Here is a 144,179-nt window from a genome sequence, read left to right as displayed (position 1 = left end):
GGCATTTCCTTATCAAAAAGCACGAGAGTAGATAAGAAGAGCCCTCTATTTCCCTTCCTGGAAAGAAAAGAAACACCATTACAAATGGCCTCTGTTTCACTAACTCTCCTATCACCCCTATTCTCAAATTCTTCGAAATCTTCATTAAAACTTGGAATCTCTAATGCAAATCAAGCATCAATTCAAGAAAACCTCAGCCTCATCTGTATCGATAGTAAAAGAGGAGTCAGCGTGAGTCAGAGGAGAGAAACATTGATTAAAGGGCTGGCACTGCTGCCGCTGGTGGTATTCGGAGGAGCTCCCATTTCAGAAGCAAGAGAAGTAGAGGTGGGGTCGTACCTTCCGCCATCCCCCACCGACCCTTCTTTCGTCGTCTTCAAGGCCTCCCCAAAAGACACCCCAGCTCTACGCGCAGGTACCCATGTCCATCACCTAGTCCAACCATCAATAGTTATTTGTGTGGTTTGTAATTGTAAAGCATCAAACCAATTTGGTATGTGTTTGCTGATAATACTTGAATATTTAGTTCTAGTTTTATTGCAGGAAATGTGCAGCCGTACCAGTTTCTTATCCCACCCACATGGAAGCAAAGCCGAGTGGCCAACATCTTGTCGGGAAATTACTGCCAGCCCAAGTGTGCAGAACCATGGGTAGAAGTAAAGTTTGAAGATGAAAAACAGGGGAAAATCCAAGTGGTGGCATCTCCTTTGATACGTCTAACAAACAAGCCAAATGCATCGATCGAAGAAATTGGGGACCCCGAGAAAGTGATTGCATCACTTGGTCCTTTTGTCACTGGAAATTCCTATGACCCGGATGAACTCCTTGAAACATCTGTAGAAAAACGTGGGCAACAGACGGTACGTTTTACTACTACTACAAGTCTACAACCAATTCGTTTTTCCTACTTCATGTTTATGCATTCTTATGTCAGGTTAAGTAGACGTAGTAAGGATCTCCATAAAAAACGATAACGATGTAGGGAAATGGAAGAAAGCGAAAATCAAAATTAAATCAAAAGAAAGAAGAGAACAAAATTGTATGCCTTTATTTTTTATTTTTGAATAATCGAAATAAATTTTTTAAACGTATGGATCAATATAGAAATTTTTATGATGACAGTGGAACATATGCTAAAACTTTAAAAAAAAAAGTATAGATAATTAATGTTTCTAATATACAATTATTTTTTTAATAGGTGAAATCATATAATTTATTATTAATAACATTTCGTTAAATATAAATTCATAATATCAACGAATGGTTAGGAGTGAAAGTAGATTTTTTTTCTCCAGGCATTCGAATCATTATTAAAAGGACTTTACTTAAATACCATCTCAATCCGCATATGATTAGTCTCGGATTGTAAAACGGATAAAAATACCCGATTTTATCCCAATATATATTTATAGCAAAGAAGTTCTGCAACTTGTGTCTTGATCAAGATAAAGAAAAAAAGAATTGTCTTTGTTTGGATTTTTTCTCGCTATGAAGAGATAAAAACTAGAAATTATAGGTAATTTTATTTAGGTTTAAATAAAATTTTAACTATTTATTAGAAAGTTATCCAACTTTTTTTTTAGTTTTCTCATTAATGATACGAAAAATTATAATGTATTAATTATGCAGAAGCTTATATATTGATAGGGTCTCAAATATAATCTCTTTATATATATATATATATCCATAATTATATGCTTGTATATATTTTTTGGCAAGTAATGGGAAAAGACAAACATTTGATGCTCAAGTAAATGATTTTTGTTAATTTAAAAAGCGTATTCAATATAGAAATATAATATTAAAGGGAAAATATTAAACAAAAAAAATAATATATTGAAAAGTAGTCATGACTGTGCTGTAGATAATAGGGATTATAAACTCTTACTTGAGTATAAATATATATGATTTGTATTTGATTCTAAAAGTATATATACTTTAATAAAGTTAACCTCATTTAATTAAAATTATGTATATTTAAAGAAAAAGTTGTGATGAAATATTATCCTATTCATTGATAATAGATACATAGATAGTTAATTATTTATTTATGAATAAAAATTTGAAAGATAAAATTTGTTTTAAGTCTTTATACACTTTGTATACTTGGGATTGAGTCCCTTCTTTTAATTTCTCTATTTTTTAATTTAAAAATTCAAGTTAAGCTGTTTTCACTGTTAAAATTCTTCTATTAAATTTACTGAAGGGATATTTTAAAATTAAAGAATATATATTCACATGGTAGTCATGCAATAATAAAAAGAGCGTTGAACATACCAATTAAGACTTATTTTCTTAAAAGTATATATATATGTATAGGAGTTAAAATTGGAATTTGACCATTACCTTATAATATAGAAAAGGAAAAAAGGCAAACTCAAAAGAAAGGAGAAGTCACTCATCAGTCTCTAAGGCTTTTAAGATATTCTAATTATATATAACCACCTAATAATTTAATAAAAAAGTCAACAATATTAATTATTTGGATTAATTAATAACATTATAAAAATATAACAATTAAATCATAAATTTAAAAATAATAGAGGAAACAAAATTAAAATTTAACCAGCAATCTATAACACAAAAAGGAGGAGAGGCATGAGGTGTGTGTGTGAATAAAAGGAAGGTTTTGGATCTTATATATTTATGACAAATATTTAAATAACTAAACATAATATCATTATCTAACATGCAATAAATGCATAGCTCTTTTGGATCATATTACTTGTGTAAACATCAAGTTAAGCAATTTACCCATCAATGTCTTTTTCAAGCATAACTCGTGTTTCTTTAGATTTACCATTATCAATTCAATGCATATTTTTTAATCATATACCCAATTTTCATGTACTTTGTTCTTCGTGTCTTTATGGGTTTGAATGTAACTTGATTTTTTTTATCTATTATTCAAGTGTTGTTGCATTCTAATTTACAATTTTGACAATATTAAATTGGGATTCTAGTGTAGTTTTATTGGTGGAAGATTGTTTTATAATTAAATTTATTTTATGATGTGCATATTAGTAATAGTGAAGAATATTTCTTCTTAATAATTAAGTAATAGGCTTTATAAATAAAGAATAGATTTAACATTTAGAATTATGAATTAAAAGAGTGATGTTAGTCCTACAAGATCTTTTGTGAGGAAGATTTGTAACTTTATCTTGAGTAAAAGTTACACGTTGTGAGGATTGTTTGTAGCTTTATCCATGCAAAAGCTACAAGTTTAGGGAGTGATCTTTATTCTTTTGGTATTGTAGACGTAGGCCAAAGTGACCTAATTATGTTAAATATTGTTTCCTATGAGAATGATTAATTTTGTGTCGACCTCGTGTTTATTACAGTTCCACCCATAAATTTCCAACAATTGATATCAAAGCTAAGGTTCAAATCTCATAATGGTGTGAGCATGAATCATTTATTTGGTTTTGAGAAAATTTGTTGCTATAGATAGTGGTTGCAAGATCAAAGACATGCAAGAGAATACTTGTTATTGAAGGTTTCAGATGGAGATGGAGATCTCAATTCATCTAGTGGTGCTTCAACTAAAATTTTTAGATTTAGAAGCAATCGGATATTAAAGATTGAGGGCCAATTTTTTTTAATTGAATTTATGCAAGGTGGAGATTGTTAGATATTGACCCAAGGCAATATCCAAATGAGATTCTAGGTTACTTAGGGATTAATTGATTATAAAGTTTATTTAATAAAATAATATATAGGAAATCATGGTAAATAAGGTTTCTTAGTGATCAAGTAATGGGTTATGTAAATAAAGAGTAGGGTTTAGCCTTTAGAACTATCAAGTAAAAGAGAGATGTAATCTCTACTGGATATTTTATGAAAAGGAATTGTAGTTTTATTTGTGCAAAATTTATGAGGCTAGAGGGTAAAACCACATTAAATAGTGCCCCTTGTGAGTATGGCTAAATTTAGGTTGATCTTGTGTTGCTTATTTTGTTCATAACCTAAGTTCAGCTTTAAAGTTGTTATCTTGCTCCTCAAAGCTCTTAAAAGCTCTTTTAAAATTCTAAGCAGAGTTTAACATCAAGTAGGTGGTGTTTCACTTAGTACAAACATCAAGATAAAATATTTCTTTTGTTCTCTAAATTTTCCATATCAACACACTCCTTAAACATTTCGATTCTAGTTAGAGATTGATTCATATATATTACAACCCCTAACACATCGAATAGATTTATGTATTTCTTTTAAACCTTCAACTACAGTTAACTTCACAATGCATGCAATTCATCTCATAACTTTTCTTACTCAACTAACTAAGTAGCAACATCATTTGCACTTGCATTATCAACTATTAGATTGATCAATGTGTTAATCCCTAATTCAACAAGCATTTCTTACTCAAGTTACCACTAGCCTAGCCTTTATAAATAGAAATTGGACAAAATTTTATAATTTTTATTCAATTTCCAATCATTATCGATAAAATAGGTTGTAAGATAGATAATTAGCTATTTACAAACAAGTCTATGTGTTAGTAGTTAAAAAAAATTTTGCATCTCAAAAATTGTTTTAGTTTGACACTTTCATCTAAGTAAAGTAGATAAACATGCATCCATTTTCATGTAATTCGTGAAGAAATATGGAACCTAGGACATGCCATATGCATAAACTTCCTAAAGCCTTCACGTTGTACAAATTTGAAAGGTAATTCATTCAATCCAACCATTTGTGCTAAATCTTTCCTAGTTACATATTGATCAAGTTTTCAAGTTGTAAGATTTGATTCCCCTTTTAAGACCCTTACTATGTAATTCTAGTTGGCCTCGAGTAATCCCAATTATTTGTTTGGTTTGGCTTTAAGCTTCATATGATGAATTTTCAAGCTTAGTTGAATTAGGAAGTGCATCACTACCACAAAAAATTGTTGCTCCAATGAACCTCTACAAAAAATTTAAAATGATACTAATGGTTATCATTTGAAATAAATGCTATATTAATCATTTAAAATAAAGAATTTGTATATAACTCTTATTAAACACATGTCTCGTCCTTTGATATGTGAGTTTTATCAATTTTATTTAAAGATTATATAAAAGTAAGAAAAAGATAAAAACATTATCATAATAATATTAGTTATCATATAAAATAAATGTTATATTAATCTTTTCTCAATTAAGATGGTACCTAGCTAACCTGTGATACTAAATCAATCAAACATGAGGTTTATAATACATATAAATGAATCAATAAATAGTGAATATTATATTCCTTCACTAATATGCTTAATTTATGGAGATAGAATTGAGTTAAAAAATTTAGGTATCAAAATGGAAAAATGAGTATACTTCAATGGCTAAATCATGAATTAAACCTATTAAAGATGTTTTAATTTTTTTTGTCTATTTTCGATGGGGGTGCTGTAACAATATGTAAATTTATATTGTTGGTGTAACCCAATATTAAACTTGGATATATTTATTTTTGCAGTACTACAAATACGTTCTTGAGACTCCATTTGCTCTAACGGGTTCCCACAATCTTGCAAAAGCAACTGCAAAAGGAAGCACTGTTGTATTGTTCGTGGCTAGTGCTAATGATAAACAGTGGTCCACATCCCAGAAAACTTTAAAAGCCATGCTTGACTCATTTGAAGTCTAATTTTATGCTACACTTGCATTACATTTGATTTGAGGGAGAAACACAATGGGAATTTTATTTAATCTGTAGAGATTAGATATACAATACATGTATTTTTATTATATTCTTATCCTATCCAATGTTCGGAAGATTAATCATAACCATATTTTCTATTTTGTAACTCAAGCAACAAAAATTTTTCTTCATTTTTCCCTATTCATCATTCTTAATAAAGAAAATGTATTAAATACTGCTACTAATTATTCACCTTATTTTAGTATATGAGTTAGCAATAAACTAATTTTAATTAGTAATTTTTAGCTACTCATATGACTTGTTTTGAAGAAAGATAATAAATTTTGTTTTTGCTTATTTTGAGAGGTCTTATTTTTTACAAAAATTTTCTCATATTTCTAGTTTCAAGTTTAAAACTGTACTAACTATTTTTTATTTTATGTCTAATTATAATTGTAATACATATGTACTAAATAAGCTATTTCCTCATGTTATTACACTAGTAACCAAATAAGGCCTAAGTGTTTAATGTAGTAGTAAGACATATTGTACTTCTAAGGAGAGAATTCAAACATTGGAGATGATGTTGTTGGAGGAGCATCCATGAATCCCAAAAAGATTAGTTTTCGTGAACTATAAGAAAAATGTATACTTTACAAAAGAAAAAAAATGTAAGGATATATAAGGTATTTAACTAGCCAAATAAGGGTTTTTTTTATTAAAATAATACAAAAATATTAATTATGAAAATGGTATAAGATATAGAATAATTAAAAATGGGTTGTTTTCTACAATATTTTCTAGTGCCGTCAATGTGTTAGGCGACACCACCCTAAAATTCCCTTTACTTTCTACCAATGAATTAGTTGAAGTAAAATCTTTTTTAAGTGGTGTCACAAACGTGTAAGGCAACACCAAAAAAATATCCCTAAATATAGACCAAATATGGTATCAGTAAAGAAAAAATTACTTTTCAAGGTGTGCCGCCAAAGTGTCAGGCAGCATCAGTTTGAATTTAGAAAAAAGTTGCTTGTCCTCTGCTTGTTGGTTGTTGCTTGTCCTCTGCTTGTTGGTTGTTTCTTGTCCTATTTAGCTTCTCACCTCCCTCAAGTCGTCGGCACCTATCACAAACTCCATAAGGTGAGCATGCAAGTGCAACACGCCAACATTTAAATCTCTTTTTTTTCTTGAAGTTTCTTTGTTTCTCTTCTTATTATTTGTTAGTACTTATTGAAAGGGAACTTTACTTTCTCTTTCATTTTGCTATTTCCAAGCATGGGAATGAAATTAATTAAGGCTAAATTAGTCAAAAAGGTTAGTTTAAAAAAAACGAAATAGGCCGATTTTTATGATATTTATCAGAATAGGCCAATTTTGGAGAGAGAATGTGAAAATGCGTTCAATTGGACGTGTTTTCAATCGGCTTTGCAAGAAAATGTGTCTAGTAGGGTGCACTTTCTTGTGCTGTTTGTAACAGCCTATTTTTCAGTGGTGTTGAAAACGACGGTTTCGAAACACCATTTGCGATGTTTGAGTCCATAGATATTAAATAATAATATGTACAAGGTTAGTTTAAATGTTAATTGAAATTTGTTCTCTTTATTTTGTTAAATGGATGGCTAATTAAGCTCCGAAGACCAAATTATAAAAGTGATAAAAGTTAATTGTTATGGATTTTTAATTAATTGAAAGACCAATTAAACAATTGAAACTATTTACGCTTATAGAGCAAGAAACCCAGTACGAGCGGAATCGAGACCGACAAAGAATCAAATTACCGTTGGGGCTGCTGCTTAATCTTCTACTAGTAAATGGATGAGGATCAAGACGGGTATGTTTAATGCAACTATTCTAAGTTTCAGGTAAATAACTAGGCCCCTTTTTTACTTCTTTTCCATCCCTGCTTGGACCTGACATTCAATTAACATTAACAAGCCCTGTCGTCCTAAGTGCGTTAGAATTCGAATTAGAATAAAATAAGAGGGAGGATTTTCTTGTATGACACTATTTCAAGCCATAAGATAGGGAAATCTTTCCACTAATTACACGGATTGGATTTGAACCCTTCCAATCATGTTAAACGGTGGTGGGGAATAGTTGTAACCCACCAAAATTGTTAATTAAGCTTAAGTTTAACTAAGCTTAGATTAATTAAGTTAATTATAATTAATTAATAACTAATTAAACTATATAAGAAAAATTAAAATAAATGAAAGCCATTTCTTGTCTTCTTCATCTTTCTCACGGCACAAAAGAATGAAAAGTAGGGTTTGAAGCTTTCAGTCTTTGGTCCTTCGAGTGGTAAGTGATTTCAGGTTCGTTTCTTGTAAATTATATGTTTTTGAGGTCCCCAAAACTTAATTTAGCTAGCCTATGTACCAATTTATAAAACCTTTAAAGTTTTAGAAAGTTTTCATTGATGATTTCTTGAAGTTTTAGGTGTTAATTTGATAGATTTTAAGCTTAGATGTGAAAAGAAAGACTAAATTGTAAAGCTAATTAATAGTTTCGTACATTAAAAACTAAACTAAACAAATTGTAAAACTTACTGTAGAAATAAGAAATAGGAGGTCCCTAATGGACAATAGTGAAATCAGATTTCAATTTGGAGTTTTAGATCGAAATTTATGCTAGTCCCGATTTTAGGGATTAAATTGAATAAATTGCAAAATTTGTACAAATTGATAATTGACTGTGAATTAGGTGATAATTAATAATGATATATATTTTATGTCAATTTGTATCTAACTTCGACCCGAATTCGTCGAGAAGGAAAGGAAAATCCAAAGTCTTGACTAATAGCTCAGAGTTTTCGATTTGTATTTCTATGATCTGATTTAATTTAATTATTGCTTATTCATGTTAAATTACATGATTCAGTTATGAGGTAAGTATATAATTATTGTATGAGTTAAGATGAGATGTTTGATGTGGTATACCGAGATAAAGAACTAAATAGAATAGGATAGAAAGTTGCATGGCTTATATAATATATGAAATTGGGTTGAGATATGTTATATATGATACTGGAATGGTGAATTGATGATTAATTGAGATTGATAGATTGTGAATTGCACGTATAATGAAATTGGAAATTGGTTTCTTACTAAATGTACAGGTTATACTTTAGTTTATCCAATGATGCACAGTGTGTGCCAGTATAATTGTTTCGGTATATCCATTGATGCACTATGTGTGCTAGTATAATTACTTCAGTATATCCAATGATGCACTGTGTATGCTAGTGTAATTGTTTCAATTTATCCAATGATGCATTATGTGTGCCAGTATAAATGCTTTGGTTTGTCTGATGATGCACCATGTGTGCCAATATATTTTTTCAATTTATCCGATGATGCACTGAGGTACCAGATTATGATGTAGGTTGGTTAAAAGTATGTAAATTAGTTAAATGGTAAATGAAATGAAATACAAAATATGACAACATGCAAAATTAGTCGAAAACTCTTAGGGCCAATTGAGTAATTGACCTAACAAACTCAGAAATGATTGAAGTGAATGAAATGGAATTGAATGTTTATGCTTATAACTAATGTATGTAAATGATTAAGGAAAATGTTATAAGCATGCCAAATTCTTGTATCGTTTTCCTATAAATAGGAATTATGGAATGACTAAAAAATAAACAAGACCCAATTGATTGAACATCTTTATTCTATAGTGGTAATTTATTTACAAAAAAATATAACACTCCTAACTCGTTTCTGTTGCCGGATTAGGGTTATGGAGCATTACTATACAAATCATAACATTTAACATCGATACAGAAACTAATATGAAATTTAAAATTTAACAATAAAAAACTTAATTTAATTATAAGATAATACTCTTATAAGCCTTAAACCGAGTTTAAGAGGCCCTAAAAGTAACTTGAGAACACTAAGGGACCAAATTTAAACAAAATAGAAAATTTGAGAAACAGGGGTTACATGGCCGTGCGACATAGTCCAAGCCGTGTGGACATTCAAAGTAAGGACACACGGTCGTATCCTTGCCCATGTGTCCGCCTTTGTGGCTATTCAAAATAGGGTCACACGGCTATGTTGCAGGCCATGTGCCAAACCGTGTGTGCATTCGATATTAAGTCACACGGTCGTGTCGTAGACCATGTGCCAAATCGTGTTACATACTGACTTGAGACACATGGTCGTGTCACTGTCCATGTCTTAGACTTTGTGGATCATGCACCTAAACTTAATAAGACACACGGCTATATGGTGTGACCATGTGTGGCACACGGCCGTGTGACATCGCGTGTCCCAGGCCGTGTGCAACTCAAATTGACCTTAAAACAAGCCATTTCAAATATCATTTCTTAACTACTAAGTCATACCATCTATAACTACTTTCACATGTTTAAATCACATTCAAAATCACTTAAAACATGTCAAGAATCATTCAACCTATACCTATTCCATTCAAAGGCACCACATTTCACACATTAAACTTAATCCCATTTAACATCTCCAAAACCTAAATTGAACATATGCCAACTATGCCAAATAACCATTCCAAAACATGCCATTATACCATAAAATATCTATTATTTATAAATCATGCATAAGAGTTCATTCACTCATATTTGCACCTCTTATTTACATGCCATCATCTAACATTATTAAGCACAATAAACTTGGCAAAACTTAAAAACAAGCCAAATCACTTGAATAACTTTTTAACCCCTATCACATGCCATTTATAACCATTAGCCAAAACAACCAAAACTACTAATATGACGAATGGATAATGTGACGAAGCTTCAATGAGATTCTAATCAATTGAGCTTTTCGATGATCTACAAAACAGAGAAAACACATACGTAAACAAGTAGTGCCTAGTAAGCTCGTATTAATAACTTAAACTTATCGTGTACATTAAGTTAAACAATCAAAGATAATTTCATTTCATTATAGGCCAAACATCCTTTCCTATAGACAAAAGTTCATAACGTTAGTTAGTGAAACAATGCACTTATAAGATCAAATAAGGCATGACAATAAACATACCAACATTTCAATTTCACCAACTAACATTTATGCTTATACCATTTAACTTCATTTTCCTTAAACTACGCATATCCAAATTCCCATATCACGTATTTAATACCATAGCTTAATACATACATGTACTTATCCATTTGAACCTTGATTATCCGTTGAATCATATGAAATAACATTGATTACTCGAAAAATACTCATATATTCATTTAATTCTTTAAACACCACAAACATCATTAGTTAACATATTTATAGACATATGAAACATATAATCACACCAAGGTATAATATTCATTACAAACTATACTAGTCAAAACATTCATTTAACAAAACATATCACAAATCCCACATGACGAGTATTAATCCCTTTCCTATTCTCATCAGCTCCCTCAAATTTCATAACATTTACATTTCTTAATATCAGAATGCATAATCTCTTTAACATATAATGATAATACAACATTTACCTCTTTTACACATATGTACTATTACAAATCACTTACTGTTTCACATATCATGTTTAGATTCTCATTTATTTCCATCCGGTAAACACTGTAAAGACGATTGAAACCCCGATACACGTTTCATATTGTGCCATAGTCCAACTATGGTCTTACATGTGCACTGTGATAACTTTGCCATGGTCTTACGTTCATAATGCCATAACCCAGTTATGGTCTTATCATCAGAATGTCATAACCCAACTATGGTATTACATATATATATACACTGTCATGGTCCAACCATGGTTTTACGTCTAAACAAATGTCATAGTCTCGCTATGGTCTTATGTATATATTGCCATGGTCCAACCATGATCTTATATCCGAACAATTGCCATAGCCTTGCTATGGTCTTATGTACGAATGCAATCTATCTCTATTGATTTCAGAAAATATCGTTTTCATGACTTTTCACAATTTCCGTTCTACCAACAAATCAATTTAAACATTAATAATTTTTATACCATTTAATCTCTAAAATTCTTAAACAATTAGAAATATAATTGAGTTCATATTAAATGAACTTACCTCAATTAGAACGGTTGCTAAAACAGAGTCAACAACTAGTTCAAAACTTTTGTTCTTCCTCGATTTAAATCCAATTGCAGCGTTTCTTGATCTAAATAATAATTTTCACTTAATTACACCATTCAAATAACTTAAAATAATTATTTTAGCTTATAACCCTTAACAATTTAAATTTACTAAATTACCCTCAAATTTTACCTTTTATGCAATTTAGTCCCTGAACTGAAACTTGCAATTTAACCATTTTTAATTAAAAATCATGCTAGCCGATTTTTACCTATTCTCATAAATGCCCGTATTTATCATCAATCCATAATATTTTCCTTGAATTTTACCATTTTCATAAATAAGTCCCTAAACATTAAAATCGTCTAAAATTACTTAACAAATTATGTCTATTTAACAACCAAGCTTAACAATCTACCATAAAAATTTAAAAACATATCAAATTCATCCATGACATAATTTATAACATTTAACAGTTTTACAAATTGACCCCAGATTAGCTAGATTAAGCTAATACGAGCTCAAAAATATAAAAATTACAAAAACGAGACAAAAATACCTCACCATGCATGAATAATTAAGGTTGGCTGAATGTCTTCCACCCTTAAATAGAGGTTTTAGTGGCTAGCTTTTTACAAATTGACCCCCAGATTAGCTAGATTAAGCTAATACGAGCTCAAAAATATAAAAATTACTAAAAATGAGACAAAAATACCTCACCATGCATGAATAATTAAGGTTGGTTGAATGTCTTCCACCCTTAAATAGTGGTTTTAGTGGCTAGCTTCAAAAAATGGGGAAGATGAAGTTGTTTCTTTTGTTTATATTAATTTTATGCTTAATTACCACTTTGCCCCTATTATTAACTTTTAAAATTCAACAAATTAAAGTCCAAAAACGTTCACCAATTAAAGATTTGATATAATTACCACAAAAGTCCATTACTTTAAAATTTTCTTAACCATTTATCTCATTAAACTAATAGAAACCCACTTTTGCAACCTTTACGATTTAGTCTTTATTAATTATTTAAATGATAAAATTTCTTAACCAAAATTTAATACCACCCTAATAACACTCTCTAAATATTTAATAAAATATTTACGAGCTCAGTTTATAGAAACGAGGTTCCGATACTTTATTTTCTAAAACCACTTGATTTTAAGGACTTACCACTTGAACCTAATTGTTTATTCAAATACATAAATTATCAAATAAAACTTTATTATAGCACTATATTTGGCTCGTAAATATTATATAATAATATTTATGAACTCACTTATCGGATTTGTAGCCCCGAAACCACTATTTTTGATATCACTGAAAAATGTGTTGTTACAAAAAAAACTTCATTTTCTAAAAGCTTAAAGTTCCTGATTCCCAAAAAGAGAAATTAACTTTTCAATTGAAAGTTAATAAAAGTTTCCATTTTATATGTTCGGTTCATTTTATGTGAGCCCACACTCAAAGCAATCCAAGGTTCGAGGATAGTAGAGGAGATGATTTGGTAAAAAAAAGGAGAAAATGACTTAGACTGCCTTGTACAGAGCACATGTAATATTTGGTTTAAGGTTTATTATTATAAATACCACAATGCTCAATTTTAAGAAAAATTTTAAACTTTCCTTGATTTTTAAAACATTTCATTGTAGATTTTGACTTTGTGATTAAAAAATTATTTTTTTAGGGCTTGAGGGTCTGTGAGATTTTTGGGTGGTCGTGCTTTCGTTTTCCACCATTGCACGAAAAGCCAAGGGTTGTATTCATCTGGTGCCATTATGGTTGTTGTTGGGCACTTGTTTGTAACACCGGTTGGGTACGTAGTTTCAGATGGATTTACCACCTTTCGACCATTCTCAGCTTCAATATGTTTTTGGAGTCTAGGAATGATTCTTTACGATGTCTAATCTTTCCACAGCAAAAACATACACTTTCAATGCCCTCGTAGATGATTTGTTGCTTTCTTCCTTCAACAATGATGGATTTAACCAAAGGTTGATCCAAATTAATTTGAACACAAACCATGGCATATATGCCTCTCTTCTCTAGACTAGTAGTTATATCAATATTTAAGAGTTTACTATTTTCCATTTGACTCTTGAGAGTATTTATTTATCATAATACTAGATGGGGAGCTTCGACTGCCTAACTCGTATCACAACTCTATGTACAGATGCTTCGAAAGTACAAAAACTTGGCTACTATTTTTTAATGTTTAAGAACCATGGACCATTCTTAGTCACATTCTCATAGGCTAGTGAGCATATGGATTTGACCACACAAAAAGCATACCCTCCAAAGTAATGAGATTTAAGGTACCAGAGGGCTTCTGCAGATGGTTAAGCTACAGAGTTCAGACTCAGGTGTTGAAAACCCATATGTTACCAAAGAGTCTAATGATGAGAGTTTTCTCTCGCCATTCTTTAATGTTTGCTTTCTCCCGTTTGGTGAGATTGATGGTCGCCATTGATTCCTCTAGGGTATGGTGGTCATATTCTTCATTCTCTTTCTCAGGTTCCATGCTCATGCCTTCTTCATTAGAGTATTCAAAAAGCTTTTTAGCGACTATTTTGATTCCCAATCACACCCTTTCTCCCCAAAACTTAAATATTAAAGTGGGCAATTTCCCAGAAAAAGCCATTTTTTCAAAATTTACCGAAATGGGCAGATTTTTTAATTATTTACCGGAATGGTCCATTTTTTGGGAAATCGCGCCCACGTCAGCGCGATGTCAGGGTGCATGGCAGGACATCGCGTCCACGTCAGCGCGACCTGCTGGCGTGGAAGAAAATTGTGCCCTCAAGGACGCGATTTCCTTCTAAGTCAGCAAGTCGCACTGACGTGGACGCGATGTATTGCGACGTAGCGCGTTCTTGGGGACGTGATTTTGACGTATTTTTCACGTTTGGTTTTTTTGGCTTTTAGGGTTTAGGGTCAGGCTTTTTAGGCAGAAAATGTTCCGGAATAAATTATTTCGAGTTGACGTTTCTGGTCAAATAGTATAAAATCGCTTCTACCAGGATGCTATTTGAGAAGAAATTGTGAAATCGCGCCCTCGTGGACGTGATTTTGCTACAGTAGGTTATGTAAGAAATAATTTTTTTCTGATTTTTCTGAGCAAATAGTATAAAATCGTTTCTACGAGAATGCTATTTGAGAAGAAATTGTGAAATCGCGCCCTCGTGGATGCGATTTTGCTATAGTAGGTCATGTAAGAAATAATTTTTTTGTTGACGTTTCTGAGCAAATAGTATAAAATCGCTTCTACCAGGATGCTATTTGAGAAGAAGTTGTGAAATCGCGCCTTCGTGGACTCGATTTTGCTACAGTAGCAAGTTTGGGCTGAGGCTATAAATTAGGTAGAAAATGTTCTTAGAATGCATAAGTCATAGCAGAAAAAATTTAGAGAGGCTAAGAAAGTTAGAATTTCAAAATGAGTGAATGTATTAGTGTTGTTATTTACTATGATGGTGAGGTTTGCCACACCGAGAATGGTGTTGTTTTTTTGTCGGAGAATACGGTGCGACTGTCATTTAACCAGAACATAGATTTGACAGAACTTCGTAAAAGAATTAGGCGTAAAATCTTTGGAACGACACCAATGAAAGTTCTGTCAATCACGTATCGATTTTGTTCTTGTGTTGATCCGGTGACATATGACTCGTTCGACATAAAAGGTGCTCGTAGCTTGGAGGCAATGGTGCAGACTCATCTTGCTAGTGGAACAACTTATATTGAGTTATATGTACAATTTATGTCGCCAACTGATGTACTTTCGTCCGGTGTTCGAGATGTATACACGACCCCTGGCCGACACTCGGTTAGTGGGTTACAAAATACGAAACAGCCCATGATCGGTCGAGGTGTCGAATGCACATCCCCCGCAAGACACTCTATTGGTGGATGGGACATGTACGTTGATGGCTCGACATTTGATGCTGGAAATACGTACTGGGGAACTGCGTCAAGTTCTAGTGGATGGCAATCTACATCCAATTGGGGACGTTATCAAATGCCCAGAAGAAGGGATGAAGTACTACCTACGACGTCAACCGGTGAGGGGACGTCGTACGCTGCAGATGATTGTGGGTTAGAAGATGACTCCGATGTGGATCCACCTCGAGAGCCCGGGCCGGATGGTGCAAAAGTGGGATTATTTTCTGAACCGGAACCTATGTCAACAGAAGGTGAAGATGTTGAAAGGAGTTCAGATGATGAAGAAAATCCACGATTCAGAGCATACTCACCTCCAGCCCACATGCATAATGTCGATCTGTCAGCAGATAATGCGTTAGAGTTTTCAGATCTACCACATCGGTTGAGCGATCGTACAAGTTCGGGGGTAGATTTCGGTGAACTTGAAATTGGTAATCAGTTTACCAACAAGGATAGTTTTATTGGTGCTTTGAAACAGCATAGCATCAAAAACGACATTAATTACCACGTCGTTAAATCAAAATCTGATAAGTTTGAGGCGAAGTGTGCGGTGCAAGACGGCACATGTTCATGGAAAATCGTCGCCTCATTAAGGAAAAGGACAGGGTTGTGGGAGATAAAAAAGTACAAAGGTCCACATACATGTGCTGCAGGTACAGGAGGCATGTCTGCCCCCAACCTGATATCTGTGTTATTTCAGATCGGGGCGCCAGTATACTAGCTGCATTTGATCGAGAGGGAAGCTTGTGGCAGCGCAAACACCATAGATATTGCCTAAGACACGTTGCTTCGAACTACTACAGGCAATATCCATCCAAGAGCGAACGACGAAAAGTGACCAACATGTAAGGGTTAGGGTACATATAAGGGCTAGGAAACATACCTGGCCTCATAGGGAAAGGCGGCTGCGTGGGTATCATCTGTTGAATTGCTGCGTCAGGTGACTGCGTCGGTGCTCTCGTTGGGGCCAGTGATTGCATGCCCGCTGATGATGCGCCGGGTGACTGTCTAGGCCTCGTTGAAGGGCTGCCTTCGAAGTCTTCTCATCTTGGATTTAGAGGCCCGCGCATTTCCCTTCCGAGACGTAATTACCGTTGCCTCTCCTCTGGCATAAGTAAATACGGCTTACCATGGATCCTAAACCATGGCATGTATTCTGGAACGCACGCTAACTCCGGAACGATGATTTCTTCCCGAGTAGGTAGATATTCATGCCGATTTTCCCACATTTTCATGTACTCGGACCAGTATCTAGGCCAATCCGTACCTAATAGCTGAATGTCGATTTTGTGGTGCTCGTCAAACTCCTTAGGGTCCGCAGGAATCGGTTGTCTACATCCAAACTGTCGTAGCACTCTGTCTGTCTAGTGGGGCTTCACGGTTGCATAGTTGATCAACACCACTTTCACATGCCAAGCATTCAAATTTTGTAAAAACTCTTCCGAGATTACTGCTCGAATTGCCGGATCCTCGTATAGTGTCCATTGAAACTATATGAACATGATAGAAATATTAGTTATATACATAATACTAAATACTAAATACTAAATATCAATCGACTAGCTAATGTATGGAAATATCTATTTGCAATAATACTTACTTCTGCTTCTGACCGTTGGTCCAATAGAGATGTATATCTTTAAATTCAGACGGTAATCCATGATAACTTGCCGGATGGTTCCACCTAATTAAATAAATTTTTAGCATACTTTTATTCTTACAAAATCTACATAATAATTCTAAAATGTAATATAAAATTTACCTCGTTACGAGTGGGAATGTATATGGGTGGTTCACTCGAGGACGTAGAAATGGAAAGCGAAACCGTGCCCATGATTGCAGTAGTGACAGGCAACCTCCGATGGTTGCTCTCCTCGATCGTGTCGCCCCGCACATCTCCCGATATAATGTTGCCAAAACGGCAGACCCCCAACTAAATTCACTGGCTCTTCTAAAATCAACGAGTTTTAGTAGCCACCTTAGATGTACACGGCTCCGTGACGTGTCCGGCATCAGATAACCTCCAATTATTTGAAGAATGTATGATCGAGCATATCGAATTCTTTGGATTTCGGTTAAATTTGCATTCGAATCGGGGGAAGGTGGCACGTAACCAGCCCATCTCGACCTTACCTCCATCCATTTTTTCCGGAATAGCGCCCAAAAGCTCGTAGCACACTGCCTCTCCATTGCTAGATTGGGCAAACCCGGTGACTGGGTGCCCGTCCACCGGCAATCCCAACTGCATGCTGACATCTTCTAGAGTGATAGTGCACTTTCCGCATGGAAAATGAAATGTGTGTGTCTCGGGTCTCCACCTCTCGATCAACGCACTAATCAGTTTCGGGTCCAACTTGCATCCTCGGCTTACCGTCGCCACGTGCCAAAAATCCGCTTCCCGCAGGTAACTCTCTACTAACGGTGATGGAGGAGCATGCATATTCCGGATATGGCATTCCAATACCCGATCTTCAGACTTTTATAACAAACAATAAATTAATAATTATCTAAAAATACTTAAATAAAAAAATCTTAAATAATGATTACAAATTAAATTTAATACTTACCATTTTCATTTGCTCCACTGATATGTGATTGCTATCAAGATGAATCAATGATCCGGCCATTGATGAAAATATAAAAAAAATTAAAATTATTTTAAAAAAATATAAAAAAATTATAATTATTTTAAAAAATAGATTTGAGAGAATTTTGGAAGGAAATTGAGAGGAAATTAAAATTAAATATGGGTTTGAGAGAATATTGGAAGGAAATTGAGAGGATTAGATAGGAAAAATTAGATAGGATTTGTTTGTGAAAAAAATAAAGGGGTGGGGGTATTTATATTTTTTTTGACCGTTGGGGAGGGCAACGGTCAAATTTTTGACCGTTGGGGTACTGTTCATGCGCGGAGGACATCGCGTCCACGTCAGCAGGTCGCGCTGACGTGGACGCGATGTCCTGCCATGTACCCTGACATCGCGCTGACGTGGGCGCGATTTTCCGGAAAATGGACCATTCCGGTAAATAATCAAAAAATCGGCCCATTTCGATAAATTTTGAAAAAAAAGGGCTTTTTCTGGTAAATTGCCCTATTAAAGTTACAACTCATTTTGTTTACTTAGGTACCAACTAGGTACTTTTGAACAAGTTTAAATGGCAAGCTACTTATTAACCCAAAAATATTTATATAATAACATACATAAAAATATTATATATATTCTAATCAATATATTAAATTTCAACAATTTTTAAGTGATTTTTTAAGTTTTTGGATATTTTGATTTTTTGGTTTTTTTTTATAAATTGTAATAACTTTAAAATTTTTTTGAAAATTTTGATTTTTTTTATAAATTTTAATATTTTTTAGAATTTTTAGAATGTAGACTAAATTGACCGAATGTGTAAACATTAAGGGTTAAGTTTGTTAAATTTTTAGAATTGGACCAAATTGAAATAATGTGTAAAATATAAGAGACTAAATTTATTATTATATCAATTAAAAGAAGGCCACTACAACCTTACATTTGGTGACCAAATAAATTTTAATGGTGAATTGGCTATTCTAAAATTTAAATTAACCTAATAGGGTCACAAAATTAACGGAAAAATATATATATTTTGGTGATCAAACTACCTGAGCGAATATGTGAACTGTTTACCCAAAATAAAATATGGAGTCCATACATATTAATTTGGAATCAAAGCAGGGCATTGGAACTTCTAGGCTCCTCTTGTGCCGTGACCTCCTTAGTAGGACTCTCTCAATCCAAGGCGTTAGAGATAAAACTGATTGGAAATTTGATCATAATGGCCTTTTTCAATCAAAAACATCTATCATCATCTCTATCAAAGGAGCACACTAACCCCTCCTTTTGATTATCCGTAAAAAGCCTAGATTAATCTCTGGCATCTCAAACTCCCTTTCAAAATCATTATCTTCCTAGAGAAAATCTGCAATAATTGCCTCCCTACTAAAGACCTCCTATTGAGGCGACTATCGTTGTTTGATTTTTTGTGCCACCAAAGAGGAAACAGCCACGCACCTCTTCCTCAGATGTCATTTTGCACGGTCCATCTGCTTTGGTCCCCCTTTATCTCTCTGACCAGACTCCCTCAATATTCCCTTCATCTCTGACTGGATCCTCCAATGGTTCAATTCAAAAGACATTGCTTCACAAGACTCTAGGAAAACTTTTACCCTTGTTGCTTGTGTTTAAAAACGATCTCATTTTCAAAAATGTTGATCCCAACCGATGGCCCTCATAAGAATCAATGATTTCTACCGACCAATTCTTCACTCTTTCAACATCGACCCCCTAGCTACCCAACCACGGATTCCAAGATCCCTAGACATAGGAAGATGTGATCTTTACTGGTTTCTCTGCCTCAACACTAACCAAAACAACCATAAAGGTCTTATTGCTAGGGCTGCCATAACATATGGCCATAATGGCTCCCAACTATGGTTGATTAGAAGCTACAAATTTTCCAGCAAACTTCAAGTTAGAATCCTTACTCTGCAATCTATTCTAGTTATAATCAAGTGAAATAACGTCACTTCTTGTGGACTTCTCACTAAGGGAAAAAATGAGAAAATATTATCATGGGTCGCACCGTTGCATGATGGAAACTTTAACTGACAATTGAAGACATCCAGCATCTTCTTCACTCAGTCTCCATTCAACGATCACAAACAACCGACAACTCAGTAAAGAGATTAAACAATGGACAACTTGTGCTCCCACAATCTTTATTAGCTTCTCCTAGCCAAAATTTTGTATTGTAAATGTACAAAAAATATTCTGGTACATGGTTCCACGGATTAGAGTTAGTTTTTTTTTTTTTGAGTTAAATCACTATTTAGGGTCTGAATTTGGTAACTTTTCTTAGGGTCTGAACTTTTTTTTTTGTACAAGTTAGGTCCTAAACTTGGCAGTTGTTTCCACATTAGGACCTGGACTTGACAATTTTTTCCACATTGGGGCTTAAACCTTTTTTTTTATCAAAGTTAGACTCTAAAACTTGGCAATTGCTCCCATTAAGGCTTGAACTTTAAGGTTTTCAATGACTAAATTGGATAAAAAAGTTGGAAGTCCCAAGTGGGAACATTTGCAAAGTTTAGAGCCTAATTTGGACCAAGCAAAAAGGTCAGGCCCAATGTGAGAGCAGTTACCAAGTTCAGGACCTAACTTAGACCAAAAGAAAATTCATGCCTCAATATGAGAAAAGTTTCCAAGTTCAAGTCCCAAAATGAAATTAACCTTTTTTTTCCTAAACGCAAGTGTTTCATAATGAGACATTTTGCGTCCTTTTACGTGGAAAAAAATAATTATCATGTTTTAAATAAGGGTCCGTTTGATTGCCAGTAAAATATTTTCCGTAAAATGATTTCTGGAAAAATGTTTTACTTTTCTGTAAAATGATTTACTGAAAAATATTTTCTGGTGTTTGATTGAATCTGTGTAAAATATTTTCTGCTGTTTGACAGATTTCCTGAAAATATTTTCCGGAAAAGTTGTTTTTACATTTGTTCTAGTGATTCAGTGTTCTATCCACATATCCTTATGTCATATTAAATCTATATTTGGGCTAAAATGAAATGGTAAGTGAAATTTATTAGTGAATTGATGAGTAACATATAATAAATAGTTTTGAGAATCTTAATGCTTAATGTCTACTTAATTCCATTTTAATATATCATAAACAAGGTATTTATATGTTTAATATTGATTACTTGCAAAGGCAAAGCTTAATTCTTGACTATTTACTAAGTTTTTACAAGCTTAACGCATTATTTTTTCAACGCGTAGGTAAAGGCTCGACTTAAAGCGAAGTTACTATCTTAACTAATCTCATCGCATCTTGAATATTTTGTTAGCTCTGTGAACTTGGTTGAGCTTTATTTGGAATATATGTTGATTTGATGGTGTTTTATGTTTTATAATGTTTAGAAATATTAGGGAATGATTGGTAATGGTTTTGGCTTGATTTTAGGTGTTCCGGACATGTTTTGGGGGCCCTTGCACACTTATTTCGCAACAAGTCAGGCTTGTGTGAATACAAGTAGACAGGATGCCCCAATGAACAATTTCAAGGCACTTGTATCGGTACAAGTCATGGTTGTATGCCGATTGAACGATTTAATGCGGAAACTAGAGATATTGTATCTCTAATAATTAAACTTTCATCCTTTAATGTCCAAAGAGACAAAGTTAGATTATAGATACGACCTCAGAGAAAGTAAATATTGATCTCAGCACACAAAAATGCAAAGCCAAAACCTTTAGCTAAAACTATAGGGAAAAACTGAAAGATATTCTCGTATTTTCTTCAAGTAAAATCGCTTATTATATATATTTAGACCAAGCTGTGTATAAAATGTCAAATCACATAACAACAGTGAATAAAATAACTCGAAGTCTAAAAACTAACCATGTACGTATGTATGTATGTATGTATGTATATATATACACATAGGCACGTAACAACACCAAGAAATTAACAAATGTAAAAAATGTAAAGGAAACCAGAAAAGAATCAGTGAACGATATGTAATAAAGGTCTGCTTAGTTCCCACAGTGCCATTTTGATGTAGGAACACAGCTCAGGTAATGGCACCAGCTGCAATGGTCATGTCCATTCTCTCCTCTAAACAGCATTACCAACCCCACTGTGAAACTGTCATCATTCGAAAAAGGAAAACATAGGAGATTAAACAAACAGGACCAGAATTATAAACACGAGCTGCTAAACTAGTAATGTAGGGTTGAGAGAACTTACCCAACAATGAGTAAAACCATAGCTATCACCAAAAATAGGTATTGGTATGCCTTATGCTTAGATGTTACACGAGCACCGGCAGGAAGATGCACCAGAGGCACCAACAGAAATGCTACGTTGAATGAAAAGAGACGATAGTACGCTACCACCAAAACCGGACAATAGATAGATAAGCCCAACACGTACTGCTAGGATAAAGAACATATGTCAATTAAAAAACCAACCAAAGACTGACAAAACGCTTATAAATGTTACATATTCTAGAAATATTATACAACTGCAAAAAGGAACAGATAACGTACTGAATCCAAATTCTTGTTCAAGGCGAATTCCAATGAAGATCAAGCTCAACATGTTTGCAAGCAGATGAATAACACCAGCGTGCAGCCAGATGCAAGTGATAAGCCTCCACGCTTGATTGCCATGCACTACCTTGTCCCATTTTAAGGCTCCCAATTTTTCCAATCTGAAAGAGGAGGAGAAAGAACAACATAAAATTACACAACTCGCGATTATCAAAGACGACATGGCATAATAAAAAAAAAAGGTTGCTAAGCCATAAGGATATAAAATGTTCGACATCATTTACATACTGAGTGACAATAGCCAAAACCGAACTTCTACCCAGTTACTATCAGAAACATTAGGATTTGCATTAGACCATACAAAAACAAAAATAAAGCTACAAATCAACTAACTTCATTAACCAGTCCTTGATTTCCAGACAAAGTTCATTACCCAAATTAACAAAGCAACTAACTTAAGTTCCTATAAAACCATTAATCCTTAAATTAACAAAGCAACTAACTTCATTACCCAGTCCATGATTTCCAGACATGCCATTATTTAACAAAGCTCAAATTTGACTCAATTGATAGCTCGACCGAGTTTGAGTCTTTCTTCAAGTAGTTTGCAAGCACCTTTACACCCCTACTATAGACAAAGCAAACCATGACATTTCATATTGAGAATTCCTATTGCTGCTAAATGAACAAGGAAGAACAAATCTAATAATAACCTTAAATAGTATCAATCATATCAGACACAAATTTCCAATAGAATCAAAATAAATCACAGATTGATATATCCTTTAGCATGATCCAAGGATAATCCTATAGAAGATCAATTGGGAACTGCAGTTGAATCATCAAATAAGAACTTCCTACATGAACAACTTCTAAAAGATACCGTCAGTCCATATCTAAAACTTGCAAGCAATTTTTTCCCCTTCTTTAGAATTGAAAGTTGCAAAAGGACCCTCAACTTCAATTCCAACCCAATTTCCCATCACATTTAAAAAAACACAAAAACTGAACAAAATCTCAGAAAACCAGAGACAGCAAAAAGAAGTGAAATTTAAAGATAGGGGGAACATGATACATACGTATTAGAAGAAGGACCAAAGAGAGGATTTTCTTTCAAAGGTTCAAAAGAAAGCCTGCCAAGGAACCTAGCCACACAACCACCTTCAAATCCCTGATTGTTCTTAGGACAGTTTCTTACTTAGGCAGTCGATGTGGGTAGCAATGGTGTTAGAAGAAGAAGAAAGAGTGGGAATTAGAAAGATGGCTTCCAGCATAACAACCGAACGAAGAATAAAAGAAGAAGGAAGCTTACCCATCATTTGAAAGCAGAAATGGCAACGATAGTAGCAGCCAAAAAGAAATGAAAAATAAACGGAGCATAAAAGCCAAAAAGAAATGAAAAATAAACGAAGTAACCGTCGAAAAATGGAAATGGAATTGCAACGTACCAGCAGCGGTTTCCAGTTCTGAACCAAAATGAAGCTTTCAATAACGGAAATTTGAAAGAATGAAGGAAGGGAGAAGAATGGATGAAGGGAGCTTACTGGATGAAGGGAGAAGAATGCCTGAGAGCTTTAGGAAAATGTCTTACGGAGATTGAATCGGTAAGACAATTTCCCAAAAATTGTAAGGCATTTTCCCTTGTTTTGTAGTTGATTTTCCAAAAGGAAAATATTTTTCTCCAATCAAACACTGAAAAATGAGAAAAATCAATTCCGAAAAATATTTTCCCTCTATCAAACAGACCCTAAATAAATAAATAAACCCAGCCCTAGCAGTTTTCGCGTCTTCAGCCGCTTTCTTTTATTATCTTACAGGTAGTATACCTTTCTGTGTCTTTGGGTTTCATAGTGTTAATTTTAGTTTGGTGTTTTAATCTTCATGCGTTTGAACTTTTTTTCCCTTTTGAAATGTTTAAATATGCTTGGCAATTTTTTTCCAGAAATTATAATTTAAATCAGGATTTGGGTTTTCTATAAAATGTTTGTTCATAATTTATTTGCAGGGGATCGAACTTGAAGTTCAAATATAGTTTTAGCTTTGCGTTTCTTCATCAGTTAAGCAATCTGAAAAGATGCAGAACGAAGAGGGGCAAAACATGGATCTTTATATCCCCAGGAAATGGTATTTAATTTGCTTCACTCATGTTTCTTTCTCACAATTTTTGTTTATACTGTAATGCTCATTTGTACTTTTGTTGTTGCAGTTCCGCCACTAACAGGCTTATAACCTCCAAGGATCATGTATCCGTTCAGATTAACGTTGGGCACTTGGATGAGCTTGGCAGATACACTGGCACATTCTCCACTTTTGCTCTTTGTGGCTTTGTTCGAGCCCAGGTTCGTTTTGGTTCTTTACTAACCCTCTGTTGGATATTTTGGGCTGCTTCAGCCCTATGTTACTGGTGTCTGATAAGTGAATGTTTAATTTAATTTCTTTTTTATTTGGAGGATTCTTGAAGGATCATTTCACTGCATTCTCAGGTTTGCATTGATGACATGTTTAAAATTCTGGTCATGCTTAAAAAGCTTAATCTTGCAACTTGCTTTGTTAGTAATGAGCTTGTGGTTACGTTGTCAAGTTAAAGACTCTGAATGTTTGAGATGCATTTGAAGTGTCAATTGTGATCCATTTACTTTGCAAGAGAAAACATTGGGTTTATTAGCATATCTCAAGCATATTTTGGATGCAACGTGTAAAGACCTGGAGGAAGCAATGTGGGGTTTGTCCGGCTGCCTGTAGATTGGCACAAGGTCCTAGTATAGACACAGTTACAGAGTTGTTCATTTTGAATGTTTTTAACTTATACCATCTGCTCTGGTAGTACATTTGGAGAAATAAACTTTGGTTTTAAGAACATTCTGAATTGAAATACCACAGCTAAAACTCCATGCTTAAAGACCTGATGCAATATATCGCAGGAAAGCAAGCCTGGTTGCTTGTAGACTGACAGGTTCCTGGTAGACCCAATTACAAAGTTGTTCATTGTATAAAAGTTGGATTCTATTAATAAGAAGTTCTATTTTGTTGCCTCAGTTCTTTTTCAAGATATTGAGTTGCATCTGATTTTGGCTGCTAATTAGTTTGTTCTACTTTGCAGGGCGATGCTGATAGCGCACTCGACAGGCTTTGGCAGAAGAAGAAAGCCGAAGTCCGACAGTAGTCAGAGGACTTGTTATTACTAGTTTGTTTCTTAACTTAGGAGAGGGAAAATGAGTTGTAGTTTCTTTTGGTGGATCATATTAAAGTTGTTTTTTTGTTGAATGGATTATGTTTTGTGCTTAGTTTGCTTGCATTTGAACCTAATATGTCTGCCTCACTTTGGGTTCTCCATTTTTGTGATCACTTTGTTTGCGGATTACCAGAACTTTTTGCGAGAGAGATTGGGGTACCATTGTTTTCAAATTTGGATTATTTTGGATTTAGTTTAGTTTGAGTTCGGATATTTTTAGAGTTGAATAATTTCGGGATTGAATTGTTTTAAGGTGAGCAATTTGAGAAATATTCAATTAGTTTTAAAGTTTTACTAGTTATAAAATATTTTTATTTCAAATGTAAATATTAAGTTTACTTTTACAAACACAATTTAAATTTGTCTCATAAAAAGGGAAAAGAAAATCTAAATATTTTATTTAAACAATATAGGTTAAATATAAATAAAACATTATTTTTTAATAGCATTTTAGTTATAATAATATAATAAGGATGACCATTTTATATATGGTTAGTATAATAAAATAATAGAAAAAGTTCGTATAATCTTGCTTGTGGAAATTTTACGTTGGCAATGCACATGTTAATGGTACTTATTCGGTGCATAATTGGTGAAAAATAAAAATTCTACAAGCATTTATCACCATTATAATTTATTTTTCGGTACAATTGTAGTAATTTTTCTTATTTTTATAGGAACATTCTAAACTTGTTTATGAAACTTTCTTGTTTTATTGATAATATATAGAATAATTATCCTCTAAAAGATAATATACAATTATTGATATTATAATGTGTATAATTACATTATGTATAATTATATTGTATATAGTACAATCTGTCATGTACTATAATTATGTTACATTATACCTTAGATCTTATTACAGTATAATCAACAAAAGTTACATTATATTTGTTGATATACAGTATCAACGGAAGTAAAGAAGGAGACGATAATGAAGAAGCAAATAAGAAGAAGATAATCCAATGGCTTGTCTGGAGTGCCCTCCACTCCCGCAGATGGCTTTTTAGAAATATATATATATAGTGGGATTTATCGGGTTGGATTCTGGGTTGGATTCCAAGCTGGGTTATTTTTATTATAATTGCATAACAATTTGTTCCCCACCTTGTAGAAGAAGAATTATAAAGTGACTCTTCTGAGACAAGCTTAGACATGTGAAGTGTGTAATTTGGGGCTTACTATATAAGTTTTACCTTGAAACTTTACTTGGCAAATTTTGTTGTCTAATAGTGTAGTCCAGGAGTCACAAGGTTGTTGGAGAAATGGTTTTAAGGAAACAAATCATGTTGTATAATTATGCAAGCTGTATTTGAAGAAATGCTACGAACTGTATTGTAGAATTACTGCGAACTATATTTACAGAAATGCTACGAAATGCATTGTAGAATATTGCGAATTGTATTGTAAAATATCGTGGGATTCGTGAAATCTCGTGAGTAAAAGGTTGTACTCGTAAATTAGCGAATTGTTAGAAAGCTAAAGGTCATGATCGTAAATCAGTGAACCATAAAAATAACAGTCATGATCATAAATCAACGAATTGTTAGAAAATCAAAGGTCGTGATCGAAATTTAGCGGACCGTAAAAATGACAGTCATAATTGTAAATCAGTGAACTGTTAGAAAATCAAAGGTCATGATCGTAAATCAGTGAACCGTAAAAATGATAGTCGTGATCGTAAATCAGTGAAGTATTAGAAAATCGAAGGTCGTTATCATAAATCAGCGGACCGTAAAAATGACAGTTGTGATCGTGAATCAACGAATTGTTAGAAAATCAAAGGTTGTAATCATAAATCAGCGGACCGTAAAATAACAGTCGTGATCGTAAATCAACGAACTATTAGGAAGTCTAAGGTTGTGATCATAAATCAACAGACCGTAAAAATGACATTCGTGATCGTAAATTAGCAAACTGTTAGAAAATTGTAGGTCGTGATAGTAAATCAACAGGCCGTAAAAATGATGATCGTGATCGTAAATCAGCGAATAGTTAGAAAGCCGAAGATCGTGATCGTAAATCAACAAACTCTTTATGAAGTGTTCATGATCATAAATCAATGAACTGAAGCCGTGATCATAAATCAATGAACTGAAGTCGTGATCGTAAATCAACGAGCTTTAAAAATGACAGTCGTGATAATAAATCAGCAAACTGTTAGAAAATCAAAGGTTGTGATTGTAAATCAACGGACCGTAAATATGAAACTCGCAATCGTAAATCAACAAACTATTAGAAAATTGAATGTTGTGATTGTAAATCAGCGGACTGTAAAAATGATAGTCGTGATCGTAAATTAGCAAACTGTTAGAAAATCGAATGTCATGATTGTAAATCAGCAAACCGCGAGATTCTTAAAATCTCGTAAGCATATTACTTATGCATATCTTCTTTTTTTTTTTTTGCAAAACTTGCAAGAATAATAAATTATGCTTCGAAGAGAGAATTAATGACCTGCAACTCTATCTGGACAAAGGTGACAAAACTATATCAACAATATGAGTTACTCCAAACTGCATTAAGGAAAAAAATATTTAAGGGGTGTTACTACTACGGTGAAATAGATAGGGAACATACATAGGGAACACAAGCTTACACTGAGGCAATCATATTGAATACAAGACAATTGCTTAATTAATAACATAAAATAATGTAACTCCTGTACATTTTACGTGCAAGAACATGTGATTTAATGGCAAAACCTTGATGTTACTAATCTCACTCATGATGAGATCCTAAATATAAAACAAAAATATAGTTGATCCACATAGTTGACTTCATGTAGTGGAAAAGCAGTGTTTTACATATATCGATAGAATGCAACTATTGCCAAAAGAATTACCATTAAGCTACATGAAGAACTTAGAAAAGATTAAGAACTGTCCAAACATTTTTTTAGCCCTTCTTAATTTGCAAAAGTTTCAACATCACATGCAAGAATCCATAGAAAATACAACTGTAGTGAAGAACAATATAGCCACTGTTTTTTTCCAAATGATTGCTAAACACAAACAAGCACTTATAACATAGCCCCAAAGCTTACTTGTTGTTCAGATGTTTCTGCAATTGAATTTATTAATTGACAATGCATACATGAATACGTAGATACCCACATATGGACAGACATATGAATGTAGACAATATGTGTAACACCCTATACTCGGTTCGTTCACCTAACTTGAGTTATAAGAGGATACAACTATAAAACACTCACTTTTCAACAATCAAACAAATATAGACAAAATATATCGTTTCATTATAAATCATAATAATTTCCATGTTATTCAATCATATCTGGACCTTTATCGGGCTTACATAACATTTAAAACAAACCAGAATCAATTCTAGATTAAACTAAAACTTCTACGAAATTTTGAGTAAAAAGTGTCAACAGGGGTTACATGGTAGTGTGACAGAGACAAGCTCATGTGACCCCAAATATGGCCGTGTGACTACTCCACGCGCCCGTGTTCTTAGACCATATGCAATTCAAATATAGGGTCACACGACTGTGTAGCCAAGTCGTATAACAACCTATGACCATGTGAAATATCTTGCACCTAAAATCAAACAACCACACGGCTGTGTGGGTGACTGTGTGTGACACACGACTGTGTAACAGCCCGTGTCCCAGGCCGTATGCACCTGAAATAACTTCAAATCCAACCTTTTTCATCTACCATTTCTTAAGTTTCAAGCCAAACCATTTCCAATCATTTTTACCTATTCAAAAAACATTAAAACATGCCCAAAATGTACAAAATCATCCAACCTTGGTGACTAACCAATGTACCCTCATTGACACCACATATAAATCAAATTTAATCAACCATCCAAATCATTCAATTCATCCATTCTAGCATCACAAACTAACAATATTCACACCAAAACTTGTTAGCACATAATCATTCAAAATACCATTCAAACATGACTTTTAATAACACATTACCAAAATGCCAAATATCTAATACGTACATCAAATTTTCATACAAGTGCATTTACAACTAAAGTACCAAAACAAGTTCAACATTTGAAAAATAAACATCCTATATACTTGCCACAAGTAACCACAATTTCAAACTTCAAAATCTACCGAGTCAAAAGATGATAGGTGTGAACTCTTGTTGATCCGATCGGCACGTTCAGAGTATCCAAAATCTACAGAACATAATAATTGAAGTATGTAAAATACTTAGTAAGCTCATACAATTCAATTCAAACTAATAACTTACCTTATTCACTTCATAGCTAATTTTAAATTTCTATTCAAACTAATATCCCTATCATGATAAAGTTCAATAATTCTGGATCAACAAATAACTATCATAAGGATAGTCAGAATTCATATTTTATCCACATTAATAACACACTATATATCCTTTGATTTTCTAATGGAACTTTGTAAAAGAACTTATTACATGAGTGCGAAAAATAGTTAATGCTCGTTCGAGCTAGTCGAGTACAAAATACATTTGTTAGGTTACCCGTCCGGGTTAAACCATTGACAACACTGAAAAATAGCCTGACCAGGACTATATATACATGTTAGGTTCTCAATCTAGGCTAAACCTTTAAAACGACAACAGATTACCAGTCCAGACTAAACCTGTGTCACATGTATATCCGAGTCCACAACAAATGCTGGAGCTCGGTCCAGAACGGGAATCATTCAGAAACCTTGTGTATGAGACTTTTACTCAGTCTAAAAGAATTATCTTAGCATTTGATTTGTTACCACATAGTCTGATTTCCATTTCAACAATTTATATACAAATAATTAACAACATTTAATAACAAATTATAACCACAGAAGATAGTATGAACTTACTTGTCTAAGTGATTCAACTATCAGAGACTAATCGACAATTTTTCATTTTCCTCGTATGTCCTCTTGTCGTTGAGATTCTTGATTTAAAGTATATTTTAATTTAATTAATCTCTTCAAATCACAAAAACAATCAAAATTATACATTTAAACTTTTTTCACGTTTTACAAAATTACCCCTAAACTTTACCTTTTATGTAATTTAGTCTTAAAACCCGAAACTTTCAAATTGAACACATTTAAGCTTAAACTATGCTAGCCAAATTTCCTAGAGTTCTTTAACAACCCATAAATTTCAAAATTTCACAGTAATTTTCATGAAATTTTACTACTTTAACAATTTAATCCTTAACTATCAAAATCACTAAAAATTACTTTGCTAAAAATCCTATTTAGCTATCAAAACAAAACTATCAACAAATTTCAAAAACTTCACAAACTCAAGAATGACACATTTCAAAATGTTTAGCAGTTTTATCAATTAACCCCTGGGTTAATTAAATTAAACTACAACAATCTCAAAAACATAAAATTTATGGAAAACAACTAAAAACAGGCTTACATGCAAGAAAGTATCAATGGTCGAACCTTCAAAGCTTTTCAATGGTGTTTCCTTTCTATTTTCAGTGGAAGAAAATATTAAGGAAGATGATGATTTTTTCCTATTTGTTTTTCATATTATTCACTTATTTACCATTTTACCCTTATAAATTAATAAAATTTCTTTAATAAACAAGTCAAAACCGTCCACTATAAACTAATATGGTCTAATTACCGATTAGGGCCATCAAATAAATTTTCTAAAGCCATTTAATACATTTAATCTAATAATAAGTAATTTTTTTAATTTTTACGATTTAGTTCTTTTTACTTAATTAACTAGCTAAACGTTAACATTTTCTAACCAAATTTTAATACGACACTATTATAGACTTGTAGATATTAAATAAATATTATTTACTGACTCAATTTTTGAAATTATGGTCTCGAAAGTACTATTTCTGACACCACTGAAAAACGGGATGTTACAATATGTACATGGCACATGCATGCAATGCATACAACAAATACAAACCATTAGAAACAATGAAAAAAGTGCCAATTGAGGGAAAATCTTAGCACATATTCTGCCGGCTAATAGGGCATAAGAGGAATTTAGCAGTTAACACGGTCAAGTCATCAAAAACTGTTCCATGCAGCAATTCATCTGAACAAAATCAAAACACTACATATAAAATTATCAGTATTGAGAAAATATAATTGAAAAAGAGCAATATCAACAGAAGAAAGATGATTTTGTAAATTCAGACTAGTAAGGGTGCTATTGACTATAATATTCATAAACTGTCCTACCATTACATATAAAATTATCAGTATCTAATCAACTAGCTGCACCTCAGCCTAAGCCTTTGCAGTTTTTAAATGAAGAGGATTGGAATCGCTTTTATAAATTACTATAAATTCTATCACAAGCGTAGAAATCATGTAATTAGAATATAAGTTTGTGTTTAAAAATATTAGTATAGATAGAAGAAAAACAAATGGTGGATGTGTTGGTTGACTGCCTAAACCCTAATAATGCATCAATGTAAAATCAACTCAATATCAGTGTTTGACCTTACATTTTAGCACATAGGGTTTTTCCTTCAATAGTATTTGATTGTAGACTGAAGTAAATGTTGATAGGCCAAAACCTTCTCGCGAGACAACACTTTTTCAACAACTGAACTCCACTCGCTCATCTATTTTCCTTCCACTACTCCTCTCCTTAACCTCGCTGCCCATCGCCAACGTCAACACCAACGCCGCTTTCATTCTCTAAAGATTTCCAAATTATATCTCAGATTTTGATCGATTCCACATAGGCGAACAAACCTCGTCGCAGCCTCAGCCATAGGTTCTATCTCAGCCACCGAATGACTCCTCTACCACAACTCAAGCCCAAGTCCAAACCCAATCTGAAGACCCGAGTAATTTGTCCACATTCACCACACCATTGTTGAGGGGTCTTTAGAAATATATATAGGGCCTTTATCAAGTTGGACTTCGGGTCGAGTTATTTTTACTGTACTTGTATAACAATATGCATTGTCACTAGAGGTGCTCAAAGGCCGGGTCGGGTTAGGCCTAAGCATGATGTTAACATACTTTATGTTTGCCCAGGTTTGACCCGACTCAAAATATGAGTTTAAAAATTTACTCAAACCTACCCATATTTGCAAAAGACTAACCCAAGCTCATTTTAAGCCTGTTCATATATTTTTTAAATATTTAATTTATTTATCGAAATTTTTTATATAGTCATAACATTATTTTAATGTGTTCATTTGAGTAGTATTATATATTTAGTATAGATTTATTTTTTTAATGTGTTCTAAATTACATAATATATAAAAATAACATAAGCTCGGTCGACGGGCTTGGGTCTTGAATATTCAAGACCAAGCCTGACCTATATTTTAAACAGGCCTAAATTTTTTTGTCCAGACCCATTTTTTAGGTCTAATATTTTTGTCCAAACCCTCTCAAATTTCAAGCAGATCTTTGGGTTTGGATGAATAATCCGACCCATGAACAAATCTAATTATCAAAATATGTCTAATAAATCATTTTGTGTGAACATGAGCTACAGGATGTTCAACTTTTATCCCAACTGACGTGTAATAATCATTGAAAACTTGGGATGTAAACTCACCAACATTAGCAAGATGAATTGTTTTAATTGCATAATTTGAAATTAATTATTTAAATAAGCAATCTTACAAACGACAGGTTGTGAGTTGATAACGCATGTGATTATTTTGTAGATGCATCTACCAAAATCATATAATATCAAAACCATCCACATGGTGGATGAATGGGTCCATATTCATTTCAGAAATGTAAGACATTAAATCTCAACTTTAGCTAGTGACTTTCTAATAACCAATTTTTATTGAGGACAAGCAACAAATGAAAATTCTTTAAAGTAAAGAATCTTTTGGTTCTTTAATGGATGTCTATATGAATTCTCAATTAATTTATGCATCATATATGATCTAGGATGATCTAACTAGTCACGCCAAGTAGTAAATACATTTGTATTAGTAAACTTCTGGTTTACTTTAACATGTGTTTCAATTGTACTAAATTGTAACAAATTGATAATTTTATTATCATTCATTTTAATTTGTATCCACATATAAGTACTACTGTGACATTTACTACTCAAAATGTCTAAATCAATGTGAAGTCTATAATGCCACCAAGTCAATAAATATAATTTCCAAATAATTATATGTAGTATTTGCTTTAGGGAATATGCCAAAATCTTCAAATGCCCAACAATCTATTAATAGCAAACTTTGAGAGTGGATCTTATTTTCCAGGTGTACAACAAGTACATAACCAATGACTTTTCATACATAAGTTTTCTCTCTTGCAAGTTCTCATCAGTAATATTTTACCACGTAATTTTAATTGAGAACTTATTCTGAATACTGTAGAGTTATACTCACAGTTTTTTAAAAAATTTTGCAATTTTACGTGCATCCAACCATAATAAGCTTTAGATAGAATTATCATATTCTATTGCTCATGAATAAATTTTTCACAGTCAAATATTTTGCTTTCAACCCTTTAATAGGGATGATGACAAAAGAATATCACAAAGATTATAAAATAAATATAAATTAATAACCCAATCCCCCATTTTATTCATATGAAATATAATATTTTCCTCATTCACAATCTCAATATGAGACCCATTACAAATAACTTTTAAAAGTAATACATTAACCATAACAAATTTTGTGCTTTTTAGATAGTGATATATTAGCTCTTCTGGAGCTTTCAACTAATTTTCTACTATCAAATATTGGAATAATATTTGTTTGTTTAAGTAACAAATATGATAAATATTTTCTATCTGTAATGATAGAATTTATTACTACATTTTCATATCATTCCTCAAAGAATATTAACAGAAACAAAATATTTGGGTATACACCACATAAGTGGCCAATAATATTTCATATCACATTGACAACATAAGTTATCTTTACCGTTTGAAAAGTTATATCGAGATCTCTCATTGTTCTCTTATTTATTATTATGTTTCCACTTTTAGTGGTCCATGAGTATATCTTTTATTTTCTTTGTGTTTACATTCACTTTGGGGAATGCAACAAATCTAGTAGGACAGACGAACTTATAAACATCCCAATAGATTATTTATTTCATAATCACCATCACAAACATGCGTGCGATTTCAAATCAAAATCTATCTATTCATATTGTCATGATTAGTCTCAATTATAATAAATATGTATAATAAATTAAACATAGTAAAATATACTTGAAGATCTTTAACATCATTGTCATCACCTTCACTATTATCACGAGCACTATTACAAGTAGTAAAACAACTTTGTTTTCGTAATAACATTTATAATCTAATAGTAAAAATCATTTAATAAATAATCAAAATTTTCATGTACGATGCTTGAAAATTATCCGATACACATTGTACCAATTTCAATACCACATATATATTATAAAATATTATTTTACTCTAATAAAATATTTATAAGTTCAATTTAAAAAATATCATACAATCATTCAATATTAGCAAGTTAATAAGACTAAATAGATCCTATCAAATTTCCCTTTAATCAACAATGGTAGGTTAATAACAATTTCCACCATAATTAAAATTTCAAGAATATTTAATAACAAGAATTTAATAATCAAAACACCTAAATATTATGCATAATATAACTTAATTAAAAAAAACTTCAAAAAGAATAATTTACCAAAAAATAATAATAGAGAAAACATATCATATTAATAGCAAATATATCTAATCAACAATTATCTCTTTTGCATAAAAAAAATTAACCAAATCTATACTTTACCCATGTTTGTACAATAAATCAAAGATCGGGAATAAGAACCATAATCCATTCTGAGATTGAATCTTTCAACATCCTGAAGATGAAGTTGTAAGGGTGAAAGTTTAAGGTGAAAAAGAATTTGATTTGTGGGACGACTTCGAAAGATTTTGAAAAAAAATAGAGAATCATCGTGCTGATAATGTGTTATAAAATAAAGAGAGATGGGGAGAATAAAGAATAAAGAAAATATTAAAACAATAGAGAATGTACTTTATTAATCAAATGGATGATTTACAATGCTTCATCAGAGTCTCTATTTATAGGCATAAGAAGTATAAAAGAAGTAGAGATCTAATTCTAATAAATATTAGAATTTAAAGTACATCAAAATTTTATCTTGATCATGATGGACATCCACTTAATAAGATATTCATAAAATTTATAACTATATTTAAATTTATAAATGAATTAGTGTAACCTTCAACGGATTGTGAATATACTAAAATCCTTTATTTTTTTATAAAGGGTCAATATTTTTTATATATATTTATATAAATTTAAGTAAATATTATTTTGAAAGTATTTTTTTTTATTTTATCTTTTTTTATATAAAATCTAAGAAATACATCAACATACCCTACTCCATTCTTTTAATTTGACCATTGTAAGTAAAAATATGTTTAATATTTATATTTTTTTATAAATTTATTGGATGATTATTTTCACTAAGATAGGTGTGCTATAAATTTAATAGTAGTATAATATATGTTTTTGAAGTTAAAATCTCATCAATTTAAATATAAATCAGTATGGATTTTACTAAGGTTTTGCCTTGGGTTAATTATTAATTATTTTTAGATAAAATTATAGAGTAGATATTTGAATATGAAAGTATATTTTAAGTTTTTGTACTCTTTGTATATTTAAAGTTTAGTATTTGCACTTTTACTTTTAAAAATTCATTCCCTCTATTCTTCAAATTTAAAAATTCAAATCTAATTGTTAACATCATTAAAATTTTCTATTAATATTTTGAAGTTAAAAAAATACTCACTTAGTAACCATGTAACAAAAAATGGCATTGCAATGGACTTGAATTTAACGAATAATTTTAATAGTATTACTAACTCTTAAAAGTTACATGGGCATTTTAATCAAAACAAATTATTTGAGCTAACCATTGACATTATAAAAATTTGAGGTATTAAATTATGTCAAAAAGTTTAAGTTAAAGGTTGAATCTTAAATTTGAGTGCAACATAGGGATCAAAATTGAAATTTAATCATTATAATATAATTTAAAATTTGAGTGTAGCATAAGGACTAAAATTGAAATTTACCATTTTCCTATAGAATGCAAAAAGAAAATCAAATTTAGTGACTCCACTTCAAATGCTTACATGGGTGGATTGACAATACTAAAAACAATTAGTGATTTACATCAACTCTACCAAACTATTGATGCTATGTTTTGAACGTAAAGAAAACAATGGCTACCTACGATCAATCTTGCATGTGGAGCGATGAAAATGCTTGTGAAAGTGACTTATTACTACTCTGTAACCAAAATGCTATTAGCTTCCCATAATGCAGCATTCAAGATCTAGCTTTTGCATGGCTTTAGTTTCATGTTTATGTTATTTAGACTTGATATACATATATTTGGTTTTTCTTTCAAAAATTTTATACATATCTTTATATTTATATATAAATATATTTCGGGTATAAATACATTTTTAAAGAATCAAAATAACTTGGATGAAAAAACATGCAATCCAAACCATTCCCTCAGGAGAAAGGACAGGAGCATTTTCTCTTTCTCTTCAGCTTTCATTAATGGAGGTTGGGGCAAAGTTATGCTATCAAGTTTAGGCAAGTCCAACAAAATAGGACCCACATAGACATATTAGTACAGTCATAGATTTTTAGGAAAGCTTTGTTTAAATGCTAAGACCGTGATTTTTGAACAGTGATGGATTATCTAAAACCCTGAACAAAAATGATGAGTTGCATGAGCAGTAAAGGCCAGAAATTATGTCAGCTTTCTTCTAATAGGAAGCATATCGGGAAAAAGGTTGCACATACTAAAAAGAAGAAAGTTAACCTTTGCGGTGTTTTCTAAAAGGCAAATCTGAAAATTCAAAGGTTGCTAAAGTTTCTTTCTTTTCTTTTTTATTCAAGTTAATCTTTGAATTTGATCATATTAGAAATTGAACTTAACAATTGTTCCTAAATTTCTTGTATTAGAAATATTCAAGCCTGAAATGCGAATAATTGTTAAGCTTAAAGATTAACTTAAATAAAAAATACATTTTCGACCAAAAAGGCAATTTCTCAAATACATTTAAAACTTAAAACTATTTTGCAGGATAATTTATTGGATTCTAACAAGTATGTTTCAATTTAAAGAAGAAGAAAAAAAAGGAACTACATGGGTGAAGTCGTGAAGATATGAAGAGTTGAGAATGTTCAGTAACAACAGCAATTGCCAGTTTCAGGGGTTCCTTGGAGTAGCAATAAAGACTTATGAAGGACCAAATCCACCAAAATTACTTTTTTTTCTAGAAAAAAAAAAGATTTATAAGCAGAAAGCTTGATTGCTGTTTTTGATGATCTCAAGGTGAAAATCATGGGGTATGGTTCTCAAATTCATCCCATGATTTTCGTCACATTCTTATTCATATCATTACAAAGATCCCACATTTTGGTTGCTGAGGGTCTATTACTGGATAAAGCAGTGGACTTCAGAGTTCATGGCTTACAACAATTATTCTTCATGGACGAAACTGTGGGGAATAACAACCAAGTTGAGAATGTTTCAGGACAAGATGACAAGTTTACCAAGAGAAGAGTTCCATTAACTGGTGTTGCAAACTGTTTCCCACCATCTCCATCACCAAACATTCGAGCTGAGGCTTCAGTTCCAGCACCGCCAAAGGTGGCCCATTTCCACCCACCGCCGCCTCAATCAACCACCAGGCCGCCACCTCAAATAACCCACAAAGGAAATGCAGATAAAAGAATAGTTGGAAGAATTCTGGTTCCACTTCTGGTGTCTGCAGGAGCTGCATTTTTAGCTTGTGTTCTTGGGCTCTGCTGCTTTTGTGCCAAAACCAGCAAGAATAAAAGAAAGGGAAGAATCAGAGGCAAATCAAAGTATAAGAGTGCTCAAAGTTCATCAAGCAAGGTGATGTTAAATCCTGGTTCAGATCTCTTTTATCTTGATACATTGGTGGACTTAGAGCAGCAATCTATTTGTTTGAAACAAAGCACTGAAACTGAGAAAATATCATCAAATTATAGCACTCTAAATCATGGATTCGATAAAATGGAGGAATCAAACAAAGAAGTTGCTATACTACAATCTCAAAACGCTAGCAGTTCTTCAACAAGAGAAATAACGCCGATTCATGAAGATGGACAATCAGAAAGATATGATGGAAATTGCTCACTTTCTGATAAAAGAATTCCCATGGAATGTCCTTCATCTGATGATGAATCTTTTCATTCTTTTGTTGATCCACATTCCCCGCCACCGCCCCACCACCTCCACCACCACCACCACTGCCCCCAGTAGTTGGTGTCCGTCCTTCAAATTCTTCTTTGTCTGCCACTAAAGCAAGACACAAAGCTTCAAGTTCTTCTACATTGCTCAATGTAACACCTGCAAGGAATTCAGATTCATCTACAGGATCAAATGTAAACCCGAGTGATATCCCATATTCACCTCAAACACCTTCAAATTCTTTGCCAAGTCCTCCTGGTATTCCTCTGGGAAAAGATGGGTCTCCATTGCCAAAATTGAAGCCACTTCACTGGGACAAAGTAAAAGCTGCACCAGACCGCTCTATGGTTTGGGACAAGCTGAGGTCAAGCTCATTCGAGTAAGTTATTCCGTGTTCTTTTTGTGAACTTAATTTCTTAATCTTAGAATTAGCTTTAATCCGACACACAACAGATTAGATGAGGAGACGATTGAATCGCTTTTCGGATACAATATACAAAATCCAATTAAGAATGATGAAACAAAAAGCAAAACTCCTCCAAGCAAGCATGTTCTTGAGCCTAAGAGATTGCAGAACATAACAATTCTCTTAAAAGCTCTGAATGTGACACCTGAGCAAGCTTACAATGCATTAATGAAAGGTATAGCTCTTAAGTCTTCTTTCAATCTACAACCCCCTTTCTTTTTCCTTTTACACTTTCTCCATAAATTGGTGAAAAGCAGGAAATGGTTTGGTTTTACAACAATTAGAAGCATTAGTGAAAATGGTACCCACCAAGGAAGAAGAGGCAAAGCTTTATAGCTACAATGGAGATATCAATGAATTGGGGTATGCTGAGAAGTTCATTAAAGCACTTCTAAGCATTCCATTCGCTTTCCTTCGAGCTGAAGCCATGCTTTTCCGAGAAACTTTTGAAGATGAAGTAATTCACCTTAAAAACTCATTTTCTATGCTGGAGGTAAGTATCAATCTGTATTTGATATAAGCTCTTCTCTCTATATATGTATATATGTTCTGTGATATCTCTTTTTTCATACTAGGAAGCCTGCAAGGAACTAAGATCAAGCAGGCTCTTCTTGAAGTTACTTGAAGCAGTGCTAAAAACAGGCAATAGAATGAATGTTGGAACAATTAGAGGAGGTGCTACAGCATTCAAGCTTGATACCCTCCTTAAGCTTGCAGATGTTAAAGGAACTGATGGGAAGACTACTTTGCTCCATTTCGTCGTCCAAGAGATTATTCGATCCAAAGGAATAAGAGTGTCTGATACTGATACCATTACGGGAAAGATGAATGAAAGCAACAAAAGCCAAACAGCAGAAGAAAAAGAAGAAGATTACAAAAGAAGGGGACTGGATCTTGTTTCTGGTTTAAGTACTGAACTCTACCATGTGAAGAAAACAGCTACAATTGACCTTGATGTTCTTGCAACTTCTGTCTCAAACTTATCAAATGGCAAAGATAAAGTTAAAAATCTAGTTATGGAGGAGCTATCAAGAGATGAAAAAAATGAGGATTTCATTCGTTCAATGAATTCTTTTCTGGACTATGCTGAGAATAATATAAAAGAACTACAAGAAGATGAACATAGAGTACTATTACATGTGAGAGAAATTGCAGAGTATTTCCATGGAGATGTGAGGAAACTAGAAGAAGCTAATCCACTTGGGATATTTCTGGTGGTAAGAGACTTCCTGGGAATGTTAGATTATGTTTGTAAAGAGCTTAGAAACTCCAAAACCCCAAGCAGTCCAAGCCCTTTGGCTCCATTTCTATAGATTACTGAATATTTTGCGTGGTGTGTTAATAAATTTTGAACATTTGCACAAACTGTAACTTAAAAGATTGTACTTTCTTGGTGTATTTTCTCTAGAGTTTTACATTAAAATGTCAGCCGAGGCCGATTGTTAAGTTGTTTTGGATTAAGGTTTTGTTGAGTTGAATTGAATTAGTGGCAATTTGTTTTTGCATAAACTGTTTTTACGATAACGATGATATCATGAGAAGAATTATTATAATTTTGTATATTAAATTATCAATTGTTCTACAACAAACCATTTTTAACGAGTGAGATTAGACCTGTGGATTATCTTATTTTAAATAGCCTTCATGTTCATAGGGTGAGGCCCTCACCCTAATCTCTCCAATTTTTATTATAATATAATTTTTAAAATTAAAACATTTAAATTATATTTTCTAAAAGATTGAAATAAATGAGTGGTTATCTTCTTCACTTTTGGTAAATAAAAATATTTTTTTTTTCTTATAATAGAAAGATGAAAAATAAAATAAATAAATTCATACATGGATTCGAACTAAGGATATTGTGTTGAGAATAACTTATATTAGGATCATCCTAAAAATCATAGTTTTTAGATACTAATAAAATAGTACCACATTACTCATCTATATCTAATATCTTCTTCAACTTAATTTAACTTTAATAAAATTACTAAAAATAATTAATTTTTTAAAATTATAAACAAACATCTTTTCTTTTCTTTTTTACAAATTTTAATCATTTTTAATTTTTTTTCCAGATGTTGATATTTTTTTATTTTTGTGCAACCAATTTTAAAAAATAATAATTACTAGGCAATTGATTTTAAATTCTTTTCTATTTCATATTATACATTTTAAAAGTAAATATTGTATTGAATACAGATTCGTGTAATTTTTAAAGTTTCTATGTCATCTGATTTTTTTATTTTAATTACTTTTTTTTAAATAGTGTTGGAGAGTAAATTGAATATGGATGGGTATATAATAATAACAATTTTGTCTTTAAAATTTAATGATGTGGAAAAATTTTATTGGTACTTAAAAATCATACTTTTTAGGATGATCCTAATATAAGTTATTTTGTTGATTAAGTCTTAGCTCAATTGGCATGTGCATTGTTGCTAATGCAGAAGGACATGAGTTTGAGTGGGTTGAAGTGCATTATTCTCTTATTTATGAGTTGGGGAGAAACTATAGGTAGTTTTAAATAATAATAATATAAATTATTCCCTTTTGTGGTTATATAAGTTTAAACTAGAGTGAATTCATTTAAAATTAAAAATAATGAAAATATTGTTTTATTTTCATATATTTCCACTTTTATTTTTTAAAATAATTTTAAAAATTTTTAATCAAACACATTTTCTTTAATATTTTCCTTTGGTGAACGATATTTTCTATTTTTTAAGAAAATGAAAAGAAAATTAACTTTAAGAAAACGAAAACAAAATTAACTTAGGTTACCTGAAACCAAACAATATCTTTTGAATAGCATTTAAGAAAAAAAATTTGTGTAAAGAAATAAACATATTTTTATCTTAACATAATTTCTCAAAATATTTAAATATTAATGAAAATTTTTAAATTATAATATTTTAATATCTTAAATATAAATTCCAGTTTTATGTATTTATTAGATAAGGGTGGACCTTGAAGAAATAACTTTTTTGTTAATAAAATTTCAATTTTAACATTTAATTCATGAAATTGATCAATTTTTAACTTGGTTTTGGAGTTTTATTATTGCACACTAGTTCTAAATTTGAATCTTGTCAAAAAAAATTTAGCCATTTTTAATATAACAATATGACTCTAGGAGAGTATCCCATGCAATCAATTGGTTTTTATAAAAACAATCTATAAAAGTTATAGGAAATATATAATAATTCAAGAAACCGAACTTTATAAAATTTATTAAGGAAATTCTAAACAGTTCTAAAATTTCTAAATATTATAAAAAAATTAAGATTTTTAAATTATTTTTTTGAAATTATAAAAATAAAAAATTATTAAAAATGTATATTCTAAATCAACTTGGACAACTGCTCATCCAACTTCATCCCATCAAATTTTAAAAAATCTAAAAATTGAGAATTTATTTTGAAATTTTAAAAAACATAAAAATATTTAAAAAGTCGCATCCAAAATGAACTTGAACAATTGGATATCTAGTCCAAATGGACTCGGACGCCATTTGTACAGATTTATTCTAGATGTATATTTTTTAATATTTGTTATAATTTTACGAAGTTTAAGAGATGACTTGATAGTTTAAGAGAGTGTCACATCATCACCTTTTAGCGGTGTTAAAAAGAACTACACTATTTGAATGAACCCAAGTTCAAGGGCTAAATTGGGAGAAGTTGCGAAATTCATAAACTAAGATCCTATTTGATAAAGTCTTGAAAAAAAAAATTCAATCAATTGAAAATTGATATTTTAGCAACTTAATATTTTTTTTATGTTTGATAACCTAGATGAAATTTACTAGATGTAATTTTTTTCACAAAAAAAGTGTTGGAAAATGATAAGTAGATAGGGACTTACTTATCACTTAATAGAAAATAAATTTTATTTTATTTTATTTTATTTTATTCAATTTCATTTAAAATTATATTATCATTTTTCAAACAATCTAATTATAATTCCTATTTAAAATCTACACTTAATTTTTTAGTACATATTCTTTTACACTTATTTTTCAACACTTAATTTCTTTTAATTTATCAAATATAGCCTAAATATTACTTTATCCCCATAAAATTAGAACTTTTTGTATTATTTAATAGTTAATTTTAAAAACCAATAAACTTATAAATTTTAACTAAAAACATATCAAAATTATTTAATCAGGCTTAAAAAAAATTTTAAACCCTTTTATGAATGAAAATTTAAAAACTTAAACTCATTATGTGGATAAAAAAAGGTAAATTACACCTAAGGTCACTGAACTATCAATAAGTTTACTTTTTGGTCACTTAACTTCAAAAAGTTACAAAATGGTCATTGAACTATTCGAAAGTTTTCATTTAAGTCGCTGAACAAGTCGAAAGTTTTTATTTAAGTCATTGGGTTGTTAATTTTTTTTAAAAAAAGTTATTTGGGTTTGACAATCAATGTGACGATTCAATGATCAAGCGAACTTCAAGTGACGATTCAATGATCAAGATCCAAGTTGGTTTGACAATCAATGTCTAAGATCGGAGAAGAAAGTTGTTTGGGTTTTGGTTCCCAGATTCATGACTTTCAAAGTTATTTCATGAAAAAAAATTGAACTATAAAAGAGAAAGGAAATGAGAGCTTTTGATTGGTATAAGTGATGAGAACAAAAAAAGGTTATTCAACAACAATTTTAACAACCCAATGACTTAAATGAAAACTTTCGAATAGTTCAGTGACCATTTTGTAACCTTTTGAATTGAGTGACCAAAACGTGAACTTATTAATAGTTTAGTAACCTTGAGTGTAGTTTACCCTAAAAAAAACCTTATAAAAAAGGCTTAAATTGGTACCTAAACTATACTTTTTTTCCCATCTTGATAGCTATTTTTTTTTGTCATAAGTGATATCTAAACTACTTTTTTTTCTCAAGTTGCTACGCCCATTAGTCAAACCATTAATTTTATTTATTTTTTAAAAAAGGCTTGACCTATAAATTAGTACCTAAGGGTCTCTTTGATTCACTGAAAATAGCTTCCGGAAAATTATTTTTGGAAATTAGTGTGCATTTTTAGAAAACATGATATGTTTTGGTGTTTGATTGAGTTTGTGTAAAACATTTTCCGCTGTTTGGTAAATTTCCTAAAAAAAAAATTCGAAAATGGTTTTGTTGTGAAATAAACAAAACATAAATATTTTCGCATTTAAAAAATATTTATTTCCATTAATTATTTTATAAAACCAAATTTGAGTATTTGTAAATCAATAAATAACATTAATAGACAAAAATAATTTGGTGACAGTTTGTCAGTCTATTATAAAAACATTGAAATATTATTTCCATAATTTTCTATAAAATTGATCGGATGTTTATAAACATTTAATATCTTAAACCTCAAATTCTTTAGCAATTTTCCTTAGCAATTTCATAATGCATTAACAATGCAATTTTTTTAAGTGCCCATCACTTTAATTTCCTTAATTAAGATTGTAATTCTTATAAATTTATAAGTTCTTAATTGTTTTTTTTTCCTCTTCATAAAACCAAGCAACAAATATGTCCAAGCCAGTTCTCATATAAAGCATACAAAGCATAAATAAAATAATCTAATCACATAGTTAAAATACTCAATTATAATGAGAAATGCCACTAGAATTCTTAGGTGAACAAATCCTAAAAGCTTACAACAAAGCTCAAAAGAAGTTCCAAAACCTAAATATCCCATAAATAAAATAGAATGCATGAGACGATATTATAATAGATCCAAAAGATGTTTAAAATCCAAATCTTTAGCATAAACATTTTTGAAAACCCATAATGAAAGTCATCTAACCTTGAAAGAACTTTTCAAGACAAATTTCCCTAAGGTTCTTAGTTTTAGCCAAGATTACTTTGGTTTGTTACTCATAATCAAAAGCATTAGAAAGAGTTCATCGACAAATCCCTCAATTGACATTACTTCTCCAAAAAAATGTGATAGGATAATTTTATCCTCATTAAACTTTTTAATGGCATTAGAAATCTGATAAAGTTGTTATGTCATAGGTCGAATGTTCTCATCATCGACACTTTCTTGCATACTTTTCCTTTTACACTTTTATCCTCCAATGGATGAAGAAGCTTTTGTTCTAACCTCTTCATTTTTTTTCTACCTCAAAGTTCATAAAAATATCATTAGCATCATCCAAACCTATATCAACAAATGTTTTAGCAAAGCTTTTTGTTGCCATGTCTTTCCCAACCATTAAATCCATCTCATCATAATGCTCATTTTTTTTGTAACAACCCGATTTTAGTCTGTTTTAGAAAATTTAGTTCAAAGTTGAATTTCATAGATCGAGTCGCTCAAAAAGTTTAAATCAAGAAATTAATGAGTTGTATAAGGGATTAGCAAATAGAATCGAATAGTAATTAAGTATATTAAGTTGTTTTATAAATAGTATAGGGACTTAATTGGAAAGCAAGGTTAATGGGGGAATTTGATTAAAAGATATTTAAAAAGGGCCTTAATAAGTAAGTAGACTAACGAAGATGTAGGATAATGTTAATGATTCAGAATGTCATCATTCTCCACTAAGTAACAATTAAACATGTTTATTTAATTATTATATGGATTAATTGAGTTAATGGAATGTTAATTACTTATATATTTTCCTTAGTGGGAGAGATCATCTTCTCTATCTTTCCCAAACCGAAACAAAAAGGAAGAAAAGAAAAGAAAACTTAGCTAATTTTCCTTTATTATCGTGAGTTTAATTGAGTAAGTTGCTTGTTCTTATAAATATTTAGTAGATTATTAGTATATGCTAGTAGATAATTACAACCTAAGCCATGAATTTAGAAATTTTTTAGTTGAATTAGATGAAACATTGATAAAAAGCTTGAGAATGTTTGGGTTTAAAGATGTAGGTTCAAGCAAGCTAGCATGAATTAAGTTTATGGTAGAAAAAGTTAATATCATTGTAGAATGTGTCAAAATAAGCTTAAGTTAAGCTTAAATTCGTATAGTTAATTTTATGTTATTAGAGACCAAATTGAAAAAACTTGAAAGTTGTTAAAAATTTTTGCTATAGAATGGAAGAACATGATCCCTGGTAATTAAATTCAAAGTAGAATTTCAAATCGATAATAAATATCGAAATATTCGAGCATTTTAGGTAATAGGGTTTATTGGGACTAAATTGAATAAATGCATATCATGCTTAAATTGAATGTGTGATTTTAACTTTGTATTTGTATTTTAATTTATCGAACATAGCTAAAGACGAAGTTGGATCGTTGAGAGAAAAAGGGAAGGTGAAAACCATCAAGGACTAGTTATTTCGGTTTGTACTAATATAATTTGCTTTTCTTTCTTAAATTTAATTAAGTAACTAATCTTGTTGAATTGCTAGTTATACATGATTACAAACTGTGTTAGAATGTATATTTTTAAATGTTGGCTTAATTGGTAAGTTGACAGGAATGTCTATGTTTATGGAATTCATTATGGTATTAAAAAGATTAGTTACTTAGTAATTATAATTAGAAATACATGGTAATATATAAATCGATATTGCAAAGTATGAGACTGCCATATTAAACAATTCTAGACATAGTCAAGATATAGTTGGCATGCCATAGGGTTAGTGTATGTATTGGTGGGAGCATTATGGCACTATGGTGCAACTCATTCTGGCACTACAGTGCAATTCATTCTAGCTCTTTAGTGCATTACATTCTGTGGAGTGTTAGGGGGATTAGTGCATTTATGTCTGATCAGCACTTTGGTGCTTATTGTGGAGTGTTAGGGGTTAAATCTGTGTACCCATACTCGTGTCTGCAGCTAATTAATAGGGGTTATTAATAAATGTTTCTTATATCATCTTGATTTTGAAAATGGTACGTTATTATGATTGGTGAATAAATGTCATTTTGATTATGATAAATGATCATCATTCTAATTCTAATTATAGCAAGTTATTTTGGAAATGATTTATTTAAATGTGTTAATTATATTCTTGTTATTTAATTTCTTTCATATTTAATCTCAAATTACGTTAGTACCACTGAGTAATCAATACTCAATGCATATATTTGTTTGTTTCCATGCATAGGTCTCATAGGTTTTTGGAGTGATTGTGAGTCATCAACATCCAGGCGATCAATACTCAACTCAACCATCATTGTAGTGCATGTTCTAAGTTAGTAGGAAGTAATTTAGAAGTCTTTATGACATTTTGTTTTGTAATTATGTTAAATTTGCATGAACCTTGTTGAATGGTTAAAGTATGAACCTAGGTTGTTTTGGAAATTTTGCTCAAGTGGTTGTTTGGTAGTTCTTGACCTATAAGGTTTTATGAGATGAATTTTAACCTTTAATTAATAGATAATTATGCTTGTTTATATAAGTTTGATTATGTAAATTAGTTGGTTAAATGATGATGTGTTGATTGTTATGATCTGATGATGTTTGGTTGTGTTTATACATGTTGAATTGATGATCTTGCTTTGATGTAAAGTTTAGGTATATTTAAGGTACCAATTGGTATGGTATGGACACTTGAAAATCTGCATTTAGGGCTATTTTACCATTGAGTCTCGGGACCATAAGAAAAAAATTCACATTGTATTTTCACCTATATGCTTAGTGTCTCGAGACTTGGCAAGCTAGTCTTGAGACAATCCTATTTAAACCTCAAGATAAGTGGCCTTAGTCTCGAGACAAGTAAGTTTCGAAGCTAAATTAATTTTGACCTGCTCTAGATCTCAAGACAAGAGCCCCTTGTCTTGAGACATTCAAACATCGAAGCTAAAATAAGAAAATAATGGAGGTTGGTCTTGAGACCCAGTCTCGAGACATAAAAGATCTTGCTTTAAAGCACAAGTTCTAGTATCTCAAGACAGTTTAATTTTGAAGCAAAAATACCTAAAAATGAAACGATGCCCATTAGAAGCCTTCGGTGATATTGGCCCAATGACATCCATACCCCACATAGAGAAAGGCCATGGAGAAGTCATAACGTGAAGAAGTGAAGGACGTGCGTGCATTTTGTCTCCATAAATTTGGCATTTATGGCACTTCTTGGAATAATTGATGCAATCTCTTTCTATGGTGGACCAGTAATATCCGAATCTCATGATCTGTCTAGCCATGGTGAATCTATTAGCATGGACTTCCTCCAAGATTTCCTTGGCCTCCACTGCATCCACGCATCTCAATAGTACTCGATCCTTTCCCCTTTTGTATAAAATCTCTCCATCTAAGACATAGTCAATAGTTAGTCTCCTTAATGTCCTCTTATCAATTTTCGTTGCCTGTTTAGGGTACTTGCAATTCTTCACATATTGAAATATATCTTGGTACCAAGAATGGTTATCATTTTCCTCTTCTTCAATACTGTAGCAATCTGTCGGGGTCTTATAAATACTGATTTGAATAGGCTTCATGTCTTCTAGTTTTTTCACTTTGATCATAAAGGCTAGGGTAGCCAGAGCATCAGCCATCTAATTTTCTTCTCGTGGGAGATAACAAAAAGTAATACTGTCAAACTCTTCAATCAACTCCAAAACCAATCTCCGATAACGGATTAACTTTGGGTCTCTCGTTTCCTATTCCCTTTTAAGCTGGTATATTACCAATGCCGAGTCCCCGTATACGTATCTTAATTTCTCGCTCTATGGATGCTCGGATGCCCATGATGCAAGCTTCATATTCAGCCAAGTTATTCGTGCAATCAAAATTCAATTTACTAATAAAAGGAAAATGATCTCCATTTGAGGACACAAAGACTGCCTTAATCCCATTACCTACTGCATTCGAAGCTCCGTCGAAATTTAACATCCAAAGATGATTTTCTTGAGAATCCTCTTCAGCATTTGCCACACTCATCAAGTCTTCATTTGGGAAATCAAAATCCAGAGGTTCATAATCTTCTAAAGCTTTGCTGGCCAAAAAGTCTGCTATGGCACTCCCTTTGACAGACTTTTGGTTTACATATACTATATCAAACTCGGAGAGCAAAATCTGTCATCTAGCCATCTTCCCATTCAACACAGTTGACTCCATCATATACTTTAAAGGGTCTAAATTTAAAATTAGCCAAGTTGTATGGTAGAGCAGGTATTGCCTTAATCTCTTTGTCGTTAAGATCAGGGCACAACATAATTTTTCAATAGGCGAATATCTCATTTCACAATTAATGAATTTCTTACTAAGATAGTATATCGCCTTTTCTTTCCTTCCTGTCTCATCATACTGGCCCAACACACATCCCATAGAATTATCAAACACCGTTAAATACAAAATCAGCGGCCTATCCGGGTTAGGCGATGACAACACTGGAGTATTGGACAAGTATTGTTTTATCTTGTCAAAAGCTTCCTGGCATTCTTCATCCCATACACTTGGATTATGTTTCTCAGAAGACGAAATATGGGGTCACATTTCTTGGTCAGTTGTGAAATGAACCGATCAATGTAATTCAGTCTTCCTAATAAACCTCGAACTTCTTTTTGAGTACGTGGTGGAGGTAAATCTCGTATTGCCTTGACTTTGTTTGGGTCGATCTCGATTCCTTTTTCACTGACTATAAAGCCCAACAACTTTCCTGACCTGGCTCCGAAAGTGCATTTCGTTGGATTAAGCTTGAGCTAGAACTTTCTCAATTTTAAGAACAATTTTCTCAGGACCTGTACATATTTCTCTTCTGTTCTGGATTTTGCAATCATATCATCAACGTAAACCTCAATTCCCTTATGCATCATGTCATGGAACAAGGCTACCATGGCTCTTTGATATGTTGCTCCCGCATTCTTTAACCCAAATGGCATCACTTTATAGCAAAATGTTCCCCACAAGATAATGAATATAATCTTTCCCATATCTTCAGGATGCATGTTTATCTGATTATATCCAGAGAAACCATCCATAAAGGAAAACAACGAATAGCCCGCCGTATTATCCACCAAAGTATCAATATGAGGCAATGAGAAATTGTCCTTTGGGCTGGCCTTGTTCAAGTCTCTATAATCCACACACATTCGTACTTTTCCAACTTTTTTAGGGACTGGGACAATGTTGGGTACCCATTCAGAATATTTGACCTCCTGTAAAAACCCAGCATCAAACTGCTTTTTGACTTTCTCCTTTATTTTAAGCACAATATCAGGCTCCATCCTTCTGAGCTTCTGCTAAACTGGCTTGCGATCCTCCCTTATAGGAAGGCGATGCACTTCAATGTCAGTGCTTAATCTGGGCATATCCTGGTATGACCATGCGAAAACATATTTGAATTTTTAGAGTAATTAAATGAGGTTTCGCCTTGTCTTTGCAAAAATATCAATTCCAATCTTCACCTCTTTTCTTTCTTCCAAGCTCACAATTTCTATTGATTCCTTGTGGGGTAAGATTTGTTTTTCTTCATGTTCTACCATCCTCAACAAGTCCAAAGATAAACCACAGTCTACGTCATCTTCAAAGTCATGCGATCCCTCTAAACACATGTCTCGTTCAAATGGAAATTCTAAGTTTGTAGCAGCATCACTCACGTCATTGATATCCAAGTACCTATTGTAGTTACAAAATAATATACAAAGAATGTATGAATTTATGTATAGTTATTTGTACAGTATGATTATGAATGAAAGAAAAATAAAAAATAATTACTCGTATAGAAAAAATGAAAGAATATTTGCTCAAAATGATTGCAAAGGTATATTTCATTAAAATAATGATGTTTGAACACGAGCCTATTTCACAAATAAGTTCTTATTGTCTCTAGGCTAAAACAACAAGTGTGTTCTGAATATTACTTTGAGAAAGCTTTAAAAACTTCAGGTATTTCTTCTACGGTCCAATTATTTAGAACACACCCAGGTTCATAAGGACATATATCTAACAAGGTCCCTTCTTCATTTGCATCCTCTTGTATGGCATTGATGTGCACATTTTCCAACATCTCTTTGATGCTTTCTTCAATCAGTATCCTTCTCTCAAAATGAATGATCCCTCTTGATACAAAGGTTTTGGATAAGTGGGGAATTATCATTGCTTCCCATTTAATTTCCTCCCCACTTAGACGTGTCTTTCTTCTTTCCTGCCTTTTTTCTAACTCCTTCTTTCTTTGTATTATATCTGGCTTATACCCTAAGCCAAAACGATCTTGTTTTTCTTTCAGCACCAGAGCCTCAATTCTTCCTTGAAGATGTCTCTTTAGTCCTCTTCTGGGTAAAGCTCATTTCCCTACCAATAATTGTAAACTCATCTCCGTGGTTTTGGATATTTTGGGCACTGGAATTTTGTTCCCTTTAAAAATAAATGTTGCATTTACAAACTCTAAAGATCGAAAAGAGCATTCAACTAAATCGTCATTAGTTTCCACGTACGACGCATAATTGGATACAGCCGCCATGATATCCTCTTCGGCATTTATTGTCACCAACCGACCTTTTGACACTAGCTTCAACTTCTAATGTAATGATGACGGTACAGCCCCCACTGAATGTTTCCATGGTCTCGCTAATAAGCAATTGTAGGAAGGTTTGATATCCATTACAAGGAAATTCATCTCGTAGATGGTCGGACTAATCAATAAGGGTATCTCGATTCTTCCCGTGACCTTTCTTTCTGTGTCGTCAAATGCCCTCACTATATTTAGGCATGTCTTCATGTGCGAGCTATCCACGGGCAGCCTGTTAAGTCTGGATAGGGGCAATACATTCACTGTTGATCCGTTGTCGATCAAAACCCCTGGTAAGGTATACCCTTTGCATCGGGTAGTGATGTGCAAAGCTTTAGTAGACCCCATACCCCCAGGTGGTATTTCATCATCGTTAAAGAAGATAAAGTTATCAGCACTAATATTATTAACCAGCCGATCTAATTTATTGACAGAGATATCATTGGCCACATAGGTTTCGTTCAGCACTTTCATCAACGCACTTCGATACACCTCTAAACTCAAGAGCAAGGCTAGCACAGATATGCGAGCTGGTTGTTTATGCAGCTGTTTCACAACACTATACTCACTGTGCTTCAAGAATTTGAGGAATTTCTTGGCTTCTTCCTCTTTTACTGGCTCGTTGATGGGTAACATAGGCTCAGCTACTTTCCCTTTATTTTATTCTGTTACTATGGTCTTTCCTCTTACAAGTTCCGTTTAAGGACTTATCAAATCATAGTGTTTCCCACTACGTGAATGAGAACTTATACCCTGATCCTCTTTTGCAGCACTTGCTGAAATCTCCCTTCTAAGGATGGTTGTGTTGCACTCATAGTTCCACAGGACTTTCCTGCTATCCTTGTAAGAGAAAGTTGCAGGTTTTTGAATTATGATATTTGGCATTACCGGTACTCTCGCTTCATTATTCTTTGGTCGCAAGATGATGACTACAGGATGATTTACTTTCAGAACCTTTATTATTGATTCCGACGCGCATATGCTTCCTTCTTCCTTGACTTTTTCGTAGAACTCCACTTCCTTATCATTCATCATGCCTTGAACCAAGGTTCTGAATTTTATACACTTTTAGATTCTATGCCTTTCCTTGTGATGGAACTCACAGTAGTTTCTCACATTTCCACAGCTCCCTTCTGAATTCAAAACAATCAACCCCCTTTCTACCATCTTCTTCTAGACCCATTTTAAAAGAATTTTCACTTCTGCGACATCTACCTTAATTCTTCTAACCATATTTTCGCTCATCATGTTTACTCCATTATCACTGTGATTAGATAATGGATTCTCTACACTGGATGAATCATCCAATTTGACAATGCGCATACTGATGAGCTTTTCAACCAGCTTTTTAAAAACAGTATAATTTTCTATAGAATGCCCCTTAATTCTCGCATGATGATCACATTGTGCATTCGCGTTATACCATTTAGGGTATGAAGGTTGTAGAGGTTTTAAGTAGAAAGAGGAAACAACGAGTGCATCGAATAAACTTTGATACAGCTCCGTATACGACATTGGAATTGGCGTAAATTGAAGCTTCACCGTGTTTTGCCTTGTGTCGGATCTTTGTCTTGATGAACCTTATTGGTTAGCAACCACCTTTCTTGGCTGATTCACCGTAATCGATTTTGAATAACCCTTGCTATATGTACTCGTGTTTTTCACCTCATTTTCTTTTTTCTTCGAGGTTGACCTTTTGCTATTTTCTCAAGCATCAATCTTCCCACTCCTTATGGTGTTTTCAATCATTTCACCATTCATGCCTATGTCAGAAAAGCTTTTTGTGGCACTTCCTAACATATGTGTGATAAATGGGATTTTCAGTGTGTTAACAAATAGCATTGTCATTTCCCTTTCCAAAAGAGATGGCTGAACTTGGACGGTAACCTCCCTCTACCTTTGTGTGTATTGCCTAAAACTTTCACTCGACTTCTTTTCCATATTTTGTAGAGTGATTCTATCAGGAACCATGTCTGTTATGTGACTGTACTGCTTTATGAATGCTTGTGCTAAATCTCTCCATGAACTAATCCTAATACGGCTCAATTGATTGTACTATTTAGATGCAGCCCCTATGAGGCTATCTTGGAAGCAATGTATTGGCAGTTGGTCGTTGTTAATATATCTAGTCATCCGCCTACAAAACATGGTGATCTGAGCTTCAGGGCAACTAGTCTCATTGTACTTCTCAACTTCTGGCATTTTGAACTTGTAAGGGAGCACCAAATCTAGGACCAAGCTCAAATCTTTAGCGTTAATCCCATGGTAGTTTTCAGTACTTTCTATCGCCCTAAATTTTTCTTCGAGCCATTTACACTTTTCCTCTAATTGTTTTGGCAATTCATCTTTTTTTTTCTTTTCCAGTCATTTCATCAAAATCAGGGATAGCAGGATAAACAAGGTTGTCTCTGGGGTTAAAGCCTGATCCGACTTGGAAGTTCATTTGTATTAAAACACCAGCCTGAAACTGCTGAGGCCTAATTGTGATAGAGGATTTGCATGGGTATACCTCAACTTGGGTCTGTACATGTGGAGGAGTAAATCCTGGAGGATAAAGTGGTCCCTCATTGTCTCCTTCTTCAGTATTTTCCATAGAGATCTTTCCTTTATCATTTCCTCCAGCTAACAGTTGAGTCAACTGAGTCATCATGTTTCTTTGAGACTTCAGCACTTTGTCCATCATATCTTACTGAATCTTACCTAGCTGCTCTTACATTTGTAACTGAAGTTGGTCTTGCATCTCCTTTTGAAACTGTTCAAGTCTTTCCAATCTTTGGTCCATGTCTTTGGTTTTTGCTCGAGTACCGTAACGGTATTTGGTTGGTTGGTTTTTAGATTAACTGAGGAATAATTTTAATCGATTAGGATCGTTAAATAGTCTTTAATGCATATGATACAATGCAATGCATGAAATGAATGCAAAAAAGGCGTCAATTCTAATTCAAATCTATTTAGGAAACTTTACTAGAAAATAAATTTCTTTACATAAAATGGTGCTACAAATAAGGCTTTGCCCTAATACTCAGAACTCTAATCTTCCTAAGTAATGAGGCTAACTCTTGTCCCCTATCTGATACCAATTCATACTTCACACTTAGCGTATCGACCTGCACTGCCAAAGTCTGCAAGTGATCAGCTATCTCTCGAATTTGAACCACGGCTTCTCCCATAATGTGATCCTTGTTTCTAACTTGATTCTGAAAGTAGTGAAGCTGCTCATTATTACGATCTTCGTTTGCTTCCAAGTACTCGATCCAGATCTCACAATTTTGTAATGTCATTTCTAACTCTACTATTCTTTTTCTCATTTCTTCAATCCTGCTTAAGCTTGCTCTCAACTCTATTGCAGAGTTTTGATTTCGATACTGATGAAGAGATCTTTCCAACTCAGCCACTCTGTCCTTTAGTTCACCTTTTTCTTTTTGGTTCTCTGACAAACTCTTCTCTAAAGCCTCATTTCGTGTATGAACCTCTTGGAATTTCCTTTCCCATCTATCGGCTTTGTTCTTTTCTTCTCGAATCTCTTCACGTATTCTGAAGTTTTCCCCAACCCGGTAGTTCTCATTGACAAACGCAGTTTCTTATAATCTGTCTTCAAGCTCTCTAAGTCCTCCTCAGCTTTATTTTTCCCTTTTCTTAGTTTCTCAATCTCGAGTTTTTGAACATCCATGTCTAATCTCAAGTTTATCTTTTCTTCTTCCTTTTGTTCTATTTTCTTTTCTAATTCTGCATTTCTTTTTTCAAAATTTTGTTTTATGATTTCTAGCTTAGAAGGAACAACCCGTAAATGTTCTTCTATTGACTGATTGTTTCCCTAACTTGGCTTGGGTGTATTATCATTAATCCTCCTAACCTACCATTCATTATACTCAGGAGTTGTCATTGGACCCACAACCAATCTCTTCATCCAGCGAGTCTGGTTCCATGCATTGGACATCTCTCAAATTTTCTTTTTGTTACCATCACCCTTATATGAGAATTTACACTCAGCTATTCCATGGGTTGTGGGTATAAATTGCCTTAACCTATACTGCCTGAGCACTAGCAATGGGGCATAACCAACAGCTCCCCAAATTCCAAGCAGAGGAACCCAATCAAAATTACCAAACCGATACAAGATCTCATCAGAAGCAACCAAGGGGCTCTCCACTCGATGTCCTCTTCCTGAAGATTCTGAAAAATTGCCATACATTTCTCCTCCAAAATGCCATCCCTCCTCGGTGTAGCTATTATCTCTTTTAGTGGTGAATAATTTTCAAAGAAGACCCGATACGAAACCCTATCAACCTTCCAAAAGTGACTGTAAAACCATGCGAGTAGGAGCTGCGCACATCCGATGAATCTACCCTCACCCACTTTCTGGCATGCTTTCAGCGACCTGAAGGTTTCTGTCAAAATTACCGGAACTGGTGTAACCCTCTTATCAAACCGATCGAATAAATTAGTGACTACTTCATCAACATACCCCAAAGTTTTAGGGAAGACAACTAAGTCGTATATACTCAAAGAAACGACATACACCCTCTTATTCGTATTTGGGTGTGCTAGAATTAGATCCTTCAAACTCTTCCAGGGAATGCACTTACTATCCCCCTTCTACTTGATCCGGACTGCAACTCACTGGTGGCTCATCCCTGTTATGTTCATCAGCTTCTTCAAAAAGGCTAGCACATTTACAACTCTCGAGTTGGCTCTTTCTACTTGAAACTTCGAACACCAAAGTAAAGCCATATATTCTTCTATTGTAGGCACCAAATCGACCTTCCCAAATGTAAAGAAACTATAAGCAGGATTCCAAAACTAGGCAATGGCTCGAAATAGGTGATTGTCTACCTTCATATCAAGCAGGTAAGGCAAATCTCCATAATTAGAGTAGAATAGCTGTCTAACCTCATCGTTCCACTGATTCCAAATTTCCTTCAACTCTTGCAAACTGTTTTGAGTCACTCTAATACGGGTAAAGTCCTATAGTTCAGACAATCGCATTATCCTCTACCTTATTAAGAAACCCTTTTTCCATGATAAGCTTTCTATCTAGCAACTGAATATGAACCAACACCTTTTATAATGAAATGTCATGCCATGCAATCAAAGTAAAATACAAAAAGTCAGTATCATGTATAAACATAGAATCCAATACAATCAAGCAATAACAAAACACTTATTCGGGTATCTATATGGTTCAGTGTGGTTCTACCTAGGGTGAGTTCCTAAGGTTCACTACATGAAGTTGGCTTTTAGGGCAAAGGTACCTGAACCAGCCAATTCATCGATCTTCACCCATTATAGGCTCATGCAGATCGAGTTCAGTTCAGGGAAATACATTTTCCTATGACTATACGGAGACGAAAATCTCTCAAAGGCATAGGTACAGATGTATCTCGAAAGCGATCCACTATCCTATACGGCAGTGAAAACCTCACGAAGGAATAGTTTCTCACTCCCACTTAAAGGGGAAAAATCGTCCAACTCATGTAATGCGAAATACAAATATGCTAACGAACTTGAACCAACCAAGCAAGGACACTATAATGAAAATGATATTGAATGCAAATGGGATATTATGAGTTTTAAAACAAATTTTGATTTTTCGACCATTGGACAAAAATTAATCTATTTGTGGCTTGACTCTCTTAAAATCTTCCCCAGCGAAGTCGCCAAGCTGTGGAAACTACTTTTTGAAAACAAAAATTGAGTCGACTTAAAAAACGAAAATTGAAGTCACCACCGATCTTTTATTGAGGTGTGATTGGATCACCTTGACAACGCTTTTGGTCTACGAGTTTCAGAAAAATGAGTTCGGGAGTCAGTTACATACGAGGAAGGGTTAGTACCCTCGTAACGCCCAAAATTGGTACCTAATTACTCATTTAATGTCCTAAGGTCGAATGTCGAAAAAAAAAGCGATTCTTTTTTTTTTAATTATTGAAATTTATTATTTTGAAAACTAAAAATTTTGGTCATCTTGCCTCAATGAAGAAATTGAAACCCGTAAGTTAGGTTGTGATTCTTTGATGTTCCGATGACAACACATGAATTTGTTTTTATTAAAAACCTCATCTCGAGAAAATAAAATGTTGTATCCAGTGAGTTAGGACATAACATTTCGAATTCACAAGATAAGCTTTGGCTTGAATTTTTTTATGCTTTAATTTTAAAAATGATTGGTTCTTTAGACTCGTCGAGAAAAATCAAAACTCAATAAGTTAGGGTACGATTTCTCGAATTTTGAGCTACAAAATTACTTAATATAAAATATATCGGACAAAGGTTAATATAACACGATTTTATAGTAAAATGTAAAATGAATTACAATGCTAATGTGTGCAGCAAAATAATGATGATGACAATAATAATAAAGTTAATAATAATAATGAATAGTTGAAATTTGAAAGTATGTATATATAAATATGTAAATAAATAAATAATGAAATGATGATAATAAGTGTAAAAGTTGAAATAAAATAAACCAATAATAAAAAAGGAATAATAAAATAAAAACAAAATAAGATGAATAATAAAATAAAAAATAAAAAAACTAATTAAAAATATGAGTAAGTAAATAAATGAAAACTAAAAAAAATTAAAAATTTAATAGTGAACCAACAGATAAATAAATGAGTGAATATTAGGTAAAACAATTTAAAAATAATAATAATAATTGTGGTAAAAATAAAAATAATAATATTAGTAATAATAAAAGTAATAGTAATAGTAATAGTAATAGTAATAATAACAATAATAATATTAATATTAATTATAATAATGATAATAATAATAATAATAATAAAGTAAGTAATAAAAATAAATACAATAATAGTAATAGTAATATTAAAAATAATAATAATAATAGTAAAAATAATGGTAATACTATTAAAATTAATCAATTTAATAGCAAAAATGATAAAAATGGCTAATTTGAACTTAAAACAGAAATTTGGGGGCAAATCCACAAAATAATAAAAAAAGGGACTGAAATGAGTGCGTGAATAATAAGGAGGGACTAAAGGGGAAAATATCCCTACCCTCCAAAACGCAGCACTTTACACGAGACTCAAATGAAACCAGAACAAAATTTTAGGGCAAAATTAAAAAATAAAAAGAACTTGATTATAAAGCAATAGAAAAGCGGAAGGGCTAAAAGTGCAATTAGCCCATCCATTAAGAAATGCGCGTATCCTAGGACTAGGGGTGTGCAAAATTCGGGTAAAACTGAAAAATTCGGTTAACCGACCGAATTCGGTTAATCGGTCGGTTAACCGAATTTTTTCGGTCGGAGGTCGGTTAATTATTTTTTAATTTTTCGGTTAACGGTTAATTCGGTTCGAAACCGGTCGGTTAACCCAATTTTTTCGGTTTAACCGAAAAAATTAATAAATAAAATTATAATATATAAATAGGCTCATTATTCACCTAAACTCAATCCAAACCCAAGTATTCAACCAAACCCAATTACCCAACCCAACCCAATCATAAAAATTACAAATAATTTAATAAATAAAAATAAAATCCTAAAACTAAAGTCTAAAAGTCTAAAAATAATTTAATTATGTAGTGATTCAATTCGGTTAATTCGGTTAATTCGGGTAATCCGATTAATTCGGTTAATTCGGTTAGTTCGGGTAATTCGGTTAATTCGGTTAATTTTTAACTAAAAAATAAAAAATATATAATTTTTGGTTAATTCGGTTAATCGACCGAATTAACCGAAAAAATTTCGGTTCGGTTAATGGTTAAAAATTTTGAAAGGTCAGTTAATTCGGTTAATGTTATTTCGGGTCGGTTAACCGAATGAACACTCCTACCTAGGACTGGATCGTGTCGGCATGCGGGTATGGCCTTATACGGCGCCGTTTTGGGGCTACTGAAACAGGCCCTAAACGACGTCCTAAACGGCGTCGTTTCATACTTGTTATAAAATCAATTTTTTTAAAAAAAAATCAGTTTCTGTCATTTTTTCAAAAAAAAAAACACAAATTAACCCTAGCCTTCTCTGCTAGGGTTTTCAAAAATAAATTTCCTAAGCCGCCGCCAGCAGCCAGGCCATTCCAAGGCCTCCGATCCTCGCCCACCTCCGATTGCGACGGAGTGAACCAAGGTTCGACCACCAAGTAAACCTCTCGTCTCTTTATTATTTCTTTTATATATATATATGCAATTAATAGAATAAAAAAGAAAAAGAAAAGGAAAAGGAAAAGAAAATGAAAAAATCACCTTCTTTCAATAATTTTTGATTTCTTTCGTATTTTTCCCACTGATTTTTTTCGTCCTCTTTTACAAAATTAAATCTACTTTTTATAGCAGATAATGGAAACAAGGTAAGAAAAATCTAATGCGTTATTTGCTTGTTGATTTTCTGATTTTCTTGCTATTTTTCTTGCCTTTTCTGTTTGTTGCCATCTTTGTTGTGCAGGTACAAGCTTGGAGGGGGCGCACGCACGCGGAGGCGCAGCACGCGCGGGGGCCTGGGTTCAGCTGCGGCGCAGAGGCAGAAGGCTGATGTTGCTGTTTTGTTTTGGACTAGTGGGCTAGGGTTTAGGCATTTGGGCTACTGTAATTGGGTAGTGAATTTGGGCTTTAAGTTTGGGTTTGTAAAAAAAAACTGGACTGTTTTATTATTTTGGTGCTTATTTATTTAATTGGCCCCGAGGAAAAATTGGGTATTACACCTATGATCAAACTTAATTCACAGAAGGTGAGAAACAAGGCACTGAGGTATAAATGAAGGTCCAACGAAACCAAAATCCTGCAAATTGACCTATGAACCAATATAGAATAGTTGAACTAAGCTGAAAAAACTATTTGAACTAGTTTTCTCTATTTTTTATTTTTTAATCTTTTGAATTTTTAATTAATTTCTTTGATCGAACCGGATTATTAATTAATTTGGAAACTGATGGCCTGATTTGTTCAACTATTAGTCTGATTCTGAAAACCTTGATAAAAAACATGAAACTCAAGCTGCTCACACTTGTAAAAAAAAGCCCAAGATGAAAGGAAGAAGAAAGAAAAAAATTAATATATAAAAAAAATAAAACTTTTTGTCTTCTTCTTTTTTTCTTTTTTTCTTTTTTTTTTGCCATAAGACAATTTTTAATTGGTTATCTTCTTTAATAGACTTAATAATTTGACTAATCTAATAGATGTATCAACTTGGGATTAGAGGTGTCCATGGGTCGGGCCGGGCCGGGTTCGGGCCGGGCCCAGAAAAAATTTTCGGCCCGACTCTTAGGCCCGAAATATGGGCCTAAAATTTTGCCCAGGACCGGCCCGGAAAAAAAAGAGTAAGCCCGAGCCCAGCCCGGCCTGGCCCGATTTTTAATAAACACAAAAAAAATTTTAAAAATAAAAAAATAAAAATATTTTTAAAGTATTTTAAAATTAAAAAATAAAAATATATATTTATTATATTTGGGCCGAGCCCAGGCTAAAAAAGTTGAGCCCGAGCCCGGCCTATTTTTTAAACGGGCCTCGTTTTTTTACCCAAGCCCATATTTCGGGCCTATATTTTTACCCGAACCCTCCCATATTTCGGGCGGGCCGTCGGGCCGGGCCGGGCCGCCCGGCCCATGGACAGGTCTACTTGGGATTTAGGTACAACTTAATACAAAAAAATGTTTAAGTACCAAAATGAGAAAAATAGCATGGTTTAGGTATCGATTTACAGGTTAAACCTTTTATAAAATAAAACTTAACGGTTTAATGGTTGGACTAACTAAAATGCCAACTTGTAAAAAAAACAATTTAGGCACCAATTTGTGATTTAAGTTAATATTGAATTTTATAAAAAATTATATTGAAATTAAATGAGACTTTGATCGAAATGGTTAAGTTGAAGTTTTACCAATAATGTGGTTTAGGTTCCAATCTCACTATAGCTACTAGGCCTACAGAATGTTGAGAATTAGTTATTGGACTTGCTCCAGTAGATAACTTGAGAAATAAAAACCAATAATTTCACTATAGTAATATTTTATAAAAACATAAAAGGGTTAATATGCCATTTGGTACCTATATTTAACTTTAATGTTCATTTTAGTTGGCTTTCAATGTTAAATTTGGTACTTAAATTAAATAATATCATGGAGGCCAATAAATATTTGATATGTGTACTCTAGTAAAAAAGGAATTAATTCATGATTTATCCCCTAAAGTATACCGATTTTCTTATTTTGGTACCTAAACCTTTTTTTTTGTCCCAATTTGATACTTAAAGTGTCAATTTCCTCTATTTTTGGCCTACTGTGTAATGGATGTTAGAAAAAATTTTTGTTAAACATCTTTGGCCAATGAAAAAGCACCATGTGGCATGTTTGTTTTAAATGGATTAAAAAATATATAATGGAGGCATACTTTAGATACCAAATTGAGAATTATAGTGTACTTTAGATACAAAATTAGGTACCAAATTAAAAAGCTATAGATACTTAATTAATAAAAAAAAGTTAAGTACTAAATTGAATATTGAGTTCAGGGTTAAGTACTTAAAGCTTAAGCAGCGAAAATAAGACAAAAAAAAATGCAGAAACTATAAAACAGTGTATCAATTCAATATGAAAAGACAAAATATTCTTATATTAATATCTGTTATTAGTAATAGCATTTTAACTTTTGACCGCCATTTCATTCATGAACATTCCCGAGAGGACGGTGAAATTCTACATTTAAACGTGTCAGGTTTCAATTGGACATAAGATGTGTTACCTTGCGAGATCGCCAACTGAAAATGCATCGATTTGAAAAGGTGACTCGAACAGTCTAGCACGGAACACGCTCCCTCTTATATAAATATACTACCCTTTCAACACCTTCCTTCACTGAACACAAAAACCAGAGTTTAAAAGTTTAAAAAGGTCGATTTTCCCACTAAATTGCAGAGAATCAAAAGCAGCAATGGCGGCAAAAAACAAGGCGCTTTGGGTTTTATTTCTCTTTATCTCTGGTATATAGAAAGACTTTCTTCTCTTTGCTTAGCTAAAAATTCCTTTTCAATGGAGTTGCTCTGTTTTCCTAACTTCCTTTGTTTCTGTTGTCAAGCAGAATTCTTATTAGGAATTGCAGTAGCATCAAATGATTCCAAGGTAGGAGCGGTGATTGGAATCGACCTGGGCACAACGTATTCATGTGTGGGAGTTTACAAGAATGGTCACGTTGAGATTATAGCCAATGATCAAGGGAATAGAATCACCCCCTCATGGGTTGCATTCACTGATTCAGAGCGTTTGATTGGAGAGGCCGCCAAGAATCAAGCGGCTCTCAATGCAGAACGCACCATCTTTGATGTTAAACGTCTCATTGGAAGAAAGTAAGTAATAAAAACAAGGTTAAAGTAGTTTGATTATTATTTCAAGTTTCTCCATTTTTTGTGGAGATGAATTGAACTTTGGGTGTTTGGCTTTTATGCCAGATTCAACGACCCAGAGGTTCAAAGAGATGTAAAGTTCTTGCCTTACAAGGTGGTCAATAAAGATGGGAAGCCATATATTCAAGTCAAGGTTAAAGGTGAGACTAAAGTTTTCAGCGCGGAGGAAATCAGTGCTATGGTTTTGACAAAAATGAAGGAAACAGCTGAAGCTTACTTGGGAAAGAAGATTAAGGATGCTGTTATTACTGTTCCTGGTATGATTAAAATCTCCCTGTTCATTTGATCTTTTATTATATGCATTTTAGAACCATTTATTTACATGAAAATGGTTTAATGAATTCTGGGTTTTGATTTTTTGTAGCATATTTCAACGATGCACAAAGGCAGGCTACTAAAGATGCGGGCACCATTGCGGGGCTAAATGTGGCTCGGATCATCAATGAGCCTACTGCGGCAGCCATTGCGTATGGATTGGACAAGAAAGGAGGAGAGAAGAACATTTTGGTTTATGATCTTGGCGGTGGTACATTTGATGTTAGTATTTTAACTATCGATAATGGAGTTTTTGAAGTTCTTTCAACAAGTGGAGACACCCATTTGGGAGGGGAAGATTTTGATCATAGAGTAATGGATTATTTCATCAAGTTGATCAAGAAGAAATATAACAAAGATATCAGCAAGGATAACAAGGCTTTAGGGAAGCTTCGTCGGGAATGTGAAAGAGCAAAGAGAGCATTGAGCAGTCAACATCAAGTTAGAGTTGAGGTTGAGTCATTGTTTGATGGGGTTGATTTTTCTGAGCCACTAACAAGGGCAAGATTCGAGGAGTTGAACATGGACTTGTTTAAGAAAACTCTAGGACCGGTGAAGAAGGCTTTGGAGGATGCAAATTTGAAGAAGTTTGATATTAATGAAATTGTGCTTGTTGGAGGCAGCACTCGAATTCCGAAAGTTCAACAATTGTTGAAGGACTTATTTGATGGCAAAGAGCCCAACAAGGGTATCAATCCCGACGAGGCGGTAGCCTACGGTGCTGCGGTTCAGGGTGGAATTTTAAGCGGTGAAGGCGGCGAAGAAACCAAGGGTATTGCTACGTTTTCATTGATTTTGCATGAAATTGTCTTGGCTTCGAAATCTTAACAAGATTTCCTCTCTCTGTTTTATTTTTTTTGGTTGATTTTGCAGACATTCTTCTTCTTGATGTTGCTCCCTTGAGCCTCGGCGTTGAAACAGTAGGTGGTGTGATGACTAAGTTGATCCCAAGGAACACTGTTATCCCAACTAAGAAATCTCAGGTTTTCACCACATATGAAGACCAGCAATCCACAGTTTCCATCAAGGTAAACCAATCAAGGGCAATGGCGAACGCATCTTGTGTTTTGAAGAATGATTTGATAAGTGAAAACTGAAGCTAGTTGCATTTACAAAATTCCAGGTTTATGAAGGAGAAAGAAGCTTGACAAAAGATTGTCGAGAACTCGGAAGGTTTGATCTAACTGGTATTCCACCTGCTCCAAGGTGAGTTTCATATTCCTAATATGACCATTGCATTTTTTTTTTCAGGTTCCCATATTAACAAATTGTTCCTACTACTAAACCATTGCAGGGGGGTTCCCCAAATAGAAGTGACCTTTGAGGTTGATGCCAATGGCATCCTCCATGTGACAGCAGAGGACAAAGCAGCAAAGCAAGCGCAATCGATCACCATAACCAACGACAAGGGGCGTCTCAGCCAGGAAGAGATCGAAAGGATGGTGAAGGAAGCGGAGGAATTCGCGGAAGAGGACAAGAAAGTGAGGGAAAAGATAGATTCCAGGAACAAGCTTGAGACATACATATACAACATGAGGAGTAGCATTGATGACAAGGACAAGCTTGCAGACAAGATTGATTCTGATGAGAAAGAGAAGATTGAGAACACCTTGAGAGAAGCACTTGAATGGTTAGATGATAATCAAAATGGAGAGAAGGAAGATTTCGATGAGAAGCTTAAGGAAGTGGAGGCAGATTGTAATCCAATCATAAAACAAGTTTATGAAAAAAGTGGTGGAAGTTCAGCAAATGTTGATGAACGCACTGATGAGTTGTGAAATTAGGATTTGCATCGATTTCTTTCACTTTCTTGTGCTTTACAATATGTAGTCATGAAGTGAAACTCTTATATATAACTTTCCATATATTCTTTATCAAGATTCAGATATGCTTTTCCAATATATTCCTATTTTTTGAAAACCTAAAAATATCTAATTATTTGAAAAAAAAACTCAAAAATTTTTTAAATATAGTTAAGTAGGATATATTCACTCATATTCAAAATTTACATTAAAATTTGAGTTACATATCAATCTATCAAAGGCTTACTCGTCATTGGAAATTGAGAGATTTCTTAATTATTAATGATCAAGGAATAAAACGATAACCAGCTCTAACAAAGGGTGCATCTAGTGTAGTGGTATCATAGTACCCTCCCACGGTACTGACCGGGGTTCGATTCCCCGGATGCGCATTTATCATTTTGTTTACATTTTTCAACCATTTTTATGACGGCATCGTGAGGTTATGTTTGCTTTGGAGTTCTATTTTGTTCGAAGTATTTTTGATAAATTAATATTATAACGTTTTTGGTGTGCTGGAAGTCATCAATTCAATTTGAAAATGAATTTTATTTTTTTATAAAGTCATAATATTAATATGAGAAATTTTTTTGTTCTTTTATGTTTTATATAAAATATCTATATAATAAAATTTAAATTTAATACTTCATAATTTTTAAATTTTTGATTTTATCATTTTAACTATAATTTTATTTATTTTATTTATATAATTTATATTTTTTACATTAATTTTTTTCACCCATTTGACAATCCCATCTACCATATATAGTGGGAAAATGTCATGAGAGCTAAGTGCCTAAGATATTTTGAAAATTATTTAAGATTTAGTATTTTTTAGGGTAAACTATGTCCAATATTTTTGTAAAATAGAGTTTGTGTCACTTTAATTTTTTAAAAGCAAAATAAGAAAAAAAATTTAGTATAATAAACTTGAATAATTAATTAACTTATTTAAGTTCAAAAATATTATTTTAGAAATAATTAAAATTTTAACTTTCTTTATATATTCTTTAAATTTTTATAATTTTTTACAAAAATATAAATTTTAGAATTTTTAGAAATATTTTGAAATTTAAATATTATTTTGATTTTTTTGTAATTTTTGTTGAGAGAGAGACTAATTTGTTCATTTTCAAAACTGACAAGGATCAAAGGGGTATTTACATCGATCAGTTTTTCGAATTATTTAAGTTCTTCGAATTATAAAATTTAGCTTGACTTGAACTCAAAACTCAAATTACCTATTCAAGTTAACTTGAAAAAATCGAATAATTCGATTATATTAACTCAAAAATCAATTTTTTTTCTATTTTTTTGAATCGAATTGAGTTTGACTCACCTTACTCAAAAACATGTTTTAAATATGTTTTAATTTATCTAAATGCTTTTGAGTCAATCAAAAATGTTTTTAAGTGTTTTAAACTTATTTTATACAAGTCTGGGACATAGTATCAATACTCTGACCTAGTAAGAAAAACTGTTAAACTCTAGGGACTTTTACCCATATATCTTATGCGATGTATTGATACAAATCTATTTCTACCTATACATCTTGTAAGTTTTATCAATACTAGTTTGTCTGCAATGCTTCCAACAAGTAGAAATTATCCCCAAAGGTTATGAATGATCACAAAGTTTCCCCTTGTTATATATACACATCAATAACACTTCAAGACGCAAGAGATGTGTTGAACTAACGTCGATAATGTTAATATAGAACGATCGCAAAGCAATAAGAAAAAGAAAAAGAAAACACACAGATTTTACGTGGAAAACTCTTTCGAGAAAAACCACAAGCAGAGGGGAAGAAAATTCACTAATGTTGAATTCAAATGATATAAGAGGAGTTTAGGCTACATCTATTTCTAGGTTGAAAAACCCTTTTTCTAATCAATTCCAAATAGATGAAGTGTAGTAAGGTTAAAAACCTTATTCTAATCAATGTAAAATAAAAGAAGTATAGTTCTATCTGGATTTTACTTTTATTTTATTTTACCACTGTATTTTATTTTAACAAGGATTCGAGTCACTCAACTCTAACAAGATGAACATCCAAACATATAAATCAAGAGAAAAACCCCCAATTCTTTATTTTCTCATTTTATCTTGTACATGTCTCTTAAGCACTTATTGTTAGATATATTTATCTTTCTCATTTTCTTTCTTTGAGAGAGAGCTAACACTTGTAAATACATACCTTTGAGAGATTTTCATTGTTTACATCCTTCATATTTGTTGTAAAGAGATACTTAAGGTTTTTGAGGTGTAAAACCTTAAGTGAATTGTAAAGGGTTTCTAGTTGAGCCATTAGAGGGTTTTAGTTTAGCTATAAAAACTAGGGGGGAAGTTGTATCTTAACCTTTGTAAAAGTTAGAGATTGTAAAGGTTATACCTTTTTCTTGAAATGTAGCAATTCTTATAGTGAACTGAGAAATCTTTGGTTGAGGTATACCAAGGCAATAGAGGTAGGCAATTGGGATCGAACCACTATAAATCGAATTGTCCAAACAATGCTAATGATACTTAGGGGATTTCTTAGTCCAAGCTTTAGCTTTCTTAGGACTCACTTGGCTATATTTCTTCATTCTCGTCTCCATCTTTGATCCAAACATCAGCTGAAATCCCTAGCCAGGTAGTTGAAAAATTCATAAATCAAATGAAAATCATAGAGGTTTGTTCTTTTATGAAATAAATTAGATCTGTAATTACTCGGGGGGTTTGAACTTGTAGTAGGGTTTGGAACAAGAAAATAGTTGGCTTTTGGAACTTGGGAAAGTGTTTTGTAATAATTATAGAAAGATCCCTAAACTTTAGTCAAAAGTAAAAAAAAAAAGTGTCACGTCTCTTCACTTAATTGGCTAATGTACCACGTTAACAATTCATTAGTGGAAAACGGAAGATCTTAACGAGAGTGACTAGTTTGAACAATTATTTTATCTAAAATAACTAAATTGGAAAATAAATTAGAGTGACCAAAATAGGACAAACCCTATTTTAAAGTGACATTGGGTGTAGTTTATCCTATTATGTAAGTGTGAATGAGTTTGTATTGCGAGTCAACTAAACATCAACTTAGTCCAAGAAACTACTAAAAATAATCTTACATATTTTAATTAAGTTATATTATTATGAAGGTATTTTTTTTTCTTATTTTGTAAAGACCAATAAAAAAAGGTTGTAATTATTGATATTTCAACTCATGCCACTATCATTTATAAAATCTTTCTTTTAGCACTCCAACCAAAGCTTTACTTTGTTATTTTTATACATTTCAATGTTATTACATAACTATTATGTTTGGTTGGAGTATTATTTGTTCCTCATGTTTTAGTCATTGGTTAAATACAAACTAAACTAATTGGTGATTTTTAGCCACTCACACTTGTTTATAGAAAAGAGAAGGAAAATTTTTCGCTTAATTTAAAAAGATTTTATTTTTACTAAAGTTTTTACTCATTTTTTAATTGCATGTTTAAATTTGTACTAGTTATTCTCTATTTTATGTCTCACTATTTTAAAACTTACGTGTTAACTAAACTTTTCCGTCGTATTATTACACTAGTAACCAAACGTAGTATTATTGTTTCATCCACATTGTTTGTATATATTCATATTGAATTGCTATCAAAAGTCAGCTTAATACCAACTCAAGAAAAATGACATCATCACAAAAAAAACAATTAGAATGCATTCAATATTCTTAATTTGATATATTTACCTATTTACATGTCATTTTACTCACAATTTAAATGATTTTTTATTTTAATTTTATTCATATTGTATGTGTTATTATTATTAATTTCGAACATTATTAATCATTATTTATTGTATGTTATTTTTAAATATATATTTATATTTAAAATATGTGATTTCCACATGTAAAGTCGTCATTATTGAAAGATATTTACATGAATATTTGTATCAATTACTTCTTTCTTTAAATATTTAAATCAAGTTGAATCTTGAAATAAGATATTTATCCGAATACCAATTTAGCTAAGAAAATTAAGGATGCTTGTGATTATATATATATATATAAACTTTTATTCAGAAATTGATATATTATCATTTAACAATCTATGTCACCTCCTTAAAAAACCAATTTATGTCATCCATTTAATGGCAAATTTATAATAGCATCCTAGTTTAAACCATTTCTATGAATTAGAATAAAAAATTGTTTTTAATGCATCAACCTCTGGTAGACTTGACAAAAACAATATTTCTAGTGGTTATTAATTAAAAATATAGAAAGTTTAAACCTTCTTTATTACATCATATTTTTTATTCTATTTTAAAAATTGGTATGTTGTAATTTTTTAACTAAAGTGATTTCAGTATTAAAATGTAAATTGAATATTAAAAGTTACCACTATAATTTATTCTTGTTTATCGTTATACTTTGACCATATAACTTGCCACGCACGTTTTATGTGACTGAATTTTCAACTTTATTGAATTCTCACTAATTTTGATTTTTATTACCATTAATATTGAAAAAACAAAACTTAACAAAAAATTATTCTAATAATTAACTTTAGAATTTTTATTTAATAAAAGGAATACTTTAAAACAAAAAAAAAGTTTACTTTTTATTAATAATTAATTAATTATTTTAAGTACTGAAAATATTAAAATTATTTTAAAGTAAAATGGGACAATAAAATTAAAAAATTAAACCAATAAAGTATGACCAAATTTACAACCGAAACTTCATTGTGAACTGATGGAGATGAGATGATATTCAAATACATAAATATTTTCTAAATTTTAGGAAAATCCTATCAACATATTATATAGAGAGAAGGATATAATAAACATATAAAATACTTGGAATTTACACGTCCATCTCATTTCTATCCCCAAATTATGTCATCCTCCGACGATACCCTTCCGCACCCACAGGCGGAGTGCTCATCCCCGCCCCCAAACCAATCCCAAATCCAACTCCCCCTACTCATCCATCAGCTCTCCTTCAACCAAGACAACACCTGCTTTTCCGCTGTCACCGATCGCGGTTTCTTTGTATTCAACACCGAACCTTACCGTCCTCTTATCTGCCGTGACTTCGAGTCTGGCCTCTCCCTTCTCTCTATGCTTTTCCGCTTCGAAGTCTTTGTCCTTGTGGGCTCCTCCTACTCTCCCTCTCCTTCTGCGGCGGCCGCCAACACCAAAGCTCTCCTTTGGGACGACCATGCTTCACGTTGCATCGGTGAGCTCTCATTTCGTTCCCCAATCCGCTCTATCCGTCTCCGCCGTGATACCATCGTGGTCATTCTCTTGCACAAAATCTACCTGTACAACTTTTCGGATTTAAAACTCTTACACCAGCTGGAAACGACTTCAAATCCGAAAGGTTTGTGCGAGGTTTCACAGATTTCCGGACCTATGCTGTTGGTATGTCCAGGCTTGCAAAAGGGAAGCGTCAGAGTAGAGAATTATGGGAGTAAAAAATGTAAATTCATAAATGCTCATAGTTCCAATATCACGTGTTTGGCTTTGACTCACGATGGCAGAGTCTTGGCTACTGCTAGTAGTAAAGGAACTCTAATCAGATGTTTTAATACTTTGGATGGGACATTGATTCAGGAGGTAAATTAATATTGTTGATCTTTAACTTACTTGATCTTTATACCATGATTAGTCAAGTTTAAAGTACAGGTGAAATGTGATGTTATTGGTAGAATATGTGAAATTTAATGTTATTTAACTCTGTAGTATATGTAGTATATGGTTTTGACTGTCGGATATTGGTATCATTTTAGAGATTAAAGGGAGCGCAGAGGTCAGTTATTGCTTTTATAACAGAGTGAGCGTAGTGGTTAAAGGAAGTTCTTGGTTTTATAAGAGAGAGTTTTGGAAATATTGCTTGAATCTTGAGTGTAATTTGTATGGAATGGGTCCTTTTTTATAGGGTTGAGAGTAACTGGTATGGAATGTGTCAGAGTTTTGGAAATATTGCTTGAATACGGCTTATTTTTGAGAGTAACTTGTACGGAATGGGTCTGGATACAGGGTGAAAGGGGATTCGTGATTGATTGTAGGGATAGTATGTTATGTTTCGGAACTCGTAAATTTGGCTAGACTATGCATTTGGAGTGGATGCCTTGTCATTCTGATGACTTTGGTTTCTTGGTGGCAACTAGTAATGATATTTTTGTTTTGAGCTGTTGGCTGGTGTACTTTGTGCAATCTATTCATTTAAGTAAAAACCTTTGTGCAGGTAAGGAGGGGGGCAGATCGAGCGGAGATATACTGCCTTGCTTTCTCTCCTACTGCGCAGTGGCTAGCGGTCTCAAGTGACAAAGGAACTATTCATGTCTTTAGCCTCAAGGCTGATTCAGTAGTTTTGGGGGATGATAGGTCAACTAGTGCATTGGAATCACCTCTTTCTAATCAATCAGCTTTATCATCCCTTTCTATTTTGAAAGGTACAAGCCCTTGGATTTCCTACTTCTCCTTATTGTTGTAAAAGTTGTTTGTTCTATGAAACTCTAAACCAGAGATTGATCTGATTTTGAGCTTTTGCTTTGTTTTTGGGTTTGGTTAAGTATATATCTACACCGAAACGAAGGGACTATGGACTAACTTTATGTGACTGACAATTGCTGTCTTTTATCTGTCAAGCTCATTTGATATTTTGAAATTTTTGTAGGTGTTTTGCCAAAATATTTCAGCTCAGAGTGGTCGGTGGCTCAATTCCGGCTGCCTGAAGGTTCCCGGTGCATTGTTGCTTTTGGACAACAAAAGAACACTATCATGATTATTGGCATGGATGGAAGGTAACTGAAAATATCTGAGTTCATATGTGTCCAATACTTGTTTAATTCCTTGTTTTGTTAATGCAGCTTCCGTCGGTGCCAGTTTGACCCGGTGAACGGTGGACAGATGACTCAAATGGAAGAACACAATTTCTTAAAGCAAGAAGAACATTTTCCAAGTTGGAATGAAGATTCATAGTAAAACATGACGAGTTTAATCTGTAAATAACAGATATAAGGTGGGGGTGTGTATATATATACATACATACATATGTTAATGTAAATGGGAGATATATTAGGTTTTAGATTTGAGGCTTTTTAACTGCACTTTCCGTATGGTTAAGAAATAAGTATTTGTTTGCTTCTTTTTTTAATTTTTTATGCTGTTACTAACATATTGAACATTGTCCTAAACTGTTCATATTTTCCATGCTACTTTTATCTTAACTTATGAAATGAATTAAGTGATGAGTGAATTAAACGATTATATTGAAAAGAATAGCAAAATTAGAAAAGATTGAATTTGTTGAAAACATTGAACAATTGAAAGTTGATTTTGGTAGGCAATATTCAGGAGCTTGCCACAACCACTTCAAATGATTATATTGATGTTGGTTTTAGTTTTGGTAATGAATCTTTATCCAAAGCAAACAGAATCAACATTTGCATTGATTTATTTTAACCGATTTTAATCACCAATCCACCTTCCGAATCCTACCCCTGCTCCACCAATGGTATTGTCGTTAGGACTGTATCCATGGCTCGGACCATGGGGGCCCTGTCGGTAACCATATTGCGGATGTGATCCACCAGGCTGTGGAGGATAAGGATAAGCATGTGGCGGTGGATCTAATCGCCCGATTTGAAGTAGGGTTTTGAGTTAAAAGCTAAAGAAAACAATGAAAAAAGAAAATGAAGTTGTAAGAGAATTTAAATATCTAATAATCCCGTTCAAAAATTCTTCTCGCACAATATTCACTAAAACGATCATAATTTAAGCTTCTGAACTCGAAATTGAGTGATTCAAAATGAATTTTGAAATTAAGATATAGATCTTTAAGCACTATAAAGGCATATCAACCCAAAAATTTTTGGATCCTATTCAAAAAGTCATCGTAAGTTAGCTGATTTTTCAACCTTAAAAATTAACAGCTTTGGTGAATAAAATTTAATAAATTCCACATATCCGTGCATGACTCTATTTATAGTTGAGCTTCCTATCATACAACAATACAATTTAAAAGTCATCAGGACAATCGACAAGGATTTACAAGATATTTTAAAATTATAAATATTTACTCTGATAAAATACAAATTACAGAAATATTTATATATTCACTCGACACTTTAATATAGGTTGGTAGATGGAATAATGGACGATGATGAAAATGTGGTTTTGAAGCGGGCTCCTTTGCGCGCAATACAACAAAAGCTCACCCTCGACTCAACTAAAGTATAACTAAAACCTCAAACTGTTATTAAATTATGTATTTATTAAAAGGTAAAAATAATAAATAATAAATAATAAATAATAAATAATAAATAAAACATACAGCGCCAGCAGCCAAACATATTTTTATATGGTTTCTTTTTTTACATCAAGTAACAAAGAAAAACATTAATTCTGGAGTTTTAAACTTGGCATAAATGTTATACGTATTTAAATCTCAGATCAAAGAAAAAGGGAAAAAATGGCGACTATGGGGAGGGCAAACTCTGGCCCAGCATACCCAGAACGATTCTATGCGGCCGCTTCTTACGCTGGCTTCGATGGATCTCCCAATTCCAACACCATAGACATTGCCTCCAGGTTCTCTAACGACGTCGCTTTGATCCTCTACGCCTTATACCAGCAGGTCATTTCTCTCTCTCTCTCTGGATCCTCCCATCCTTTCGTTGCTAAATCGATTTGCTTTTCTCTAAGGACTCCATCTAGATTGCTTTTGAAAATGATTTCACTTTTGGAGTATTTCAAGTCCAATTTTCAGAGATCTAGTTTCACGCTCGAATTGAAGACAATCCGGACGTTGATGTCTTGAATTATCGAATGAGTGTGTTTATTTATTGTTTGAGATGGGAAGCTCATTTTTTTTTAACATTACTGATTTTGTGCATTATTATGTTAATTATGTTATTTACAGGCTACTGTAGGTCCTTGTACTGTTCCAAAGCCTAGTTCATGGAGTCCCGTCGAACATAGCAAATGGAAAAGGTCTGCGAGCTCATTTGCTGCTGGGTGTAGTTTTATTTATTTATTTTTGGTGCTTGTTGTTGGGGTTAATTAGGGCCGTAAAGTGATAGAGTTCAATGAACAGTTCAGTTTCTATTTGTTTATCAAGCTAAATAAATGAACATAAACAATATCTTGAGGCTCGTTTGTTAATAGAACCAAACACAAATAAAGCTTGTTCATCTCTTTTATGTTCATGAACAAGCTCATTCCTGTTCGTTTAAAGCCTGTTTAATAAATCATGTAAACCTCGTTTAAAAATCGTTTATTGTTTGATTATATAGTTAATAATAATATTATTGTTTGTATACTTATTTTATTGATTCATTATTGGTATTTATATTTGATTATTTTATATCTAAAAAATAAGATATATGTTTATTTATTGTTTTTTGTTTGTTCATTATTCAGTAACTTTGTTTGTGAACATGCTCAACTATATGTTCATGAACATGTTCATTTAATGTTCGCAAACATGATTGTTTAATGTTCACAAACAAGTTCATTTAACTTAAACGAATGAACACACATAATTTAAACAAACAAACAAACAACATGAACACGATTCAGAAATTATTAATGAACATAAACTGAACTGAACAAGCTTAAAAATAAACAAAAAACTAGAATAGAGTTCTTTCTGTTCATGCTTAGTTCATTTACAGCCCTAGGTTTAAATTCGTATATATATATTTGTTTACATTTGGCTACTTTAGTTTGATATGGTTATGCTTAGGGTGGTAGTGTTTTGGTCGATTTGCTTAAAAGTGGTGTTGATGATGAATGATAATTTTACTGATTCAGGGAGATGTCAATGGACATAGGTCAAATATGAGTGCCTGTTACATATTTGGATTGAATGTCTTTTAGTTGCTTCAGTATTTGGTGATGTTGCATCTCCGTTCTGCGTAATTTATATTGCTCAAGTTCTTGTTGAAAAAATGAAGAAATACTTTTGTGTTACTCTGTATTATCTGATTTAGATTGGCCTAATTTTCTGTTTGACATATAAGCATGCTTTATATGTGTGTGTAAGTAACACAAGGATTTAGATGGTTGAAAGCAATTTTCATACGTCAGGTGAATGTTGTCCATACTATTCATTTTTCTTCCACCTTTTGATAATTGTTCTCATAAAGCCTTCCATTATTGATACAGCTGGCAGCAGCTTGGAAACATGGTTTCTATAGAAGCTATGCGTCTCTTTGTGAAAATATTGGAGGTATAACTTTATCTGGATTTTGTGTATGTATATGGACCATTTTAGTTTGGTAACCTATTTTTTACATTGTTCCTTGTTTTTTAATTCTTGCCAGGAAGAAGAACCAGGATGGTATTCAAGGGCTTCTAACTCTGTTTCAGAGCCTGTTATAGATGTACAAATGAATGTGAGTATGCTGTTATTTTCACAGTTTTGGTTGTGTAATTTTATAATTTCCCTTGGTCTGTTATTTCACAGTTTTGTCAGGTGACTTTGCCGTCTCAAGGGCATGCAACTCTGTTTCATAGCTTTTTCTCAACTTTGAAGAAGTTTGTTTCCACATGATTTTTCTTTTATGCTTAAAATTTGAATGAGAGAAGCCAAGTTGCTTTACGGTTATTCTGATGGGTTTGTTGTTCTCTGTACTCACTTGTACCTTCTTAACTTGTTTGCATGTTCATAGCATAATTCAAATGTTGAGCCTATCATTGAGAACAGAAATTCTTTCGCTGAGACAAAGATAATTTCTGCTGAAAATGGAGGTCTGATGGAAACTCAGGACAAAGATGTTGTATCAGAAGGCCTTGGTTCGATTGTTGTATATGATAAATGGATTTCACCCCCGGTAATTGGTCAACGTCCCAAAGCCCGCTATCAGGTACTGGCATGTCTATACAATTCAATTTTCGTAGTCTTGCATTTTTCCTCATCTAAAGATTTACTCTTTACTTGTCAGCATGGAGCTGCTGTTGTTCAGGATAAAATGTATATATATGGTGGAAACCACAATGGACGTTATCTAAATGACCTCCATGTAAGTAAATCATTTGCTCAACATGCAACACAAGTGCTTCGTGCCATGAATTAATTTTGTAACATTCTATACACATCAGATTACTTATGGTTTTGGACCTGAAATGAAATATTATTAAATTGTAACTCAGTTTCTTGGCCGTTGCTGGAAAATTCTAATCTAATTTTGTACTCTTGATAAACTTGGGTTCTTGTTTGCATGCTCATGTGTCAGTCTAACTCAACTTGATATATTTTCCTCTAATGTGAGGATTGATACAGGTTCTAGATTTGAGAAGCTGGACTTGGTCAAAGGTCGAAGCTAAGGTTGTACCTAAGTCAGTGGAATCACCATCCCCAGTGAATATAGCCCCGTGTGCTGGTCATTCATTGGTTAGTAAAGAATCCAGTTTCTTTCTTTTTTTAATTATACTTGGACTTCTCTGAAGCAACGTTCTCTGATGAAATAATGCACATATTTTTAGAATCTGTTTGCTGAAGATTCTTGTTTTCATGCTGATTGTCTTTCTGCAGTACATCATTTAACTCTGTCTCTCTATCCCCTCTATTTTTTCTCTCTAGATACCTTGGGAGAACAAGCTTCTTTCAATTGCTGGCCATACAAAAGTCCCTTCTGAAACTATCCAGGGTACTTGTTTGTGCCCCTTATTACAATTTTAAAATTTTAAGATATTATTTTTCTTCCTCTTCCCTGATTTGATGTCTTATTCTGTTGTTCTGAATTCTTATGGCAGGGAAGGCATTTGATCTGCAAACTGGTACATGGTCAGTGTTGAATACTTATGGCAAAGCACCGGTATTTATCTATTCTTCCTCTTAATTACATCTCGTTCTCTCTATGTACTCAAGTTTCAGCTTTAAGATTAGAAATTTAGCAGCTTGCATGGTTTGTTTTGCTCTGCACAAATAATTAGACTAGCCTTTAGTTTTTTGGTGTCTCTGGAATACTGGCCACTGAGGGGATTAGCCATTCTTGCTTAACTGAATATGGTATATTAGAAAGTGAAAACTGAATGTATAGTAATGTTGATCGCTGGGTAATGTTTAGCTCAAAACTTATTACGTAAACACATTTGTAAACTTGAACAAAGGCTGGAGGTAAAATTTGTGGAGGATAAAGGTCAATCGTGTATGTGTGCTTGGTAGTCTCTTTTTTTATTTTATTTTGAATTTTCTTTCCCAATATCTTATGAACTTTTCCCCCTAATTTGAGTGCCTTTCAGGTCTCTCGTGCTGGTCAATCTGTGACCCTTGTTGGAACAACCCTAGTGATATTTGGTGGACAGGATGCAAAAAGAACACTCTTGAATGATCTACATATACTTAACCTAGAAACGATGACCTGGAACGAAATTGATGCTGTGTAAGATGATTTTTGTCCATATTATTTCAGCACTACCCATCCATACATCCAATATATGAATTACTTCATTTAAGATGTGCTAGTTGTCCTTTTATAGTTCTTGATATTGAGACTGTAATTGAAATCATATTTCCTGCCTTCAAAATCTCAAGAGTTTGTTTTGAACTAGGGTCTTGCTGCAGAACACAAGCAGCCTGTTCTGTTAATGTTAACCTGATTAAGGTTCACTTATCCTCTGATATTTGAATTTCAGTCTGGTTCATAAGATTAGCACATGATCAGAATTGAATTCAAAATTAGGTCATTTCATTCCAGATGATAACTTAATATTTAAATTACAAAAAATGTTGTATAGAACTTTTTCTTTGGGTGAATTACATCAGACATATATAACATAATTGAATTTCCATTTTTCTAACACTAGATTCAAGCTTAGTTTCCACCAGATAGGTATGGAATCTAGCCTGTCTACTACTAGACAGCATTATATAATCCTTATATTTCAGTTTTATTTTGAGTAACCCCTTGTACCTATATTACCGATTGGAAGAGTGTCGCTTGAAAATTATAGTCCTTGGCAACTCTTAATCTTTTGTTTTTCTTCATTGTCCTGCAGGGGGGCTCCTCCATCACCACGAGCTGATCATGCTGCTGCTATACATGCAGAGCGTTACCTTCTTGTTTTTGGTGGGGGTTCACATGCTACTTGCTTCAATGATTTGCATGTGTTTGATTTGCAAGCTGTAAGATGATTCTGCTTTTGCATTTTTTCATGTGCTGGTCTGAGGAATTAGTATATCTATCTCATGTATTTGGATTTGCAGATGGAATGGTCAAGACCCACACAACAAGGTGAGATACCAACTCCTAGGGCTGGTCATGCAAGTGTGACTGTTGGGGAGAACTGGTTTATTGTTGGTGGTGGAGACAATAAAAGTGGTAAATGTCTTGCTTTAAAATCAAATAGAAGGTTAAATATGTTCCTTGACTTCCCTGGTTATACGTAGTTTTAGTGTTATTATACTGTCAAGTGTCTGCATCCAATCTGAAGATAAGAACAATCCCGGAGGATCTGTTGATTGCATGAAAAGAAAGGTAACTGTTATTACTGCCCCTAAATCTTCTTTGTTTATCCATGTTTTTTTTCCTTTCAGGGGCATTGGAAACTGTTGTCCTCAACATGTCAACCCTCGCTTGGTCAGTTGTGGCATCAGTTGAAGGACTTGTTCCTCTTGCTAGTGAGGTATTTTACGTCTTATAAATGCTGTTACCTGTAAAAAGTTATGCACGTGAAAAATCTCTCTTGGATTGGTTTGTCATATGTATAGTGGTTCAATTGTGTCAGAAATGCTGCAATGGAGATTGAACTTCTCCATGCGGATCAACAAGGAATGGTAGAAAGATGCAAGTAAATCGAGTATACTTTTTACATATGATGATGTGCTTTTTTCTGTAATTATTATGATCGTTTAACAGGGTGTCTTTAATAACATTTTAAGCATGTTCATTCTCATCAATTAAGTTCATCTTCATTGGTTATTAAACTTAATTATGTTGCTTCAACTCTTCATATTTCTTAAAGTATCCATGTCAACATTCGTATCCAACACATTATAATATATATAAAAGCATGAGTTTGGAAAAACTTTTGAACTAACAAGAGTACCCTTTATTGTTAATTATGTTACTAAATTGTCATTAAAATAACAATTTATTAGTATTATTACGTGATAGTAGTGAAAGTAATATTAGTTAAATATTAATTAATATAATAGTATATTAATGTGAAATTAATTAATTGGTCATATCATTTAAAAGTTCTTAAAAATAACATAATATATTGTTAATTAATAAAATTATAAATCTATAAAATCAGTAAATATAATTGGATAAATTAAAAATAATAAAAATTCAAGTTTTTAAAATAAATAAATATATTTTTATAGATATGAATATGATTTTATTTTAAATATGATCATAGTTAATAATGTTAAAATCTATTTTTTATAATTAATAAAAATTAAATGTGAGATTAACATTATATATAGGGTTAATGTATAATTTACCCCCAAAGCTGCATGCAATTATCACTTTGGTACCTAAAGAATTGTTAGGTACCTAAAGTTGCCAACCGTATATCACATTGCTCAGCCGTTAACAGCATTAAAAATTGTTTACCATTGTGTTGTGGAATATTATGTCAAAGGAAATAAAGTATTAAAGTGATGATTCTTTGTAGGTAAAATTTTGACTCATATTTGAATGATAAGTTATTTTATCTAATTACTTAATATTTTACTATCGATTGTTTTTCATTTTTTTTATTTTCTTTACTTTTAAAATATTATTTTATTCTCTCAATTATTTTTCAAATTAATGGACTTTTATATGAGTTAGACTGATTTTCATTTAATTAGCAAATATATATTTTCTTAAAAATTATAAAAATATATTATTTAATAAAATTAAAAAATAAACACATAAAATTACGTGCAAGTACATGACATGGAAACTAGTATTCTCCAAATACATGGAGAAACTGAGCATACGTGTGTTAGACACATACCTGTATCCTATAGCTGACACGCATACCCGAGTTTGAATAACATAGGTATGTAATGCTGTGTTACAAACGAGTCATACAGTTGCGGTATATTACAAATAGCAGGTAACTTTCACTGCCAGTGACTGAAATTGTAAATTATTATCTAATTTATTGTAGGGCTTGAGTCTGGTCGTGGGCTCCTTCAATGGTGAAGATATGCTTATATCTTTTGGAGGATATAATGGGCATTATAACAATGAGGTAGAGACAGTTTTAGCCTCTTTAAGACTTGGATCTTTTTGTTTCTATTTGATCTTTTATGTTATGTTGCCAGGTTAATGTTCTTAAGCCTAGTCACAAATCAACCTTGCAATCAAAGATGATGGAGGCTCGTGTTCCTGATAGTGTTTCTGCCATCCATAACGTTACAAATCCTACCAGAGATTTGTTGTCTGAGTTTGAAGTTGGTCACGAAGGAAAGATACAAGAAATCGTTATGGATAATATTGACACAGGGCATCAGGTATTTACTATCTATGCTATTATAATGTTTCTGAGTGAGTTTGGTGTTACTTGACTCAATGACCAACTCAACTAGGTGTATCAAAATCTAGGGTTAAGATCCGCTCCATTACTTGTTCATCCATTAGTATCCAGTGCAATGATCATCACCACTCAAAGGTGTAGGACTCATGTAAGACCCATCTATTAAATGTGAAAATCAACTTATGAATGGTGATTAAACATGCATTGGATATTAATGGATGAAAAAGTAATGGAATGGAGTCAAACCCCAAAATCTAGTATCTTGAATGCTTGATTTGCATATATCCGAATTAGCAGACATGGTATGCTAAATAACATTCATAAGCAACCTTACAAAATTGCCATATGGTGAGTTGCAAATTTGTAGCAAATAATTTGCTTTTATATAATTTAACAATAATTTTGACCATTTCTAATTTGAGAATTAAAAAGCAGTGAAGCTTGAAGGTGATTGGACTGTCATGTCCACTATATTGCCAATCCATTTCTTCTACTCAAGATTTAAATGTATATGCAGAAATTCAAAGGGGAGGAGACTACTGAGCGCATAATAGCAACACTCAAAGTGGAGAAGGAAGAACTAGAATCGTCACTCAACAAGGAGAAGTTACAGTCTCTCCAGCTAAAGCAAGAACTTGCTGAAGCTAAGGCGCAAAACTCAGATTTGCACAAGGTAATTTCTTTAGGTGTAACAATGGCTGGTCATGTAGTTCTTTTTGCAGTTGTAAAGTTTGAAAACAGCGTAGTATAAGCATAGACATTTTCCTCACGATATCCTGTTTACATTTTAGGAGCTCCAAACTATACGTAGTCAACTTGCGGCCGAGCAGTCGAGATGTTTCAAATTAGAGGTATTTTAAGATCAAGAGAATATTGTTTTTGCTTATCTTGTAAATTTATCTGTTTCCTCTGTATTGAGTGGGCATTCATTCAAATTCTGATTTCTGCATACTGGGTGAATTTGAAATATTGCTATTGCGCAAAAGCCTGAAATTGTTTTTCAATACTCTTCAATCAACAGGTTGATGTTGCAGAACAAAGACAGAAACTTCAGACGATGGAAACGCTACAAAAGGAGCTTGAACTCCTGCAACGGCAAAAAGCTGCATCTGAACAAGCTGCCTTGAACGCAAAGCAGAGGCAAGGCTCAGGTGGTGTATGGGGTTGGCTTGCAGGTAGCCCTCCTCAAAACGCTGACAATATCTAAAATTCATGGAAAGCTTAACTAAATAGTGATTTTCTAGATTTATTCAAATTAATTGAAATTTTGGTTGAAATATATACTCTTTTTTTTTTTCGATATACTTAATCCAGTGGTTCTTTCCATGACAAGAATAAAATTATCTAGTTAGCCTAAATGAACCTTCCCATAGATTATAGTTTCAGTTTATAAAGTTAGAAATGTCTGTTAATGAAATATTTTTCTTTTTGCCAAAGAAATGTTACTTTAGTGAAATTATAGGCTTCAATTATTTATTTATGATACTAAGCAGGCAATTGGCAAATAGATGGTATTTGTTTTTCATTTAATTAAGGTTGTGTATATGTATATGTATGGCAATTATCTTAGTAGTCTTTCAAGTGCAAAATGCTATTTAAATGAAAATGAATAAATTATTTAAGATAGCCCGATTTTCATGATGCATGATTTTTGTTGTTTATAGCTAGTGGCCTGTGGATATGAATTTTTTTTTTTCTTTTTTTTTTTCAAAATTGAATTATCATGGATCATCAAAGAGAGAACAACGAGAAGCACCATGGTCCCAACTAGCTTTGCTCGACAGAGTAAGTAAGAAAAAATTGTACTGATGAAACCAAGCACACCTTAAAAAGCATGACTCCCTTTACAACAATTCACGTTGTAAAGGCGCCCATGATGCATTTACCAATACTATTATTGAAAGGGATTGAAACAAAAAAAAAAAAAGGGGGGGGGGATAAAACTGCATAAGTCACAAGGACACTCAGTCGCAAAAAACAAAGTATAGATCATAGGGATGAAAACTATAAAAAGAGAAGAAAAATATAACGTAATGGGTGAAGTCCAAACATAATATTAGGCTCCGTTTTTCTTTGGAAAATGATTTTTAGAAAATGATTTACTTTTTTGGTGTTTGGAAGAATCTGTGTAAAATGTTTTCTGTTATTTGGTAAATTTCTTGAAAATATTTTCCGGAAAAACTATTTTTACATATATTAATAAATATATATTAATAAATTTATATTTTAAATTATTTTTACATATATTGCAATGATTTATTTATAAATAAATCAAATTAAATATATAATAATACTCAATTATTAAGCTAGAATATGAACTGTCATAAATTGAAAACAACCAAAGTCAAATAAATTATTTATAATTGTGTTATAAAAAAATAAAAAACAAGGATTGAATAATTATAAATTAGCTTCCAAACCACAATTAATACTAGAAATTAATAATATTATCCAAATGCATAACTAGTAGTACACCACATAATAACAACATTGTCCAAGTGCATAACTAATATTACACCACATTAAAAGTATCAATATCTTCAACCTTGAGAAAATTTTTGAAGCAAAATTTTTTTATGCTTCTTACTTTTAACTGAAAAGCTTTGGCCTCAGATTCATGACTCACTAGATAATCAAACACAGAACATAGGAAGTCATCATCAAATCCTTCTTCCTCCAGCAACATCACTTCTTCGTAAAGATGTGGTGTCCGCAGTAAATTGTTCCAATTAGCAATTTTGCCAAGTTGTTCACCCACAAATTTAATTTGTTCATCAACGACACTTTCTTGAATATTTTTTCTTTTACGTTTGGATGTGCCAGATGAAGATACTTTTGTTCTTACCTCTTCAGTCTCTTCATTGTCGCAGTCTATAGGCACTGAATCTTGGTTACCATCATCCAAATCTATGTCTGTAAATGTTCTGGCAAACACCCTGTTGCCATATCTTTGCCAATAACCAAAGCCATTTCATCATAATGATCAATACTTTTATTCAAAAATGGTTCATACTTCTTGCGTGCCTGTTGGATATTATACACAATTAGAATAACAGGTAAAAAATAATTGAAATATACTTAACATATATATACATATATTACCATCACTGCTGCATCACATGTCGCTCTATCACATGTGATCATTTTCATGTTATCATCCCATCCAAAACCACTTTCACCCCGAATTGTGCATATAATCTGCCACTGGTTTTTTACAGTCCTCAAATGATTTTCCACATGCTTCGCATCGCATTGGACTTGAAATCTTTCAGAAATAGCTTCGGCAACTTGATTAATAAAAACTACTTTGAAAGTATTAGAATGCTTATTTCCTTTCTGGGCCTCATCTGCTAAAATCTCAAGAAAAAGATGTTCCATCGGTTTTGTCCACCTGAATTGCTTGGAGGTCCCTTCTTTGTTGCCCTTACCCATTCTACATTAATAATTGTCATTGTCAATCATTTCAATATCCAACAAGCTTAAAACATAATAAATTCAATATCCAACAAGCTTAAAACATAATAAATTCAATATCTAACAAGCTTAAAACATAATCAATATCTAACAAATTCAAGACATAATAATTTCAAAATCCAACAAACTAAAATTTCAATATCATTATCCAACCAACATTAACAAAAAAAAAACAATTTTAATACTAAAACATACATAACATAGAAACAATAACCCTAAGCCCTAAACCTACCTAATATTTCTAACCATATAATTAGTCCACATAGTTTGTGCAATTTCGTGTCTCTTAGCAGACCGTTCTCTTTCTTCTTCTCTTTCTTCTCTCTCCGTAAGAGTTGGTATTATCAAATCAGACTCAGGCTCCTCGTATAATCCTTGATTAAGTAAATCACTAGGATCAACTCCCATTATACGATTATGAATGATACAACAAGCCAAAACTATATCTACTTGAGTTTGAAAATTTCAAAATGGTTCAGCATCTAATACACGAAACCGTTTCTTCAAAATCCCAAAAACACATTCAATAGTGATTCGTAATGACGAATGACGAAGATTAAAGAGTTCCTTTGCATTTTTAGGCCCTAAGCACTAAACTCTTTTAAATGATATCGGACACTATGATATGGGATAATATATCCATTTCGGATGCCATATCTAGCATCAACAAGATAATATTTACCTATAGTTTTACAAAACATAATTAATACTAATAAATTATGAGCTTACTAGAACTATTTGGTATTTAATGATAATTACTACCTTCCGAAATTCTTAATCCTCTTGGGCATGAAAGTGTATCACTTAAAATACGAGAATCATGTGCACTACCTTCCCAACCAGCTAGAACATAGGAAAACTTCAAATCAAATGTAATGCCAACCAATATATTTTGTGTCGTCCCCCCTTTACGACTATGAAATCTTCCTTGAATGCTAACTGGAACGGATGCATGAACATGAGTTCCATCTAATGCTCCAATACAATCTTTAAAATAAGGATAAAACCTTGGTTTGTTTCTGATTTCACTAGGAGTTGACTCATCAGGTAATCTAATAACTAGTTTATACAATTTCAAAATAGCTCACAATACAACCCTAAAGTAACAGTGAATTGTCTCAGTTGATCTATAATATCTAGATCCAATCACTCGGAATCTTACATTATGACCAATTATATGTAAAAATATAACTACTTGCTCCCTAATATTCACATGTTTGCTTGATTGTAACAAATTATTCCTATTAAGAATATCATACAAATTAACAAAGGCAATCGGTCTCATCCTTATCACATCAATACAATGCTGGTCACCACTATATAAAATACTATTAATATAATTTTCTCTTTCATAATCTCGATTGACACGAGGGTGAGAAGCAATTTCCTTCTTAGTTTTTAATTTTTTAATCCAAAGAGCCCCAAAAGCTAAAACCGAAGCCACAACTCCAACAATTGCATTTTGATCTTGATTACGATCCATCTACACAAAATAATGCCACACAAATCAATGATCGGCTAAAACCAGCTAAAATCAGGTCGTTACAATAACTCTCAATTAAAGCACACTAAATCAATATTAAAATTCCATTCAAGCACTAGTTTAATACACTCACATCAATTATTCATTACATAATTAACTTAGCATGAATCGGCATTAATATATAAATAGACAATTTGAGATTCACTTCATAAATAATTTTTATCAAGTATCAAGCTAAATGTTGTCATGTCATATACATATATAAATAAAAATATGCTAATATCACCATTTAGATTACCAATGACTAATCATATAGCTCTATTTTTTTAATTAAATTGTTCAATTTTGCCTAATACCAAACTATCAGAATAAGAAAATAAGATAATGAAACTAAGTGACACTGACTTTTGTTTGTTATTGAAGTTCAAAGAATGAAGTGGAGGTCACCAACTCACCATTGCTCGGATTGTAAACCAATATAGATTCAATGACCATTCACTAATTTGAGTCAGAAAACACCTAGAATTCCCATTTAAATTTTCCAAGAGGTGTCCATACACATATATCAGTAGCATCACCTTTAAGGTGTCGTAGACTCATAGTACCACTCTAAGGTGCAAATATATATAATGTCAACATCACAATATTACTAATTTCTATCCCTATTGGCACACTAATGTATCCTTGACCTATAGAAGTCCAGGCTTTTTACACCCATATTATTTTAGGTATACAATATGCTCAGCAAAAGTTAATAGTTTACAAATTCCAAATCCAGTATACTCCTAATAGCCATTAATATACCAATTCCATAAACATAAGCCATCAAATTAAAGACATTTTTTCCGTCATGATCAAATATTCAATTTACACCTCATATGCCATCAATATAGCAATTTCCCATAAACACAAGCCATTTAAATTCAAGACATTTCTATTATGGCCAAATATTCAATATACAACAAATATGCTATTAATACACCAATTTTCCATTTTTATCATTTAAATCCAAAGATTAGATAAGTAATGTTTCTCATTTCACACAACAAACAAGAGATATGTAATGTTTGGATTGTATCAAATGGTAAAAATGAAAAATTGACACATTGATGGTGTATTAGGTATACATTGAATATTCGGCCATGATGGTATCTTGAATTTAAGGGCTTGTGTTTATGAATCTTGTAAATGAGCCATACTGTGGATTTTTCTATTCTTCTGTCTTCCAACCTATGCGTGGGAAAGGAATACAAACTTGAAAAGAATAAAGCTTAATTGTGCACACTTTAATTTTAGTTACTAAATAAATAGCACTTTATAGAAATGAGTCTGACAAATATAGTAACACAATCATGTATCAAATAAGAAAATCCCAATCAATATACACACAAATCAATAAAGGTATCACTCATCTCAAAAACTAATCACTGATCCTGAGATCCTCAAGGAACAAGCTCAGTGAGTTTTTCACTTATGGATCCCATAAAGCTCATCATCTATTGAAAATATTACCCACAAAAGCAATCTTCATATTATCAAACCATTCCCAATTTTCATCATTTCTCTAATGATCATGTTGTGCATAACACTTGTAAAATATCCTAACAACATTGCATGGACAATTTATATTGAGATGATACTAGCTAAGTTAAACTAATGTCATTTCAGCCAGCAGTCTCATCACATAGCATACATATGCATAAAACATGCAAACAAATGCATGCAGTCCTGCAACCATCGCATGAATTAACATGCATGCCCATGCACATACTTGAAAATTGGTTTTTCATTTATTTTTACAAAACTGGGTCAAGTCTATTTTAGAAGGAACAAAAACAAGAAGATGACAAACTGAATGAACAATAACAATTTAATTTGTCTATAGATAAGCCTCCTGATAAACTCCCACACTACAACCTTTCTAATAACTTTTTAATCTATGCTCATCAATTGTCCAACATATGAAAAGCAGAAAGAAGGATGCAAATATCTTTTCATCTAGAGATTAGGAAATGAGAAACAGAGCTCAAGAATTCCTAAGAAGCCATTTTCTATTTTAACTATGGAAATGGATGTCGAACTCAATTTTGAATACTACTGCTATCTTACATTTGATCATATTATGCAATTTAAAACAATATAAGATGCTGCCCAATTGTTACAACAACAAATAAACAAACTCATTAATTGTTTGGATGAATCTAATAACCACCCCCATACTTTCTCAACTATTAAATTATCTAACCAGGAAAGTAGAAAATTTATAGCCATTACTCTAGAATTTCTAATGCTTTTTGTAAGATTTAAGGGAGGTTAACACTCTAGGTGGTTGTTGATTCCAATAGGCCTGGAACACACAGGGATATCTGGTTCTAGAGAAACAAATTCATACACAAACTAGAATTTCAGAAAGAGGGTCAAAAGCAATTCATAACTTCATACCTGACAGAATGCAAATTGCTAACACCAGTAAAGCCTCCTAGCCCTAAACTGAGAGTAGCTCTCTAGAAACCTGTGCAAGAATCGACAATTAGCAGGAGTTAGTGGGCATTGTGGACAGAAATCACCGTGGTGAAAGGACTTATCAGCATGAATGATAAAAATTCCCAATTGGACATAACCGCATGCAAGCTACCAAACATTGAAATTTGCTAGTATTAGGGCCTTTTGACATAGAACCAGAAGGGGATACTTACAATTATTCACGATGGAGAAGGACATATTGAAGAAGGAGGAGAATGTCTTATAGATTAAAGAAGTGAGGGGAATAAGATAGATTGAAGAAGGAGAAGGACGGAAGGCCTACTAAAAGATGGAAAATGTCTTACAGAAACCAAATTGATAAGATATTTTCCAAAATTAAGGGCTTCTTTTCTCGTGTTTTGTAATTACTTTTACCTTAGAAAAATATTTTCAGCCAAACAAACACTGGAAAAGGTTGAAAACCTTTTCCAAAAAATGTTTTACTTCTAAAAAAATAGACCCTTAGTCTTGAAGAGATCAGAATCTTAGCCCTTCGTGGAAAGCCCATTTGAAGGCCTTTGGTAGTGTCAAAACTCAGGCTGTCTATAGTCTACAGTAGATGAAATTTAACATCTCGAACCATTGCACCATGGGTTCTCCCTCTTCTACTTAGATCTCGACTTAAGTATGGATTAGAGCTAAAAAATCGTTGAAAGATAAAATACAACTTGATTTTTTGATCTAGGTTAGACTAAGATCTCCTTTAGAAAAGAAAACGACACCAAATGATGATTGAAAAACACCTTGAAGGAGTAGTGTGTTATGGGTAAAATTATGAAACAAATGGGCTGGATCAGTTGGGCCAAGAGTAGGTTATAAAAATAGTGCGCATCAGGTTAAATAAAACGGAGCGTTTCATAGGAAACAATTGTATAGTTTGTTTTGTTTATTTTTTTTTATTATTTTGACTGTTAGAAAATTCAATTGTTTTTCCTATAAATCAACATGTAATTGGCAGTATTGGATATGAAAATTGAAAATTGTCAACACACCTTTCTCATTTGTATTCTTCTCTCTTATATTTTCTATTCTCTTTTCTTTCTTGGATTTCCAGTTTTAATCTTAACAAAGGTATCAAAGCTTCAGTGTTCCTATGGCTGGAGACGGTGTAACCACTCATAGGTAGAAAGACGTGTTCATGTTACAGAAAGAGTTGGCAAAAATATAGGTGGAGTTGTCACAACTGGAAACTAATTGGGATGCCAAATTACAGCGGTTTAAAGAGGATTTGCTATCGGAACTACACTATTTGTTAGAGCAGTTTCTAGGTTATACTATAGCTCTAAAGGCGACAATTGCTGCCAAATGGAAGGGAGTGATGAAAATGCCTTCACTGGGGTTTCCACCAAAGGATTCTATGAATATTCTTCCACCACCTCCAAGTAGTCACTTGCCTCAATCTAGGTTAGTTTAGAAGCGTCCTTATAGGCTTGAGGGTCCTCAATTTGATGGGTTAGATTACTGGGGATGGTGGTCAAAACTTGAGTAATACTTTGAAGCTGAAGGAGTGCTTCGGTGTGATAAAGCACGTACAGTTATGTTACACTTAGAAGGTTGAGCACTGGACTGGCATCACCTCTATACTCAGAAAAATGGGGGTCTTCACATGTTAGACTGGAAGTGCTCTGTCCACAGTTTAAAGGAGCATTTCGGATCCAACATATTTAGGGGTACTATGGCTGAACTGGTAACCTTGAAGCAATAAGGCTTGGTGGACCACTTCTATGATCAGTTTGTAAGCCTTTTAACACAATTGCAATTGCCTGAATCTTATGCTCTCAGTATTTTTATTAGTAACTTGAACTTGGAAGTCAACTAATATCTTCAGCTTTTTAAACCATGGTCATTAGTTGAAGCACTTCATATTGCTAGACAAGTTAAAGATGTAATAGCCATTTATTCCAAGAAGGGATTATTGACTGGTATCAATTCCTTGTCTCGTTTTAGTTCCCTACCACTATCTTCCATGGCTAGGCTACCAACCTATTTCTAGTCTAGTACTACTGCTCACTCAGGACATTCAACACCTATAGGGTCATCTCATTCTAAAGAACCATCTATTGGTATAAGTCCTGCACTTATGGTGGAGAGAAAGCAAAAAGGGCTTTGTTTCTGGTGTGGAGCTAAATACCACACTGGCCACAAGTATGTCAAAAGTCAATTGTACTGGATGCTATTGGAATCACCTGGTGATGAAGATATAGAAGAGTTTCAAGAATTCTTAGAATAGTTGGAGGACTCTAATGGGGAAGGTGAGCAACCACAAACACTTGTCCTATCCCTACATGCTATTAAAGGGTCTCATGGCCTTCACACTATGAGATTTGAGGCAAACATGAGCATTGTTAAAGCCATTTTCCTGGTAGACTCAAGAAGCACTCATAACTTCCTGGATACTAAGTTAATCACTAGGCTGGCATTACCAGTTGATCCATAACAGCAGTTGAGGGTTACAGTAGGTGATGGAAGAAAACTATTTACTCGGGGCATTTGTAAGAATGTGGATTGGAAGGTTCAAGGGGCTAGTTTTGTTGTAGATTTTATGATATTACCATTGAAAGGGTGTGATGTTATGCTGGGAATACAGTGGCTTTTTTCATTGGGTTTCATCACTTGGAATTTTGACCCAATGGTTATGGATTTTTACAAGGTGAATCCCATACACTATACAAGTTATGGATTTTGACTCAATGGTTATGAATTTTGACTTAATGGTTATGGGAATCCCATGCACTATACAAGTTATTTTACATGGTGATATTGTGTTGACGAGTCAAGGACAAGCTACAATGTGTCTTTCAATGATCCGTGTAGAAATGGATCCTTGTACCTTGTTCATGACCAACGCTGACAAATTGACCTTTTCAGCAGCTTAATTAAGAGACATACCTCAGGAGTTACAATTGTTCTTGGATGAATTTGAAGACATTTTTCAGGTAGTTACTAGTCTACCCCCGGCAATATTCCAAAACCACCGAATACCCCTTAAGGATAAAGGGGTAGTTGCCAAGGTTAGGCCATATAGATATCCCATGGTTTAGAAATCTGAGTTGGAAAGACTAATTAAAGAGATGTTTTAAGTTGGCATAATGAGAGATAGTTGCAACCCTTTTGCTTCTCCAGTGGTAATGGCTAGGAAAAAGGATGAAGGGTGGAGAGTCTGTGTAGACTATAGACAGCTTAATCAGTTGACTATGAAAGAGAGATTCCTAATACCAATTATTGAGGAGCTTCTAGATGAGTTAGGCCAGGCTAGAATTTCCTCCAAGCTAGATTTTAGAGTTGGATACCACCAAATTAAAATGTTTGAGCCTGACATTCCAAAGACAACTTTCAAAACTCATGAGGGTCACTATGAGTTTTTGGTGATGCCCTTTGGTCTCACCAATGCTCCTTTTACTTTTTAACGTTTGATGAACTCCATTTTAAGCACCTATTGAGGAAGATAGTCCTAGTTTTTTTTGATGATATATTGGTCTATTCAACCACTTGGGTTTATCACTTGACAGACCTTAAGAAAGTATTCATGATTTTGAGGCAATGTTAACTCTCTGTCAAAAGAAGTAAGTGCTGTTTTGGGACAGATAAGGTGGAGTATTTGGGGTATATTATTTCTCAGGGGACTATCTCCATGGATAAATCCAAGGTTGATTGTGTGGCAAATTGGCCGTTGCTTACTTCTCTCAGAGAATTGAAAGGGTTCTTAGGCCTCTCGAGATCTTATAGGCGATTCATAAAACATTATGGTATATTGGCCAGACCGTTAACAAACTTGCTCAAGAAAGGTGCTTGAAATTGGAGTGAGCAAGCTACTCAGACCTTTGAATAGTTGAAGACAACCTTATGTTCTGCTCCAATGCTGGTTCTTCAAAATTTCCACCTGGAATTTTGTGTTGATACTGATGCTTCTTGATATGGAGTGAGGGAAGTACTTTAACAACTAGGAAGACCAGTGGAATGCTTTAATTAAAGGTTTGGGAATTAGGCATCAAGCCTTATTAATCTATGAAAAAGAAATAATGGCTGCTCTTTTAGCTGCAAAAAAATTGACATTCTTACCTGGTAGGAAGACATTTTAAAATTTAAATTGACCATCAAAGTTTGAAATTCCTAACTGACCAGGTGGAAGTCGTACCCTTTTAGCAAAGATGGGATACAAAAATGATTGGCTATGATTATGAGGTGGTCTACAGGAAGGGATTAGGCAATGCTGTTGCAAATGCTTTGTCTAAGAAACAATCTTTGAAGAAGTGGCGATTTTTCCAGCTCACTAGAAACACCATTAGTTTTTAGTTACTTTCAAGTGTGCCGGTATCTTATCAGGTTGATTCTAAGATTTAAAATTTATGTTCTAAGGTTTAACAACAGAAAAGTAAGCACCTAAAATATAATTGGGATAGAAGATTTCTTAGAAGAAAGGGTAAGATAGTAGTAGGTGACGTGGCCAGTCTGAAATAGGAGTTATTCTAGTTGTTCCGTGCCAGTGCTATAGGTGGCCATTCTGGAGTTCACGTAACCAGAAAGAGGATAAGCAATCTATTGTATTGGAAATGACTTCCCATGGATATTAAAAGGTGGATAAGAGAATGTTCCTTTGTTAAAGGTGCAAGGCAGAAAGTGTGGCCCCTCTAGGACTGTTACAACCTCTTCCAATACTAGAGAGAGCTTGGTCCTCTATTTCTATGGACTTCATAGAAGGGTTACCATGTTCTAAAGGTAGAAGTGTTATTCTGGTGTTAGTAGATTACCTCACAAAATAAGCCAATTTTATGGCCCTATCCCATCCCTATACTGTTATGACTGTAGCTCAACTATTCATGGACAATGTGTACAAGCTACATGGGATGCTGTACTCTATTATATCTGACAGGGACAAGGTATTTTTCAGTAATTTCTGGTGGGATTTATTCAGATGAGTGGGAACTAAGCTTCACCTATCCACTGCTTACCATTCTAAGACTAATGGGCAAACAGAAATACTGAATAGATGTTTTGAAGGCTATCTGAGATGCATGTCAGGGGAAAGACCACAGGACTGGTAAGTTGGCTTCCTTTAGCTAAAGGGTGGTATAACTCCACATTCCACTCAGCTATTAAAAACACATCTGATAAGGCACTATATGGCCAGACACTTTCTCATCATACACCATATTTAACTGGGGCATCATTGGTGGCTACTGTAGACAAAAGTTTGCAGCAATGTGAGGCTGCAAGACAACTGCTGAAATTTCATTTGAAGAGAGCACAAGATAGAATGAGACAATAAGCTGATAGGCACAGAATAGACAGACATTTTGAAGTAGGGGATTGGGTATTTTTAAAGCTTTAACCTTACAGATAGCATTCTGTGAGAAGGTTGCTTAACAAAAAGTTAGCTCCCAAGTATTGCGGACTAAACATAGTAGAAGGTAAGATTGGGAAGGTAGCATATAGGCTGCAGCTACCCCAAAGATCTAGAGTTCACCCTACTTTTCTTGTTTCATAGCTTAAGAAGCATGTGGAGCTACTCCTGTACAAGCCTCTCTACTAATAGTGGATAGCCAGGGATCTTGGGCCAATGAGCCTATCTAAATTTTAGATAGAAGGATGGTGAAGCGTGAGAATGAGGCCACAACTAAATTTTTGGTCGAATAGGCGAATTCATTTCCAGAGGATGCCACATGGAAATCCTTGGTGCAGCTGAAGGATGCTTACCCTCATATAGATCCTTGAGGGCAAAGATCTTCTCTGAGGAAGGAGTAGTTGTTGTAGGTCAAATTATGAAACAAATGGGCTGGATCAGTTGGGCCGAGAGCAGGTTATAAAAATGGTGTGCATCAGGTTAAATAAAACGGAGTGTTTTATGGGAAACAATCATATAGTTTGTTTTGTTTGTTTTTCTGTTATTTTGACTGTTAGACAATTCAATTGTTTTCATATATATTATCATGTACTTGACAGTATTGGATATGAAAATTGAAAACTATCAAATCTCTCTACTTGATCTTTGTGAATTGCCACGATATTTGAATTGTTTGATCATTTTTTCAGTTATATTAGTTCATTCATAAATTCCTTGCACCAACTTATACTTTGTTTCTTTTACACAATTTTATTCTTTAAATCTTCATTAATACTTACCAATTCGAATCAACTTCCGATCCCTATGGAGACAATACTCACTCATCATTATATTAATTGAATCGATGTGTACGCTTGCACATTTGCATTATTTACACGCAACAAGTTTTTGGCGTCGTTATCGGGGATCGACAAAATTGATGAAAATTTGTTTTTTATTATCTGCTCTATTTATTTTAAGTTTAGTTTAATTAGTTGTTTTGATTTTTCTTGCTCAAGTCTATGTTAGTGCATGTATAGAAATATTTCGAAGAATACTGAGTACTGTTTTGATCCAGAGATTGAGAGAACCTTAAGGTGAAGGAGAAAAGAGTTGCAAGAAATGGAAGGAATCAGAAATGACTAGGTTAGAGTGGAGCCACTACATTAGGAAAGAAGGGATGTTGATATTCCTCGAATCATAGATGACAGGGACAGACCCATTAGAGAACATGTCGTACCATTCCTAGATGATTTAAATCCAAGAATTGTCAAGCCACATATTCAGGCTCATCATTTCAAATTAAAGCTAGTCATGTTTCAAATGCTGCAAACAGTGGGGCAATTTAGTGGATTGCCTATTGAGGATCCAATGTTGCATTTACAACTCTTTTTGGAAGTTTCTGATTCATGCAGATAGCAAGGTGTTCCTGAGGATACCCTGCGATTAAAGTTATTCCCTTACTCGTTGCGTGATCATGCCAGAGCATGGTTAAATGCATTACCATCAAGTACAGTGACATCTTGGAATGAGTTGTGTCAAAGGTTTCTGCTAAGATATAATCCTCCTAACATGAATGTTCAGTTGAGGAATGACATTACATCGTATAGAAATCAGAAGATAAAACATTATATGAAGCATTGGAGCGATTTAAGAAGCTACTTAGAAAATGCTCGATGCATGGTTTCCAGCATTAGACATAGATAGAAATGTTCTACAATGGATTGAATGCTCCTACAGGAATGATTATCGATGCATCTTCTAATGGGACTTTACTTGATAAATCATACAATGAGGCTTATGAAATTCTGGAAAGAATAGAAAGTAACGATTATCAATACCCTACTACCAGAGTTGGAACTGGCAAAAAAGTTACAGGAATAATGGAGCTTGACGCCATTACATCTCTAACAGCTGAGTTATCATCTTTAACAAATATGATTAAAACATTGAAAAGACCATCTGCTTTGCAGGAAATGAAAGGAATAGAGTTAGCCTATGTTGACTGTGGAGAAGATCATGTCTTTGATAAATGCCATTCAAATCCAGCCTCAGTTTATTACATGGGGTTTATTCACAACAAAAACAACAACCTATACTCCAAAACATATAATTCGGGGTGGAAAATACATCCTAACTTCAGCTAGAGTAATCTATGGGGGAAATACCAGTAATGTCATTCGCCAAAATGCTATGAGTGTACCACTTGGGTACAATCAATCATTGCCACGGAAAAATGCTTAGCAAAATTTAGCTTCAAGTTCTTCATCTATAGAAGCTTTATGAAAGAGTATATGGCCAAGAATGATGCTATCATTCAGAGCCAGGCTGCTTCTTTGAGAGCTTTGGAAAATCAAGTAGGGCAAATTGTCACTACATTGAATTCCAGACAGCAAGGAGCATTATTGAGTGACATTGAGAGTTTTTGATCTCGAGGGAAGGAACAATGCAAAACCATTAAAATTTGAAGTGGTACTCAGCTACCAAGAGTTATGAATGACACCATGCCTGAAGAAGGAAGTTAAACTATTGCAAATGAAAAGACTCCAGAAGCGGTAGAAGAGCAAGTTACAAAGAAAAAGAGTTACTAGAAAAATGCTGAAACAAATGCTACATGTATTGCTGATACAAATGCCACAACAAAATAATTTAGGCGAACAAAAGGAAGACCACTGCCACTTTTTCCTCAGCAGTTCCAAAAATCTAAGCAAGATGTTCAGTTTAGGAAATTTCTGAAGGTTCTAAAACAATTACATATTAATATACCATTGGTGGAAGCATTGGAGCAAATGCTTAACTACGTGAAGTTTATGAAAGATATTATCTGAAAAAATAAGGTTAGGAGAATTTGAGACTATTGCTCTCACTAAAAGGTGCACAACAATGCTCTGAAATAAATTCCCACCAAAACTAAAGGATCCAGGGAGTTTTACTATACTCTGCTCTATTGGTAATCACCATGTAATCAAAGCACAATGTGATTTAGTTTTAAGCATAAATCTAAAGCCTATGTATATTTTCAAGAAGCTTGGAATAGGAAAGTCAAGACTTACAACTGTCACACTACAATTAACTAATAGATCTTATGCACATCCAGAAGGTAAAATCGAAGACGTGTTGGTAAGAGTGGAAAAAATTATTTTCCCAACAAATTTTATCATTTTGGAGTGTGAGGCTTATAAAGAGGTCCCAATTATACTTGGGAGACCTTTCTTAGCCACAAGTAGAACATTAATTGATGTCTAAAAGGGTGAATTAACTATGTGAGGTAATGATCAACAATTAACTTTTAAAGTCTTTGATGCTATAAGGTGTGCAGATACTGATGAAGAATGCCATGCTATTGAAATCATTGATACATAAGTACAAGAAAGAATTGAAGATTTTTGTTCTAATAACTTAGAAAATGATGCAGATGTCTATGATTTAATTGATACAGACATGATTGCAGATATTGAAAATTTGGTGGAAGTTCAGCAAATTGGAATGGACCAAGGGGCAGTTTTGAACCACTAAATCTGTCTGACTGTTATTTTACACATCGACCATCAATAGAATATCCTCTCAAGCTGGAATTAAAGCCCTTGCCAGTGCACTTGGAATATGCCTATCTGGGAGATAACAACACATTGAGAGTAGTCATCTCTACTGAGTTAACACCAGAACCGGAGGGTCAATTATTGGAAGTCTTGAGGAAATTTAAGAAAGCTTTAGGATGATCAATTGTAGATATTAAAGGAATCAGTCCAACAATTTTCATGTACAAGATAATACTAGAGGAATTTTATGGCAAATCTATTGAGCAACAAAGGAGACTGAATCCTATCATGAAGGAAGTGGTAAAGAAGGAGATCATCAAACTGCTAGACGTTGGAATCATCTACCCAATTTTTGATAGTTTTTGGGTGAGCCTTATGCAGTGTGTACCTAAAAAAGGGGGTGTTACTGTGGTCACCAATGATAACAATGAACTTATTCCTTCTTGTACTATCATGGGATGAAGGGTTTGCATGGACTATCAGAAGCTCAACAAAGCCACCAGGAAGAATCATTTCCTTTTACCATTTATCAATGAAATGTTGGATAGACTAGTAGGGAAAACCTTCTATTGTTTTCTGGATGGATATTCAGGGTACAATCAAATTGCCATAGTGCCTGTTGATCAGGAGAAGACTACATTTACTTGTCCACATGGAACTTTTGCGTTTCGAAGTATGCCATTTGGGTTATGCAATGCCCCTGCAACTTTTCAGCGTTGCATGATGGCTATATTTTCGGACAAGGTGGAGAAATTCTTAGAAGTCTTTATGGATAATTTTTCTATATTTGGTGATACATTTGAAGTCTGTTTGTGAAACCTGGAGTTAGTCCTTTGTCGATGTTAAGAAACCAAGCTTGTGCTGAACCGAGAAAAGTGCCACTTCATGGTTTGTGAGGGCATTGTTCTAGGACATAAGATTTCACAACAGGGAATTGCCGTTGACAAAGTGAAAATTTAGGTTATTAATAAATTACCACCACCTACGTCAATGAAAGGTAGCTGAAGCTTTCTCAGTCACGCAGGATTTTATCGTTAATTTATCAATGATTTTTCCAAAATATCCAAACCTCTTTGTACACTATTGGAACGAAACAAATCATTTAATTTTGATGAGCCATGTTATAAACATTTGAGGAGCTGAAGAAGCAATTTGTTACAACACCAATAATCACTACACTAGACTGGACCTTACCATTCAAATTAATGTGAAATGCAATTGACTTTGCGGTAAGAGCAATCCTGGGACAAAGAAAAGCCAAGGTATTTCATGCTATATACTATGCCAGCCGTACACTGATAGATTCAGAACTAAATTACACCACAACTGAGAAGGAATTATTAGCTGTAGTATTTGCCTTTGATAAGTCAGAGCTCATCTCATGGGCACTAAAGTCACATTGTATACGAATTATTCTACTATCAAACACTTGATGACCAAGAAAGATGCTAAACCCAGATTAATTAGATGGATATTGCTACTGCAAGAATTTGATCTAGAGATTAAAGATAGGAAAGGAATAACAATCAAGTGGCTGATCATTGATCACACCTGGAAGCAGGGAATGAAGACTGTAATGTTCAGCTGATTAAAGATAAATTCCTTAATGAACAGTTTTTGGTTGCCATGGCATTACCATGGTATGTTGACATCGTTAATTTTCTGGTTAGTGGACTGCTGCCACCTGAGCTCTCTAGTCCAGGAAGAAGGAAATTCCTCTATAATGTTAATCAGTACTATTAGGATGTGCCGTTCTTATTCAAAAAATGTGCAGACCAGATCATTACAATATGTATTCTGTATGATGAAATCCAAAGTATTCTGCATCACTGTCATTCAGCACCATATGGAGGCCACTTTGGGGACATGCGAATTGCTGCAAAAGCTCTCCAGTCTGGTTTTTATTGGCCGATAATGTTTAAAGACACTCGTGAATTCTGTAAGGCATGTGATTGTTGCGTGTAAATAAAAAATGCAATTGTGCAAGTGTACACTTCATTCAAGTAATAAAGTGATCCACATGAATCGGAAGTTGGTAAGAAATTGATTAAGTTATTATAATCCTATTAACTATACTAAATAGCAGGAAATAATTTTTAATTGAATAAGAAGTTGGTATAATGAATTAGTGCAATTTAATTCTAAAAACATAAAATTGATATGACAAATAAAATGTAGTTGCAAATTACAGAGAAAAGCAAGAGTAATTCTATTGTTGAATGAATAGGGCTGGATTTATTCAGGTGAAATGCCCATATCAAAATAATGTCATGGAAAAATATTGTTTAATCAACTTCTCAGAGAATTACTACTGTAACCTGCCTTTTTTGATAGCTATATTTAAGCTAAAAATCTATGTTACTGTATGTCTACAGAACTTTGGATTAATAACAGCAATGAACGTTCTTCTCTGCAAAATTTGTAATATCTAAGTGTAGAGTGCTACGAATATTCTGTTGAGTATTCGCTTGCATCAAACAATTCTAGATCCAGTATATTTAACCTTTTCAAAATTAAAAATACATCTATGAACACAACATACAACCATCTATGTATAGAGCTTGCATGCATGTATTTAAAATAAGCACAAATCGAATGAAACAGTAATAAAGGCAATCTCAAATCATGAACATTAGAAATGATAATCATCCATCTAAATAAATCCAACCCAGAAAAGATTTAGTTCATGGGTGGAAAAGTAAACACCGAATTTAAATCTTTCATCAACATTTAAAGAAGTTTATACCACAGAAATCAGGAAAACTAAAGGCAGAACTACAAGATTTCTTGCCACACTCCAGCTTCTCTTCTATCTTTTGATCGTATGTGAATCCAGGATATATGTCTCTTCCCCTTCTTCGTGTCTGTATTATGCTCGTTGTAGCTGCTACCCTTTCTTCCTCTGAAATTCTCCAATGGAGTTTTTCTTTGTGCAGTGAGAGGATTGCTGTCACCAGTCACACTCTCACACAAATTTGCCTATCTTATTTTCTTCTTCTCTCTCATTCTTTTATTGGGTAGATCCGTTTCACCTCAGCACATATTTTTCATTCCTTTTTTTAGGTTGGTATTTCTGGTACACGTCTAGCTAGCTGGGAGTGAAGTGGATAGAGTGCTGAGTCACTTTCTCAAAATTGCCATGGCAATTCTGTTGGCAATCAATCTTGCCAATTGCCACGACAATGTTTCATTTCCTTTATTTTCCCTCTTCATCTTCTTGGTCTTCCTACACTTGTATTCACACAAAACCACACCTATCCTCCCCAAGTGATAAAAGTAACAGATAATGGCCAGTGTAGCTCAATCCAAGATTTGTTATGCAATGTTCTAAAATTATCCTAAAAATGCACATGTATTTACTTAATTTTCCATCTAGAAGCCTAAAATATAACTCTTTTCAAGAGTGATCACACCCCCAAACTTGAATTATTGCTTGTTCTCAAGCAAATAATATATGAATATGCATGAATGTATGGAATTGGCAAAACAATCAGTCCCCAAATGTACTGTGTACCTTTATTCTCAACAATCTTCTACTGAAACAAAGAAAAAAATGCTTACAATTGTTGTAAACCTATTTAGCAAATGGAGTGTAGAAAATGGTTCCTAAAGGTAAAATTTTCTAACTATTTCAACAATTAAAACTATAGTAGATCTCTAAATGTACTTAGGTTATCTTTCTCCCAAATTCAGTTTTTTTAGGCAATTATTCATTTTCAACACAAAATTTCCTAGGGAATTCATATTGTCATATGATTATATACTTGACAACCTCAATAGAGCAGGCACTAAACTGCCACGTATTATATCATGTCACAATTTGAATATAAATCACTCATGAAACAAAAGCTTTTAACTGAAAAGATGGATGGAGCAAACAACTACCTTCTTAGTAGTTCAGCCTCAAGATTCAGTGGAGTGTCCTAGAGTATGTGCATATATTTATTTTTTTATTTTTTTATTTTAAACAAACACTCATATTTGAACTCATTTTTCTGGTCAACAATATAATAGAGCAAACAAAATATTACTAACCTACTCAACAGGTTCAAACATTAGAGTATTCATATTATTTTACCATGCTAAAAATTATACCCTATTACTATACTTAAAATTAAGTCAAGAAATCCTAAATTTATTAAAAGAAGGCTATTATAGCCTAATTGCATTTATATTTCAATTATTCTACTTTTAAAAAGTCATTTTCAACAACATTGCTAAGCTAAACATGCCTAAACAATTATCACTATATTTTCTAAGTTTACAAAGAAGAGTTATTACCCTTATTGAATATCAGTCTTAACCATATACTCACATAATCATGCAGTTAAATGGCAATTGAATGTTATGGCAAAAGGACTATATGAAAAATTAATAATGCAGTCTATATGCACAACACACCCCCAAGCCTAAGGGATGCATTGTCCTCAATGCATGAACATGACAAAATAAAATGAATAAAAGCTATATGAAAGCATGAAATACATAAAAACTAAAATAAAGGATCATGAAAATATAAAAATCAAAACTTGGGGTGGGGGGAGAAAGAAATTACCTCACTTGGGTTGGGTAGATTTCCAAGCAGATCTCTTGTAATGTTGTTTCTTTTCTGTTAAAACAACATCTCCTTGGACTATTTTTTTGATAGCCTTCTTGAATCTTTTTTGCTGAAGCTGGTTGATGGGCACCTCATCGGCATCTTTAGTATCTGACATCGTTAGTTCACGTTCTTGGTCGGTCATTGGTGCCTTGGATTGTGGTGCTTTGGCAGTGGTGGTTGGCATAAAAGTGTGTTGTTGGTCATCGTCCTCCTTGTCAGAGTCAAGGTGTGCAAACTTTGTCGGTTCTTCATCTTTCGCGGGCTCTTCGGTATGCTTGTGTGTAGTGGTAGGTTCTTCATTTTCTTCTTCATCATTAGATAAAATTTTTTAGGAAACAAAGGAAATATAGGTATTGCCTTGGTGAAGTTGTTTTGAAGAGCTTTCTTGAGTGCAACATCGCGTTTATTCACATACTCCCAATATAAAGTCATTTTGGCTTTTGCTGTGGAAAAATCAATGGAGATTCAGTTTTGTTACTTTGCCACCATATCTAACTGATGTTGTAGTTGCTTGAGAGTAGTTATTACTTGTTTTTCAAACATATCAAGAAAAGTTTGTGGGGCTTCCGGTGGGGGTGATGATGTAGATGCTAGCGCAGATGGCCGTGGCATATCCTTGCCTAAGAAACACAAGACAATTGATTTCGTTATGACGCCTTTGTTGTTTATGGTCTCCTCATTGTTATGGACAGGGACGTTGGTGCGTTGACAAAAGGCCGTGAGAAGAGATGGGAAATTTAAACTGTCGATATTCTTTTGCGTGCGATGATGAACTTCCTAGAAAATTATTGTTCCAACATTGATTCTTCTACCAAACATAATCAAATGTAGTAATAACATCCTTTCTTTGGAAATAGTAGAATATTGGGTGGAGGGACTTAGTGAGGATTTTAGAAAGTGATACCATACTCTGCAATGAGGCTTCAGGGCAACTCCACCAACAATGTGACAATTATGACGAGATATATTCCAGTTAGTTCCCTCAATAGAAAGATCTTAAAGAACCTGTTGTAACCCTTCTGCTGTAATCTTTGACATAAACTTGCAATGTTCATAAGGACCCTTAGGCAAATTGTAATGACCATTACTATAATCTTCACCAAACCAAATAGAAACAACTCTAACATAGATAAAAGCATTGTTAGGAGATGTTAAATGTGCATAAAATTCTCTTACCGCTTTTGGAAGAACATCACCCGGGTGTGAGCAAAATAGTTTCCAGCCATGGTTTTCCACTATTGAAGAAATAGAGGTATCATAACCCAAGAAGGTTGAGTCTTGAAAAATGAAGCCTTTTTCAAAACAAAATGGTCTTTGGACTTTATTTTTCAAATATTTGCCTTTAGTTATTTTGTTGAAAAAGCTCTTTGTAGGTAAGGATGTAGAGGAAGATGGTGTATTATAAGCCATTATGACAAGGGAATGTGAACTATGAGAAAATTATTGAGAGGCTTATAGTGATGAAGGTGAAGAACTAATAGAGGAAAGTGACAAAGACAAGAACTAGGGATAACTTTGAAGGAAAAATTAATTATCTAAGTTCAGATAGTGAGAGAAAAGATCGCGCTGATGTGGGTGAAAAGATTTACTTGACACGACACGAGAGTAAATTGAGAAGGAATTATAAAATTAAGAACAAGATTATTAAATAAATTGCATAAAAGAAGAATGCACTACTTTCAAATTATTTTTACTCTGGCAAAAAGAACTTGTAACAAAAGAAAATAAATAGTTAAATGAACTTATTAGGTAACAAGTGAAAATAAAATAAACAAAAATAAAAATTTCTGCAAAAGAACAATTATTAAGTATTTCGAAGAGAAATGAAATTTTTGTCACGCATTATAGAAGCTCTGAAATAATGTTTTAGGCATTGACCATTGACTTCGAAAATGGATCCTGTTTTTCCATCTTTCACGTTGACAGCTCCATGAGGATATATATACTTGACTTTGAATGGTCCAGACCATCTCGACTTTAATTTTTCAGAAAATAGTTTAAGTCTGGAATTGAAAAGCAAGACTCGTTGTCCAAGTACAAATTGCCATGGAAAATTTTCTTGTCATGCCAGCGTTTTGTCTTTTCTTTGTACAATCTCGCATTCTCATAAGCTTGAGCTCAAAATTCATCCATCTCATTAAGCTGCAATAGGCAATGAGTAGCGGCAGCACCCTAGTCCATGTTTAGTTTCTTGATTGCCCAAAATGCTTTGTGTTCTAGCTCAACTGGAAAATGACATGGTTTACCATAGAAGCTTGAAAGGTGACATTCCAAACAGTGTCTTGAAAGCGGTGTGATAAGCCTACAAGGCTTTATCTAACCTTATTGACCAATCATTGTGGTTGGAATTGATAACTTTCTTTAGAATCTGCTTGATTTCTCTACTGGAAATTTTAGCTTGTCCATTTGTTTGGGGGTGATATGTCATGGCAATTTTATGTTTAACCCCATATTTGTTCAGAGCGTTGGCAACTAATCTACAATAAAAATGTGAGCCTTCATCACTAATTAAAGCACGAGGGGTACCAAACCTAGTAAAAATATTTGTATGTAGGAATCTCAGAATTGATTTGTCATCATTTGTAGGTAAAGCCATAGCTTCAACCCATTTGGAGACATAATCTACAGTGACAAGAATATAGATTTTGCAGTGGCATCTCGTGTCTGCTTGATAATGGACCCATGAAATCAATTCCCTAAACATCAAATAGTTTCACCTCCAAAATATTTTGCAATGGCATCTCGTGTCTGCTTGATAAGTTACCACTTCTTGACAGCAATCACAGTTCTTACAAAACTCATTAGCGTATTTAAACATAGTGGGCTAATAAAAACCAGATTGGAAAACCTTTACAGTAGTTCCCATGCTTCCAAAATGTTCTGTATAAGGTGCAGAATGATAGTGATGCAGGATACTTTGAAATTTATCGTCTGGAATACATCATCGAATTACTTGATTTGTACACAACTTGAATAGAAATGGCTTGTCCCGGTAATATTGCTTGACATCATGAAGGATTTTCCTTTGTCCTTGATGATTGATTGCAGGTGGAAACAACCCATTGACTAGAAAGTTAACAATATCAGCATACCATGGCAATACTATAGCCAACAATATCTACTTATCAGGGAATTCGCCTTTAATCATTTGACCCTCACCATACTCATTCCCTGCTTCTAGTCATGACAAGTGATCAGCCACTTGATTTTCAGTGCCTTTCCTATATTTGATTTCCAAATCAAATTCCTGCAGCAGTAATATCCATCTAATGAGTCTAGGTTTGGCCTCTTTATTCATCACTAAGTATTTGATGGCAGAATGGTCTGTATAAACTGTGACTTTGGTGCCCAGTAAATAAGCTCTGAATTTTTTAAAGACAAACACTACTGCTAACAATTCCTTCTCCATGGTGGTGTAATTGAGCTATGAATCTATCAGCGTGCGACTGGCATAATATATAGCATGAAACATCTTGACTTTTCTTTGCCCTAGCACTGCTCTGAAAGCAAAGTCACTTGCATCACACATTAGTTCAAATGGTAGATTTTAGTCTGGTAATGACTATATGGGTTGTAGTTAATCGTTTCTTTAATTCTTTGTACACCTATGAGCATAACTCATCAAAATGAAATGGTCTGTTTTGGTCCAGCAATTGACTTAGAGGCTTTGATATCTTAGAAAAATGCTTGAAGAAGTGACGGTCAAATCTTGCATGCCCAAGGAAGCTTTTGATTCCTTTCACTGAAGTAGGTGGTGGTAACTTTTCAATGACTTCTATTTTTACTTTGTCGACGAGAATTCCTTGCTGTGAAATTTTGTGGCCTAAAGTAATGCCTTCACAAACCATGAAGTGACATTTTTCCGAATTTAACACCAGATTTCTTTCTTGACATCGACAAAGTACTGACTCCAAATTTTTTAAGCAATCTTCAAAAGTGTCGCCAAATATCGATAAATCATCCATGAATACTTCAAGGAGTTTCTCCACCATGTCAGAAAATATTGCCATCATGTAACGCTGGAATGTTGCCGAGGCATTACATAACCCAAATGGCATTCTTCTAAAAGAAAATGTTCCATAAGGACAGGTGAATGTAGTTTTTTCTTGATCAGTAGGAGATATGACAATTTGGTTGTACCCTAAGTAGCCATCTAAAAAATAGTAGAAGGCTTTCATTGCTAGTCTTTCCAGCATCTAATCTATAAAAGGCAAAGGGAAATGGTTCTTCTTCGTTGCTTTGTTGAGCTCGTTGTTATCATTTCTGACTACTGTGACTCCTCCTTTCTTGGGTACACACTGAACAGGGCTTACCTAAGAGCTATCAAAAATTGGGTATATAATCCCAACATCCAAACATTTGATAATCTCCTTCTTAACTACTTCCTTCATGATAGGATTCAGTCTCCTTTGCTGTTCAATAGAATTTCCATGGCAATCTTCAAGTATTATTTTGTGCATATAAATTGTTGGGCTAATTCCTTTGATATTCGCAATTGACCATCCTAAAGCTTTCTTTGATTTATTTAAAAGCTCCAGTAATTGCATCTCCTGGTCTATTGTAAGGTCGATGGAGATAACTACAGGCAGTGTATCGTTTTCTCCCAAATAAGCATACTTCAAATACATTGGCAATGGCTTCGTTTTCTATTGATGAGCGAAAAATGTTGAAAGAGCAACTTGATAAATCTAATGATTCAAAGATCCGTCTGCTTCTATTTTTAAATTGCTGATTTTCCATCAGTTCTTCAGATTCTTCAGTCAAATATGTTTCATTTAATTTGATAGAGTTTGCATCAGAATTTTGGTGCAAATGTCTTGCAAATTCTTCCTGAATTGTAATGTCAACAAATTCTATAGCATGTCATTCTTCATCTGGGTCTACACACTTTAAAGCATTAAACACATTAAAAGTCAACTGTTGATCATTAATTCTTATGGTTAACTCACCTGGATCTTTTAATTTTGGTGCCATTTTGTTCTTCAGCATTGCTATGCATCCTTCAGTAAGTGCAACAGTTTCGAACTCCCCTAACCTTCTCTTCTTGGATAGGATATCTTTCTTGAATTTCACACATTTAGGTATTTGTTCTAAGGCTTCCACCAAAGGTATATTGATGTGTAATTTCTTTAAGACCTCCAAAAATTTCTTGAATCGAGCATCTTATTTCAAATTTTGGAAATGCTGGGGAAAAGGTGGCAGTGGCCTTCCTTCCATTTGTTGAGGTTGCCTTTCCATGGCATTTGTATTGGCTCAGCAAGATGAATTTTCTTATGTATGCTTTTGCCTACTCCTATATTTTGTAGTTTGTTCCATTTCTGGTTCGACAATTGATCTTCTAGGAACTTCGAAACTTTCCTTCTCAGACAAGGCATCGTTCATAACTCCTGGAAGCTGAGTGTCACTCCAGACTGTTATGGCTTTACATTGTTCTTTTCATTGATATTTTGTACTTTTTGTGTCACTAGGAAATGCTCCTTGTTGTTTAGAGCTTAATGCAGTCGCAAAATTTCCCACTTGATTCGCTAGACCTCTTAAGGAAGCTGCTTGGCTCTGAATAATTGCATCATTCTTAGCCGTATACTCTTTTAATAAAGCTTCCATAGATGATGTTGAAGATGATGAACTTTTTTGCACATTTTTCCACGGCATTAGTTGACTATGTCTAGGTGGTACACCAGTTGCATTTTGTCTATTAACAGTGCTGGCATTTCCCATTCCCTGATTGCTTTAGCTAAAATTTGGATGTTGCTTCCACTCTGGATTGTAGGTGTTGGAGTAGGGATTCTTGTTGCTACGATTAAAATTTCCTATGCAATACGCAGAGGCTTGATTGGATGGGCATTCATCAAAAACATAATCTCCTCTACAGTATACACATGCTAGTTCTGCAACTTTAATTTCCTGCACTACAGAGGGTCTTTTCAGAGTTTTAATCATATTCGTTAAAGATGATACCTGAGCTATTAACGATGTAATCGCATCAAGTTCCATTGCTCCATAAAATCTTCTAGCAGTACCAACTCTGGTAGTGGGTTACTGATAATAATTGTTTGCTATTCTTTCTAAAAATTCATATGCTTCATTGTAGGATTTGTCAAGCAATGTCCCATTAGCAGATGGATCCACCACCATTCGTGTATGAGCATATAATCTATTGTAAAACATTTCCAGTTGTGTCCAATGCTAAAAACCATGCATTAGACATTTTCTAATTAATTCATTGAAATGCTCCCATGCTTCGTATAATGTCTCATCTTCAGATAGCCTGAACGATGTAATGTCATTCCTAAGCTTGGCCTTCATGTTGGGAGGATTATACCTAAGTAAAAATATCTGACACAGTTCATTCCAAGACTCCATTGTACCTGATGGTAATGCATTCAACCATGATCTGGCACGATCTCGCAATGAATAAGGGAATAATTTTAATCTAAGGGCATCTTCAGGAACACCCTACTGTAACACTCCTAACCTGTATCCGAAGTCAGAACAGGGTTATAGAGCATTATTGGACTTATAACTCATACAATCATATAATTCATGTTCATTTCTCCTTGTAAACAAAAGCCATTCAAATTCAATCATTTAGTACCTAATATGAGCCCTCGAGGCCCTAAATAAAGATTAAAAGTGGTTCGGGACTAAACTGAGTACTTAAGGAATTTTTAGAAAAACATGGAAAAATTTTCAAAGTGCAGGGGACACACGCCCGTGTGGTCAGGCCGTTTGTCTCACACGGCCAATAGACACACCTATGTGTCAGGCCGTGTGGGCATTCGAAATGAGATCACATGGCCATGTCCCAGCCCGTGTAACTCATTGAATTGGGTCACACGACCAACCATATGCCCGTGTGCCAGGCAGTGTACCCTTCAAAATGACCTCACATGCTCGTGTGCCAGGCCGTGTGCTAGGTCGTGTGAAAATTGGAGAATATACTAACTTGTGCCACACGGCCATGTGCTGGGCCACATGAAGCTACTGACTTGATTTCTATAGAAGTATTAGGAGACACACGACCGTGTCACTTGGCCATGTGTCACACACGACTGAGACACATGCCCGTGTCTCTGCCTGTGTGGACAAAAACATACCATTTTCCAAGCCATATTCCTAACCCACATTGATACCAACCTATACACATCAATTTGTATAGAACCAAGGCATACAAGTTTATAACATGTACCTTCACACATACAACATGATATCCATAAATACATTCAAATGATCACTTTAAAACATACCAAATATACTTCCAAAGTATACCTAAATGGTCAACCTCACCTATGAGATTTAGTGCCTAAATTCAACATGCATACCACATTTTAACTTCAACCATTTGGTACCCTAATACCAATTCACAAACAAAGCATTACATGACAACCATACATCATATACAATAAGGCCATTTATATATTTAAATAACAAAATATACCAAATTCAAGCCAAATCAAATGGCTAAAGACACAATAAAACATAAAGGCTACCATTAGCCAAAATGACCTATACATGCCATTTAACCCAAAACATAAAGTCATAAGTACCAAAATAACATTTGATAGTGTGATGCGATCTCCAATAACTTCCAATCCGAGCGAGCTACCGAAACACTATAAGACACAGAAAAATAAACAGAGTAAGCAATTAAGCTTAGTAAGTTCATGTGATACGAAATTAGACTTACCATTTGACTAGTATTTAAGTAAGCAACTCAAAGCAAGACACAATTTAATTTGGCCAAAGTCTATCATACAATCTGTAATCATGTTAGTCATATATTCACATAAAATCGAAAATCATATATGAATTCATCAATTAATTGAATTCCATGTATTTGTAACATCTAAGCCATGTAAACATATATCAAATATCAACTATTTCCACGTAAATACCTGTACTTGTTCATATCGAACTTGTATAATCTCATAATAACACTATGCCCATTGAACCACTTAGAATATCGTTAGATACATGGGTGGTACCCATGAGGTGTACTAAACTGTAGTCTATCAATTCTTGTACATGTATGCTCCTACGAACGATAATCGGTAAACTCCTCCGTGCTGAATATCGGTAAGATCATACGAGCTGAGCATCGGTAAGCTCTCATGAGCTGCAAATTCGTAAGCTCATACGAGTTGCGATGAGTCTGCAACAAATACAGGACCTCAACCAAAACGGTAACCCTAATGACATGTCATTTGTATCCTATGAATTCCTAAGGTTCAAACAGGGTTCAATATTCTTCGTACGTTTTCAATTATGCTCTCGATAATTATACATGATAATTAAATCATTCACATACATATATTTCCATTTAAAGCATATGAATACTCAATTTAATTACACGAACTTACCTCGAACTTGTATGACAAAAAATGATCGTTTATTCGACAACTTTGTCATTTCCTTGATCTAATTTTGTTTGTTTCTTTTCTTGATCTATATAATCAAATTTAACTACTTTAATCACAATTCTATTCAATTCAATCCAAAATTCATGTTTAGCAAAATTACTATTTTGCCCTAGGCTCATAAAATGAAATTTATGAAATTTCATCCCTATATAAGCCTAGTCGAATTTCATATGTGCATGTAGCAACTCATACATTTCACAATTTCGCATATTTAACACATAATTTTCATATTTCTCAATTTAATCCCTATTGGACAACTTTATTAAAAATCACTTAACAAAAGTTGTTTATTTAACAACAAGGATTCATATTCTTCCATTAAACTTCAAGAACAACTAGAATGCTCACATGGAAAAACCCTAGAATTTCAATCATATTGAAAATTGGTCCCTTATTTAGCTAGGTTAAGCTACAATGATCCCGAAAACATAAAAATAATTAAAAACAGACCAAAACTTCACTTACATGCAATGGATTTAGCCTAACCTAATTTCAAGCTTCAAAACTCCCCTTTTCTTTGTATTTTTCAGTTGAAGAAGAAAGAAATAGGAAAAGATGATAGCTAGCTTTTGTTTTGTTTATTTTTATCATTTAATTGCCTAATTACCATATTACCCTTACCTAACTTTTAAAATTACTCAATTACCAAGCCATGCACATCCATTAACTCATTTAATGGTCTAATTGCCACAGAAGGACTTCTAACTTAAGGTTCTATAGCTATTTAACTCCTTTAGCTAATAGAACATAACTTTCGCACTTTACGTGATTTAGTCCGTTTTCATAAATTAAGCATACAAACGATAAAATTTCTTAACAAAATTTTTATACTATCATATTATCATGCTGTAGACCTCAAAATAAAATTAAAATAAATTTTATGACTTTAAATTTTTGGTCCCGAAACCACTGTTCCGATTTCATTAAAAACGGCACGTTACACCTATTGCCTGAATGAGTCATAGACTTTAAGAAAAAGTCTCAAGTGCAATCTGGGATCTTTAGTTGGTAAACCACTAAACTGCCCTACCATCTGCAACATCTAAAACATTGTTGGTTTTAATTCAAAGTGCAATCTAGGATCTTAAATATGTGGCCTAACAATTCCTGGACTTAAATCACCCAAAGTAGGCACTACATGTTCTCTGATGGGTCTATCTTTGTCATCTAAGATTCTAGGAATATCATCATTCCTTCCATTCTGGAGTAATTGATCTTCTTTGTTTGGATAATTTATAGCCATTTCCATTTCTCTTAATGCTTTCCTTCTTCACTTTAATGTCCTTTCAATGTTAGGATCAAAATAGTATTTTATATCCTCTTGAATACTTCTTCTCCTGCACTAGTACAAAACCTGAAAAAATCAAATAAAATACCAATTAATTGTTCTAGCAAAAATAAAAAGAATAATAACAAATAAACTTTTCACCAATGCTGCTGATCCCTAAAAATGGTGCCAAAACTTGTTGCATGTAAATAATTAATGAAATTATGCAAGTGTAGACGTCATTCAAGTAATAAAGTGATAAGTAAGTATCGTCTCCATACAGATCAAAAGTTGGTAAGAAATTGATTAAGTTATTATAATCTTATTAACTATACTAAATAGAAGGAAATACTTTTAAATTGAATAAGAAGTTGGAATAATGAATTAATGTAATTTAATGCTAAAAACATAAAATTGATATGGCAAATAAAATGTAGTAGCAAATTACAGAGAAAAGCAGGAGTAATTCTATTGTTGAATGAATAGGGCTAGAATTATTCAGGTGAAATGCCCATATCAAAATAATGTCATGGAAAAATATTGTCTAATCAACTTCTCAGAGAATTACTACTGTAACCTACCTCTTTCTAGATCTAGATTTAAGCTAAAAATCTAAGTTACTGTATGTCTACAAAACTCTGGATTAATAACTGCAATGAACGTTCTTCTCTGCACAATTTGCAACGTCTATGTCTAGAGTGCTACAAATATTCTTTCGAGTATTCTCTTGCATCAATCGATTCTAGATCCAATATATTTAACCTTTTTAGAATTAAAAATACATCTATGAACACAACATACAATCAACTATGTCTAGAGCTTGCATGCATGTATTTGAAATAGGCACAAATAGAATGAAATAGTGATAAAGGCAATCTTAAATCATGAAAATTAGTAATGATAATCATTCACCCAAATAACTTCAACCCAGAAAAAGATTTAGTTAATGGGAGGAAAAGTAAACATCGAACTTAAATCATTCATCAACATTTAAAGAAGTTTGAATCACAGAAATTAAGAAAACTAAAGGCAGAACTGCAGGATTTCTTGCCACACTCCAGCTTCTGTTCTATCTTTCGATCGTATGTGAATCTAGGATAGATGTCTCTTCCCCTTCTTCATGTTTGTATTCTGCTCTCTGTAGCTGCTATCCTTTCTTCTTCTGAAATTCTCCAATAGAGTTTTTCTCTGTGCAAAGAGAAGATTGTTGTTACTAGTCACACTCTCACACAAATTCTCCTATCTTTTTTTCTTCTTCTCTATCCCTTTATTAGGTAAATCCATTCCACCTCAACAGAAATGTTTCATTCCTCTTTTTAGGTTGGTTTTTCTGGTAAACGTCCAGCTAGCTAAGAGTGACGTGGATAGAGTGTTGAGTCATTTTCTCAGAATTGCCAATGCAATTCTATTAGCAATCAATCTTGCCAATTGCCACAACAATATTTCAGTTTCTTTATTTTCCCTCTTCTTCTTCTTGCTCTTCCTACACCTATATTCATACAAAACCACACCTTTCTTTTCCAAGTGATAAAAGTAACAAATAATGACCAATGTAGCGTAATCCAAGATTTGTTATGCAATGTTCTAAAATTATACTAAAAATGCAGATGTATATACTTAATTTAAAATAATTAATTCCATTTAGAGGCCTAAAATATAACTCTTTTCAAGATTTATCAGTGATCGTTGTCAAAGGACTGGAAATCTATCCAGGAGATATGAAATGCCCTTGAAAAATATATTAGAAGTGGAACTCTTTGATGCATGGGGATTTGATTTCATAGGGCCATTTCCACCCTCTTGGGGTAATATTTATATACTGGTTGTTGTTGACTACATCTCCAAGTAGGTTGAAGCTCCTGTTCTACCCATAAATGATGCCAAATCAGTGTTGAAATTTCTTCATAAAAATATTTTTACTCCGTTTGGTATCCCTCGTGCATTAATCAGTTATGAAGGTTCCCACTTCAATTTCTAGTTAGTTGCCAATTCTCTTAACAAGTATGGGGTGCGACATAAAATTTCCATGGCATATCATCCCCAAACGAATGGACAAGCAGAAATCTCTAATAGAGAGATTAAACAAATTCTGGAGAAGCTAGTCAATCCCAACTGAAAAGATTGCTTAGAAAAACTAGATGAAACTTTGTGGGCATATCAAACAACTTTCAAAACACCATTGGGTATGTCACCTTTCCAGCTGGTTCATGCCACCTGCTCGTTGAACTGGAACATAAAGCATTCTGGGCGATTTAGAAACTCCATATGGTTTTGAAATATATTGGAAGTAATTGTGTACTAGAGCTGAATCAGATGGTTGAATTTTAAACTCAAGCTTATGTAAATTCCAAGCTATATAAAGAAAAGACCAAACGATGACATGACAGCAAAATTTTGCCACGATAATTTGTTCTTGGACAACAAGTCTTGCTCTTCAATTCCAGGCTTAAATTGTTTCCTGGCAAATTAAAGTCTTAGTGGTCAGGCCCATTCAAAGTTGTTCAGGTATATCCTTATGGAGTAGTAGATGTCAAATTCAAACAAAATGGATCCACCTTCAAATTATATGGCCAATGATTAAAGCATTATTTTGGCACTCATATACTTCGGGATAAAACTTTTATCATTTTTTCGAACTAATTAATATTTTTCGTTTGCACAATTTATTTAATTATTTATTTTTTAATTTCTTTATTTCAGTTGAGTTAATAAATTTCATTAACTTCTATTTTGTTTTTGTCCAGGTAAATACGACCTAGGTTTCTCGGCCTCATCTACACTCATTTTATTAGTATTTTTTTACTTTCTTCAATTTACTCAATATTTACTGTTACTGCTGTCAAACCATGATTAAGGCCCAATCTTATCCCCACGTCATAGATTCTTTCTTTACATTTAAGTTTTTACCCTAGCCGAATCAATTACTTCTTCACTATTACCTTCGTTTTATTTTCTCTACTACTTTGCTCTCTGTTTTCTCCCAAAATTTTAAAGGTCGTACCTTTTTCATTCTTACAATTATCATCTTTGTTTCCATGGCTTGACAAACACCATCTACTTCCACTGCTACACAACCACGCACATTCTTTAGCAGGGTAGTGGAAACTAAGTACCACCAAAACATTTTAAAACAACCTCTGTGCTTAGAAAAGGAATTTTTTTTAAGATGCCCCTTTTATGGGGTATACTAAAGCCATTTCATCCGTGGTGGAGCAACATGGATGGCAGATTTTCTATCTCCATATTGACGATGTTTTCCCTCAAGTGGTAAAAAAATTCTATGCTTATCTTTCTCCTCTTGAAAATACCTTTATTTATGTGTGAGGTGCCTCAGTACTATTTGGTGTCGAGTCTATAAAAGCACAATACGGGCTGCCTGATGGTCCAGATGAGCACTCAGATTTCCTCAAGAAAATGATAACGAAAAAAATTAATCATGTGCTCACTGATGTCTATGTGGAGGGCACCAAGTGGACGATATCCAGGAATGATTGTTACACTGTTGATAGGGTCACTTTGAAACCCCACTTAGGGTATGGTATCATTTCTTCAAAAATCATTTTATCCCATCTACCTACAACTCTACCATCTCAAAGGACCTACTGCTTCTTCACTCAATTATGGTGGGTCGAAATTTAAATGTTGGGAATATTATCTTTCGAAATGTCCATCCATGTGCCTTGAAAAATACCAGTTCTTTGAAATTTCCATCGCTTATAACCACACTTTGTCAGAAAGCCAAGGTTCCTCTTCAAGTAAATGAAGAATGAACCCCTAACAAATGTACCATTACTAAGCACATTGCTTTAAAATCTTCTAGCGAAGAACTACTACGACATTCAGAACCCTCTCCGGTATCTTCTCTACCACGGCCTACTAATTTTGCTTCATCAACTTCTAAAACTGCATGTGAGCAAAAGGTCCTTGGGTTTCTAGAGGCTTTACATCAACAATTCTAGAAACTGGAAAACTAACAAGTGATGGCTATGGACCTTGGCAAGGCTCAAGAGGAAATGGCCATGTTTTGGGCTATGTTTGACGTAGGGACAAAGCTATTAAGAAGTCCCTTTAAATGAAATTCACTTGCTCGATGCCCGTATTCCCTAGTTTCCTATGGAGTTGTTGCTGAAACCTATTGAGGAAGATGATGAAGGTGAAGAACCTATTGCAGAGAAGCAGACCACTGAACAAGAAGGAGAAGCAGGGAAATTGAATCTGTCCATGTTGAAACTGAGAAGGAAATGATGATGCAATCCCCTCACCTGCACCTACACCTGCTACTACTACCACCACACTAAGAGCAACATCACCTATGAAAGCATAAGAATGTGCAGTTCATCAACTGATTGATGAAGTCACGAAATTAGACTCTGATTCTGAAGACGATGTGCCTCTTAGTCAATGTAAAAGGAATCGTTTCAAGACAACTGCCGGAAAAGAAGCCCTAGCTGAGACTGGTGAATTTGATGTGCCTCCAAGAAGTCTACCAAACCAACTTAAGAGTAACAAACATTTTGTCCAAGCTTTTATTTTCTAACTTATGCATTCATTTTTCTTTATCATTGCATTTCTATATTTGTACATATATATTCTCCAACATTGTTCTTTTTTTTTTACATTGAGGACAATGTATCCCTTAGGTTTGGGGGGTGTTGTGCATATATGTTGCAGTAGATATATACATATAATATTTGTTGTCTTGTCATTTAGTTTTCCACAACATGCAATTTTCGAACAATTATCAAACTTTGCTAAGTATTTTTTTGTTTATGATATTCGATGAGGATAATAATTCTTTGATAAAGTTAGAAAAATGTTCGAGTAGTTAGGTTTGTTTAGCTTAGGATAGTTTTTTGAAAATTGATTCTTAAAAGTAGAACAACCTAAATATCAATGCAATTAAGTCTGTAGTAGTATTCTTTTAATGCATCTAGAATTTCTTAATCCTAAATTCAATAATCTGTTTGTAAAAGATAAGGAATATTTTAGCAATAGTAGTGCAATGTTTGAATTTATTGAGTAGGTCAGTAATGCTTTGTTTGTTCCATCGTATTATTGGTCAAAAAAATGAGTTCAAATAAATTTTTTTTAAAAAAAACATGTTAATAATAATTTAGGGACACTCTTTTGAAGTGTTAGGCTGAGTAGCTAAAGAAGTAGTTGTTCGCTACGTCCAGCTGTTTAGTTAAAAGCCTTCACTTTATGAGTGAATTCTATTCAAATTGTGGCATGATGTAATATCTGGCAGGCTAGTGTTTGCTCTATTGGGGTTGTCAAGTAAAGAAATCATGTGACAAGATGAATTCCCTATAGAAGGTAATAGTTATAACTAATCTTTTGAATAAGTAAGAATAATGAAATTGAATTTTGAGGAAACATATTTTAAATATATTAGGAGAGGTCTGCTATAGCTAAATTGCATAAATATTTCGAAACTTTTATTTTTAGGAAACATTTTCTGCACATCATTTGCTTAACAAGTCTGTAATATATTTGGAAGACAACTGAGAATAGAGGTGAAAAAATATATTTCAAAAAGTCCAGTGATATATTTGGTAATTGTAATATTTTGGCAAACTCATGCATAGCTGCATTCATGCATATTCATACATATTTTCTTGAGGAAAAACAATAATTCAAGTTTGGGGGTGCGATAAATCTTGAAAAAAGGTATATTCCAGACCTTTAAACTGAAGTATTTGCTTGTAATTAAGAAAATATGTTTGAATTTTAGACTTATTATTAGAGCATTTCATATTAAAGCTTGGATTGTGTTTTAATTGTAAATTTATGTTACTTTTAATTGCTGGAAAGAGGTTTGGTAGTCTTTGATCGTAAGTGCAGGTAGGATGAAAGAAAAGAGAAGAAAGAAAAGAGAAAAAGGAAAAGAGAAGCAAGAAAAAGGAAAAAGGAAAAGAGAACGAAGGATGTGAAACATTGCAATGGCAAATGGTGGGGCAGATTGCCAATAGAAATGCCATGGAAATTCAAGAAAGATGACAAAGCACTGAATCCATGTCACCCTCACCCAACTGTATGTGTACCAGATAAATCATCCTAAAAAGAAGAGTAAAAAATATGTGCTAAGAGGGACGAATCTACCTTACAAAAGGAGGAGAGAGAAGAGAAGAAAAACACACACGGATTGTGAGGATAAAAAGAAAAGAATGAGAGTAGTTACTCTCTCTGCAACAGAATCTGGTGGAGTAATTCAAAAGAGAAGAAGAATGGGGTAGCTAAAGAAGGGAGATCATAGACGAGAAAGAGGGGAGGAGAAATCTGCCCTGGGTTTTGCGTAGAATCTAGATAAGAAGTTAGAGTGCAGCAAGAACTTCCTACAGTTCTTCCTTTGTGCTATTTTCTTGGTGTTGAATTCTGTGATTCGTGAAACTTGAAATATGTTGATGAATGATTTTGTTTTAGATTTCTTTGCCCAACCCATGAGCTAATTATTTTTAGGTTGAAATTATTTGGGTGAATATTGAATTAACTGTAATACCCATGATATGCTTGTGATTAAATTTACTATTTCATTTGATTCTTGTTATTTAGAATGCATGCAAGCTCTATACATAGTTGATTGCATGTTATGAATTTAGATGGATTTGAATATGAAAGGATTAAATACATCAGATCATTAATCGATTGATATAGGTGAATACTTGAAAGAATATTTGTAGCACTCTAGACATTCAAGATGCGATCTGTATCGGTATAGAACGATAGTTGGATTATCATTTGTGGGTCTTGTAGACATACACAAACTTCGAATAATAATCAGAGTTTAACTCTAGAAAAAAGTTGACTGTAGTAGTAAATATCTAGGCAGTAGTTTAGTCATAATTTTGCCATGGCATTATTATGTTATGAAAATACTCCCTGAGTAATTCTAACCTTTATCATTCAATAGCAGAAACACTCTCTACTTGATCTTTGTGAATTGCCACAACATTTGAATTGTTTGATCCTTTTCTCAGTTATATTAGTTCATTCATAAATTCCTTTCACCAACTTATACTTTGTTTGCACAATTTCATTATTTAAATCTTCAATAATACTTACCAATTCGAATAAACTTCTGACCCCTTTAGAGACAATACTCACTCATCATTATATTACTTAAATCGACGTGTACGCTTGCACATTTGCGTTATTTACATACAATAGTGAGGCTGTGTGGGCTACACAGGCATGTGGGCCAAAAACTTTAAATTTTTCCCTAAGATCGTACACATCGTTCTGATCAATCGTAGGCCTTCCGTGGGGTCGATATGTAATCAAATAGATTGTAAAATATGAAATCCAATCATCTGATAGTATAAATTATGATATCTGTTCGTATATTTGAGATGTTATATGAAATAAACCTTGTAATAGGATATGAGTAACCTAAAAAAAATGCTATGTATACTTTGTATTTTTTATGTCATGCATGTATAACTATAACATGCCTGATTTTTGATCTGATCTGTATTAGTGTCTGGGATGGGTTATGCTATGTGGAGGAAGTATTTCCATGAATGGCGACAACTCGCCTAATACACTAGCAGCTCTGCTGCAAATATTCTGTAAAGTGTCATACCGACATTATATGGTGTGTAGAGTTGGATGGATGTCCATACCCTCTATGGTGTATTAGGATGGTCGAAGATGGTGTGTAGTGGATGAGGGTAGGAATATATAACTGTATTTGTACTACTCTGATATGAATCTGTTTCTGCTAAATTTGCTTGTTTTAAATTAACTGAATAAGTTATTTGTTACACATTGAGTTTTGAAAACTCATTTTCTATTTGATTGATATTTTCAAGTAATCCTCAGACTTAGGCGAGTCAATGCCACGGGAGCTCGGTTACAATAATTTGCTTTATTTGAATTCATTTAACTTTGGTTTAAATGTTTTGTAATATTTGGACTATTTTTTTTTGGATTTTATTTTCAACTTTTGCATTATTCTGTTTAAAATGTTTTATAAAAAATGCCTATTTCCTCCGAAACAACCAATTTCAAGAAAATAAACTTTGGTTTTCCAAAACATAACAATTTGAGAAATTCCTCTGCAAAGTATTCGTTTTTAGAAAATGTAAGCAAACATCTTTTCCATCTAAAGTTAGACATGTTTTCCATTAAATTAGAGTTTTTTTAAGTAATGAAGTTTTACGACACTTTCTGAAATTTATGAAAACTGGAATTACAACCATTCTACGTAATATCCCCAGATTTGGCCATAACATGTAGGCCGGGTTTGGGGTGTTACATTGGCATTACTTATAATGACGTTAATCTTAATTAGTAATTAGATTATACATGTATATATATAACATATCATAGTAGATGGAAAGAGGCAGTTCATTTTCTTTCCTTCATCCTCTCCATCATCGTGTTTCTTCCTTGTTGAGATAGAAAAGTCGGTCAACCTTTTTGCTCTTTCATGGTAAGCTAAATCGAACCTATTGTGCATGAATTTTATGTTTTTCAGATTGTTGTGTTTTAATCTAGTTAATGGTGGTGTTTGTTTCTAAAACTGTTAAAAATTTCATGGGATTACCGTTGTTGAATTCTTGAAATTGTAGTGTTAATGACTATATTAGAAGTGAAGCTATGAAAAAGGATCACTTGATGAAGTGAGAATTTGTTGGTTCTGAATATCAAGGCTTAAGTATAAGCATTTCAAGACTAGTTTTAGATTTCTATAAACTTTGTTATAAAAAGGTTCAATGGTATAACGTGTTAGGCTTAAGGGAATTTTGAGTAATAGAATTGAATTGACTTATATGCTTTATAAGGTAACAAATGATGTTGGTTCATATAAAACTGAATTAGAATTATGTTATAGATCAAGACTTGAATCTGTCAAGAGAAGATCGTGGGAAAAGAAAAGTTGTTGAGTAGACTCTATTGTGGTGTGTTACCATTTCACCAAGTAAGTTCATTGTCACATCTGGTTTTCATTAAGGACTCAAATTTAAAGGAAGTTTCAGAGTTAGTTGAAGACATAATGATTATCGATGAATGGCTAATAGAGATTTGGAGACCATGTAGTAGAATTATATATACAGGTGAGAAGAGATATTCCGATTAAAGAGATTTTTCTCCATTTTACATGCAAAATCCTTGCCACCTACAGTTTCTTCTTCGATTGTTCTGAAGAAGAAGAAAATTTAGGACAGCTTTGCATGGAGCATTAGTCATGAGATTCGAAGTCTGGAAGTAGATAAACTAAGAAACTGGTAAGCTTTCTTATCTTTCTTTACTCGTGGATTGTAACAAGAATAAAAGTAAGGATTCTTAATGAGTTCCTGTAAAATGGGTTTTGGATTTTTATGGTTTGAAGATAAATAGTTGTCATGCTTAGCTGTCAGGATGAAGGAGGATCTAGCGTTTGGACAAGCTAAGCTAACGAGGATAAATGAGTTCAGGTGAGTTTTTGTACTATACTTTTGGATGAATGATGGATGAGTGTTGCGTTGTGACCTATGTTTATGTCTACAATAAACTCTATTTGAGATTTTGGTGGTTCATGAGTATGGTGAATGAGCATGGCATGCGTGTTTAAGGCTGCATCAATTCAAGAAAGTATGCAAGTATGTTATGTATGATAGTACAGTGTATTGTTGTATCTAATGTGGCATACTCCTTAGTGCAATAGTATTTGGAATGTTATGTATGAAATGCATGTCAATGTTATTATACCGAGTACGGAGGGAATTTACCTTGACAGGGTAGATGAAAATAGGAAAAATTTGCAGAATGGAGGAATGAGAGAACTAATGAGAGGATACAAGGGAGTTTGGATGACATCGTGGAATGGTATTGTTACGTGTATATGTGTAATGAAAATGTGTAACTGTACATGTCAATTGAAGTAATATACTGATGAGTGAGTATCGTTTTTACACGAATCTAAAATTGATTAGAATTGGTAAGTATTACTATAGATTTAACTAATGAATCTATGCAAGAGAAACAAAGTATAAATTGGTGAAGGAAATTAATGAATGAACTAATAATATCAATTATAACTGATAAATGACAAAAAAACCTGAATGTCGTGACAATTCACAAAGAACAAGTAGAAAGTATTTCTGCTGTGAATGAATAAGGTTGGAATTACTCAGGGAAAGATTTTCACAACATAATAATGCCATGGCAAAATTTTGTCTAAACTACTGCCCAGAGAATTACTGTTGCAGTCTACTTTTTTCAGGAGTTAGAATTTAGTTATTATTCAGAGTTTGTGTATGTCTACAAGACTCACGAATGATAACCACACTAACGTACTTCACCTGTAAAGATCGCACTTTCTATGTCTAGAGTGCTGAGAATATTCTTTTGAGTACTCGCTTGCATTAATCGATCAATAATATGATGTATTTAGTCCTTTCAGATTCAAATCCATCTAAGAATGTAACAAGCAATCAACTATGTCTAGAGCTTTCATGCATGCATTCTAAATAAACAAGAATTGAATGAAATAGTGACTTTAATCAAAATCATATCATGGGCATTACAGATAATTCAATATTCACCCAAATAATTCCAACCCAAAGAAAATTAGCTCATGGGTTTGGAAATGAAATCTAAAATTAAATCATTCATCAATATTCTTCAAGTTTACGAATCACAGAAATTAAAACAAAGAAAAATAGAACAAAGGTAAAACTACAGGAAGTTCTCGCTACACTCCAACTTCTTCACAAGATTTTGCGCAAAAACCAAGGCAGGTTTTTCTTCCCCCCTTCGCGTTTGTGATCTCATCTTTTTAGCTGCTACCTTATTCTTCCCTTCTAAATTTTCCACATAGTTTTCCCACAGGGTTCTGTTGCAGAGAGAGAAATTGCTCTCTTTCTTTTCTTTTCTCCTCACAATCTATGTGTCCTTCTTCTATTCTCTCTCCTCTTTTTATAGGGTAGATTCATCCCTCTTAGCACACATATTTTGCTTTTTTTTAGGGTGATTTATCTGGTACACGTATAGCTGGCTGAGAGTGACGTGGATTGAGTGCTGTGCCATATTCCTAGAATTGCCATGGCATTTTTGTTGGCAATCTATCCCACTGTTTTCCATGGCAATGTTTCACTTCCTCCGTTCTCTTTTCCTCTTCCTCTTTCCTTCTTCTGCCTCTTTCATCCTACCTGCACCTACTACCACAGACTACCAAATCTCTTTTCCAGTAATTAAAAGTAACATAAATTTACAGTTAAAACACAATCCAAGCTTTAGTATGTAATGGTCTAATAATAAGTCTAAAATGCAAACAATTTTATTAATTACAAGTAATACTTCAATTTAGAGGCCTAAAATATAACTCTTTTCAAGAGTTATCAGGTATTTATTGGCTCGCTAGAGTGACACCGTGACGAAGGTCTTATCGACTCTATGGAGCGACACTGCGATGAAGATTATCAATAGGTCCTTCGGCGCAACACCGTGTAAATGACATATAAGTCATTCGGGGCGATACCATGTAAACAATATATAGGTCCTTTGAGACAGTACCGTGTAATTAATATATAGGTCCTTCGGGACGACACGGTGTAAACAATATATAGGTCTTTTGGGGCGACACCTCAAAAACGGTTAATTGATTCTTTAAAATCAAAAGACCATAATTAAGCCATAGTGTGGTCCAGTGGCGAGAAGGTACAATTCATGGTAACAACAAAGTCATCTAGGATGGCGAATAAGAAGCCTATTAGGGCATAAAAAGGGAGGCACTTCTATAACTCATGTAGTGAGTAGGTTGACAGAATAATTGGGGTGTGTTGAAAGTGCAGATAAGCGTGCTAAATAGAAGGGTCCTCCAAATGGAAAAAGTAGTGGGATTTGTTAAAGGCACCTTAGATACGGCATATGAGAAAGAAAGGGGTGTTTCCTTCGGAGATACTTGAGCACTAGTATTTGCCAAAGATATTGTAGAATCATTGGCTAAGGGTATGTAACAATTCATCGAATCCCTGAAATTTCAAGTGTAATTGACAAAGAGGTCACCAAAAAAGTAAGGAATCTTCCAAGGATCACTTTAAGGCGAGGATTTCCCAAAATGGTCTAATCAAAAAAGTCGACTAAATATTTATAAAGATAAAGCAATGAACAGTTAAGACTATGTAGCGCGAGAAAGTCTGCAAGGACTATCAAATGCAGAAGTTAGCTAAGCACTACCTAGTGTGGAAAGCCCGTCAAAAAATAGAGAAAGAAATGAAAGACTATCAAGGTTATATAGCACAAGAAAGACCATGTGGGACTACCAAAGGTGGAAACCGCCAAGGGATAACTGAGTAGGAGATAGTCCATTGGGAACTATCTATAAATTAGAGCATCTTAAAAGGTTGGACTAAGGTGAATAAATACAGTGGGGTTACATTACGGGTACAAGTCTGCTAGGAAAAAAGAGGGTGTTTCATTAGTCTGTCAAGAATCATATTCAAGTTCATGAATGAGGATATTAGAAAGAGATTTTGTAGAATCGTTGGCTAAGGGTATGTAACAATTTATCGAATCCCTAAAATTTTAAGTGTAATTGACAAAGGGGTCACCAAAAAAATAGGGAGTACACTAAGGATCACTGGAAGGCAAGGATTTCCCCAAATGGTTTAATTGAAAAAGTTTCCAGAGATCTACAAAGATAAACTAATGTCCGGTTAAGACTATGTAGTTCAGGAAAGTTCGCAAGGACTATCAAATGCAGAAGTCCGTTGAGGACTACCTTGGGTGGAAATTTCGTCAAAAAGTAGAGAAAGAAATGAAAGTCTATCAAGGTTATATAGAAAAGGGAAGACCATGTGGGACTACCAAAGGTGGAAACCGCCAAGGGATAAATGAGTAGGAGATAGTCTATTGGGAACTATCTATAAATTGGAGCATCTTAAAGGGTTGGACTAAGGTAATTAAATATAGTGGGGTTACATTACGGGTACGAGTCTACCAGGAAAAAAAAAGGGTTTTTAATTAGTCAGCCAAGACTCATATTCAAGTTCGTGAATGAAGATATTAGAAAGAGACCCTATTCAGGAAAGATCCATGTTGGCAAATACGAGTATCAATGATGAGTCATATCATGAAAGGTATAAAGGAAGCTTAGAATGATGATAAATAGGGTCAAGACCCATAAGAAAATATTGTTAGATAAAACATAGTTATGGCTAGACCCATGGTTATGTCTGCCAATAGTTAACTCAGAGAAAACAAGGCATTGGCTACACCAGCGAAATTTATGAATTTTCCTACAAAATTTAAGGAGTTTTAACTTTGTGCATAAAATATCATTTTCCCAAAATTTATGAAGTCTTGTATGAATTCCAATGCATAGGATCTCTGTAACACCCCATACCTGGTCTGGTCCCTGAAGTCGAGCTATAGAACACCACATTAGCCATTTAAGTGACTCTCTATTAACACCCAACCTAACATCTAACAGACCACAAGTTAACATAAAACAACATGTAAAGGTTTAAGAAAGTACAAGCTCGCGAACTCACTTCACTTTTAAGGACTTAACTTACTCTTTCCATGAAGTCATAAATATTTGAAGGATGGAATTAAGAGCCTGCGAACCTTAAGTTTTTTCAAACAATGTACACAATAGTTCATCTGTTTGACATTAGGGTTCGCACCCTTACTTAGCTCGCACATTCTAAGACTTTGTAGAGTAAGACTCTTTAAGTAGGGTAAGTCTCGCAAACTAGCTATTGGGTATTTAGATACTGCGAATATGGTTTGTATGGTTTTTCCTATATAGCATATCAAAATTTATTAAGGGTTCACAAATAGTAGTTCGCCAATCACTGGGGTTCACACTTATCATAGTTTGCAATCCTATAACTTCGTAGCAACTTTGGCAAACTCTATGTAAGGTGTAAGGTGTAAATTAAGAAAACATCAAATCTGACTTGGACTATATTTAATTTTAATAAATCAGATGTGTTCATAAAATATTTATTGGTTCGCAAATAAAAACATAAAGAAAAACACAAGGAAAAACATAAAAATAATGAAGTCCTAGAACAAATGGGTAAGTTAAAAAAAAAGATAAATCTAAGCCCAAGTAGATTCCTACATTGCCTCTAATCTAAGGTTTGCTTGTATCACCTTTTCAATATTTTTACTTTGCCTGGATCACTCACATCGCTGCTATTTATCGTGCAATCAATTATCTATAGTGTTTAAAAAGGAGTGTGTGAGCTCTTGGGAACTCAGTGAATATACAGGAAAGAATAACCACATAGAATATACAAAACATAAGTGAAACAAAAACTTTCACAAAATCATTGAACTGCGAATTGGGTCGCCATATTTTTGTGAAGTTTGGTTCACAGATACTTACTATCAGATAGCTTTAAAACTGTAAAACATAGTATTTTACAAAACATAATCTTATTTACATGTTCTTTTCCATTTGGATAAGAGGATATCCTTATAATGCCTCAGAATGACTCAACAAGTCTTAACATGTCCCACAAGTGTAGCATAAAGCTAAGCACTCTCCAACACACCAACATGTCCCATTGAGTGGAGCTTAGCTCGATACTCCCTTATCTCTCCAACCTTTTTGAGAACCGCTCTTCCAAATCACAAAACATAAAGGTGAGTATTCACAATCCTATGGCATGCCATTACGTCTAATAGTTTTAGAAGGTTTTAGTGTCAAAACATTTACTTGAAATACAGAGCTCGCAAATCATGAGGAGCTCCCAGAGAACTGTTCATATTGAGCACGCAATAAAGAGCTCGCATATCACCATTCAAAAAACACATATGTAAACACAATCACAAAAACATAGTTTTAGAGAAGGCTTATTCTCGAAACTTTGGTTAAAACCCTAGGCTCCTAATTAACATTATGGTTCGCACATATGTGTGACGATCCCTGAACACTCACCAATTTGCTAAAAACTTTAGACAAGGTTTTCTTTTCCCTTGTCTTTACTTGTAGATGGTTCTGTCAGGTTTGTAATTTCAGAAACATACACAAGTCACTTAACAGACAAAGCACATTAAAACTCATACATAATCACAAGCGAACCTGGGTTCGCACCTGTTAGCCTTTTGGTCAACCTAGTTTCCTTTCTTGTGAACTCTTCTAAATATCAACACAATAGAAAAATATAGTCTTACCTTAGATCATAAGAGCTAAGTTTTGGGTAGAAACTTGACAACAAGATAATTGATGGAGAATTTTGAGAGAATTTTCTCGTTCAAAAGAATATGAAATTTTTAACGAGAAGAGCTTAATTTATAGGCTCTAAGTGTTTTGATATTCTTAGGATACCCTATTCGAAGTAAAAGTAGGAAAGAGTTACATGCTTGGATCATGTTATGAAGAGAAAAGTAAGTTGCCTTCCTAATTTTGGTATAATTACCCTTTGACTACTACTTTTGAATTACGACCCAAAAGAATGATTAACAGTTCGCCAGGATCACTGGCGAACTCCTGCTCCACCAAGCTCACTAGCAATCATAGTTCGCTAAATACACTGACGACCCCAGTTCGTTAGGCCTTCTGGCGAACCCTAGCTCACCAGGCCTACTGGCGTACTTCAATTCACTATGTCTACTGAAGTACTTCAACTTGCCAGGCCTACTGATAACTCTCGAAAAAAAGTTATATTTCATGCCTTTAGACTTGACTAATTATTTGTACTTGGGTACATTTAGTGGCATTTTAAGAAATTTTATTAGTATTTTTATCTTTTGCATTAAGAGCTTAGACTATGTTTACATGCTAGATAGTTTTAATTGCCTGTGGAAGGGTTGTGTTTGGTGATTTGGTAGGTGCAGGATATGAAGAAAGAAATAAAGGAGTGAAGGTTTGACGAGGCAAAAGGTTGGATAGTTTTTTATCCTGTATGTCGTGGCAACTCAAGAAGATGATCAAGTCAACAATCATCGCAGACCAGTTTCAGCCCAACTCTAATTGTACCAGAAAAATCTACCTAAAAAAGAGGAGAAGATATCGTAGGATGTTAGAGCTATTCTAGGAAAAAAAACCTATAAAAAACTGAAGGAGGAATCCCTAAGTGTGGAGATCCGAAGGCTACAATTGAGGGTAGCGGCTAAGTAGAGATGAAAAGATGAGACAAAAGAAAGTCCCTCTCAGCCATTATAGGACATTTTGCAACTGGATTAAGGATTGATTTGGCGACAACCATCTTCCTAAGTTCTTCCATTATTTCTTATTCTGTTCTCTGTGAATTAATTTGATCAAAATGATTATGGGTGTTACTTCAAACTTGAATTTTAATTGCTGACCCATGAGCTAAATCTCATTGGGTTGGGATTACATGATGAAAGATTTTATTTGATTGTTTAATTCATAAATATATGCGTATACTCTATAGACATAGATGAATGTGCAGTATGTCCATAAAACTGAATCTAATTCTGAAAAAGTTGGATTAGTTGGACAGTAATCGAATGATATGAGCAAGTACTCAACATATACTTGTATTAGACTTTAAACATAGAGCAACGTTCACATGGAATTAAGATAAATCAGTGCAGGGTATTGTGCTAAGGCTTAAAGACAAAGGCCAGGTAATTTGAGACCTTGCTCTCAAAAGAAGCAGGTCACTTCAGGTCTCTTCTATGAAGTAGATTAAGTACGATTTTGATGAGTCATTACTGAAAGTAAAGGCAGATTCTTAGTAATCCCAACCTTTCAAATCAACATTGTAGACCTTCAATCCGTTGTCGCAGCGTCTTTTCCATATCATTCTTAGTTATTTACCTATTCGCTAACATTTTTTTCACGTAATTATTCTCGTAATTGTCATGCATTTTTACTCTTAATTTTCCTTAGTATTTTCCAATATTAGTTAGTATATATTCCACACCCATCGTTATTATTTTAATTTATCACTGTGTACTTATATAGGTTTTGCCATAACATTAATCATTATCATAACTTGACCATTTTTATACCTAATCTGATCCCTGTGAAGACAATCTCACTTGCCACTTTATTACTTGATTCGACGTGTATACTTGCAAAATTCGCATATCATATTCACACGTGACAAGTTTTTTGCATCGTTTCCGGGGATTGGCAATTTGGTGTAATTTGGTTTGGTTATTTTACTTAATTCTATTAGTTTCATTTAACTTATTTTATTCTAATTCCCATAGGTTTGCCATCAGTGCATGAGAAGAGGCATTACTGCTAACAAAGAATATTTTTGACCTAGAGATCTAAAGAACTTTATAAAGAAGGCGGAAAGAACTGCGAAAAATGGCTAGGAACGGGAATGATCCTGGTCTCACTAATAATCCGAATGGTAAAGATGCTAATCCTTCTATTCATAGAATGATACCTGTTATGAATGATAATTTGAATGGTCAGTGCGCTAATCATCATATTTGTGGAGTGATAGACAACCAAGATAGACCAATCTGAGAGCATGTTGTGCCAATTTTTGATGACCTAAATCCAGGGATAGTCAGACCACAAATATAGGCTCAAAAATTTGAACTAAAACTAGTAATGTTTCAAATGTTTCAAAAAATAGGACAGTTTGGTGGACTACCCAATGAAGATCCAAGACTGCGTTTACAACTTTTTATAGAGGTTTGTGACTCGTTTAGGCAACAGGGTGTTTCTGAAGACACTCTACGACTTAAACCATTTCCATATTCCTTAAGAGATCGTACGAGAGCATGGCTGAATGTTTTGCCGTTAGAAATATTGGCATAATGGAATGATCTTTTCCAAAGGTTTTTGCTATAGTATAATCCCCCAAAATATGAATGCCAAGTCTAGAAATGACATCACATGTTTTCGGTAAAAGGAAGATGAAACACTATATGAAGTTTGGGAACGATTTAAAGATTTAATTTGAAAATGTATGATGCACGGGTTTCAACACTAGGCTCAAATGGAGATATTCTAGAATGGGTTGAATGAGTATACATGGATGGTAGTTGATGCTTTGTCCACTAGTACTTTGTTGGATAAATCTTATAATGAAGCATATGAGATTTTGGAAAAGATTGCCAACAATGATTATGAATATACTACCACAAGAGTTGGGACAGGCAAGAGAATTGCTAATACTATGAAGCTAGACATAATGACTTCATTGACAGTCAAGGTATCTTCTTTGGCTAACATGATTAAAACAATGAAAAGGCCTAATATAGTCTAGGAGATAAAATAAACTGAACTATCATATGTTTATTGTGGTGAAGACCATGTGTTAGATGAACGCCCATCAAATCTAGCATCTGTGTGCTACATGGGTAATTTTAACCGAAGCAATAACCCCTATTCCAATACATATAGTACATGGTGGAAACAACATCCAAACTTTAGTTGGAATAATCAAGGTGCAAGGAATTTTAACAATAAAAAAAGACAGAATGCCATTAATGCATCGCCTAGTTATACTTAACCTATGCCAAGGTAAAATGTCCAGAAAGGTCAGGCATCGATTTCATTATCATCATCTATTGAAGCTTTGTTGAAAGAATATATGGCCAAGAATGATGTTGTAATTTAGAGTCAGGATGCGGCTCTCCTAGCTCTTAAGAATCAAGTGGGGCAAATTGTGAATGCTTTAAATTTGAGACTACAAGGGACATTGATGAGTGATACCAAGAATTCAAGATCACAAGGGAAGGAGCAATGCAAGGCCATCACTCTTAGAAGCGAAACTCAACTTGATGAAATTGCTCAAGATGTGGTAAGCTGTAAAAGTAACACATTTTAATCTAATTCTTAATGCATTTTTGGATGACTCATCATGAAAATTAGTGAATTTGATGCTCCTAATCCTTTAAATTCATGTTTCTAAACTTAGAAGAGTATTTGGGAGCAAAAGAAGCAAAAACGAGCTAAAATCGAAAAAATAGAGTTGTTTTCAGGAGCCACAGAGCCTGGCCATTTCCACACGGATTGGACACACGCCTGTGTGTGCCACACAGTCTGGCCACACGCACATGTGCCAGCCCGTGTTTATTTCACACCTTGCTTCCCAAATATGTGGAAAATCCCAATTGTTAGGCTTTCTGAGCATTTTAAAGTCTATAAATTCCAATTAGAAGAAGACATAAGGGAGCAATCAGAGAAGATCGATGAAAACACTCAAAGAACATCGTAGAATCGACTCGGAAGCAGATCTCTATCAAGATCGAAGATCTCCTTTTAATTTTTAAAGTTTTATTGAGTTTCTTATGTCTTGTGGTTGTTCTAAATTTGAGGTGTTTTCATTTAGGATTATGAACTAATTCCCTAGATACCTAGGGAGGATGAAACCTATGATGAATCCTTTTATTTAATTTCTTTTTTTACACGATAAATACTTGATTCTTGTTCTCAATTATGTATGCTTATTTCTTGTTTTAATATTTCTAAGATATTAATTCATGTTTAATATGCTTAATTCAGTGGGGCAAAAGTCCTTGTTTAAGAGTAGATCTAGCATAATTGAGTCGAGGTGCATGCAATCCTAGAAATAGGACGACATAAATCTATCAGGTTAGAGTCAAATCTAATAGGGGAATTCATAGATCGAGTTAATACGATGATAGGGGTTTTAATTAGAAAGATATTTCAATTAATCAACCTAGAGTCAGTTGTTCTTACTCTCGAAAGAGATATTAACATAATTTAGGGATTTCTATGGACCAAGACACAAGTGAATAAGTTGTTTAATTCAGATTCATAATAATCGGTGAAGTCAAGGTGGATTCTTTCCTGGGTATTGTCTATCTCATTGGTTATCTTTGATTATTTTCTTATTTCACTCTTTGTTGCGTTCTTAGTTAAATTAGTTTAGTAATTTTAGATTAAAACGCAATCACTCCAATATGCCGGCTAACTAATTAGTTAAATTATTTTAGTAGTTTTAGTCCTCGTGGATACGATATTCCCTACTCACCATAGCTATACTATTGTTCGATAGGTGAGCTTGCCTTAGTCGTATTGATAGTTAGTAGGAGAGGATAACTTGAATAACAACCAAGTAAAGATCCTGGAGTCATTTGAAAAACATATTGAATCTGAAAAGGGTAAGCAGCAAAATGTTGTGGCAAACCCATAACATGTTGTCGACAGGAATGCCATGACAAAACAATATTAGAAACCTAAAGGACGACCACTTTTACCTTTTCCTCAGCAATTTCACAAATCTAAGTAGGATATTTGGTTCAAAAGATTTTTGGAGGTTTTGAAACAAATCCATATTAACATACCACTGGTTGAAGCTCTGGAGAAAATGTCCAACTACGTGAAATTTATGAAAGATATATTGTCAAAGAAGCGCAAATTGGGAGAATTTGAGACTATTGCTCTTATGGAAGGTTGCATAGCAATGTTGATGAATAAATTACCTCCAAAGTTGAAGGACCTAGGGAGTTTCAATCCCATATTCAATTGGAAATCATTATGTTTCTAAGGCGTTATGTGATCTTGGAGCAAGTATAAATCTAATGCATATGTCTATTTTTAGAAAGCTAGGAATTGGAAAAGCAAGGCGTACTACGGTTACGTTGCAACTGGCTGACCGATCCTACGTGCATCCAGAAGGTAAAATTGAAGATGTACTGGTAAGAGTAGAAAAATTTATCTTTCCTGCGAATTTCCTTATTTTAGAATGTGAAGCTAACCAAGATGTGTCAATTATTCTTGGAAGAAATTTTCTTGCTACAGGTAGGACTTTAATTGATGTACAAAAAGGTGAGCTGACCATAAAGGTAAATGATTAGCAGGTTACCTTCAATATGTTTAACGCTTTGAAATTTACTTATGTTAATGATAAATTCCACGCCGTTGGGTTACGAGAAACAACAGTGAAGGAGTTTATAAGATATTGCCACATCAATTCTGACAATAATCAAGATTTAATTGAGTAGAGTGATACAATAAGTCTTAAGGAATTTGGTGAATTTAAGGCAACCAAGCAGACAGTGGATAAACCAGGGAAGAAGTTTGAATCCTTGAATTTACCAAATCGACCTTTCAGTCCTCCTAACATTCTATAGAGGAACCTCCTACACTAGAGTTAAAATCTTTGCCGCAGCATTTGAAGTATGCATACTTGGGCGACAATAGTACTTTACCGGTAGTAATTTCTGCAGAGCTGACACCCACAAAAGGCAAGTTTGTTAGAAATTCTTCGATGATTTAAAAGGGCATTGGGATGGACCCTAGCTGATATAAAGGGGATTAGCCCTACATTCTATATGCATAAGATTTTGTTGGAGGATTGTCCTAGATATTCCATTAAACAGCAGCGAAGACTAAATCCGATCATGAAAGAAGTTGTTAAGAAAGAGATTATTAAGTGGCTTGACACTAGCATTATCTACCCAATTTCAAACAGCTCATGGGTGAGTCTTGTGCAATGTGTACCCAAGAAAGGAGGTGTCACAGTGGTAAGTGGAATGACGGAAATGTGCAAGTGTACACAATCGCAACAAGTAATAAAGTGACAAGTAAATGTCGAGTTATCGTACCCACAGGGACTATGAAAAGAATTATTTATGAATGCAATTAAAAACACTTTGATGAAAAAAAATATTTTGATTTGAGGAGGTGATTAAAAACTAAGATTTTTAACTAAGTAAAATAAATAAAAATAAAATAAAAGTTCCAATGCATGATTTCAAAAGATGATTTTAATCAAGATGACATAATTGTGTTAGATTAATTATATTTCTTAACATAGAATTACTAAACTCATGTTCATGTTGTTATGAATAAACTCACAGAAACTTGGTAATTTACTAACTTATGAACATACTCACCTACCAAAATCCATTTACAAATGCGTTAATGCACATACATACTTATGAAATTAAAAATAATCTCTTGTACATATCTCTATGCCAATTCAAACAATTAAATTCAATCACATAAGCACATAAAAGATTATGTGAGGTAAAAATGTATTCCTACCTTGAAATAGTTTAATCATAATAATCTTGCAAGTTATGTCAGGCTAATGTATCGTTAGATATCGTTGCTAATTTAACCCTCAGCTGCCTTAGATGATTAAACATGCACTGATTAAGTATCATGTCAATTAATTACAATTTCAATCCGTTTAAATAATTAATTCATTAGTTACCTTACAATTGTAATGCAAGAATAACTTAGTCATGGTTTTACTTAATCAAACATCTTACCTAGGCCTATAACAACACAAACACATTTTTAATAAATTAACTGGACAAAATGCAATCAACCTATCACAAATTAAATTTAAGTCATATTAATTAAATTAAACATATCAACATCACAATTATTCATAGACATGTTCATAACAACAACAATAAAATTAAAATGATAAGGAACAAGAATCAAATTTGGTGTTTCTTCGAGGCTTGACTAAGTTGCTGTGCTCCTTCTTCTCTGCTTGTTCTTGTTGAACTGAGACATCCACGAACACTCAAATGGTGGTTGAAGGACTCTTTTTCAAGAGGTAAAATTGGCAAGGGAATGAGGAAGAAAATGAAGAACAACGGAAGGAGATTGAAGAGAGAAAGTGAGAGAGAAGTGAAAGGATAAGAGGTTTTGAGATGTGTTTCAAATGAGCAGCCAAGGGGGGTTTTATAGGTTGAGTAGGCTGCTAAAAATATAAAAAAAAATCAGCAGCCATAGAGTCCCCCATGGCCAGCCACACATGTGGTAAGTTTGAAGGTTTCAAACTTGCTATTTTAAGGTAGGGGCAAATCTAGAAAGACATGAATAGTGGAGGGTTTGAATACAAATTCAAGGAGTCTTCAAGGGCTATTTTTCAAGCCAAATAATCAGCCAACCAAGCTGATTGGGTCAGCATGTGGGACGGTCTTGGGCTGCCCAATGATCAGTTTTCCCAGTTCAACTCAACTGGGCCTCTTTTTATAATTAATTAATAATACTTTATTTAACCCAAAATAATTTGGATTAAAATTATGAATTATATTATGAATTAATATTCATAATTTGGACCATCTTCGGCTGAAAAATTAATTCGCCTCGATGCTTCAAAAATTGCTTCTCGATTTTACGCAGTATCTGTCGAGCCAATTTTCGCCCTTTGTGGGAATCTGTCAAAAATGATCAAAATTTATTATAAAATAATTAAAATTCAACATGTTAATAATTTAAGTACAATTTAATTATTTTATAATTATTATATATTTTTTGACAAGAATTACTACGAATTTGCATGAATTTGAGTTAAAAAGGGCATGAAAAAATGTGTATATTTTCGTGTTTCTAGTAAGTAGTGAAAATAATGAGCTCATACCAATTCATATAGTCATAAGATGGAGAGTATGTATGGATTATCGCAAGCTTAACAAGGTACGATGAAAGACCAGTTTCCCCTACCATTCATTTATCAGATGTCGGATAGGTTAGTTGGGAAAGCTTTCTACTATTTTTTGGATGGTTATTCAAGATATAATTAGATCTCCATAGCTCCCAATGACCAAAAGAAGACAACTTTTACATGTCCATAGGGTACTTTCGCGTTTAAATAGATATCATTCCGGTTATGTGATGCCCCGACAACTTTTCAATGTTGTATGATGGTCATATTCTCTAACATGGCGGACAATTTTCTTGAAGTCTTCATGGATGATTTTTTTTATGTTCGGGAATGATTTTGAAGATTTTTTGAAAATTTTGGAATTGGCTCTATTCCGATGTGAAAAAAATCTTGTTTTAAGTTGGGGGAAATGTCACTTCATGGTTCGTGAAGGAGTTGTCCTGGGGCATAGGATATCATAGAGAGGAATTGAAGTAGACAGAGCAAAAATTGAAGTGATAGAAAAACTTCCACCTCCCTCCAGTGTCAAGGGTGTTAAAATTTTCTTTGGTTATACGGGTTTTTATAGAAGATTCATTAAGAATTTTTCAAAGATATCTAAACCCTTGTGCACTTTGTTGGAGCAAAATATAATTTTTGATTTTCATGAATAGTGTTTGGCAGCCTTTGAAGAGTTAAAGAATAAACTCATAGCAACACCAATTGTAGTAGCTCCGGAATGGATACTACCTTTTGAACTCATGTGTGAGACCAGTAATTATGCTATAGGGAACATGCTGGGGCAAAGGAAAGACAAAATATTGCGGACAATACATTATGCTAGTAAAACATTATCAGAAGCACAACTTAATTATACCACCACAGAAAAGGAGTTATTGGTTGTGGTATTCACATTCAATAAATTTTGTTCGTATCTAGTTGGTATAAAGATCATAGTCTACACAGACCACTTAGCTATTAAGTTTCTAACGAGCAAAAAAGATGCTAAGCTGAGGTTGATTAGGTGGATATTGTTGCTACATGAGTTTGACTTAGAAATTAGATATCAAAAAGGGACTGAAAATCAAGTGGCTGATCACTTGTTAAGGATAAAATCTGGAAGTGAAGGTAGTCATGGTACACTTATTAAAGAAGAATTTCCAGACGAACAGTTGTTAGCTGCCACAACATTACCTTGGTATGCTGACATATTGACCTATATAGTGAGTGGTGTGTTGCCACTCGATCTCAATAGTCAGAGAAGACGAAAATTTCTTCATAATGCCAAGCACTATCATTGGGAATAACCTTTCTTGTTTAAACATTGTGCTGATCAGATAATTAGGAAATGTATTCCTGATGATGAAATACATAGCATTCTCTAGAATTGTCATTCAGCTCCGTAAGGAAGACATTTTGGAGGGATGAGAACTACCGCCAAAGTACTTCAATCAGGATTTTATTGGCCAAGTCTGTTCAAGGATGCTCATGAATTCTATCAGTCATGCGACCGTTGTCACAGAATATGGAATCTATCTAGGAGACACGAAATGTCAGTGCAAAGTATATTGGAGATTGAGTTGTTTGATGTATGGGGAAAAGACTTTATGGGTCCATTTCCACCATCAGTGGGCAAGGTGTACATTCTGTTAGATGTAGAATATGTCTCTAAGTGGGTCAAGGTTGTTGCTCTTCCTACTGATGATACAAGGTTAGTGATGAATTTTTTACACAAGAGCATTTTTACAAGATTTGGTACACCTAGAGCCATTATTAGCGATGTGGGGTCTCATCTTGACTGCAAGTTGGTAGCCAATGTTTTGCATCGATATGGGGTGAAACATACGATTTCCACAACGTATCACCCCAAACAAATGGACAAGCTGAAATTTTTAACAGGGAAATTAAAAAAAATTAGAAGAAGTGGTGAATCCTACTCGTAAGGACTGCTCTACTAGATTGGATAAAGCTTTGTGGGCATATCATATTACATAAAAAACTCCATTGGGGATATCACCTTTTAAGCTTCTCTATGAAAAGTCATGTCACCTTTCTGTGGAACTTGAGCACAAAGCATTTTGGGCTATTAAGAAGCTGAACATAGATTCGGTCGCGGCTGACCACAAAAGGTTGTTAGAATTGAATGAAATAAAGGAGTTCCTGGCACCAAGCATATGAGAATGCTAAGTTGTAAAAGAAAAAGATCAAGCAATGGTATGATAAAAGAATCATGTCGCGACAATTTGAACCAGGACAACAAGTGTTGTTATTTAACTCTAAGCTCAAATTGTTCCTAGGTAAATTAAAGTCTCGCTGGTCTGGTCCTTTTGAAGTAGCCCAAATGTATCCTAATCGAGCTGTTAGTATCAAAGATTTGAAAATGAGTGTCACATTTAAAGCTAATGGGAAACGCTTAAAACACTAATAGGGTGCCCATATGGGTTGAGACAAGCACTCCATTGCTCTCCGAGATGTTTTAGATAACAAGTTTTTTTATCTTTCTTTTCTTTGATTGCATCACTTTAATTTTATTTTTAGTACTTCTTTAATATTGTTTTTATTCCTGTTCTTATTTTTTTGAAAATTTTTTTATGATTTTCGGAGGCAAAAAAAAAAAACTGAGCAGTTACGATACTAAGAGGAGTTTGTCGTAGCATTGCGATGAACTAGGTAGCGGACAACGTAAGGTTGACCAGACAGATAAGTCTAAGGGGAAAGAGATTGTTCTAGTTGGGCCAATTCTGTTATTGGGTGAGCCCATAGAAGGGAAGTTAGACTATTTGGGATTAGGGCACTTCACATTTACCCCTAAAAAATCCTCTTCATTTTCTTCTTTCCTTATCCACGTCACGCAACTTCCCGAGCATGTTTCAATTTTGTTAAACTATCATCACTATCCCTTTATTTTTCTTTTCTCAACAGCTCACGTCTCTTAAAGTTCTCTTAAAGTTTTCATTTTTATCATTTTTTTCTCTTCAAACCTCTCATAACTTTTCTTCCACTACTACAAGATTTCTTCCAATTTTCTCCAATGGCTCGCGTCAAAACTGCTTCCAAAACTATTTAATCATCAAATATTAGTGCTGCTCAGCCAAAGAAATTCTTTAATGCAGCCACAACCACGAGATATAACAATGATATTGCAAAGAGTCATTTCTATTTTGAGTAAGGTTTCTTGTTTAAAGATGAGCCACATATGGGATACAATGAATCTATGTCTTTTATAGTAGAAAAAAAATGGGTGGAACATATTTTATTTGCACCCCGAAGATTTTTTAGGGAAAATTGTTCAAGAGTTTTATGCCTATGTCAACTCACCAGATTCCCCTTTTATCCATGTAAGAGGTACTTCTGTTCCTTTTGATGAAGACCATATTAATGTGTAGTTTGGTCTTGTAGGTATACAGGACAAACACACGCCACTTGCTGAAAGTATTATTGCTGAGGGTTTAAACCAAGTATTGGAGGATTTATGTATTGAGGGAACACGATGGACTGTTTCCAGCCAGGAATGTTATACTGTCGAGAGGGCTTTGTTGAAGCCCAATGGGAAATTTTGGTATCATTTTCTAAGAAGTTGACTTTTATGTCGTCTACGCACAATACTACTGTTTCGAAGGAAAGAATGTTTTTCCTGCACTTCATTATAAGAGGGAGAAAGATTAATGTGGGGAGGATCATTTTTCAAGAAGTACATCGGTGTGCTAAAAAGAATGCGGGCAGCTTAAACTTCTCCTCACTCATTACTGTCCTATGTCGAACTGCCCAAGTCCCTCTCAATGTGAAGAAGGATATCACCCTTAAGAAGGGTAGGCTGACAGAGACCATCTTTTCCAAGATCCAAGGCGCTAATGCTACTAGGGCAACTCAGCACAATCATACCACTACCTCCTCTGCTGTGCATACTCCCACGATAGTACCTCCAGTTTCTCGTAGCTCTTTTGAATAGCAAATAATGCACTCCTTAAAGTAGCTAGAGTAGAGGATGTCCCTTTTTGAAATCCAGCAGTTTCATCTGGCTGAGGAGTTGGAATAGGCCTAGTAGCAACAAGTTGAATATTGGGCTTATGTAAGGAGTATGGATTTGGCTATAAGAAAATCCCTATAAAATAATTTACGAAGCCAATGCCAGAATTTCCTATCTTCCTAGCCACCTTTCTCCCATTTTTTGATGCTTACAATCCATCCACTCAAGTTGTTGCTGAAGCACCCAATCAACCTGCTACAAAGGCACCCACTCAAACTGTTGCTAAAGAGCCCAAGAAGACGACATCCCTAAATGTTGAGAAGGAAGAAGAAGAAAAGGATGATATTGCCACCACCACTAAGGGTAAGGAACCTACTCCACCGTCGCCACCAGCTCCTGTAACTGAACAAGACCGTGGCGTTGAACGTTTGATCGATGAACTCACAAAAAATGACAAAGAATGAGAGGAAACGACCTCCAAAAAGAGGAAGTAGTGTACAAGGCTAGTGCCCAAAAATCCACTCGTCGGGCAGAATGAAGTATCTACATGCTAGTCTAAGCCATCTAAGTGGTGTGTTGAGGACAATGCATCCCTTAGGTTTGGTGGTATGTTGTGCATTTAGGTTGCATTTTATATGTATGATCATTTTAGTATAATTATTTTAGTTTAGTTGAATCTGCTTTGCCATAGCAATATAACTATTACGTACTATTTGCCTATGTGTACAATCTATACTCATGATGTTTGATGATAAGCTTAGATTTTTCTATACACCTAGAACATGTGATAGTGGATTAGGTGAATTTAGCTTAGGATTGGTTGCTTGAAAATTAATTTCTAAAAATGAGATGTTCTATACTTAGTTTTTTTTGAGTTATAGTAAGTATTTTCTAATGAACTTAGGGACTTTTAAAACCAAATTCAGTCATTTTTCCTTGGCATTAATAAATAAAGGGGAGTAGGCACTCCAATGCTTAGAATTTCCGAGTAAGTTAACACCACTTTGTTTGCTCCATCTTGTTGTTGACTAGAAAGGTGTAATTAAGTAAGAGTGTGTAATAGAAAGAAAATAAATTAGGGACACTCCGTTGTAGTAACGAGTTAAGTAGCTAAGGAGGTAGTTGTTTGCTCCATTCATCTTCTACGTCGAAAGCCTTAGCTTCAAGAGTGATTTCTGTTTAAATGTGACATAATTGAGTACTTGGTAATTCGGTGTATACTCCATTGTGATTATCAAGTCAAAGAATTTTGTGACATGCTAAATCCTCCAACATACTAATATATTTAACTTAAAAAAAAGTAAGTTTATACAAGTATGCTTAGTGCAAGAGTGACTTGAGTTTAGGTAACAAGCGAACTGAGTAAGCTAAGAGATATTTGCTATGGCCAGAACAATACACGAAACTAAGAAAAAAAAATTTAGGGAGCAATTTTCTGCATTACCTTTTTTGAATCATACCTTTGAAACTTGAACAGTTTTTTAATGAGAGAAGATGTCTGAGAATTGATGTATATATTGCTCTTCGAATAGATTAACAGTATAAGATGGGGACATGCACTGGCAATGCTACTTCATACATGAATTCATGCATATTTTGCTTAAAGACAAGCAATAACTCAGGTTTGGGGTGTGATAACTCTCGAAAATATTTATATTTTATGCCTTTAGACCTAGCTAATTTCTTGTACTTGGGTACATTTAGTGGAATTTTAGGACATTTTATTAGTATTTTTATCATCTGTATTAGGAGCTTAGACTATGTTTACATGCTAGATATTTTTAATTGCGTGTGAAAGGGTTGTGTTTGGTGGTTTTGCAGGTGTAGGATATGAAGAAAGAAATAAAGGAGTGAAGGTTTACCGGGGCAAAAGGTTGGACAGTTTGCCATCTTGTATGTTGTAGCAACTCATGAAGATGACGGAGTCAACACTCATCGTAGACCAATTTCAGCCCAACTCTACTTGTACCAGAAAAATCTGCCTAAAAAAGAGGAGAACATATAGTAGGCTGTTGGAGATATTCTAGGAAGAAAAAAAGTCTATAAAAAGCTGAATGAGGAAGCCCTAAATGTGGAGATCCAGAGGCTATAATTGAATGTAGCAGCTAAGTAGAGACGAAAAGGGGAGACCGAAGGTAGTCCCTCTCAACCATCACAGGACACTATGCTGCTAGATTGAGGATTGATTTGGCGACAATCATCTTCCTAAGTTCTTCCATTATTTCTTATTCTATTCCTCGTGAATTAATTTGATCAAAATGATGTTGGCTGTTACTTCAAAATTGAATTTTAAATGCTGACCTATGAGCTAAATCCCATAGGGTTGGGATTGCATGATGAAAACTTATATTTTCTTTAATTGATGAATCATATATTTGACTTAATCTGCTGTTTCATTCTATTTTTTTAATTCCTAAATGTATGCGTATATTCTCTAGACATAAATGAATGTGCAGAATACCCATAAAACTAAATCTAATTCTGAAAAGGTTGGATTAGTTGGATCGTAATCGAATGATATGAGAAAGTACTCGACAAATACTTGTAGTAGACTCTAGACATAGAGCAACGTTCATATGGAATTAAGACAAATCAGTATAAGGTACCGTGATAAGGCTTAAAGACAGAGGCGAGGTAACTTGAGACCTTACTTTCAAAAGAAGCAAGTCACTTTAGGTCTCTTCTGAGCAGTAGATTAAGTATGGTTTTGCTGAGGCGTCACTGAAAGTAAGGGCAGATTCTTAGTAATCCTAACCTTCCAAATCACTATCGTAGACCTTCAATCCATTGTCGCAGTATCTTTGCCATAACATTCTTAGTTATTTACCTATTTGCTCACATTTTATTCACACTATTATTCTCTTAATTTCCATTGCATTATTACTCTTGCTTTACCTTAGCATTTTCCAATATTAGTCATTATATATTCCACACTCATCTTTATAATTTTAATTTATCACTGCGTACTTAACTCGGCTTTGCCATAAAATTAATCATTATCATAACTTGACCATTTCTAAACCTAATCCAATCCCTGTGGAGACAATCTCACTTACCACTTTATTACTTGATTCAACATGTATACTTGTACAATTTGCATATCATATTCACATGCGACACCTACTGGCATACACCAGCTCGTCAAACTCAAACTTCTAGGCCCAATGTTGGGATGTTACAATCTCATTAAATTCTTTTGAACTTATAAAATTTACTTCTTGTATCCAGGGTAAATAAAGACTCGAGGATCAAGTGGAGGGACCAAGCCAAACACCGCCAGATACGAATTATGGGTGCAGTAGTTGTTTCATGTATATTGAGGGGCACCCTTAGAGGCCATGCCTCAGGGACTAATATAGTGTAGTTGTAGTAAATACTTGAGTTGGAATTTATAAATCATTATATGTGTTAATAACAACGAATGACTATAAAAGCTTAGTACTAAAAAGAATTTAATCAAATTTCAAAGTTCTAGTATATTTCAAATTTCATTGTGTCGGTAAAGGTTTAGCCCAGACGGGTAACTTGACACCTCTGTATGTGATTAGCTCGGATGAGCCTTTGATGTGAAACATGCATTTATTTTGAGCTCTTTTACGATATTCATTGGGTACTATAAAACATGTGTAATCTGAAATTGGAAATTTAAGAAACAGGAAAAAAATGAAATAATTGACTACTATAATTGGAGTCTCCACCACTGAAAGGTATGGGAATGAATTTGGCATGAAGTGCTATTGAATCATGTTGCATACTCAATATACTGTTTGTGATGAAGTATACGCATTTGCCTTAATGATGTATTGTGTTAGCTGATAGGTAAATTGTGTTTGTGTGTTAAATTATCATATAATTATTATGTGAAGTAAGTTAATTATCAAATTTGTATGAGCTTACTAAGTATTATTAATACTTACATCTAAAATGCTTTAATCTTGTAGATTTTGAACGTTCAAAGTTTGTTGTTTAATATTAATTATCAAATTTGTATGAGCTTACTAAGTATTATTAATACTTACGTCTAAAATGCTTTAATCTTTTAGATTTTGAACGTTCAAAGTTTGTTGATCGGATCGGCAAGAAGTTCACACTATCCGTCCAAAGTTGTGGTAAACTCCTGACTTATTTAAGTCGATTTAAGTGGCATGAATATAGTTGTTTGGTATTTGTAAACAAACTTGTTACACTTTAAAGGTGATTATTTTGAATTTTCATGACGTATGATAATAAAAATGTTCAATTCTGATATGGTTTGCATTTTAAGTTTCGTGGGACCTATCGTAGTATGGGGTATCTGTGGAACAGTCTGTCATTTTTTCATATCCGAAAAAGATATCCTAAATTATATGTCCACCTCACTTTTTGCAACAGTTGTGTCTGTGGAATAATCCGCCTTTTAGCCATATGAAATTCAATGCGTAGTTTATCGATCCGTCGGAGCGATCCACCACCTACTAGTTCGCTTCACGGTCCGTCATGCATGTTAAAAGTATGTGAATGATATATGGATTTCATGTGGTAACCTCCTGTAGCTTAGGCCTGGCAACCGGACTGGGCCAGGGGTGTTCATTTATTCTATCATTTATTTGATCTAATATTTGTATGCTAATATGATTGATATTTGGGCATACGAGTGGTGGTTTACAGTCATCCGACATGTGCCAATAGATCAGGTTACTTGGACTTTCTTTAAGTTTGAGTTTCAATAGAAATATTTCGGTGAACTGTATGCCGAATAGTTATTCATACAATGAACATGTAAATGTGTATATATAATGATCTCGAATAATAAAAGTACAAATTGAAATTATTGTTACTGTCAATAAATAAATAAAAAATAAAAAAATAAAAAAATATCAACTTTCAACCAATTCACATATAAATACATATCCAATCTTATTTTACATTTTATCCAATTTAGTCCCTACTACTTGGGATATGCATATTTTTTGATATCTAGCATCGGATCAAAATTTGATTTCACATATTTTCATTAAAGACCCTATACTTTCTATTCACGGCATAAATTTATTATAGATTTTAAATTTATTTAATTTAGTCCCTAATTTTAAAAACTTATCTAACAACTTAATTTAACTTTACAATTTAGTCCTTATCATGATCTAAGCTTAGTAACTATAACGCCCCAAAATCGGCCCAGAAGTTTTGGCTGAGTTTCGGAGGTCACATTGATCACTGAAGTGATTATAGAAAAAATTTAGTTTAACAAACAGAAAAAAATTTGCAGTATTTAAGTTACGTAAAAACTCTCAGATATAAAACCCGATTATTACAAAAACCTCAGTCCAAATAACGCTTACATGAATTTAACACGAAAGCTCATACCACAGTTTTCAAAATAGTACTTAAACCAATTATTTAAAATGTGTAACT

General features: G+C 33.6%; 6 protein-coding genes, 3 non-coding genes and 1 pseudogene across 11 annotated transcripts in view; 8 read left to right on the top strand and 2 right to left on the bottom strand.

The window, feature by feature from the left end:
* The window catches only part of LOC107918501 (psbP domain-containing protein 6, chloroplastic), a 5,989-nt gene extending 224 nt beyond the window's left edge, over positions 1-5,765 (top strand). The window contains exons 1-3 of the mRNA XM_016848070.2: positions 1-415; positions 544-860; positions 5,455-5,765. The exon at positions 1-415 is cut by the window's left edge and continues 224 nt beyond it. Coding sequence (XP_016703559.1) covers positions 85-415; positions 544-860; positions 5,455-5,625 — 819 coding nt within the window. The 5' untranslated portion in view covers positions 1-84 and the 3' untranslated portion in view covers positions 5,626-5,765. The remainder of the gene's footprint in view (positions 416-543; positions 861-5,454) is intronic.
* Positions 5,766-22,017: 16,252 nt separating this feature from the next.
* On the bottom strand, positions 22,018-24,014 carry LOC121224963 (RHOMBOID-like protein 2; annotated as a pseudogene).
* LOC107920810 (40S ribosomal protein S21) lies at positions 23,780-26,004 on the top strand. Of its 2 annotated transcripts, XM_016850670.2 has the most exons (4): positions 23,780-24,515; positions 24,704-24,822; positions 24,905-25,037; positions 25,799-26,004. In XM_016850670.2, exons 2-4 carry the CDS (start codon positions 24,773-24,775, stop codon positions 25,859-25,861), a joined length of 246 nt encoding a protein of 81 aa, XP_016706159.1. In that variant the 5' UTR covers positions 23,780-24,515; positions 24,704-24,772; the 3' UTR covers positions 25,862-26,004. The 2 variants fall into 2 exon arrangements, with proteins under 2 accessions (XP_016706159.1, XP_040964631.1); XM_041108697.1 differs by lacking the exon at positions 23,780-24,515 and having other exon boundaries at positions 24,559-24,822.
* Positions 26,005-39,170: 13,166 nt separating this feature from the next.
* Positions 39,171-41,110, top strand: LOC107918855 (formin-like protein 11). Its single transcript, XM_016848436.2, has 4 exons — positions 39,171-39,519; positions 39,594-39,781; positions 39,864-40,099; positions 40,182-41,110. The coding sequence occupies exons 1-4, from the start codon at positions 39,485-39,487 to the stop codon at positions 40,917-40,919; spliced, it is 1,197 nt and encodes a 398-aa protein (XP_016703925.2). The 5' UTR covers positions 39,171-39,484; the 3' UTR covers positions 40,920-41,110.
* A 21,718-nt stretch (positions 41,111-62,828) lies between these two features.
* LOC107918964 (luminal-binding protein 5) lies at positions 62,829-65,598 on the top strand. Its single transcript, XM_016848523.2, has 7 exons — positions 62,829-62,965; positions 63,064-63,328; positions 63,431-63,642; positions 63,750-64,472; positions 64,574-64,728; positions 64,824-64,906; positions 64,995-65,598. The coding sequence occupies exons 1-7, from the start codon at positions 62,917-62,919 to the stop codon at positions 65,476-65,478; spliced, it is 1,971 nt and encodes a 656-aa protein (XP_016704012.2). The 5' UTR covers positions 62,829-62,916; the 3' UTR covers positions 65,479-65,598.
* A 225-nt stretch (positions 65,599-65,823) lies between these two features.
* Positions 65,824-65,894, top strand: TRNAG-CCC (transfer RNA glycine (anticodon CCC)). The gene has a single exon. It is a non-coding gene; the product is annotated as a tRNA-Gly (tRNA).
* Positions 65,895-70,217: 4,323 nt separating this feature from the next.
* Positions 70,218-72,637, top strand: LOC107920831 (autophagy-related protein 18a). Its single transcript, XM_016850700.2, has 4 exons — positions 70,218-71,094; positions 71,726-71,933; positions 72,158-72,284; positions 72,351-72,637. The coding sequence occupies exons 1-4, from the start codon at positions 70,372-70,374 to the stop codon at positions 72,460-72,462; spliced, it is 1,170 nt and encodes a 389-aa protein (XP_016706189.2). The 5' UTR covers positions 70,218-70,371; the 3' UTR covers positions 72,463-72,637.
* A 1,193-nt stretch (positions 72,638-73,830) lies between these two features.
* LOC107920307 (acyl-CoA-binding domain-containing protein 4) lies at positions 73,831-82,417 on the top strand. 2 transcript variants are annotated; one of them, XM_041108696.1, is made up of 19 exons: positions 73,831-74,119; positions 74,405-74,475; positions 75,652-75,715; positions 75,810-75,881; positions 75,953-75,961; positions 76,158-76,352; positions 76,431-76,508; positions 76,769-76,879; positions 77,069-77,135; positions 77,242-77,303; positions 77,731-77,870; positions 78,487-78,613; positions 78,695-78,809; positions 79,025-79,113; positions 80,593-80,676; positions 80,750-80,938; positions 81,479-81,634; positions 81,753-81,812; positions 81,983-82,417. In XM_041108696.1, the coding sequence occupies exons 1-19, from the start codon at positions 73,955-73,957 to the stop codon at positions 82,166-82,168; spliced, it is 2,040 nt and encodes a 679-aa protein (XP_040964630.1). In that variant the 5' UTR covers positions 73,831-73,954; the 3' UTR covers positions 82,169-82,417. The 2 variants fall into 2 exon arrangements, with proteins under 2 accessions (XP_040964630.1, XP_016705441.1); XM_016849952.2 differs by lacking the exon at positions 75,953-75,961.
* A 25,673-nt stretch (positions 82,418-108,090) lies between these two features.
* Positions 108,091-108,197, top strand: LOC121225877 (small nucleolar RNA R71). Its single transcript, XR_005923781.1, has one exon. It is a non-coding gene; the product is annotated as a small nucleolar RNA R71 (small nucleolar RNA).
* Positions 108,198-129,335: 21,138 nt separating this feature from the next.
* On the bottom strand, positions 129,336-129,441 carry LOC121226009 (small nucleolar RNA R71). The gene has a single exon (XR_005923910.1). It is a non-coding gene; the product is annotated as a small nucleolar RNA R71 (small nucleolar RNA).
* Between the last annotated feature and the right edge of the window lie 14,738 nt (positions 129,442-144,179).

The sequence above is a fragment of the Gossypium hirsutum genome, chromosome D13, assembly GCF_007990345.1.
Source record: "Gossypium hirsutum isolate 1008001.06 chromosome D13, Gossypium_hirsutum_v2.1, whole genome shotgun sequence".
In the NCBI taxonomy this organism is placed as follows: domain Eukaryota; kingdom Viridiplantae; phylum Streptophyta; class Magnoliopsida; order Malvales; family Malvaceae; genus Gossypium; species Gossypium hirsutum.
This window is presented reverse-complemented; position numbering and strand designations above follow the sequence as displayed.

Coding starts and splice junctions, on each gene's coding strand:
- LOC107920810 (XM_016850670.2), top strand. CDS start 24,773: ATGCAGAACGAAGAGGGGCAAAACATGGATCTTTATATCCCCAGGAAA. Junction 24,823..24,904: donor CTTTATATCCCCAGGAAATG/GTATTTAATTTG, acceptor TTGTTGTTGCAG/TTCCGCCACTAACAGGCTTA. Junction 25,038..25,798: donor GTGGCTTTGTTCGAGCCCAG/GTTCGTTTTGGT, acceptor TCTACTTTGCAG/GGCGATGCTGATAGCGCACT.
- LOC107918855 (XM_016848436.2), top strand. CDS start 39,485: ATGGTTTGGGACAAGCTGAGGTCAAGCTCATTCGA. Junction 39,520..39,593: donor CTGAGGTCAAGCTCATTCGA/GTAAGTTATTCC, acceptor GACACACAACAG/ATTAGATGAGGAGACGATTG. Junction 40,100..40,181: donor ACTCATTTTCTATGCTGGAG/GTAAGTATCAAT, acceptor TTTTCATACTAG/GAAGCCTGCAAGGAACTAAG.
- LOC107918964 (XM_016848523.2), top strand. CDS start 62,917: ATGGCGGCAAAAAACAAGGCGCTTTGGGTTTTATTTCTCTTTATCTCT. Junction 63,329..63,430: donor AAACGTCTCATTGGAAGAAA/GTAAGTAATAAA, acceptor CTTTTATGCCAG/ATTCAACGACCCAGAGGTTC. Junction 63,643..63,749: donor TGCTGTTATTACTGTTCCTG/GTATGATTAAAA, acceptor GATTTTTTGTAG/CATATTTCAACGATGCACAA.
- LOC107920831 (XM_016850700.2), top strand. CDS start 70,372: ATGTCATCCTCCGACGATACCCTTCCGCACCCACAGGCGGAGTGCTCA. Junction 71,095..71,725: donor ATGGGACATTGATTCAGGAG/GTAAATTAATAT, acceptor ACCTTTGTGCAG/GTAAGGAGGGGGGCAGATCG. Junction 71,934..72,157: donor ATCCCTTTCTATTTTGAAAG/GTACAAGCCCTT, acceptor AAATTTTTGTAG/GTGTTTTGCCAAAATATTTC.
- LOC107920307 (XM_041108696.1), top strand. CDS start 73,955: ATGGCGACTATGGGGAGGGCAAACTCTGGCCCAGCATACCCAGAACGA. Junction 74,120..74,404: donor TCTACGCCTTATACCAGCAG/GTCATTTCTCTC, acceptor TGTTATTTACAG/GCTACTGTAGGTCCTTGTAC. Junction 78,810..79,024: donor TGGTGGAGACAATAAAAGTG/GTAAATGTCTTG, acceptor TTTTCCTTTCAG/GGGCATTGGAAACTGTTGTC.